The 116,909-nt window shown below is 47.3% G+C and overlaps 3 protein-coding genes and 1 long non-coding RNA gene across 8 annotated transcripts; 1 reads left to right on the top strand and 3 right to left on the bottom strand.

Annotated features, from left to right (window-relative positions):
• Positions 1–34,047: 34,047 nt before the first annotated feature.
• On the bottom strand, positions 34,048–110,545 carry LOC309541264 (uncharacterized protein). 5 transcript variants are annotated; one of them, XM_082238916.1, is made up of 4 exons: positions 92,130–92,426; positions 80,583–80,705; positions 37,138–37,234; positions 34,048–36,975 (listed from the first exon to the last, which is right to left on the bottom strand). In XM_082238916.1, the coding sequence occupies exon 4, from the start codon at positions 36,855–36,857 to the stop codon at positions 34,791–34,793; it is 2,067 nt and encodes a 688-aa protein (XP_082095042.1). In that variant the 5' UTR covers positions 36,858–36,975; positions 37,138–37,234; positions 80,583–80,705; positions 92,130–92,426; the 3' UTR covers positions 34,048–34,790. The 5 variants fall into 5 exon arrangements, with proteins under 5 accessions (XP_082095042.1, XP_082095041.1, XP_082095038.1 ...); XM_082238915.1 differs by lacking the exons at positions 37,138–37,234; positions 80,583–80,705; positions 92,130–92,426 and adding exons at positions 37,487–37,631; positions 110,380–110,545; XM_082238912.1 differs by lacking the exons at positions 37,138–37,234; positions 80,583–80,705 and adding an exon at positions 37,487–37,631 and having other exon boundaries at positions 92,130–92,424.
• Positions 45,989–50,604, bottom strand: LOC309541269 (uncharacterized protein). Its single transcript, XM_082238924.1, has one exon. It carries the CDS (start codon positions 50,557–50,559, stop codon positions 48,550–48,552), a length of 2,010 nt encoding a protein of 669 aa, XP_082095050.1. The 5' UTR covers positions 50,560–50,604; the 3' UTR covers positions 45,989–48,549.
• LOC309541507 lies at positions 63,165–82,303 on the top strand. Its single transcript, XR_014223773.1, has 2 exons — positions 63,165–63,355; positions 81,517–82,303. It is a non-coding gene; the product is annotated as an uncharacterized lncRNA (long non-coding RNA).
• On the bottom strand, positions 101,124–109,057 carry LOC309542448 (uncharacterized protein). Its single transcript, XM_082241247.1, has 4 exons — positions 108,975–109,057; positions 106,894–107,038; positions 104,162–105,919; positions 101,124–103,993 (listed from the first exon to the last, which is right to left on the bottom strand). The coding sequence occupies exons 3-4, from the start codon at positions 105,735–105,737 to the stop codon at positions 103,644–103,646; spliced, it is 1,926 nt and encodes a 641-aa protein (XP_082097373.1). The 5' UTR covers positions 105,738–105,919; positions 106,894–107,038; positions 108,975–109,057; the 3' UTR covers positions 101,124–103,643.
• Positions 110,546–116,909: the final 6,364 nt, after the last annotated feature.

Genomic DNA, 116,909 nt, shown 5'->3' with positions numbered 1-116,909 from the left:
TGTCATTTTGGCTAGTGCAAGGTACCCACACAACTTTAAATTGCCATTCATTTTTCTTGGTATTAACTCATTTCCCAGTATTCCGCTATTAACATTACAGCTGATGTTGTCACGTCATTTGGGATGTTAGAATGCCAAAACAGATTACTTCAGGTTACTTCAAGTTTCGTATTAATTGTGTGTCTTAGCATTTATTTATTTTTGGTTCCTCATAGGTCATTTTGTGTGTGTGTGTTCTACTTTGGGGACATGTTCATCACATGTTGAAAGTCAGTTTCATGAAGTTCTTTTATCAGATAGCACATGGTGAATTTAAAGTTTTCCCCCCATGGTTTTCCCTTTCCCCCCCCCCAGTCTAGTAGTAATCTGTGTGGTTTTGATAATATATTTAATAATAATTCTTTTCTAAATCTGATGTCTTTGTGTCAAGTTTGTTTTCATCTGACTGGTAATCTAATTTTTTACTTTCTTTTGTATTTTTTTAACCTTTGTATTTTTTCAGTTCTCTTTCTATACATGTGGAGTAATTTTTATTTTATAATATGAAAAGAACAACAACAACAAAAACTAAGTGAAGGAAAGCAAACAAACTTAGCAGATAATAACAGTAATTATATGGAAATGTGATAATAAATAATACTAAATAGTAAATTTTATTTCTATCCTGCCCTCCCCAGCCGAAGCTGGGCTCAGGGCGGCTAACAACAATCAAAATAGTCCAATAATGATAATGAATAAAATGTTTAATCCACTAAGATTGTTATTATTTGCAGCTTCCCATGGAAACTGGAGGACATCCCTTTTACCTTTTGCCCTTTCCTTGTCTAACTGTGTTTTTAAGTCACCCCAAAACCCTGCCCCCTTACAGGATATCACTTCTACAGATGTGCAATGATGGAAACCAGCAACAACCCCTCAACTCAGTACTTCGCCATCGCAAGACCAGCAACAACAGACAACAGAGACTGCTTGGGGAGTGGGCCTGACAAAGGGGGGTGGAGTTGACTTACAAGGACATCTTTTCACTTGAACCTCAAGCCTCTGTGCTCCAGGATTCAAAAGATACATGCGTAAAAGATCACAATTGTGTCAAGATATGCAACTGATACTTAATTAGTTTGTTTGTATTACGTGTTATTACGTAGGAATGTTGAAATGTGTCTGACAGTGTGTTATTTGTGGGGGGGCTATTTTGTGTGTAATTGTTTTTATGTTTAATGTCTTATTCCTTACACCCCAGTGAAGGATTCTCATACATTTTATGCTTTTAATAGGTCAGGCTATTATGTAGTCCAATGTTTAGAATTAGATAAATTTATAACCACATTTCGTTGTTCCACCTGGCACTCTGCCAACTTCCCAACTTCCCTACCCATTTTTAAAATGTGCTAAAACTCGCTTTACCAAAGAGAAGCTGATAAGATACATGAAGGTGCATATGCTTTCGTTTAGCAGGAATGATTCCTTATAGACTTAAATTGACTTATTTGGACAACTGCCCTTGTTAAGAATGGTTTTCTTTTAACAGATTGGTTTGAAGAGTTGAGAACCATGGGGCAAGATAAATTCAAATTGGACTCAGTTTGAATTGGGCACGTGTATCCAGGCTGCAATTAGCCTTTTGGTCCTTTAAGTGCAAGTGAGCAACCCCCATGCGTGCAAAACCACAGCCTATAATAAAATCCCATAGCTAAAGGCCAAGGCGAAGACATCTCCCTCAGAGATGCCCAAACCTGTGCCAGCTATGGTGAATGCCAGGCGACATGGTTAAATGAAAGCCCTGAGGGGATTCAACAGACAGGATGTGTTGCTGTAGCACTATGTCAGTGTGAGACCACAGAAGAGCTAGCTTGACACCTGAGAAATACACAAAAATGGCGAAGGACAAAACACCAACTGCATTTTTCAGTCAATTAGACCTTCCTGCTAGGTGTAAAGCATAAAACACTACTGAGAATGCCACAAGTAATTTAGCAACAAAATACAAGAGGTGTTCTTTATATAATACCCTATATGCAGCTACCTGCACTGATATACTTGCAAATGACCGTAAGAGGCATGGCTTGCAAGTCCCTTTCAGGTTTGCATAAAGCCACACATCCCATTCACCGAGATTTAGGGTGCGGAGAAAAGATTTGCAAGTTCTTACAGAACTTTAATGCAAATCTATCTCCGAATGGGGGACTGATACGGAACGGGGGGGGGGGGGGCAATGTCTTCTTCACTACAATATATTTGCTCAATTTCTCTAGGACTCCATCACCCCTCCCCTGTCCTCCATAATCTCTCAAGTAATACTGTCAAAATCCTGTCACAATGTATCCACTCTGTTTCTGCTTTTGCTCTCTAGTACAGAGTGGCTTAGAAATCACTGAAATCTTCAAAAATTGATATAAAATCAGCCGTGGTTCTGATCTGCTCGTTCTCGGTGCCATTCAACTCAGTTCCCCTTGGACTCCATGATGCTGTCCCTACTTCCATAATCCCCAAAGCGGCAGGTCACGTACGCAGGAACTTCTTAATCCTGTCAGATAGTTTTGCAAATCCTTCCTTCGGGCAATACTAGGTGACAGACGATGTATATTCCTGGCCCATTGTCTTGCCACCACCAGTACTCAATAAATGTGTATCTATGTATATTTCCCGCTCCGCATATCCCCCCTCCCTCATCCGAAAATGCTAATTAATGTAATCCCACCTTTTCATAATGTATTCATGACGTGTAAAGTATATTCATGATGTAACTTGTGAAACCCAACCTTCCCATAATGTATTCGTGACGTTTCATGCACTGTATTCTGGGACATGGAGAGAAAACTCAAAAGTTCATGTCACCCCTTTCTCACTGTTCAATCTCGCCTTGAACCTGTTGCGCAATAAACTTGGATCTTCTGCAGTTTGCTCCTGCGTCCGGCTGAGCTCATTTTCTTCCGCAGGGACCCACGGACTTAGTCCGATGAGCTGGGTGGCAGAGTAACCCCGCACCCAGATTTTTTCCGTAACAGGGAAGAGGGTAGTTAAAAGGTGTGGGAAACTGGGATTCTTAACAGGGCTGGGTGACGGGCTCATGTTTCTAAATTCCAAAACACTCCTACTTTGTGACACATTTGTGATGTATGGATGATGCTGTGAAAAAATGTATTGTGGGAAATGGGGAGAGGTCTTAAAAGTTCATGCAACCATATGCAATTGTTGTAAGAATTTTAAGTCTAATATATATAAAATAAATGTTCCAAGCAAGTGTTTTAAACAAAAAATCTGCCCTTTTCCCCTTATGGGGTATCCAAGAGCCTATATAGAGTCCTTACGTAGGTTCCCTATTGGTAGAAGAAAATAACAGTGGCCAACCAGAGAATATTGAGAAGCAAAGCAGCTAGTAAGCCTGATCTTTATTGATCTGTTGCAACAGGGTCCTCACTCACCACATGCAGGAGGGAGGAGGAACCCAGAACAATGGCACACAAGGCCTTATATAGACATTTTAAATGCCCTGCCCTGGAGCTCAAGACCACCCCTTCATACATCATACATACATCACAGACGGGGGTGTAACCCAAGACCACCCCCCCCATACATCATACCTACATCACAGAAAGGGCAGTTTACAGCAGAAATCTGACTGGTTTGTTTACCTCCTGTCTGCCAGGTTACCTGTTTAATGGTCACTTGATTGGATTGCCTGGGGAGCCTGGCCAGTCTTTTGCAATGATAAATACTTAGTTCCTGTGCCAGGTCACAGCCTCACACCCTATTCATATCTTAAATGTGCCCTTAAGAAAGGATTTGTGAAGGAAAAGACAATGGGGAGGCTCCTCCCATCTCTTCCTCTCTTTTAAATTGGAACCAGTGAAGGCAGTGAATTCCCTGTGTGTCTTTCTGGAGGTGGTTGGAGGATGGATGGCAGCTAAGGGATTGAGGTTGAATCCAGACAAAGGAGGCAGGTGTGGGAGAGGCAGGTGTGGGGGACTCCCAGTTCCTGATGGCGTAACAGTGCCCCTAAAGGACCAGGTCATCACCGTTGAGTATTGGGGTCAGTGCCCCTATTCCTCCAGCAGGAGCGATTGTGGGGCTTCCTCGCCCGCTTCCATTCAGCTCTGCCATTCCCAAAGGGCAATTCTTCTTCAGCCATTGTGGGAGCAGATGGGCTGGAAGCTGAAGCAGCTTCCCTTTGAGTAGACTCTTCTTTGCTTTCTGCTGACCTCAGTCTCTTGGATTGTGGCCAGATTTCCTCTTCCATTTTCCTGAATGCTGAGCAGTGTTGGATATGTGGGGAAGCGAAATTCACCCCAGAATTTTTCCGCAGGGTTTCCTCCACAGCACAGAAGGATGGGGGGAGGGAGGAACACATAGTAATAAATGAACACTCCTGTGAATGGAGAGAAGCAGAAAGTGGAGTCCCCTATAGATCAGTATTGGGACCTGTGACTTTTCAACTTGTTCATAAATGATCTAGAGTTAGGAGTGAGCAGGGAGGGGGCAAAGTTTGCTGGTGGTAGTAAATTGTCCAGGGTTGTTCAAACAAAGAGAGATTGTAAGGAGCACCTAAAAGAGCTATCCAAATGGGGTGATTGGGCTGAAAATACAGTTCATTGTCAACAAGATTAAAGTGAGGCATGTTGGGGGGCAGAGAAACACCCTCTTAATATCATGTGCAGAATCATGGGGTCTGAACCGGGTTTCTTTGTGGGAGACCAGGGGAGAGGGGAGCTGGTTGCAGCAAGGGGAGTCTCCCTGGTTGCTTCAGCAGCCGGCCTCCTCTGGGTCTCCTGGCCCCTCCTCTCCTGAACTGCTCTCTGCCCCAGCCTCTTCCTGCTCACCAAACCCTGTTTCCTGCTCTGCTTGCACCTCACCCTTCCATTCTGCTCCCTTTTCTACCGCTTTCTGCTCATTGCCATCCCACCACCAGTCCCCAGGATCTGAGCCTTCTTCCTTTGTGGGTCTCCCAGCTGATGCCTCCCCCCCCCCACGAACCCAGCCAGTCCATGACAGCAAAAGCAGAAACAACAGTAAAATCAGTATGATGGTAATATGCACTGTGGTCCTCTGGTAGGGAAACTCCCTATCAGCATGACTCAATAATAACTTCTTGGACTATGGAAAAGTACTATCTTCTCCAATCCCCAGAATAAGCAGGAACTCTGGGGTTGCCCCATGGGGTTCATGAGTGAATATGGGACCCACCAGGAGACTTTCCTCGTACCTGCAGCCCCCCTTCCCCCTCTTGAAATAAGGCTTGTGGGGAAATCTCCCATTCCATTTCAGTATTTCAAGTTTTCTTCAGAACGCGCAGGAGGCAGGGATGAAGTTATGGAGAAGAAGAAGTGTTTGGAGATCATGCAGTGGTGGGTGTGAGACAGTTTGTGGCAAAAACTGTCTTGCATGTTTGAGTAGAGCAACTCCAGGGCATGAGCTAAGTATAACCGGAGTACGGGCCACGTGTAGAGCAAGTCCCACACTGAGGTAAAAAACACACACAGGGGAGACTTCCGGTCGGCGCCATCGGCCAATGGCGGATCTCCCTCCGAGCTCCGGGGAGGGGTCTGCTTTTCGAGTTCGGGTCCTGTCGCTACGGCGAAGCGGGGACCCCTAAAAATTACAGGCGCTGAAGCCTGTAAACAAGGAGACTCAGTGGGCACCATCGTGTCCCCCCGAAATCGCGAAAGAGCCTTTTTAAAGGCTCCGGAACGGCAGCGGGGGTGAAGCACGGCGCTGAGAGTTGTTACCCAGCTCGTGAAGCGAAGCCGCATCGCCATAGCCGGAGAGCGCCGATTCCTTCCTGAAATTTGGACTACAAATTAAAACCTATGAGTAGGACTGAAACTAATTCGGAATTTACAACTATTTCAACGAATTTCGGCTGAAAACAGGATTGGCTTTAAAGTAAGGAAGTCAGCCTTTCCCGGACTGCAAAAGCATACAGCAAAGAAATTTAAAAGCTGCAACCTTGGAAAGATCTTAAAGAACTAAGCGAACTAGACATTGGACTTAAAAATTCCCCCTTTGGCTGGCAGGAGCAGAAGGGGGTTGAATTTCTGATTTAAACCTGCTGGAAAGGAGTTTAAAAAAAAAACTTTTACTGCTGTGTCAATTTCCTCTGAAACAGACTGTCTAAGCGAGGATGCCGAAAGAGAACTGTCAGTGAGTTAAATAGCTACTTGGAAAGTTTCCTTGTTTTAAAGTTATTGGGCTCAGGAGAGTTACAAAATTACTGTTTTGTTGATCTCTGGAAATACAAGAAACTGTTGCAAATTGACTAATGGAAAATTCTAGGGGATTGACTATAAGACATTTTGTTTCAGAAGCTGTGGAAACTTTTTCCCCCTAGAGGACATTCTGATAATTGTTGCAATTTGGACTGTAACTATTAAGGCAGTGGAAATTTCCCTTTAAAAACAACCCAGGCGTGAGAGTGACCTTGGCCAGGCAATGAGCGAAGAGACAACAACTAGATCTGGTAGACCATACAAGACAAAACCTTCACAACAGCGTAGAGTTTCAGCTTCAGGCATCCCTATGGCACCAGCTGCAACTGGCCAGATAAAAACAACAATGACATCAGATGCTGTAACACAAGTTTTAGTCAAGATAAATGAGTCATTGGAATCTCTGACAAAGCAGGGACTGGAAAATAGCAAAAAGTTGACAGAACTCTCAATAAAACTTGATCAGAACACACAAAGTGTGAATGAATTAGGGAAAAGAGTGACGTCTAACACAGAATCTATTAATAAAATATTAGAGGACCCTGCCAACATACGTAAAATTGCAGAAGAAGCTAAGGTCTCTGCTGAGGAGGCCAAAGTCTCTGCAGATGCTACACAGGGAAAAAATAGAGCCAGTTTGCAAAAAACTAGAAGATCACACATTAGCCCTGTCTATGCTTGACCTGCAGAGGAAGGAAAGGAATTTAAGATTGAGAGCAGTTCCTGAAAGTGAGGGAGATAACTTGGTGGACTTCCTTTTAAAAGAATTTTCGGATTTTTGGCAAGAGGAGCTGGAGAAGGAAGAAGTTAAAATAGTGACTGCTTTCAGATTGGGCAGAAGGCAAGGCAGGAAAAAGCCAAGGGATTGCCTGATAACTTTAAGATCAAAAGAAGAAAGAGATAAAATACTGAGTTTGCATTTTCAAAGAACTCTCGAGATTGAGAATTCTTTTGTGGAGATTTTTAAAGACATACCAAAAGAGATTCTGGATGCAAGAGCACTATATAAAGAACTAGTGGGTCTGCTGAAGAAGAACGAAATACCTTTCAGGTGGGAATTCCCTCAAGGCCTATCCTTTAAATTTAAAGGAAGGAAAACCAGGATAAGGAACAGTTCAAGATCGAGACCAATTTTTGAAAGACTACAGGGAAGACCTTCTGAAAGGAACAGTGGGAGCGGAACTAACACCAGAGACAAAAGAAGTAACAGACAGCTTAAATTCGTCGTTTGGACTTAAACTACCGACAGAAGAAGAACAGCTACTCGGAGCGACAGGAGGCAAATAGTTTCAAGATGGCTCTGCAACTTTTAAGCTGGAATTGTAACGGTTTGAACCTTCCTCGTAAGAGAAAAAATGTATTTCACCTATTGAAAAAGGAACATCTGGACTTGATTTGTTTGCAGGAAACTCATGTGACAAGATTACATAGGAAGCTACTCATCAACAAGAGATTAGGTCAAGAATTTATTTCATCAGACAAAGTTAAAAAAAGAGGAGTGGTAATCTATGCAAAGGAAAAACTTTCCCCGAAATTTATGTTTAAAGATGAACAAGGGAGATATTTGGCAGTTGAAATCCAAGTTCAAGGTGAAAAATTTTTGATTTTAGGGATTTACGCACCTAATGAAGGGAAGTCAGAATTTTTTTAGAAGTTGCATGAGACATTATTGGACTATTTGGATTACAATCTAATTATGATGGGAGACATGAATGGAGTAGCATCCACGAATATGGACAAAGCTCAAAGACACACAATCTCCAAAGATGGGAGATTACCAAAGACTTTTTTTGAAATGACTGAAAATATGGATTTGATTGATATTTGGAGGACAAGGAACCCTCTCGAGAGAGAGAGGGAACCTTCTTCTCTGAAGCTATGATGACCTGGACCAGAATCGACCAAATTTGGATTACTAGTGGGATGGCTCCAAAGATTAAGAAAGTGGAAATCTGCCCAAAGACTTGCTCCGACCATAACGCCATTAAGATGGAGATGAAATTCCCAACAGCTGGTTCATTTAGATGGAGGATGAATGATACCCTATTTCGAGATGAGGAGATCCACAAAAAGGCCCAAAAAACCCTAAAGGACTATTTTGAAATAAATTTAAAAACAGATGTGGAAAAAAGAGTAATCTGGGACGCAAGTAAAGCGGTGATGCGAGGATTCTTAATACAACAAAACTCAATAAAGAAGAGAAATCAAAATGAAAAGAAGGATAGGGTTTTGGAAAAGATAAAAGAATGAGAGAAGAAATTGCGATCAAAACCAAAATCCCAGGAGATCTTGAGAGAGATCAAGTTATACCAGACACAATATATGGAATTGAGGAACCAAGAGATTGAATGGAAGATTAAACAAATGAGACAAAAGACATTCGAATCTGCAGACAAATGTGGCAAACTTCTGGCTTGGCAAATGAAGAAAAGACAGAAATTAAATACGGTTACAAGCCTAGAAGTTGATGGAAAGAATATATATAAACCTAATGAGATCAGGAATTGCTTTCTGAGCTATTTTAAAAAACTATATGCACAAGGGCCGCAGAAGGAATAAGATATAGATGAGTTTCTCAAGCAATATGGATTACAAAAAATCTCTTATCAAAGCAAAGTGGATCTAAATCAGAAGATAACAGAACAAGAGATAGAGGGTGCCATCCAAAACATGCAGTTGGGCAAATCTCCAGGACCAGATGGGCTGACTTCCAGATACTACAAAGCTTTGAAGGCGTGGTTAGTGCAACCGTTAAAGGAAGTCTGCAATGAGATTATGGAGGGGAAAAGGGCACCAGAATCGTGGAAAGAAGCATACATTACACTCATACCAAAGACAGAGACTGAAAAGACTCAACTTAAGAACTACCGCCCTATATCATTACTAAATGTGGATTACAAAATTTTTGCAGACATTTTAGCAAAAAGTTCTTCTTGTGCATGTCTGTTGATGTTCCACTAGGACTGAAACTCTCATCGCCTTTGCTGACATTTATATGGTTTGTATCTTGTGTGAGTTTGTTGATGAAAATCAAGGATTCCACTCTGCCTGCAGCTCCTTCCACACTCCATACATTTAAATGGTTTCTCCAATGTAAGTCTGCTGATGTTTTCTGAGATTTCCACTCCGATCAAAGACATTTCCACACTCCATAAATTTATAAGGTTTTTCACCCGTGTGAGTCTGTTGATGTCTTCTAAGGGTTGCATTGAATCTGAAGCTCTTTCCACACTCCAGGCATTTAAATGGTTTCTCAACTTTGTGAGTCCATGATGTGTTCTAAGGGTTCCATTTTCACTAAAGGTCTTTCCGCACTCCATACAGTTAATTGGTTTCTCCCCTGTGGAATCCACTGGTGTTATTGAATGTCCAAAATTCTGACTGAAACTCTTTCCGCACTCCAGGCATTTATATGGTTTCTCCCCTGTGAGTCGTTTGATGTGTTCTAAGTTGTCCATTATCACTAAAGCTCTTTCTGCACTCCATACATTTATATGGTTTCTCCCCTGTGTGAGTCCGTTGATGTCTTCTAAGAGATCCACTACCACAAAAGCTCCTTCCACACTCCATACATTTATATGGTTTCTCTTCTGTGTGAGTCCCTTGATGTATATTGAGGTGTCCACTCTGACTGAAACTCTTTCCGCACTCCATACATTTATATGGTTTCTCTCCTGTGTGAGTCCGTTGATGTCTTCTAAGGTGTCCATTATCACTAAAGCTCTTTCCACACTCCATACATTTAAATGGTTTCTTCCCTGTGTGAGTCCACTGATGTGTTTGAAGTATTGCATTCTGACTGAAGCTCTTTCCACACTCCATGCTTTTAAATGGTTTCTCCCCTGTGTGAGTCCATTGATGTTTTCTAAGGGATCCATTATCACTAAAGCTCTTTCCGCAGTCCATGCATTTAAATGGTTTTTCTCCTGTGTGAATCCGTTGATGTGTTCTAAGTTGTCCATTATCACTATATCTCTTTCCACACTCCATACATTTATATGGTTTTTCACCCGTGTGAGTCCCTTGATGTATATTGAGGTGTCCACTCTGACTGAAACTCTTTCCGCACTCCATACATTTATATGGTTTCTCTCCTGGGTGAGTTTGTTGATGTCTTCGGAGGGTTGCATTGAAACTGAAGCTTTTTCCACACTCTATACATTTAAATGGTTTCTCCCCGGTGTGAGTCCGTAGATGTGTTCTAAGTTTTCCATTATCACTAAAGCTCTTTCCACACTCCATACATTTAAATGGTTTCTCCCCTGTGTGAGTCCGTTGATGTCTTCTAAGGCTTCCATTATGAAGAAAGCTCTTTCCACACTCCATACATTTAAATGGTTTCTCCCCGGTGTGCGTCCGTTGATGTGTTCTAAGTTTTCCATTATCACTAAAGCTCTTTCCACACTGCATACATTTAAATGGTTTCTCTCCTGTGTGTGTCTGTTGATGTATATTGAGGTGTCCACTCTGACTGAAACTCTTTCCACATTCCATACATTTAAATGGTTTCTCCCCTGTGTGAGTCCGTTGGTGTGTTCTAAGTTTTCCATTATCACTAAAGCTCTTTCCACACTCCATACATTTAAATGGTTTCTCCCCTGTGTGAGTCCGTTGGTGTGTTCTAAGTTTTCCATTATCACTAAAGCTCTTTCCACACTGCATACATTTAAATGGTTTCTCTCCTGTGTGTGTCTGTTGATGTATATTGAGGTGTCCACTCTGACTGAAACTCTTTCCACATTCCATACATTTAAATGGTTTCTCCCCGGTGTGAGTCCGTCGATGTGTTCTAAGTTGTCCATTATCACTAAATCTCTTTCCACACTCCATACATTTAAATGGTTTCTCCCCTGTGTGAGTCCGTTGATGTATATTGAGGTGTCCACTCTGACTGAAGCACTTTCCACACTCCATACATTTAAAAGGTTTCTCCCCGGTGTGCGTCCGTTGATGTGTTCTAAGTTTTCCATTATCACTAAAGCTCTTTCCACACTGCATACATTTAAATGGTTTCTCTCCTGTGTGTGTCTGTTGATGTATATTGAGGTGTCCACTCTGACTGAAACTCTTTCCACATTCCATACATTTAAATGGTTTCTCCCCTGTGTGAGTCCCTTGATGTCTTCTAAGTGTTCCATTATCACTAAAGCTTTTGCCACACTCCATACATTTATATGGTTTCTCCCCCGTGTTATTCTGTTGATGTCTTCTAAGTTTTCCATTATTGCTAAAGCTCTTTCCGCACTCCATACCTTTAAATGGTATCTTCCCTGTTGGAGGTCGTTGATGTGATCTATCTGTGCTCATTCAATGAAGCATATTCCACATTTTAATTTCTATTCCTAATGAAACGAAAGGTGCACCATTCCCTGGAGATTTGACTGTCTTCTCCACCCCCTTCTTCAGAGTGGGAGGAAAGGAAATCCTGTTGGGTTTCAATGAAGAGAACGAAGGGAAAGAGAACACATCAAGCTCCATTAGCACCTTCTCCTATTTCACCTCCTACCCATGTTCCCAATTTTTAGGAAATGAAGTTGCCATGTCAAATGATAGTAATTCATGAGCAACTTTCCAAATCCTCAATCAATTTTCATAAAGCAGCATGATTCTTTAAAGAGTGATGTGCTGCCTGATTTTGTGCCCATCTTCCGACGCAGGACTATCCTAAAATGACACTGAAGAGCAGGATATTCAAGGCAAATAGATAAAATGTAGTTAGTGCAATGTGTAGTACCTTGAAAATGTAGTATTGATGCACTAATGGCCTGAAGTTGTGTTATTTCTGGGGACATGAATTTATTCCTGTTCTGTCATAAAGATCATAATCATACGATGTCATTGGGTGTTAGGGGAGCGGTAATACCTTTGGTGGGGGAAATGTCATGCACCTTATGGGGTAATTCCTCCATCATTGGTCCCCACCCTGCACTCAGCTATCACCTTTGGCTTCCGAAAGCTGCCTTGTGAGTTATCTTCAGGAGAAGAGAAGGCTATGGGGGAAAACCTACACAAATCCAGAATGGACTCTCTAAGAATGTTGCCCAAGACTTCCATTGGCTTTCAAGGGGCCATTGGAGTTGCACACCTCCTTCCAGCAACTCCAATGGCCCCTTGAAAGCCAATGAAAGTCTTGGGCCTGGAGCTTTTGGGGGTGCAGGTCCAGGAAAGCTTCTACCACCATTATCCTTCCAATTGCGATTCAGGCCTCATCATACGACAGAAACTACCCTGGTTGCACTGCTTGATGATCTCCAATGGGCTAGAGACCAAGAGGGAAGCTCTTTCCTGGTTCTGCTGGATCTCTCAGCAGCTTTGGAGACCTTTGACCATGGTATCCTTCTGGACCCTCTAGGGGAGCTGGGGGCCCTGCTATGCAGTGGTTCCACTCCTTCCTCCTGGGCCATGTCCAGAAAGTGGTGTTGGGGGATGAGTGTTCAGACCCCTGGGCTCTCACTTGTGGGGTGCCTCAGGGCTCTGTCCTCTCCCCCATGCTTTTTAATATCTATACGAAGTCACGAGGAGAGATCATCAGCGGGTTTGGGCTGCGTGTTCCCCAGTATGTGGATGATACCCAGTTCTTCCTCTCTTTTAAATTGGAACCAGTGAAGGTCCTGTGTGAGTTTCTGGAGGCAGTTGAAGGATGGATGGCGGCTAACAGACTGAGGTTGAATCTTGACAAGACAGAAATACTGTCCCAGGGGGAAAGGGGGCAGGCAGATGTGGAAGACTCCCTAGACCTGATGGAGGTAACTGTGCCCCAAAAGGACCAGGTGCACAACCTGGGGGTCATTTTGGACTCACAGCTGTCCATGGAGGCGCAGGTCAATTTTGTGTCCAGGGCAGTTGTCTGCCAGCTCCATCTGGTATGCTGGTTGAGACCCTACATGCCTGGAGACTGTCTCCCCAGAGTGGTGCATGCTCTGGTGATCTCCCGCTTGGACGACTGCCATGTGATACATGGGGCCATCTTCGAAGGTGGCTCGTAAACTGCAACTAATCCAGAATGTGGCAGCTAGACAACAGAATGGGAGCAGCCACTGAGACAACATAACACCAGTCTGAAAGGATCTTCACTGACTCCCAGTACATTTCTGAGCACAATTCACATTGTTGGTGCTGACCTCTAAATTGTCTCGGTTGCATTTTTCAGGCATAGATTCCTGTTATGCCTTCTGTCACAAATTTATTTGCTGAAGGAATTTTTTTGCTGTCTCTGAGCTTTTTTTCTTACTCTGCTAATTGTATGTCGGACTTGCTCTGGAAATCATTATGGAGGATCATTGACCTAAAGCCCTACAGCCTCACTCTCTGTAGACCTGAAGGAGCGTCTCCACCCCCATCCCTCAGTCTGTACACTGAGGTCCTCCTTCGAGGGTCTTCTGCTGGTTCACCCCCCCACCCCCATTGAGAAGCGAAGTTACAGGGAAGCGGGCAGTGGGCAAGGAAATGGGCAACTATCTGACATTTAGAAGACAGCTGAAGGCAGCCCTGTATCAGGATGTTTTTAATGTCTGATGTTTTGCTGTCTTTTATATTAAAAAATTCCTTCCAGTAGCACCTTAAAGACCAACTAAGTTAGTTCTTGGTATGAGCTTTCGTGTGCATGCACACTTCTTCAGATACAGTTGGTCTTTAAGGTGCTACTGGAAGGAATTTTTTATTTTGACTATGGCAGACCAACACGGCTACCCATCTGTAACTGTCTTTTATATGTACTGTAATTTGCCCAGAGTGGCTGGGGAAACCCAGCAAGTTAGGCAGGGTAGAAATACTACCATCATTCTTGTTATATTGTGATTTTTTTGGGTAGATATATTGGAATTCGTACTGCAATATCAGTTCATGAAATGTTATGGGTGGAGAAAATCACAGGGATGCCATAAACGGTAATCCCACCCACAAACTCTCATTCACATACAGTCTGTAAATTGAGGGGAGGGTCACACACCTCACCTGTGCTAATACTGGCAGTCTTTGGCCTGTATAGGCACACCTTGTATGTAGAGCCTCCAGTCACAAGCACTGTCTACCATGAAAATGGGTCCTTTGGGAAGAATCTCAACTTGTCAGTCACTTTGACACTGCCTACAAAGAATAACAGGAACAGAAATGCTTTTGAGGTGCAACTTCTATATCAATCCAGACAGCCATTCCATGGACTCTGCACCCCTGTTTCTGATGACAGGTGTACATTATCCTCATCCTCAATGAACCAGGCAGTGGAAAAGACAAAGATGGCAGGCTGAGAGAGAGGAAGAGGTTTCTAGCTGCTTCCTGGGTGGGATTGCGGAAACAAAGAGCCGCTTCTGAGAAGGCCTCTCCCCTCCCCTCTTCCTCTTGAAATTTCCTCTCCTCTCCAGGAGGACCCAAGGTTGGACTTGGCAGAATGGCTGTGTCTGGACAGGGCAGGGGCTTATGGGTTGGGAAGGGGATGGAGCTTGCAGGAAGGAAAGGGTGGGGGAACTGGAGCCCCCACTTTCCAGGGATCCCTCTCTGGTCGCCTTGAAGGGGTGGACGATTCTTGGGCGGGAGGGAGAAGCCAATGCGACCCCTCCAGAGAATCCCGGCGGGGGCCCCAAAGACTGGTCTACCTAGCTCCCCCCCCCGCCAATGCTGCCCTTCCCCGCCCCAGGGATGCTCCCCCCCCACTTCCTCGACCCCTCCCGACTTCCCTGAGTCTCCCCTGCACCCAGAGGCCGCCTTGGCGGGGCTCACCCTCACCCTTCACGCCCCACCTCTCCATCCAGAGGACAACCCCCCCCAACACGAGCCACACGGGGGTCTCTATCCAGGCGTCTCTCGCGCCCGTTAACCCTTTCATGGCCCGCCTTTCTCCGTGCAGATCCCACAGGGCCCCAGGGATGCCTGTGCGGGGGAAACGGGGCAAGGAAGCCTTCGTGGGGACCCCCTGGGTGGGGACACAATGTCCGCCCCCGCCAGGGTGCCTTAGGGGCCAAGGAAAGCCCCCTTCGCAGCACTCGTGCAGGGATCCAGGCCCTGCCCGTGGGGCCCAGGAAAGGCGCTTTGGGGAGCTGGATGGGGTCTCTGGATCCTTCTCTCCCCTCTCCCCTCTCCCCGCAACCCCTTTACCTCTTTGTCCTCGCTCCCGCTTCTCCTTTCCTTTCCTGCAACATCCACCGGGGGGGGTGTCCTCCCCGCCTCCTCCCTCCCCTTTCTGAAAGCGCGCGCCCCTAGAGCTACGGCGCAGAGAAGCAATCCAGCGCAGAAGCTCCACTTGCGGGAGAAGCAGGCAGTTTGGGAGGGGGGCTCATCCCCCCCATTCCCGGAACAGAGGTCGGGTGGCGAGGAGGAGGAGGAGGAATGGGTGCAACGTACGGGGGCGGGATTTGGAGTTGTGTGGGAGGGGTGAGAGAACGATGTGCCGGGAGGGGAGGGGAGGAGTTGGGGGGGAGGTTTCCCTCCTCCCCTCTTCCATCTGTGGATTAGGAGAGCGGGGGACGGGCTGATCCTGGTAATCCAATGACAAAGTGGGGTTCCCCCCGCTATAATGTTTATACTGCAAAATCCTTCCCTCGCCCACCCCACGCCACGAGCCGTGCGTCCGTGTTTTAGGTATTGGTGCTCTTCAGACCAGGATGGGGGGGGCAGTTATACGACTCCCCAGAAACCCCAAGTCCCCACCACACACCACACAGGCACCTTCCATGCACAACAGCAAAGAGGCTCAGAGAAGCAGCCTATACAATTGTAGCAAGAAGCGGGTACCATGAATCGGACTGTGTCCTCCGAGTATCCAATATAGAAAACTGTAGAAACGTCCGATAATCGCCAAAATTCAACGGTTTGACGGATGTCCTTGGTTCCCACGACTAATGACTGTTGGTTTCTGCTCTCTTCACTGTGCAGCAAAGTGCTTGTCACAAGACAATGTTTACATTCCACAGTCAGAGTACTGTTGGGTTTTCCCACGGGAATGGGAAGCTGGATGTGACGTACTCTGGCTTCCTGTTTTTCACTGATCTCTCGGTGTTCGTTATTCCGAGGAGAAGGACGGTTGCTTCTCTGCTCCCGCAGAGGCAAGATGCATGATTGTAATTTCTCTACAATGAACTGTAAATAAAGCAACTTAAAGCATGTGGCACGTACTATTCATCATTCCGTTGTGCAAATGGACTCTGCTATATCAACATTTTGGTTATGGGCCCAGAAAGACGTAAATCAAACTGAGGAATGCCGGCAGAGGAACAGAGGAACGGATCGGCGTTATCTGCTCTGCGCGTCAAGTTTGATTGATGAAGGTATGTGCTCATGCTCCCGGAGCAGCCTGCCAGCTCCTTGTTTATGCTTTATGGCTGGACTTTGAACTTTTAAAGCCGTTTTGCCGCGTAACAGGCAAAGGCTCCAAAAGGCACAAGCTCACAGGCTTGGATGGCTGGGAAAACGAAAGTACTTTTAAAAGTGCTTTTGGCTAAAGCTGCAGGACTGTGACGCAGCTCATTTTAAGCAGCAGAAATGGCAAACGCAAAGCTGGTTAATGATTTTGGGATTCCTAAGCTCAATAAGAATAACTACACAGAGTGGGTGCAGTATGCAGAGGCAATTCTGCGGAAAGAAGGTCTGTTTAATGTTATTACAGACAACCCCCCAGCTCCAGTTACAGCTGAATGGAATGCTAAGGATTCCAAAGCACGGGGAACGCTCACGTTGATAGTATCCCCAGAAGAGCTCTGTCTGTTGCGTGGAAAGACCACAGCCAAAGAAATTTGGAACTCTTTAAGAGAAGCTCACTTGAGGACAGAAGCTGGTTCCTCAATGTACTATTATGCCAAGCTGCATGATATGGCTCTTGCTGAAGGTGGAGATGTGCGTAAACACCTGATGGAGATGCAGAATCTGAGACATGAGCTGCAACAGAGAGGACTCAACTTTCCAGAGGCTGTGTATTCCTTCATGATACTACATTCTTTGGGTCCAAGTTGGGAGTCCGTTGCCACTCAGATTGCTGTTCAACCAACTGCTCAGCTCACAGTAGCCTATGTTACTGCCGTGATCCAGAATGAAGCAGATCGCCGGGGTGCTAGCTGCATGGGAAAGGGGGAGTCTTCACAGACGTCATCCCAGAATGCAGTGGAACCACCAGAGGGCGCCAAAGCTTTGAAGGCAGAGAAATGCTACTCGTGTGGACGTCTAGGCCATATGAAGAGGGAATGCAAATATCCCAGGGCCAAGACAGAGCAGCGCAGTGGAAGTTCATCGCGTGGAAAAGGCCAAAGCAAAGGCAAAGGTCCGGTGTCCAGGACAACGCAGCACAAGGCAATGGTCTCACGCTTCACTCCAAAGGTTGCAAAGGTCCAGAAGACGTCTAGATCTTTCTTCGTTGTTGATTCAGCAGCTACCCACCACATGTGCAACGACAAGAGACTGTTCGTGTCTTTTACACCGCAGAAAGGTGCGATTCACCAGGCGGATGACCACACGATCCCCAGTCAAGGCTACGGAACTGTTGTTCTTCACAGTTTGGACTTAGAGATACATGATGTACTTTACGTTCCAGATGCCACACACAATCTTCTCAGTGTGATGCAGCTGAATGAACGGAACATTGACGTTTCCTTCAAGAACAAGAAATGCACCATCACAAAGAAAGACGATTATGTATTGCATGCTGAATGTGTTGATCGTTTGTTTGTTTTGTATTATGATGATGTTGTGCAGAATGATACTTGTTGCATTGCAGGTTCTAACAAAAGTTTGCATGCAGAATGTATTCATGATTTTCACCGAAAATTTGGTCATTTGCATTTTGAGGCAGTATCTAAAATGCCTGCCTTGGTTGAAGGTATGACTATTAAACCCTGCAGGTACCACATGAAGTGCAAGGCATGCGCAGCAAACAAGGTGAAAATGGCTGCGAAAGGTAAGGTGTCTAGTAGGCAAGCTACAGAACCATACCAGATTGTTCATGCTGATTTAGTTGGTCCACTATCGCCCTCTTTGGGTGGCAATAGGTTCTTCATGGTTCTCATTGATGCATTTTCCAGGTATATTTACGTGTACAATCTCAAGCAGAAATCAGAGGCTTTTCCAAGGTTTAAGGAATTCTGTGCTTGGTTAGAAAATGTGCATGGTAAGAAGATAAAAATTCTTTTCACAGATCGCGGGGGAGAATTCACTTCTCAGCAGTTTGAAGCTTTTCTGACTGAGAAAGGAATTCAGCACGATTTGTCCAGTCCTCGCTCGCCATGGCAGAATGGGCTATGCGAAAGGGCAAATCAAACATTGCTTCAAGGCTTAAAAACCTTGCTGCATGATGCCAATCTTCCAGAGAGTTATTGGGCCGAATCTCTCTCGTGTTTTCTTTACAGTTACAATCGCAGGTTATCTTCAGCGATTGGTTGTACCCCCTATGAGAAGATGTTTGGTAAGAAACCATACATCAAACACATGAGAATTTTTGGTTCTGATATGTGGATTCACTCACCACAAAGCTCCAAATTAGGCAAACGTGGATTGCATGGTATCTTTCTAGGTTATCAGAAAGGTTCTTACAGAATAATGATGTCTGACTCTAAGACAATTAGGCTCACAAGAAGTGTTGAGTACAATGCCAAGTGGGGGGAGAACGTGGGAATTTTCCAATGTTATCCTGATGACAGTGATGAGACTGAGGATAAGCAACAACAACCCACACCCACTGATGAAGGTTCTGATTCTGAGTCTGAAACTGAATCGGATAAGTCAGAGGATTACAAGAGTGCGAAAGCCTCTATGCGACCCTCTGAAAGCTCTGATCAGGAATTGGAAGAACCATTGTTCACAATAGGTCACTTTTCTCCTAAGAAGGAAGAGGAGAGTGTTGAAGACCAAAGGCTGATTCGCAGGTCACAAAGAGCCACAAAAGGCAGACCTCCAAAGAGATTTGCTGATGAATATGCTAAGACAGCAGTAGCAGCTGTTAAAAGCTCCAAGAAGGTATTTGAACCTTCAAGTTTCCAAGAAATCCAGGATTTGGATTCTAAGGAAGCTGAGCCATGGTTAAATGCCATGAAGGCTGAGCTTGATTCCTTAGAAAAGAACAAAACATGGGAGCTAGTTCCAGTAGTTCCAGGAATGAAACTGCTTGGAAGCAAATGGGTCTTCAAAGCGAAGACTGATCAAAATGGCAAGATAGTCAGACACAAAGCCAGATTGGTAGCCAGAGGTTTTGCACAGGTACCAGGTGAAGACTATCACGAGACCTACTCACCCACGGTGAGGTATGAGAGCATTAGGCTTATGCTCAAGCTAGCTGCAGAGGAGAATCTACACATTAGTCACCACGATGTGAATACAGCGTTTTTGTACGGATCTCTAGGTGAATCACTTTATATGCTTCCACCTGATGGCGTACAGGTAAAACAGGGATTTGTTTGTGCTCTGAAAAAGTCCCTTTATGGTCTCAAACAAAGTGCACGGTGTTGGCACACAAAACTCACTGAAGCATTGTTTTCTCTAGGTTTTCAGCAAGGGAAAGCTGATCCATGTGTATTTGTCAAAGAGGAGGGGCAAAAGAAGCTGTACTGTTTGTTTTATGTTGATGATATTTTATTCTTTTGGAAAGATGTCACAATGTACAATAACGCCCTAGCTCAACTGAAAGAGCACTTTGACATGAAAGATCTTGGTGAGGTAAACAACTACCTATCTCTGGAAATAGAGAGAGATCAAAGTGGTAACATTCTAGTACACCAGTCAAGGAAAATTGCTGATGTGTTAAGCAAACTAAACCTGATGGATGCAAACCCTGTAGACACACCGATGACAACAGGTTATCAGGTAGAAGACACTGAAGAAGCATTTTCTGACACTACACTGTACAGAAGTGTGCTAGGCAAGCTAAACTTCATTGCCAGATGTTCAAGACCTGACATTGCTGTTAGCTGTAATTTGCTAAGCAGACAAGTTAACAATCCTACTGTTAAGGATTGGAAAGCTCTGAAACGCATAGCACGCTATTTGAAAGGCACTATGCATTACAGACTAAGATTTAACAATCAGAAGTCTGGTGGTCTTGAAATTTTTGCAGATGCAAGTTTTGGAAGTGACACTACAGACAGGAAAAGTACGTCTGGAGTTTGCTACATGTACAATCAGGGTCTATTTGATTGGTCATGCAAGAAGCAAACAACAATTAGCTTAAGTACTTGTGAAGCTGAACTGAATGCACTGTCTTATTCACTTAAGGATTGTGAATGGTTATTACAATTGTGCAAAGACATGAAAATTCCTGTCAAATGTCCAATCCAGGTTTACCAGGACAACAAAGCATGTTTGGCTTTGCTGAATTCGGAAGGTTGTAAGCAAAGCACAAAACACTTGCAATTGAAGGTGCAACATGCTAGGGAACATATTCAGAAGGGACTCGTAACGGTGTCCTATATGCCAGGTAATGAAATTCCTGCTGATGTATTGTCCAAGATTGTATCAAGGGATCAACACTGTACCTATGTACAGAAGTTGGGTTTGTACTGATATTGTACGAACACGCTGCCCAGTGATGTTCACGGAAAGGGGGAGGATGTTGGTTTCTGCTCTCTTCACTGTGCAGCAAAGTGCTTGTCACAAGACAATGTTTACATTCCACAGTCAGAGTACTGCTGGGTTTTCCCACGGGAATGGGAAGCTGGATGTGACGTACTCTGGCTTCCTGTTTTTCACTGATCTCTCGGTGTTCGTTATTCCGAGGAGAAGGACGGTTGCTTCTCTGCTCCCGCAGAGGCAAGATGCATGATTGTAATTTCTCTACAATGAACTGTAAATAAAGCAACTTAAAGCATGTGGCACGTACTATTCATCATTCCGTTGTGCAAATGGACTCTGCTATATCAACAATGACTCCTCTGGAATTGGGGTCTCCAGGGCTCCCCCTGACTCCATACTCCCTTAGGAGGCAGGAGGCGATCAAGGGCAGCACATGCCTCAGGCAGAAATCCATCGGGATGGTGGGTTGAATCCTGATGCATTCAGAGGAGAAGCGGAGGAAACCCTTGCTGTTGGGGGGATGTGTAAATACTATTATGGTTCTTTGGGGAAGAGGGTAATTAAAAGGAGTGGTTAACTGGGGTTCTTGACAGGGCTGGGTGACGGGCTCATGTTTCTAAATTCCAAAACACTCCTAGTTTGTGACACATTTGTGATGTATGGATGATGCTGTGGAAAAATGTATTGTGGGAAATGGAGAGAGGTCTTAAAAGTTCATGCAACCATATGCAATTGTTGTAAGAATTTTAAGGTCTAATATATATAAAATAAATGTTCCAAGCAAGTGTTTTAAACAAAAAATCTGCCCTTTCCCCCTTATGGGGTATCCAAGAGCCCATATAGAGTCCTTACGTAGGTTCCCTATTGGTAGGAGAAAATAACAGAGGCCAACCCGAGAATATTGAGAAGCAAGGCAGCTAGTAAGCCTGATCTTTATTGATCTGTTGCAACAGGGTCCTCACTCACCACACGCAGGAGGGAGGAGGAACCCAGAACAATGGCACACAAGGCCTTATATAGACATTTTAAATGCCCTGCCATGGAGCTCAAGACCATCCCTCCATATATCATACATACATCACAGAAGAGGTGTAACCCAAGACCAACCCCCCAGATACATCATACCTCCATCACAGAAAGGGCGGGTTACAGCAGAAATCTGAGTGGTTTGTTTACCTCCTGTCTGCCAGGTTACCTGTTTAATGGTCACTTGATTGGATTGCCTGGGGAGCCTGGCCAGTCTTTTGTGATGATAAATACTTAGTATCTGTGCCAGGTCACAGCCTCACACCCAATTCATATCTTAAATGTGCCCTTAAGAAAGGATTTGTAAAGGAAAAGACAATGGGGAGGCTCCTCCCATCTCTTCCTCTCTTTTAAATTGGAACCAGTGAAGGCAGTGAATTCCCTGTGTGTCTTTCTGGAGGTGGTTGGAGGATGGGCGGCAGCTAAGGGATTGAGGTTGAATCCAGACAAGAGAGGCAGGTGTGGGGGACTCCCGGTTCCTGATGGCGTAACAGTGCCCCTAAAGGACCAAGTCATCACCTTTGAGTATTGGGGTCAGTGCCCCTATTCCACCAGCAGGAGTGATTGTGGGGCTTCCTCGCCCGCTTCCATTCAGCTCCGCCATTTCCAAAGGGCAATTCTTCTTCAGCCATTGTGGGAGCAGACGGGCTGGAAGCTGAAGTGGCTTCCCTGTGAGTAGGCTTTGCTTCCCTTTCTGCTGACTTCAGTCTCTTGGATTGTGGCCAGCTTTCCTCTTCCATTTCCTTGAATGCTGACCAGTGTTGGATATGTGGGGAAGCAAAATTCACCCCAGAACTTTTCCGCAGGGTTCCCTCCGCAGCACAGAAGGATGGGGAGAGGGAGGAACACGTACTAATAAACGAACACTCCTATGAATGGAGAGAAGCAGAAAGTGGAATCCCCTATAGATCAGTTTTGGGATCCGTGGGTGTTCAACTTGTTCATAAATGATCTAGAGTTAGGAGTGAGCAGGGAGGGGGAAAGTTTGCTGGTGGCAATAAATTGTCCAGGGTTGTTCAAACAAAGAGAGATTGCAAGGAGCACCTAAAAGAGCTCTCCAAACAGGGTGATTGGGCTGAAAATACAGTTCATTGCCAACGAGATTAAAGTGATGCATGTTGGGGTGCAGGGCAACACTCTCTTTATATCATGTGCAGGATCATGGGGTCTGAAACGAGTTTCTCTGTGTGCTCTAGGAGACCAGGGGAGAGGGGAGCTGGTTGCAGCAGGAGGGGGAGTCTCCCTGGTTGCTTCAGCAGCCGGCCTCCTCTGAGTCTCCTGCCCCCCTCCTCTTCTCCCTCCTCTCCTGAACTGCTCTCTGCCCCAGCCTCTTCCTGCTCACCAAACCCTGATTCCTCCTCTGCTTGCAACACCTCCCCTCCCGGTCTGCTCCCTTTTCTACCGCTTTCTGCTCATTGCCATCCCACCACCAGTCCCCAGGATCTGAGCCTTCTTCCTTTGTGGGTCTCCCAGCTGGTGCCTCCCCCCCCCCCACGAACCCAGCCAGTCCATGACAGCAAAAGCAGAAACAACAGTAAAATCAGTATGATGGTAATATGCACTGTGGTCCTCTGGTAGGGAAACTCCCTATCAGCATGACTCAATAATAACTTCTTGGACTATGGAAAAGTACTATCTTCTCCAATCCCCAGAATAAGCAGGAACTCTGGGGTTGCCCCATGGGGTTCATGAGTGAATATGGGACCCACCAGGAGACTTTCCTCGTACCTGCAGCCCCTCCTTCCCCCTCCTCAGATTAGGCTTGTGGGGAAATCTCCCATTCAATTTCAGTATTTCAAGTTTTCTTCAGAACGTGCAGGAGGCAGGGATGATGTTCTGGAGAAGAAGTGTTTGGAGATCATGCAGGGCAGCAGTTGAAGAAGGAGCAAAAAGGGTTTTCTTGTGTGTGTGTTTCTTTGTGGCTGACTAGCTGTTTTCCCTGTGTAAAGGTCAGAGGGGGCAGGGTTTCTGTTGAGGCAGGGGATTAGCTGTGGGAGGAGCTTATCAGACCTAGCAGGGCAGCAGTTGAAGAAGGAGCAAAAAGGGTTTTCTTGTGTGTGTGTTTCTTTGTGGCTGACTAGCTGTTTTCCCTGTGTAAAGGTCAGAGGGGGCAGGGTTTCTGTTGAGGCAGGGGATTAGCTGTGGGAGGAGCTTATCAGAGTTTGCAGGGCAGCGGCAGTTATATCCATCTTTTAGATTTAGGGGAGCTAGTCTCAAACGTTTGTTGGGGGAGACCTAGGGTTTTTTTGTGTGGGGGAAGTTATTTGTCCTGTCTTCAAGCTTTTTCTGATGGAGGACCTCTGTAGCCACCCCCAACGACACGATCTCAAGATGGAAGGGGAGGGAACAGCTGCAGTCACCTGCGATTCCTGCGCAATGTTTGCCATCTTGCCAAAGGTTGCAGGCAGCTTTACCTGCAGCAATTGCATGTTGATTGCCCTCTTAAAAGACAAAGTCCAGCAACTGGAGGAACGTGTAGTTACACTCCAAAGAATTAGAGAACTGGAGCTCTTCTTGGAAGCAACAGAGCACACCGTCTCCACCAAGGAGGAGACAGGGGACTCCCCTGAGAAGGAGTCTAGTTCACCAACACAGGAGCCAGATATATGGAGAAACGTGACTCAAAGAAGTAGGAGGCCCAGGGTTCACTCTGATTGTTTAGAAATACACAATCGCTTTGAGGTCCTCTCCCCTAGCATGGAAGACGAAGAGCAGTCTCCATTTGAGGATCTCTCCCTCATTACAGTCGATCAGGTATATGAAGACGAGCAGCAAAGTCAGTCCTCAGGGAATGTGCAGGCGACCTTGGAACGGACAGCTCACGGAAGAACCCCGACCAAACCCAAGAGGAGGCATGTAGTGGTGATAGGGGATTCCCTACTGAGGGGAACAGAAGCAGTGATCTGTGGGCCTGAGAAGATGTCTCGGGAAGTGTGCTGTCTCCCCGGGGCTAAGATCCAAGATGTAACTGAACGACTGCAAGGAATCATAAAACCCACTGACAAATACCCCTTCCTCTTGGTTCATGTGGGAACCAATGACACTGCAAGCAATAGCCTCCAGAAGATCAAAAGAGACTACGAGGCTCTCGGCAGGAAATTGAAGCAACTAAATGCACAAATTGTCATCTCATCTGTCCTCCAAGTTGAACGACGTGGCCCAGGGAGAGAGGGGAAAATAGTGGAAGTGAACAGCTGGCTTCGCAAATGGTGTAAACAGGAACGGTTTGGATTCTTAGATCACGGACTGCAGTTTCTTGAAGATGGACTTCTGGCAAGTGATGGGCTGCACCTCACAACGGTTGGGAGAAATGTTTTTGCCAAAAATCTCAGAAACCTCATCAGGAGGGCTTTAAACTGACTAATGTAGGGGAGGGATACAGTGCTCCTGAAGGTAGGAGTCTATCAATTAATGAAGATGATCATCCAAATGTCATAGACCAAATGGAGCAAACAGCACACGGACCTAGTGGTGGGAGGAAAAAATCCTTAAATAAGAGACACGGGGGAATGATTAATGGACTTCAATGTCTGTACACTAATGCGCAAAGCATGGGAAATAAACAAGATGAGCTTGAGCTCTTGGTACAGCAAACTAAATATGACATAATAGGCATCACTGAAACCTGGTGGGATAAGTCCCACGATTGGAATGTAATAATGGGGGGATACAATCTATTTCAGAGAAACAGACCAGACAAGAAAGGAGGAGGAGTGGTGTTATATGTCAGGGATGTGTATACGTGTGAAGAGATCCAAGATTTAGATCCTCAAAGCCAAAGTGAGAGCATTTGGGTCAAAATTAAGGGAGAGAAGAATAACAGAGACCTCATTGTGGGAGTTTACTATAGATCCCCAAGCCAAATGGAGGACATAGATGATGCCTTCCTGGAACAGATGGCCAAGCATGCAAAAGGAAGGGAGATAGTAGTAATGGGGGACTTCAATTACCCGGATATTTGTTGGACGTCAAACTCAGCCAAGAGCATAAGGTCAAACAGATTCCTCACTGGCCTTGCAGACAACTTCATTGTCCAGAAAGTGGGAGAAGCAACAAGAGGAACAGCCATTTTAGATCTGGTCCTAACCAATGTTGATGACCTGGTTAGTGGGGTAGAAGTGGAAGGATCATTAGGCGCGAGTGATCATGCTCTTCTGAAGTTTACTATACAGCGGAAAGGAGCAGCCAAGCATACTAGGACTCAATTTCTTGACTTTAAGAAAGCCGACTTCATAAAACTTAGGGAAGTGCTGGGTGAGATCCCATGGACAACAATACTAAAAGGAAAGGGAGTTCATGATGGCTGGGAGTTTGTTAAGAGGAAGATAGTAAAAGCACAACGTCAGGCAATACCAATGAGACGGAAACATGGAAGGTGCCTAAAGAAGCCAGGGTGGCTATCTAAAGAACTTTTAACTGAATTAAGATTAAAAAAGGATGTGTACAAAAAATGGAAAAGGGGGGAAACCACCAAAGAGGAATTCAAAAAATAGCCAGCACGTGTAGACACAAAGTCAGAAAAGCTAAAGCACAGAATGAACTCAGGCTTGCTAGAGAGGTTAAAAGCAACAAAAAAGGCTTTTATGGGTATGTTCGTAGCAAAAGGAAGAACAAAGAAACAGTGGGGTCACTCAGAGGAGAAGATGGTGAAATGCAAACAGGGGACACAGAAAGGGCTGAACTCCTCAATGCCTTCTTTGCCTCAGTCTTCTCCGATAAAGAAAACAATGCCCGACCTGAAGAATTTGGAGCAAATGATTCAGCAAAGGAAACACAGCCCAGAATAACTAAGGAGATAGTACAAGATTATTTGGCTAGTTTAGATGTATTCAAGTCTCCAGGGCCAGATGAACTGCATCCAAGAGTATTAAAAGAACTGGCAGATGTGATCTCAGAACCACTGGCAGTCATCTTTGAGAATTCCTGGAGAACAGGCAAAGTCCCGGCAGACTGGAGGAGGGCAAATGTTGTTCCTATTTTCAAAAAGGGGAAAAGAGAGGACCCAAATAATTACCGCCCAGTCAGTCTGACATCAATAGCAGGGAAGATTCTGGAGCAGATCATTAAGCAAACAGTCTGTGAGCACCTAGAAAGGAATGCTGTGATCACCAATAGTCAGCATGGATTTCTGAAAAATAAGTCATGTCAGACTAACCTGATCTCGTTTTTTGACAGAATTACAAGCCTGGTAGATGAAGGGAACGGAGTGGATGTAGCCTACCTTGATTTCAGCAAGGCATTTGACAAGGTGCCCCATGATATTCTTGTAAAGAAGCTGGTAAAATGCGGTCTTGACTATGCTACCACTCAGTGGATTTGTAACTGGCTGACTGACCGAACCCAAAGGGTGCTCATCAATGGTTCCTCTTCATCCTGGAGAAGAGTGATTAGTGGGGTGCCACAGGGTTCTGTCTTGGGCCCGGTCTTATTCAACATCTTTATCAAGGACTTTGATGATGGACTCAAGGGCATCCTGATCAAATTTGCAGATGACACCAAACTGGGAGGGGTGGCTAACACCCCAGAGGACAGGATCACACTTCAAAACGACCTTGACAGATTAGAGAACTGGGCAAAAACAAACAAGATGAATTTTAACAGGGAGAAATGTAAAGTATTGCACTTGGGCAAAAAAAATGAGAGGCACAAATACAAGATGGGGGACACATGGCTTGAGAGCAGTACATGTGAAAAGGATCTAGGAGTCTTGGTTGACCACAAACTTGACATGAGCCAACAGTGTGACGCGGCAGCTAAAAAAGCCAATGCAATTCTGGGCTGCATCAATCGGAGTATAGCATCTAGATCAAGGGAAGTAATAGTGCCACTGTATTCTGCTCTGGTCAGACCACACCTGGAGTACTGTGTCCAGTTCTGGGCACCACAATTCAAGAAAGACACTGACAAACTGGAACGTGTCCAGAGGAGGGCAACCAAAATGGTCAAAGGCCTGGAAACGATGCCTTATGAGGAACGGCTAAGGGAGCTGGGCATGTTTAGCCTGGAGAAGAGGAGGTTAAGGGGTGATATGATAGCCATGTTCAAATATATAAAAGGATGTCACATAGAGGAGGGAGAAAGGTTGTTTTCTGCTGCTCCGGAGAAGCGGACACGGAGCAATGGATCCAAACTACAAGAAAGAAGATTCCACCTAAACATTAGGAAGAACTTCCTGACAGTAAGAGCTGTTCGACAGTGGAATTTGCTGCCAAGGAGTGTGGTGGAGTCTCCTACTTTGGAGGTCTTTAAGCAGAGGCTTGACAACCATATGTCAGGAGTGCTCTGATGGTGTTTCCTGCTTGGCAGGGGGTTGGACTCGATGGCCCTTGTGGTCTCTTCCAACTCTATGATTCTATGATTCTATGAAAGGGGAGGTCTGGTGGCAGTAATCTGAGCATCCTGGACCCTGCCCCATGGTTGCCCTTGCCCTCCACCAAACACCCATCAAGTGTAACAAAAGAGAGATTTACATTTCCCTGCTAGGTGCAGAAGTGTGTCAGTACCCAGAGCAGAACAAGGGGAAGGGGTGCAAAAAACCATGACCGCCATGTGGCCTGACTTATGCCCCCTCCCCCTCACCAACAAAAAGGGAAATGGCTGGCTGGAGGGCAGTGGATGGCGTCATCAGGGCAGCCATGCCCCCGCTACAAAACAAAAAGACACCCCCCCCACGGCTAGCTGGGGGCTCACCCAGAAAGAAAAGGGGCAAAATTGTGGCCTAGCCTGGTGGAGGAACCATGCCCCTTCCAATCAGGCCAGAACTTACCTTAATCCGGCTGCCAGGACATGCTCCTGATGATCCTGATCCTGGAAGGAAGAAAACCAAAAGGGGCTTGGACAAAGGGGTCGGCCTCTTTTCTTTGGCCTTTGCCACACTCCTGGCCGGCCACACATTGTCCTCCCTGACCTGTTTCTCAGCCAAGTTAATCACACCCTTTTGTCTTCATCTGGGTTGGTTATTTCTGGAATGGCTACCTGTCTGGCACTCAGGTATCAGGATGCCAGGAATTATCACTCAGGCAGAGGGGCTGCTGAGTTGCTGAGCTCACATGTCTATAGGAATTTCTGAAGTTACCCCAGTGAGCCAGTACATAGAGACATTTATCAGTGAATTCTTTTATTTGGTATTGTGCAGGAGAGGCCCTTTGAATAAATAGGAATAAACTGTGATGGAAGTGCTTTGTGGGGACAAGTCCCAAAAGTGATGGTGCTGATTTTGGTAGTGGGCTGCATGTGCATGATATCTGCTGGAGGGGCAACCCCCCCAACCTATACATAAATTACTGCAACAGTATGCGCAGGGCACTTGCTTATGGGGGCTTATGGGGTGGGAGTAGGGTAGAGGTTGCAGGAAGGAAGGGGTGGGGGGACACGACCCCCTACTTTCCAGGGATCCCACTAGTAGCTTTGAAGGGGTGGCCGATTCCTGGGTGGGAGGGAGAATCCAAGGCGGCCCCTCGAGAAAATCCCCGCGGGCGCCACGATGGAGACGTGTCCCCAAAGACTGGTCTTCCTGACTCTCTCCCCCCCCCATTGCTGCCCTTCCCTGCCCCAGGGATGCTCCCCCTCCCCACTTCCTCGACCCCCTCCCTCTGTCCCAGAGTCTCCCCTGAACCCAGAGGCCCCCCTTGGCGCGGCTCACCCCACGCCCTGCGCCCCCATCTCTCCGTCCGGAGGGGCCCCCCAAGACGAGCAGGGGAGGGACAGGGGGGTCTCTATCCAGGCCTCCCTCACGCCCCTTAACCCTTTCATGGCCCACCTCTTTCCGCGCGGAACCCACAGCGCCCCAGGGAAGCCTGCGCGGGGAAATGGGGCGAGGGGGCTTCGTTGGGATCCCCTGGGTGGGCTTCCTAAGGGTCCAAGGAAAACCCCCTTCGCAGCACGCGTGCAGGGATCCAGCTGCACGAAAGGCGCTTTGGGGAGCTCAAGGGGGTCTCTGGATCCTTCTCTCCCCTTCCCCCGCGACCCCTTTACCTCTTTGTCCTCGCTCGCGGTTCTCCTTCCTGCAACATCCACGTGGGTGGGGGGGGATTTACCTGCCGCCCCTCCTCCCCTCTCCGAAAGCGCGCGACCCTAGAGCTACGGGACAGAGCAGCAATCCAGCGCAGAAGAGCCACTTCCGGGAGAAGCAGGCCATTTGGGAGGGGGGCTCATCCCCCCCCCATTCCCGGAACAGAGGTCGGATGGCGAGGAGAAGGAGCAACATATTGGGGAAGGGATTTGGGGTTTGCGGTGGCGGGGTGTGGGAAGGATGTGCCGGGAGGGGTGGAATTGGGGGGGGGCGGGGAGGAGAGGAAGGCTTCCCCCCTCCCCTCTTCCTTCTGTGAATCAGGAGATGGGGGCTGGGCTGATCCCGGCAATCCTATTGAAAAGTGGGGTGTGTCCCCCCACAATGTTTATATTGCAAAATCCTTCCCTCCCCCACCCCACGCCACGAGCTTAGATCCCTCCGTGTTTTAGGTATTGCTGCTGTTAAATCCAGGAAGTGGGGAGCGGCAGTCAAGACAGAAATCCATCGGGATGGGGGATTGAATCCTGATACTTTCCAAGGTGAAGCGCAGGAAAGCATTGCAGCTAGGGGAATGTGTGAATACTATTGTGGTGCTTTGGGGAAGAGGGTAGTTAAAAGGTGTGGGAAAGTGGGGTTGTGGTGGAGCGATGAACCCAAATGACTGAGAATTCACTGTGAACAGGACTGGCCCACCCAAGCCTCACCCCCTTACCTAAAAGCCTGACAGCCCGCAATGTGACAGGATTGTGACTCCTGCCCTCAGCAAGCAAAATAGCCCCCCCCCACCGGAACAAGGCAATCTCCGGGATGCTGAGGTGCCCCGAGGGCTGTGCGGGACCCCCATTCAGTGGCGTAGCGTGGGTTGTCAGCACCTGGGGCAAGGCAAGTAATTTGCGCCCCCTAACCCGTGGATTTGTGCCCCCTAACCTGTGGATTTGCGCCCCCTAACCCTAACCCCCAGATGTTGCGCCCGGTGCGGCCGGCACCCCCTGCACCCCCCACGCTACGCCACTGCCCCCATTCCTTGAAATGGTGGGAGCCGTGGGCTGTGGCTCTGTGTGTGTCTCAGGCAAAAGGGGGGAGGGCTGCTCTGTGTGTTTTGCTAGCAGTTAAAATTGCACTTTTTGGGGAAAGAGCTTTCTTTTTGTCTGCTTTGCATTGACGCTTTTGTCTCCAGCTCAGCCCGGGGAGCTGGGGCTGGAGGGTCAGCTGTGTGTGGGGGGGACCCCCCTGCAACAAGAGGCTCCCAGCTCTATGTATGTCTATGTATTTTATTGTCTCTTTCTTGGACTGAGGTGGTGAGGAAAGAGGGGAAAGTTTTCTCACTTTGTGTTTTGCTTGAAGGCTCCTCTCCGGCTGAGGGCTGGGGCTGCAGACATCGGGCTCTCTCCCCCCTCGGCACAACTGCGAGTTCTCTGCCTAGGACTGGCAGGCTGTGCAGCCGAGGGGGGCATTTATTTATGAGTCTTTTCTTTCTGGGGCAGCAGGCCACCAGTCTCTTTTCAAAAGGCTTCCCCCCACATGTCAGAAGGGCAGTGAGCCCCTCTTGTGTAACAACTTAAGCAGGAGAGCATAATGGGGGGGGGTCACACTCACAGGAGGAATGGACTCCATTACAAGGCATGGTGAATAATTTTGGCAAATTCAAATGCAAATACGGTGGAGCGATGAACCCCAAACAAGTGAGAACTCCCTCCGGACAGCCCCCCCCGGGCTCGTAGGACCTGGACCTAACCAACCAGGTCTTTAGAAGCGTGGCAAAACACCCTGGATGTTTGGAGCAGTTTGCATACGCAGACTCCTGGGTAGCGGTCCTGAGAGAGAGCCCTACGTGGCTGCAGACCTTGAAAGGACAGTATTGCACCTCGCTGATGGTGCAGTGGGCTCTGGAGGAGGCAGAAGTAATCAAACCCCAAAAGAAAGAGCACTTTTCCAGAGGAGAGGAGAAAATGAAAGAACCAACCTGGCCCCCAGTGGCTCCCATATCAGCCTTTAATTGGCCAGACCTAGGAGTTTTGATAGCCTTTGGGGGCCTACAACAACCGGACTCCGAGTCTTCTTCCCTTGGGGGTTCCCCAGTTGGTGCCTGCCCCCCCTTCACCCAGCCAGTCCATGACAGCAAAAGCAGCAACAACAGTAAATTCAGTACGATAATAATATGCACACTGGTCCTCTGGCAGGAAGAATAATAACTTCTGGGACTATGGAAAAATACTATCTTCCCCAAACCCCAGAATAAGCAGGAGCTCTGGGATTGCCCCATGGGGTTCGTGAGGGAAGATAGCCCCCCCCAGGAGACTTCCCTGGTACCTGCAGCCCCTCCTTCCCCCTCTTGCAATAAGGCTTGGGGTGGGGAGTCTCCCATTAAATTACAGTATTTTAAGTTTTCTTCAGAATGCGTAGGAGGCAGGGAGAAGTTCTGGTGAAGAAGCAGTGTTCGGAAATCATGCTGTGGTGGGGGTGGGAGAGTTTGGTGCAAAAACCAGTCACACACAGATGCACCCATTTTGCATGCTTGAATACAGCAACTCCAGGGCATGAGCTAAGTATCAGCGGGGTAGGGGCCACGTGTAGAGCAATTCCCATGCTGAGGTCAAAAACACACACAGAAGCAGCAGGACTTCTTCAGTAATAGTTTACTGAGCTTTCAAAGCATGCAGTTCTCACTGGGTTCCCAGTGAGGCACAAAACTTTGCTCCTGAGAGCAAATCCAGTTTCAGCAGTAAAAAAATACAGCACACAGGATATCTAAGTCAGGCACACACACCGGCAGAAGGGAGCAAGGGAGGAAAGAGGCTGGAAGGACACAGGGCAAAGGATGTGTGTCTTTCGCTTCCTGTCATCTGGGAGGGAAGTCAGGAACTCGGCATCTGCAGGGACTTCACGAAGCAAAGCTTTCTGACGCTGCTTGCAGGCACATCCCAGAAACACACACTATGATCTGTGGTGTGTTGCCATATCAGTTGTTTTTGGAAGGTTATCATGATGTGATCAAGAAACCAGTAATGGACAATATATTGCCCAGCCCTCACTGACCACCAGCAATCCAGATAAACCCTCACCCCTTCTCTATTGAAAGGTACTTTACATCTTAGATTATAATCACATTGTTTGACATTGCCTTCAATATTTCATTACTATACAGTTTTACACATAAATACCAGAATTTAACATACAAAACATGTTTTAAAGACCAATTTCCTGCTGAGTTCATTTCTGTGAAGAAAAGAGTGGACTCTGAGAGGAAGACGTCCCACACTCCATACATTTAAATGGGTTCTTACATGTGAGAGTCTCTAGATGTTCCTTAAACAATCCATTGTAAATAAAGCACTTTTTGCAATCTTTTCATTTAAACTGCTTCTCCTCTTTGAGTTTGTTGATGGTTTGAAGGGTTTCAAGTACTAAAGTTCTTCCTGTCCGTGAGTCTGTTGATTTAGAACTTGCACTAGGACTGAACCTCTACAGTGGTACCTTGCAAGACGAACACCTCGCAAGACGGAAAACCCGCTAGACGAAAGGGTTTTCCGTTTTGGAGGCGCTTCGCAAGACGAATTTCCCTATGGGCTTGCTTCGCAAGACGACAGCCCATAGGGAAATGTCCGGGACAGCGGGGAAGCGCAGTGCGTCTTCCCCACTGTCCTCGGACCTCCTCCGAAGCCGGGCGGCGGGGCGGGAAAGCCTCCTCCCGCCGCCGCCGGGCTTCGGAACGATGCTCCGAAGCCGGGCGGCGGGGCGGGAACACCTGTCCCCGCCGCCCGGCTTCGGAACGGTGCTCCAAAGCCGGGCGGCGGGGCGAGAACGCCTCCTCCCGCCGCCGCCGGGCTTCGGAACGATGCTCCGAAGCCCGGCGGCGGGGCGGGAACACCTTCTGAAGGCGGGCAGGGGGCGAAAGTCTTTGTTCCCCCACCTGCCTTCCCGGGAGAGCGGAGAAACACAGCGCGTTTCTCCGCTGTCCCGGAGGGCTTTTGAAGTCAGGCGTGGGGGAGCAAAGACTTTTGCCCCCCGCCCGCCTTCAGAAGGGGTCCAGGACCTCTTCTGAAGGCTGGTGGGGGGCAAAAGTCTTTGTCCCCCCTGCCTGCCTTCCCAGGGGCTTTTAAATCGCCCCGGACAGCGGAGAAGTCCTCCGCTGTCCCGGGGCGATTTTAAAATGCCGCCCGCCAGCATTTTAAGATCGCCCGGACAGGGGAGAAGTCCTCCGCTGTCCCGGGGTTTTTTAAAATGCTGGGGGTGGGAAGAAAAGCCCTTGTCCCCCCCAGCCTTCAGAAGAGGTCCGGGGACACCTGCCCCTGCCACCCGGCTTCGGAACGGTGCTCCAAAGCCGGGCGGCGGGGCGGGAACACCTGCCCCCGCCGCCAGGCTTCGGAACTGTGCTCCAAAGCCGGGCGGCGGGGCGGGAACACCTGCCCCCGCCGCCCGGCTTCGGAACGGTGCTCCGAAGCCGGGCGGCGGGGAGGGAACACCTTCTGAAGGCGGGCGGGGGGCGAAAGTCTTTGTTCCCCCCTGCCTGCCTTCCCGGGAGAGCGGAGAAACACAGCGCGTTTCTCCGCTGTCCCGGAGGGCTTTTGAAGGCAGGCGGGGGGGGAGCAAAGACTTTTGCCCCCCGCCCGCCTTCAGAAGAGGTCCAGGACCTCTTCTGAAGGCTGGCGGGGGGCAAAAGTCTTTGTCCCCCCTGCCTGCCTTCCCAGGAGCTTTTAAATCACCCCGGACAGCGGAGAAGTCCTCCGCTGTCCCAGGGTTTTTTTAAAATGCTGGGGGTGGGAAGAAAAGCCCTTGTCCCCCCCCCAGCCTTCAGAAGAGGTCCGGGGACAGACTGTCCCCGGACCTGGTCTGAAGGCGGTTTCCCTACGAACACATTAATTGATTTTCAATGCATTCCTATGGGAAACCGTGCATCGCAAGACGAAAAACTCGCAAGATGAAGAGACTTGCGGAACGAATTAATTTCGTCTTGCGAGGCACCACTGTATCTACTTTCCTGATATTTATAAGGTTTGGATTTTGTTTGTGTTTGTTGACATAAATCAATGGTTCCACTCTGACTGGAGCTCCTTCCACAGTCCATACATTTACACAGTTTCTCCCCTGTGTGTCTGCTGATGTTTTCTAAGGTGTCCATTCTGCCTGAAGCTCTTTTCGCACTCCAGGCATTTAAATGGTTTCTCCCCTGTGTGAATCCGTTGATGTTTTCTAAGATTTCCATTATCACTAAAGCTTTTTCCACACTCCATACATGTAAATGGTTTCTCCCCTGTGTGAGTCCGTTGATGAATATTGAGGTGTCCACTCTGACTGAAGCTCTTTCCACACTCCATACATTTATATGGTTTCTCCTCTGTGTGAGTCCGTTGATGAATATTGAGGTGTCCAATCTGACTGAAGCTCTTTCCACACTCCATACATTTAAATGGTTTCTGCCCTGTGTGAGTCTGTAGATGTATATTGAGGCATCCACTCTGACTGAAGCTCTTTCCACATTCCATACATTTATATGGTTTCTCCTCTGTGTGAGTCCGTTGATGAATATTGAGGTGTCCACTCTGACTGAAGCTCTTTCCACACTCCATACATGTAAATGGTTTCTCCCCTGTGTGAGTCTGTAGATGTATATTGAGGCATCCACTCTGACTGAAGCTCTTTCCACATTCCATACATTTATATGGTTTCTCCTCTGTGTGAGTCCGTTGATGAATATTGAGGTGTCCAATCTGACTGAAGCTCTTTCCACACTCCATACATTTAAATGGTTTCTGCCCTGTGTGAGTCTGTAGATGTATATTGAGGCATCCACTCTGACTGAAGCTCTTTCCACATTCCATACATTTATATGGTTTCTCCTCTGTGTGAGTCCGTTGATGAATATTGAGGTGTCCAATCTGACTGAAGCTCTTTCCACACTCCATACATTTAAATGGTTTCTCCCCTGTATGAGTCCGTTGATGTTTTCTCAGTTGTCCATTATCACTAAAGCTCTTTCCGCACTCCATGCATGTAATTGGTTTCTCCCCTGTGTGAGTCTGTTTATGTATATTGAGGTGTCCACTCTGACTGAAGCTCTTTCCACACTCCATACATTTATATGATTTCTCCGCTGTGTGAGTCTGTTGATGTATATTGAGGTGTCCACTCTGACTGAAGCTCTTTCCACACTCCATACATTTAAATGGTTTCTCCCCTGTGTGAGTCCGTTGATGTGTTCTAAGGGTTGCATTGAAACTGAAGCTCTTTCCGCACTCCAGGCATTTAAATGGTTTCTCCCCTGTGTGAATCCATTGATGTTTTCTAAGATTTCCATTATCACTAAAGCTTTTTCCACACTCCATACATGTAAATGGTTTCTCCCCTGTGTGAGTCCATTGATGAATATTGAGGTGTCCACTCTGACTGAAGCTCTTTCCACACTCCATACATGTAAATGGTTTCTGCCCTGTGTGAGTCTGTAGATGTATATTGAGGCGTCCACTCTGACTGAAGCTCTTTCCACACTCCATACATTTATATGGTTTCTCCGCTGTGTGAGTCTGTTGATGTATATTGAGGTGTCCACTCCGACTGAAACTTTTTCCACATTCCATACATTTATATGGTTTCTCCTCTGTGTGAGTCCGTTGATGTGTATTGAGGTGTCCACTCTGACTGAAGCTCTTTCCACACTCCATACATTTATATGGTTTCTCCGCTGTGTGATTCTGTTGATGTATATTGAGGTGTCCACTCCGACTGAAACTTTTTCCACATTCCATACATTTATATGGTTTCTCCTCTGTGTGAGTCCGTTGATGTGTATTGAGGTGTCCACTCTGACTGAAGCTCTTTCCACACTCCATACATTTATATGGTTTCTCCTCTGTGTGAGTCCGTTGATGAATATTGAGGTGTCCACTCTGACTGAAGCTCTTTCCACACTCCATACATTTATATGGTTTCTCCCCTGTGTGAATCCGTTGATGTATATTGAGGTATCCACTCTGACTGAAGCTCTTTCCACACTCCATACATTTATATGGTTTCTCCCCTGTGCTATTCTGTTGATGTCTTCTAAGTTTGCCATTATTCCTAATGCTCTTTCTGCACTCCATACCTTTAAATGGTATCCTCCCTGTTGGAGGTCGTTGATGTGAACTATGTGCACTCATTCAATGAAGAATATTCCACATTTTAATTTCTATTCCTAATGAAACGAAAGGTGCACCATTCCCTGGAGTTTTGACTGTCTTCTCCATCCCCTTCTTCAGAGTGGGAGGAAAGTAAATCCTGTTGGGTTTCAAGGAAGAGAATTAAGGGAAAGACAACACATCAACCTCCATTAGCACATTCTCCTATTTCAACGTCTCCTACACTCCCTCACCTCCTACTCATATTCCCAATTTTTAGGAAATGAAGTTGTCATGTCAAATTATAGTAATTCAAGAGCACCTTGCCAAATCCTCAATCAATGTTCATAAAGCAACATGATTCTTTAAAGAGTGATGTGCTGTCTGATCTCGTGTCTGTCTTCTGACGCAGGACTATCCTAAAATGACACTGAAAAGCAGGATATTCAAGGCAAATAGATAAACTGTCGTTAGTGGAATGTGTAGTACCTTGAAAATGTTGTATTGATTCACTAATGGCATGAATTTATTCCTGTTCTGTCTTAAAAGATCATAATCATACGATGTCATGGGGTGTTAGGGGAGCGGTAGTACCTTTGGTGGGGGAAATGTCATGCACCTTATGGGGTAATTTATGCACCACTGGTCTCCACCCTGCACTCAGCTCTCACCTTTGGCTTCCGGAAGCTGTCAGCATGCAATAGGGGCCGCAATCCCAGGAACGGTTTCAACCGGCATGCTAAACCAGGTGAGGATAGCTGCTGGGTCTCAAATTCTTGGTGGGTTGGGGAATTCTGCTGCAGGTGATGGCAGGCTCTGGTGGATGGAAAGGATGAGAACAACAGTGAATCCCACAGTCAAGAAGGCAGATTCTGCCCATTCTGCAGAGGAAAGTCAGGGCAGATGGGGCTCGTCAACCGGGGAAGGAAGCCCATCGCAAAGGAAATCTCTGGTCGTAATACTTTGGTCACACCCTCACTTCCTCTTTTTTAAAAAAAAATTATTTATTTATTTATACATACATACAACAAGGAAAAAAACTCACACAAAACACACAAATACCAAATTACACACAAATTACAAAAATAACCATAGACACACAATTTTCTTGGCAAACAATAAAACATCTATTGGTCTTAACACTAAAGACCCAACTTCCCGTCTATTCCATATTTCAAATTCATATTAAGTATTGCCAATACACACCTTTTTTTTTAATAATTAAACTTATTCTCAATAAATCTAATTTCTTCTATCTACCTACCAACTATCACTGAAGTTCCTCGAATACTGCAACAGAATTAAAACTACTATATTTATTTTTCAGATATTCTTTGAAAACCTCCCATTTAGAAACAAATTCCTGTTTTGTTTTATTCTTTATTTTTTCTGATAAACCATCTAATTCGGCATATTGCGTCAGCTTTTGGATCCAATCTTGTATAGAGGGGATTTCATTACTCTTCCATTTTGCTGCGATCAAAACTCTTGCTGCCGCCATCACATATAAAAAGATACCCTTCCTCTTTTCTGGAATATCCAGATCTGTTATTCCCAGGAGGTAGGCCTCTGGTTTTTTATTGAAAGAGATCTTTAGCACTTTTTGCAGTTCTGCATATATACTCTCCCAGAATACCTGTATTTTCCTACATATCCACCACATATGGTAGAATGTTCCTGAGTCTCCGCATCTCCAACAATTACTTGACACATTTTTATACATTTTTGAAAGTTTCCATGGTGTTAGATACCATCAATGTTGCATTTTTGAAAGTTCTCTCTAATTGTGTAACAGTTTGTGAATTTCCAATTAATCTTCCATAAATTTTCCCATTGGGCCATGGTTCCCTCACTTCCTGAAGGAGCGTCTCCACCCCCATCATTCTACCCGGACACTGAGGTCCAGCACCGAGGGCCTTCTGGCAGTTCCCTCACTGCGAGAAGCCAAGTTACAGGGAACCAGGCAGAGGGCCTTCTTGGTAGTGGCGCCTTCCCTGTGGAACACCCTCCCACCAGATGTCAAAGAGAACAACAATTACCAGGCTTTTAGAAGACATCTGAAGGCAACCCTGTTTTGGGAAGCTTTTAATGTTTGATGTATTATAGTATTTTAATATTCTTTTGGAAGCCGCCCAGAGTGGCTGGGGAAACCCAGCCAGATGGGCGAGGTATAAATAATAAATTATTATTATTACTATTATTCCTCTTGAGTTATCTTCAGGAGAAGAAAATCCTATAGAGGAAAACCTACACAAATCCAGAATGGACTCTCTAAGACGGTTGGATGGTGTCCTGCACACCTCCTTCCAGCAACTCCGATGGCCCCTTGAAAACTAATGAAAGTCTTGGGCCTGGAGCTTTTGGAGGTGCCGGACCAGGAAAGCTTCTGCCACCATTATCCTTCCAATTGTGATTCAGGTCTCATCATACGACAGAAACTACCCTGGTTGCGCTGCTTGATGATCTCTGATGTGCTAGAGACCAAGGGGAAAGCTCTTTCCTGGTTCTGCTGGATCTCTCAGCAGCTTTAGAGACCTTTGACCATGGTATCCTTCTGGACCCTCTAGGGGAGCTGAGGGCACAACTGTGCAGTTGTTCCCCTCCTTCCTCCTGGGCCATGTCCAGAAAGTGGTGTTGGGGGATGAGTGTTCAGACCCCTGGGCTCTCACTTGTGGGGTGCCTCAGGGCTCCTTCCTCTCCCCCATGCTTTTTAATGTCTATACGAAGTCACGGGGAGAGATCATCAGCGGGTTTGGGCTGCATGTTCCCCAGTATGTGGATGATACCCAGCTCTTCCTCTCTTTTAAATTGGAACCAGTGAAGGTCCTGTGTGAAGGTCCAAACTGGGAGGGGTGGCTAACACCCCAGAGGACAGGATCACACTTCAAAACGACCTTGACAGATTAGAGAACTGGGCAAAAACAAACAAGATGAATTTTAACAGGGAGAAATGTAAAGTATTGCACTTGGGCAAAAAAAAATGAGAGGCACAAATACAAGATGGGTGACACCTGGCTTGAGAGTAGTACATGTGAAAAGGATCTAGGAGTCTTGGTTGACCACAAACTTGACATGAGCCAACAGTGTGACGCGGCAGCTAAAAAAGCCAATGCAATTCTGGGCTGCATCAATAGGAGTATAGCATCTAGATCAAGGGAAGTAATAGTGCCACTGTATTCTGCTCTGGTCAGACCACACCTGGAGTACTGTGTCCAGTTCTGGGCACCACAATTCAAGAAGGACACTGACAAACTGGAACGTGTCCAGAGGAGGGCAACCAAAATGGTCAAAGGCCTGGAAACGATGCCTTATGAGGAACGGCTAAGGGAGCTGGGCATGTTTAGCCTGGAGAAGAGGAGGTTAAGGGGTGATATGATAGCCATGTTCAAATATATAAAAGGATGTCACATAGAGGAGGGAGAAAGGTTGTTTTCTGCTGCTCTGGAGAAGCGGACATGGAGCAATGGATCCAAACTACAAGAAAGAATATTCCACCTAAACATTAGGAAGAACTTCCTGACAGTAAGAGCTGTTCGACAGTGGAATTTGCTGCCAAGGAGTGTGGTGGAGTCTCCTACTTTGGAGGTCTTTAAGCAGAGGCTTGACAACCATATGTCAGGAGTGCTCTGATGGTGTTTCCTGCTTGGCAGGGGGTTGGACTTGATGGCCCTTGTGGTCTCTTCCAACTCTATGATTCTATGATTCTATGAGTGTCTGGAGGCAGTTGGAGGATGGATGGCGGCTAACAGATTGAGGATGAATCTTGACAAGACAGAAATACTGTACCAGGGGGACAGGGGGCAGACAGATGTGGAAGACACCCTAGACCTGATGTAGGTAACTGTGCCCCAAAAGGACCAGGTGCACAACCTGGGGGTCATTTTGGACTCACAGCTGTCCATGGAGGCGCAGGTCAATTTTGTGTCCAGGGCAGTTGTCTGCCAGCTCCATCTGGTATGCTGGTTGAGACCCTACATGCCTGGAGACTGTCTCCCCAGAGTGGTGCATGCTCTGGTGATCTCCCGCTTGGACGACTGCCATGTGATACATGGGGCCATCTGTGAAGGTGGCTCGTAAACTGCAACTAATCCAGAATGTGGCAGCTAGACAACAGGATGGGAGCAGCCATTGAGACAACATAACACCAGTCTGAAAGGATCTTCACTGACTCCCAGTACAGTGGTGCCCCGCAAGACGAATGCCTCGCAAGACGAAAAACTCACTAGACGAAAGGGTTTTGCGTTTTTCGAGTCGTTACACAAGACGAATTTCCCTATGGGTTTGCTTCGCAAGACGAAACGTCTTGCGAGTTCTTGCGAGTTTGTTTCCTTTTTCTTAAAGCCGCTAAGCCGTTAATAGCCGCTAAGCCGTTAATAGCCGCTAATAGCCGTGCTTCGCAAGACGAAAAAACCGCAAGACGAAGAGACTCGCGGAACGGATTAATTTCGTTTTGCGAGGCACCACTGTACATTTCTGAGAACAATTCACATTGTTGGTGCTGACCTTTAAATTGCTGTGGTTGCATTTTTCAGGCATAGATTCCTGTTATGCCTTCTGTCACAAATTTATTTGCTGAAGGAATTTTTTGCTGTCTCTGAGCTTTTTTTCCTACTCTGCTAATTATATGTCGGACTTGCTCTGGAAATCATTATGGAGGAGCAAGATCATTGACCTAAAGCCCTACAGCCTCACTCTCTGTAGACCTGAAGGAGCGTCTCCACCCCCATCGCTCATTCTGCACACTGAGGTCCTCCTTCGAGGGTCTTCTGCTGGTTCACCCCCCCCACCCCCATTGAGAAGCGAAGTTACAGGGAAGCAGGCAGAGGGCAAGGAAATGGGCAACTATCTGACATTTAGAAGACAGCTGAAGGCAGCCCTGTATCAGGATGTTTTTAATGTCTGATGTTTTACTGTCTTTTATATGTACTGTAATTTGCCCAGAGTGGCTGGGGAAACCCAGCCAGATAGCAGGGTAGAAATCCTACAATCATTCTTATTATACTGTGATTTTTTTGTAGATATTTTGGAATTCGTACTGCAATATCAGTTCATGAAGTGTTATGGGTGGAGAAAATCACAGGGATGCCATAAACGGTAATCCCACCCACAAACTCTCATTCACATACAGTCTGTAAATTAGGGGAGGTCACACACCTCACCGGTGCTAATACTGGCAGTCTTTGGCCTGTATAGGCACACCTTATATGTAGAGCCTCCAGCCACAAGCACTGTCTACCATGAAAATGGGGCCTTTGACTGGGAAGAATCTCAGCTTGTCAGTCACTTTGACACTGCCTACAAAGAATAACAGGGACAGAAATGCTTTTGAGGTGCAGCTTCTATATCAGTTGTGAGAGCCATTCCATGGACTCTGCACCCCTGTTTCTGATGACAGGTGTACATTATCCTCATCCTCAATGAAAAGACATTAAAGATGGAAGCCTGAGAGAGAGGGAAAGGTTTCTGGCTGCTTCCTGGGTGGGATTGCAGAAACAAAGAGCCGCTTCTGAGAAGGCCCCCCCTCCCCTCTTCCTCTTGGAATTTCCTCTCCTCTCCAGGGGACCAATTGTTGGACTGGGCAGAATCGCTGCGTCTGAGCTGATGGGGGCGGGCAGAGGATGGAGATTGCAGGAAGGAAGGGAAGGGGGGGACAGGACCCCCCCCCCCACTTTCCAGGGATCCCTCTCAAGTCGCTTTGAAGGGGTGGCCGATTCCTGGGCCGGATGGAGAAGCAAAGGAGGCCCCTTCAGAGATTCCCCGCGGGCGCCACGATGAAGACGTCTCCTCACGTACTGGTCTTCCTGTATCTCTCTCTCCCCCCCCCCGCGCCAATGCTGCCCTTCCCCGCCCCAGGGATGCTCCCCCCGACTTCCTCGACCCCTCCCTCTTTCCCTGAGTCTCCCCTGCACCAAGAGGCCGCCTTGGCGGGGCCCACCCCTCGCCCTGCGCGCCCCATCTCTCCATCCAGAGGACACCCCCCGCCCAACACGTGCCACACGGGGGTCTCTATCCAGGTGTCCATCGCGCCCGTTAACCCATTCATGGCCCGCCTTTCTCCGTGCAGATCCCACAGGGCCCCAGGGATGCCTGTGCGGGGGAAACGGGGCAATGAGGCCATCGTGGGGACCCCCTGGGTGGGGGTCCCATGTCCGCCGCTGCCAAGGCGCCTAAGGGGCCCACGAAATATGCTTTCGGAAGCTGGCGGGGGTCTCTGGGTCCTTTTCTCCCTCCCCCCCGCGACCCCTTTACCTCTTTCTCCTCGCTCCAGATTCTCCTTTCCTTCCCTGCAACATCCACGGGGGGGGTATCCTCCCCTGCCGACCCTCCTCCCCTTTCCGAAAGCGCGCCCCCCTTGAGCTACGGCGCAAAGCAGCAATCCGGCGCAGAAGAGCCACTTCCGGGAGAAGCAGGCAGTTTGGGAGGAGGGCTCATCCCCCCCCATTCCCGGAACAGAGGTCGGATGGCGAGGAGGAGGAGCAACATATCGGGGAGGGGATTTGGGGTTGTTGGGGCGGGGTGAGAGGAGGATGTGCCGGGAGGGGAGGGAAGAAATTGAAAGGGGGCGGGGAGGAAGGTTATTCCCTTCCCGTTTTCCTCCTGTAGATCAGGAGAGCGGGGGAGGGGCTGATCCTGGCAATCCAATTCCAAATTGGGGTCCCCCACCCCACAATGTTTACATTGCAAAATCCTTCCCTCGCCCACCCCACGCCTTGAGCCGTGCGTCCGTGCTTTAGGTATTGGTGCTCTTCAGACCAGGATGGGGGGGGACTGTTATACGACTCCCCCAAAACCCCAAGTCCCCACCACAGGCTCTGACTAAGGCCGGGACAATGACCGTGGACACAGGCACCTTCCATGCACAACAGCAAAGAGGCTCAGAAAAGCAGCCGATACAATTGTAGCAAGAAGCGGATACCATGAATCGTACTGTGTCCTCCGAGTATCCAATATAGAAAACTGTAGAAACGTCAAATACCGGTAATCGCCCCAATTCAACGGTTTGACCGATTTCCTTGGTTCCCACGACTAATGACTCCTCTGGAATTCGGGGATCCAGGGCTCACCCTGACTCCATAATCCCTTAGGAGGCAGGAGGCGATCCAGGGCAGCTCATGCCCCAGGCAGAAATCCATCGGATTATGGATTATTCTGGTACTTTGGGGAAAAGGTGTGGGAAACTGGGGCTGTTGACAGGGGTGGGTGATTGGTCCATGTTTCTGAATGCCAAAGACTCCTACTTTGTGACAAATCTGTGATGCATCAAAGATGCTGTGGAAAACTGTATTGTGGGAAATGGGGAGAGGTCTTAAAAATCCATGCAACCATCTTCTCGGGGTTCCTACTCTTGGTGTGTTTGAACCTTGTTGCAACAAATAAAGATCAGGTCAACTGACCGCCCTTTGCTTCTTTAACTTGGCTGGAGACTCCTTCTTTTGCTGACCAGAGGGACCCCCAGGGAGTGGCACCTTGACGAGCTGGGCAGCGGAGTAAATCCGCACCCCAGGATTTTTTCCTTCTCAACTCTTTCCCACCTGAGCCTCACCCCTAAAAGCCTGACACCCGCAATGTGACAGGATTGTGACTCCTGCCCTCAGCAAACAAAATAGCTCCCCCTCCCCCCACTGGAGCAAAGCAACCCGGGATGCTGAGGTCCCCCAATCCTTGAAATGAAAAGGGGGGGCTCGGGAAACCTTCCGGGAGCAGGCGGGGAGGGGGCTGCCCAGGCTCCAGAAGCTCCTTCTCAGTTATTCCTCCCCCACCCTCTCCTCCTGCCTCTCCTGCTTTCCTACAGCTTCTTCACTTGTGGGGAAGCTGTGGCCCTTGCACAGGGGCCCCTTGGGCCTGATCCTGCAGGGCTTACCTGGCATTCCTCCAGATGCAGGTGAGCCCTCCTTTCTCCTTCAAGGTGAACAGGGTTTCCCAAATTTGGGTCTCCAGCTGTTTTCAGACTACAGCTGCCATCACCCCTAGCTAGCAAGACCAGTGGTCAGGGATGATGGTGGAAAAGATCGTAAAATAGCTCCTTCTCCTTACGGGATGCACAAGGAGCCTGTCTAGGAAACAGTCAGTCTCCCAACAGTCAGAGAAACAAACAGAGACCAACCAAGGTAATGCTGGCTCAAAGCGGCTGCTATGCCTGACCTTTTATTAAGGTAAGAAAGGTAAAGGACCCCAGGACGGTTAACTCCAGTCAAAGATGACTATGGGGTTGCAGTTCTCATCTCGCTTTCAGGCTGAGGGAACTGGCGTTTGTCCACAGACAGCTTCCTGGTCATGTGGCCTGCAGGACTAAACCGCTTCTGGTGCATGACAGAAACCAGAGCGCACAGAAACACTGTTTACCTTCCCGCCACCTATTTATCTACTTGCACTGGTGTGCTCACCCCGTTGTGGGGAGCTCACCCCGTTGTGGGAATTCAAACTGCCAACCTTCCGATCAGCAAGACCATGAGGCTCTGTGGTTGAGACCACAGCGCCACCCACATCCCCCCTGATCTTTTATTAATAGACCTTCTGCAGCAGGGTCTGAAGCCACTCACGCAGGAGGAAGGTGGGAACTCTGAACAAAAGAAAGACCATACTTTTATAAATTTCAAAAAAGGTTGTCCACCCCACCGTTTCCCGCCTTTGTAGATCTGTCATGGAGGACGTCAGGAAAGAGGTGCCGCAGGGTGAGGTTACAGGTGAGGATCGTTGGTGAAGTGGATGGTGATAGTGACATTATTCATGTGTTTGCAAAGTACCTGGTGCTGGGGTCTGGGCTGCACCCATTCTATTAATGGCTGTCCCTTTTGTGATGCTGCAGGAATGGACAGAGGAAACAGCATTGGAAGCAACAAGCAGTGCATGTATGGGCGTTCACAGTTCCCACTGTTGTGCTAAGATGTGTGGAATGTGATCCATCAGAAGCAGTACAAGTCACTCTGAGACAGATTGAATTGTATAATAGTGAGAAGCTCACACGAGCCTGCAACCAGTTATCTGCTGTGCATGTAAAAAGGGGAATGCACTCTGCTTCATAAAGGAAATTGCTGCCGCAAGTTTGGAAGGATATTAACAAACAATATATCCTCTCCTGCCACCCTGAACATTCCCACAAGATGCTCCCATCTTTGTGTCAGATTGGAACTCTTACTGGGAGAAGTCAGTCTTTATTTGTGAATGGCTGTTACTTTGTTTGAAGAATGGTTTATTCAATAAAAGTGTCTTAGTCATGAATGGGTGTTTTTTTATATACCGTAGACCCAGTAGACGGCAGTGTGGAGTTGTCTATACTGGGTCTGTCATGACAGCAACAGTTACACTTTGTTCCATGTATTTTGTACAAAGTTTTACAAAGTCAGTTTCAGTAGCACATTCAAAGCACTACAAAGTACGTTTGTGGTATCAACATGACCACGTTAGAGGCAAGGCTTTACACTTTTGGGACTATAATGTATACATTTTCTTAATAACAATCACAGAAACATAACAGAGAATCCGCCTCCTTTTCCATAGACAGTACATCAATGGGAATTCTAGTCAGGCTTTCGAGGTGGCTCTGGCAAGTGAGCCCAGCTGCATGCGACAAGGGTGGGGAGGAGTTCCTTCCTGTCAATCAGCTTTGAGTATAGGGGTGAGTGACCCTATTCCTCTGGCAGGAGTGATAGTGGGGCTTCCTTGCCCGCTTCCATTCAGCTCTGCCATCCCCAAATGGCAAGTCTCCTTCAGCCCTTGTGGGAGGGGACAGGCTGGAAGCTGAAGGGCTTCCCTTGGAGTAGACTTTGCTTCGCTGTCTGTTGACCTCAATCTCTGTATTTTTAATGTTCTGTTGGGTACCTGCAGCTCCTCATTCTCCCTCTTGCAATAAGGCTTGGGGGACTATCTCCCAATAAATTACAGTATTTTAAGTTTTCTTCAGAATGTGCAGGGGGCAGGGATGAAGTTGTGGTGAAGAAGCAGTGTTTGGAGATCATGCGGTGGTGGGGGTGAAAGAGTTTGGTGCAAAAACCAGTCACACACAGATGCACCCGTCTTGCATGCTTGAGTAGAGCAACTCCAGGGCACGAGCCAAGTATCAGCAGGGTAGGGGCCACAAGCAGAGCAATTCCCACGCTGAGGACAAAAACACACATAGAGGCAGCAGGACTTATTCAGTAATAGTTCAATGAGCTTTCAAAGCATACAGTTCTCACTGGGTCCCCAGAGAGGCACAAAACTTAGCACCTGAGAGCAAATTCAGTTTCAGCAGTAAAAAAATACAGCACACAGGATATCTGACTCAGGCACACAGTCTGGCAGAAGGGAGCAAGGGAGGAAAGAGGCTGGAAGGACACAGGGCAATGGATGTGTGTGTTTCGATTCCTGCCGTCTGGGAGAGAAGTCAGCAGCGTAGCATCTGCAGGGACTTCACGAAGCAAAGCTTTCTGCCGGCTGCTTCCAGGCACATCCCAAAATACACACTGTCATTCGCAGTGTATTGGCATATCAATTGTTTTTCAAAGGTTATCGGGATATGGTCTAGAAACCAGCATTGGATAAGATATCAATATATCGCCCAGCCCTAATCCTCACCCACCACCAGCAATCCATATTCACCCTCTCCCCTTCTCTATCAAAAGGTAAGGTAAAGGTAAAGGGACCCCTGACCATTAGGTCCAGTTGTGACCAACTCTGGGGTTGCGGCGCTCATCTCGCTTTGCTGGCCGAGGGAGCCGGCGTACAGCTTCTGGGTCATGTGGCCAGCATGACTAAGCCCCTTCTGGCGAACCAGAACAGCACACGGAAACACCGTTTACCTTCCCACCTGAGTGGTACCTATTTATCTACTTGCACTTTGACATGCTTTCGAACTGCTAGGTTAGCAGGAGCAAGGACCGAGTAATCGGAGATCACCCTGTCACGGGGATTCAAACCACGGGCCTATGGTTTAACCCACAGCGCCACCCGCATCCCTGTCAAAAGGTACTTTATATCTAAAATTATTCTCACTATTGTGAGACATTACCTTCATTTAAAGAAATACAGCACACAGGTACACGTACCAGCAGAAGGGAGCAAGGGAGTCAAGAGGCTGGAACGACACAGGGCAATGTGTTTTGTCAGGGAATGGTCTGATGCCGAATATTGGGGAATCCATTCTCAAGGAGATCAGCTTTCCTCAGAAGAAGAGATGGAGGGGGAGAAACGGCCCCCCTCGTTTCCAGTGGTCTCAGAAGCAGGGAGAGACACAGACACAGAGCAGATTAGACAGGAGTTACCCAGTTCGAGATAATGGCAACACTCAGCTGGGCCCTGAAGCCGGAAGCCGGATCTCCTCTGAGTTCATTGCTGTGAAGAAGAGGGGACTCTGAGAGGAACATGTCCCGCACTCCATACATCTAAATGGGTTCTCCCATCTGAGACTCCCTTGATGTTTCTTAAACACTCCATTATAACTAAAGCACTTTCTGTAATCCTTCCATTTAAACTGCTTCTCCGCTTTGAGTTTGTTGATGGTTTGTCGGGTTTCAACTCTTAAAGTTCTTCCTGTCCATGAATCTGTTGATCATAGAATCATAGACTCACAGTGCTGGAATAGACCACAAGGGTCATCGAGTCCAACCCCCTGCCAAGCAGGAAAATGTAGGACCTCCCCTAGGAATGAACCTTTATTTCCTTTCCTGAAATTTGTATGGTTTGTCTCTTGGGTGTGTTTGTTGGCGTAAATTAAAGGGTTCCACTCTGACTGAAGCTCCTTCCGCACGCCATAGATTTAAATGGTTTCTCCCATGTGTGTCTGCTGATGTTTTCTAAGATTTCCACTTTGACTGAAGCTCTTCCCACACTCCAGGCATTCAAATGGTTGCTCCCGTGTGTGAGTCCGTTGATGTCTTCTAAGGCTTCCATTATGAAGAAAGCTCTTTCCACACTCCATACATTTAAATGGTTTCTCCCCTGTGTGAGTCTGTAGATGAATACTGAGGTGTCCACTCTGACTGAAGCTCTTTCCGCACTCCATACATTTAAATGGTTTCTCCCCTGTGTGAGTCCGTTGATGTGTTCTAAGGGATGCGTTGAAATTAAATCTCTTTCCACACTCCATGCATTCATATGGTTTTTCACCTGTATGAGTCCGCTGGTGTAATTTAAGGCTTCCATTCTGACGAAAGCTCTTTCCGCACTCCATACATTTATATCGTTTCTCCCCTGTGTGAGTCCGTTGATGTTTTCTAAAATTTCCACTTTGACTGAAGCTCTTCCCACACTCCAGGCATTCATATGGTTTTTCACCTGTATGAGTCCGCTGGTGTAATTTAAGGTTTCCATTCTTACTGAAGCTCTTTCCACACTCCATACATTTATATGGTTTCTCCCCTGTGTGAGTCTGTTGATGTATATTGAGGTGTCCACTCTGACTGAAGATCTTTCCACACTCCAGGCATTCAAATGGTTTCTCCGCTGTGTGAGTCCGTTGATGATTTATAAAGCTTCCATTATGATGAAAGCTCTTACCGCACTCCATACATTTAAATGGTTTCTCACCTGTGTGAGTCCGTAGATGAATGCTGAGGAGTCCACTCTGACTGAAGCTCTTTCCGCACTCCATACATTTAAATGGTTTCTCCCCTGTGTGAGTCCGTTGATGTGTTCTAAGGGATGAATTGAAATTAAAGCTCTTTCCACACTCCATGCATTCATATGGTTTTTCACCTGTATGAATCCGCTGGTGTAATTTAAGGTATCCACTCTGACTGAAGCTCTTTTCGCACTCCATACATTTATATCGTTTCTCCCCTGTGTGAGTCCGTTGATGTTTTCTAAGGGATGAATTGGAATTAAAGCTCTTTCCACACTCCATGCATTCATATGGTTTTTCACCTGTATGAGTCCGCTGGTGTAATTTAAGGTTTCCATTATGACTGAAGCTCTTTCCGCACTCTATGCATTTAAAAGGTTTTTCACCCGTGTGAGTCCGTTGATGTCTTCTAAGGACGCCATTCTTACTGAAGCTCTTTCCGCACTCCATACATTTAAATGGTTTTTCCGCTGTGTGAGTCCATTGATGTGCTCTAAGCCTTCCATTATCAGTAAAGCTCTTTCCGCACTGCATACATTTATATGGTTTTCCCCCTGTGTGAGTCCGTTGATGTGTTTTAAGCCTTCCATTTTTAATAAAGCTCTTTCCGCACTCCATACATTTATATGGTTTCTCCCCTGTGTGAGTCCATTGATGACATCTAAGGTCTCCATTCTGACTGAAGCTCTTTCCGCACTCCATACATTTATATGGTTTCTCCCCTGTGTGAGTTTGAAGATGAATATTGAAGTGTCCACTCTGACTGAAGCTCTTTCCGCACTCCATACATTTATATGGTTTCTCCCCTGTGTGGGTCCGTTGATGTATTCTAAGGTCTCCATTCTTACTGAAGCTCTTTCCACACTCCATACACTTACATGGTTTCTCCCCTGTGTGAGTTTGTAGATGAATATTGAAGTGTCCACTCTGACTGAAGCTCTTTCCACACTCTATGCATTTAAAAGGTTTTTCACCCGTGTGAGTCCGTTTGTGCAGTTTAAGGATTCCACTCTGACTGAAGCTCTTTCCGCACTCCATACATTTATATGGTTTCTCTCCTGTGTGAGTCCGTTGATGTATTCTAAGTTTTCCATTTACCCTAAAGCTCTTTCCACACTCCATGCATTTAAAAGGTTTTTCACCCGTGTGAGTCCGTTGATGTGTTCTAAGGCTTCCATTGAAACTGAAGCTCTTTCCGCACTCCATACATTTAAATGGTTTTTCCTGTTGCAGGTCGTTGATGTGAGCTATGTATGCTCATTCAGTGAAGCATATTCCACATTTGACACATTTTATTTTCTCTTCCTAATTAAACTGAAGGTGCCCGATCCCCTGAAGTTGTGACTGTCTTCTCCTTCACCTTCTTCAGAGTGGGAGGAAAGGAAATCCTGTTTGGGTTTCAAGGAAGAGAACAAAGGAAAAGAGAGCACATCAGATGCCATTAGCACCACCTCATATTTCAACATATCCTACATTTCCCCGCATCCTACCCTTCTTCCAAATTTTTAGTAAATGAAAATGCAATGTCATCAAATGATAGTAATGCATCAGCAACCTTTCATAATCCTCAATCAGCAGCAGGATAAAGCAGCATGATATTGGAATGCAGACTTTTCAAACCAATTGTTTCCTCACCAGGAAAGGCAGCTGCTCTCTTTCCATGAAAAGGCCCTCTCTTTCTCTGGTCCATCGTTCCTTTGGACATTTCCCATCCTCTGCAACATAATCGTCCATCCACCTCTGTCTCTTAATGAATCACCTGCACAGTCCCATTGGCCTCAGGAGGTCCATATGGACTATTATGTGAGACCTAGGTCCATGCCTTTTCCAGGGACTGTGGTCTGGGTTAGTCAGAGAACTAGTGACAAGTCTTGGTGCTTCGGGTCAGCTGAATGGGTGCTCAGGGAAGCTCCTGTTCTTGGAGATGGACCTCCATCTAGATGCCTTGCATTGCATGGAAAGAGAAGGAGAAGCAGACGGAAAGCAGCTGACGCATGGGAATCCCAGACGGAGAAACCCACCCCCATTGCTCCTTATAATAATGAGGTGCAGCCTGATCTTTTCCTGTCTCCTGAATCAGGACTATCCTAAAATGACACTTACAAATCTGAATACGAAAGGCAAATAGATAACTGTACTTAATGGAAACTTCATCCTTGAATATGTAGTATTGATTCATTAACAGCCTGAAGTTATGTTGTTTCTTGAAAAATAAATTTATTCCTGATCTGTCTTAAATATCATAATTATAGGATGGCTTGGGGTGTTAGGGGAGCGGTAGTACCTTTGGTAGGCGACATGTAGTCCACCTTGTGGGGTAATTTTTCCACCATTGGTCCCCACCCTGCACTCAGCTCTCACCTGTGGCTTCCAGAAGCTGTCAGCATGCAACAGAGGCAGCGATCCAAGCAACAGCTTCAACGGGCTGGCTAAACCAGGTGAGGATATCTGCTGGGTCTCAAATTCTTGGTGGGTTGGGGAATTCTGCTGCAGGTGAAGGCAGACCCTGGTGGATGGAGAGGAGGAGAACAACAGTGAATCCCACAGTCAAAAAGGCAGATTCCGCCCATGCTGCAGAGGAAAGTGAAGGGCTGAAGTGAAGCTTATGCCACCATTATCCTTCCAATTCGGATTCAGGCCTCATCATGGGACGGAAACTGCCCTGGTTGGACTGCTTGATGATCTCCGATGGGCTAGAGACCAAGGCGAAAAAAGCTCTTTCCTGATTCTGCTGGATCTCTCAGCGGCTTTGGAGACCTTTGACCATGGTATGCGCACATTTGACCGTGTGCAGTGGTTCCCCTCCTTCCTCCTGGGCCATGTCCAATAAGTGGTGTTGGGGGATGAGTGTTCAGACCTCTGGGCTCTCACTTGTGGGGTTCCTGAGGGCTCCATCCTCTCCCCCATGCTTTTTATTATCTATATGAAGACGCTGGGAGAGATCATCCGGGGGTTTGGGTTGGGTGTTCCCCAGTATGTGGATGATACCAAGCTCTACCTCTCTTTTAAATTGGAACCAGTTATGGTACTGTATGAGTGTCTGGAGGCAGTTGAAGGATGGATGGTGGCTAACAGATTGAGGTTGAATCTTGACAAGACAGAAATACTGTCCCAGGGGGAAAGGGGGCAGGCAGGTGTGGGAGATGCCCTAGACCTGATGGAGGTAACTGTGCCCCAAAAGAACCAGGTGAACAACCTGAGGGTTATTTTGGACTCACAGCTGTCCATGGAGTCGCAGGTCAATTCTGTGTCCAGGGCAATTGTCTGCCAGCTGGCTGAGTCCCTCCATGCCTGGAGACTGTCTCGCCAGTGTGGTGCATATTCTGGTAATCTCCTGCTTGGATGACTGCCATGCGATACATGGGGCCATCTTTGAAGGTGACTCGTAAACTGCAACTAATCCAGAATGTGGCAGCTAGAGAACAGAATGGGAGCAGCCGCTGAGACAACATAACACCAGTCTGAAAGGATCTTCACTGACTCCCATAATAATAATAATAATAATAATAATAATAATTTATTATTTATACCCCGCCCATCTGGCTGGGCCTCCCCAGCCACTCTGGGCGGCTTCCATAAAAACCAAAAATACAATAAAATATCACACGTTAAAAACTTCCCTAAACAGGGCTGCCTTGAGATGTCTCCTGAATGTCAGGTAATTGTTTATCGCTTTCACATCTGCTGGAAGGGCGTTCCACAGGGCGGGCGCCACTACCGAAAAGGCCCTCTGCCTGGTTCCCTGTAGCTTTGCTTCTCGCAATGAGGGAACCGCCAGAAGGCCTTCGGCGCTGGACCTCAGCGTCCGGGCAGAATGATGGGGGTGGAGACGCTCCTTCAGTACATTTCTGAGCACAATTCACATTGTTGGTGCTGACCTTTAAATTGCTGTGGTTGCATTTTTCAGGCATAGATTCCTGTTATGCCTTCAGTCACAAATTTATTTGCTGAAGGAATTTTTTGCTGTCTCTAAGCTTTCTTTCCTACTCTGCTTATTGTATGTCGGACTTGCTGTGGAAATCATTATGGAGGAGCAAGATCACTGACCTAAAACCCTACAGCATCACTCTCTATAGACCTGAAGGAGCGACTCCACTCCCATTGCTCAGTCTGTACACCGAGGTCCTCCTTCGAGGGTCTTCTGCTGGTTCACCCCCACACACCCCGTGAGAAGCGAAGTTACAGGGAAGCAGGCAGAGGGCAAGGAAATGGGCAACTATCTGACATTTAGGTGACAGCTGAAGGCAGCCCTGTATCAGGAGGTTTTTAGTGTCTGATGTTTTACTGTCTTTTATATGTACTGTAAGCTGCCCAGAGTGGCTGGTGAAACCCAGCCAGTTAGGCAAGGTAGAAATACTACAATCATTCTTATTATATTGTTATTCTTTTGTAGTTATTTTCGATTTCGTACTGCAATATCAGTTCACGAAATGTCATGGGTGGAGAAAATCACAGGGCTGCCCTAAACTGTAATCCCACCCACTACTTCTCATTCACATACAGTGTGTAAATTAGGGGAGGTCCCATACCTCACCTGTGCTAATACTGGCAGTTTTTGGCCTGTATAGGCACACCTTGTATGTAGAGCCTCCAGACAAAGGCACTGTCTATCATGAAAATGGGTCCTTTGACTGGGAAGAATCTCAACTTGTCAGTCATTCTGACACTGCCAACAAAGAATAAGAGGAACAGAAATGCTTTTGAGGTGCACCTTCTAGATCAATCCGGAGAGCCATTCCATGGACTCTGAACCCCTGTTTCTGATGGCAGGTGCACATTGTCCTCATCCTCAATGAAGCTGGCAGTGGAAAAGACATTAAAGATGGAAGCCTGAGAGAGAGGGAAAGGTTTCTGGCTGCTTCCCGGCTGGGATTGCGGAAACAAAGAGACGCTTCTGAGAAGGCCTCTCCCCTCTTCTCTTCCTCTCCGGATTTGAACCTCTGCGACTGGGCAGTGCAAGGGTTTATGGGGGCGTGAAGAGGATGCAGCTTGCAAGAAGGAAGCCACACGGGGGTCTCTATCCAGGCGTCCCTCGAGCCCGTTAACCCTTTCATGACCCGCCTTTCTCCGTGCAGATCCCACAGGGACCCAGGGACCCCTGCGTGGGGGAAACGGGGCAAAGGAGCCCTCTTGGGACCCCCTCGGTGGGCGCCCCATGCCCGCCGCTGCCAAGGCGCAGCACGGGTCCAGGGATCTAGGCCATGTCGACGGGACCCACGAATGGCGCTTTCAGGACCTTGCGGGGGTCTCTGGGTCCTTTTCTATTCTCCCCCCCCCGCGACCCCTTTACCTCTTTGTCCTCGCTTCAGATTCTCCTTTCCTTTCCTGCAACATCCGGGGGGGGCGGTGTCGCCTGCTGCCCCTCCTCCCCTTTCCGAAAGCGCGCGCCCCTAGAGCTACGGCGCAGGGCAGCAATCCGGAGAAGAAGCTCCATTTCCGGGAGAAGCAAGCAGGTTGGGAACAGAGTTCTATTTCCGGAACCGAGGTCGGATGGCGAGGAGGAGGAGCAACATATTGGGGAGGGGATTTGGGATTGTGGGGGCGGGGTGAGGGAAGGATGTGCCGGGAGGGGAGGAATTGGGGGGAGGGAGAGAAAGGTTTTCCCCCTCCCCTCTTCCATCTGTGGATCAGGAGAGCGGGGGAGGGGCTGATCCCGCAAACTAATTACTAAGTGGGGTTCCCCCCTCAATGTTTACATTGCGAAATCCTTCCCTCGCCCACCCCACGCCACGAGCCGTGCGTCCGTGTTTTAGGTATTGGTGCTCTTCAGACCAGTAGGGGGGGACAGTTATACGACTCTCCCAAAAACCCCAAGTCCCCACCACAGCCTCGGACTAAGGCCAGGACAATGACCATTTGCACAGGCACCTTCCATGCACAACAGCCAAGAGGCTCAGAGAAGCAGCCTATACAATTGTAGCAAGAAGCGGATACCATGAATCGGACTGTTTCCTCCGACTCTCCAATACGCCTAATGACTCCTCTGGAATTGGGGTCTCCAGGGCTCCCCCTGACTCCATCATCCCTTAGGAGACAGGAGGCGATCAAGGGCAACACATGTCCCAGACAGAAATCCCTCGGGATGGCGGATTGAATCCTGATGCATTCAAAGGAGAAGCGCAGGAAAGCCTTGCAGTTGGGGGGATGTCCGAATACCATTATGGTTCTTTGGGGAAGAGGATAGTTAAAACGTGTGGGAATGATACGGACCGGAGGGGGTACCTCCTTCTGACCCCCCTTTCCGTTGGAGCGTCCGAGGCGATGACCTCGAGGGTGCCCACCATACGCTCACTCTCAGCCCCCTCACCGTTACATAAGCACCACACTTTTCCCAGACCTCTCTCTCTCTCTCTTTTCCACGAGCGAAATAAGCTCAAATATTCCCCTATCTTTCCTATGCCTATCTGCGCTCCATACTTAGAACGAGTAGACCGAGTGTTCCTGTTTCTCCGCTGATTCCTATGGCCCCGCTTTAGCCAATCACAGCCATGCATTTGTCCTGCAAGAGCTAGCTCAGGGAGCTACTGCACGCCTCATTTCACCCCTGACAAGCTGTTGACGGCCCCCCACTGCGAGAACAATGGATCCGAAACCAGAGACCTCGTAAAACTGTCAAACTCCTGCTACAATGTATCCATTCCTGCTAAAATGTATCCATCCCGTTTCCACTTTGATCTGAGTATGAAATAGGCTAGAAAGCATTGAAATCTTCGAAAATTCATATAAAATCAACCGTAACTCCGATTTCTTCGCTCTTGGTGTCATTCAACTCAGCTCCCCTTGGACTCCATGATGCTACCCCTACTTCCATAATCCCCGAAGCGACAGGTCACGTACACAGGAACTTCTTAATCCTGTCAGATGGTTTCCCAAAACCCTTCCTCCGGGCAATACTAAGTGGCAGACGATGCATATTTCTTGCCCATTGTCTTGCCACCACCGGTACTCAATAAATGTGTATCTATGTACATTTCTTGCTCTGCATATCCCCCCTCCCTCATCCGAAATGTTAATGAATGTAATCCCACCCCTTCTTAATCTATTCATGGCGTGTGAAATATATTCATGACGTAATTTGCGAAACATGACCTTCCCATAATGTATTCATGATGTTTCCTGCACTGTATTCTGGGTTATGGAGGGAAATTTTAAAAGCTTGTGTCGCCCCATTCTCGGGGTTCAATGCCTTTTTGAACCTGTTGCGCAATAAACTCGGATCTTCGTATTTTGCTCCTGTGTCCGGCTGAGCTCCTTTATTCTCCACAAGGACCCGCGGACTTTGTCCGACGAGCTGGGTGGCTGTGCACTCACGCACCCAGATTTTACCGTAACAGGGAAAATAGGGTTACCAACGGGCAGGGTGACGGGCTCATTTTTCTAAATGCCAAAGACTCCTACTTTGTGACATATTTGTGATGTATCAATGACCCTGTTGAAAAATGTTTTGTGTTAAATGGGGAGAGGTGTTATAAGTTCTTGCAACCATATGCAATTGTTGTAAGAATTTTAAGGTCTAATTTATACAAAATAAATGTTCTAAGAACACACACACACCACATGTCTGAATCCAACAGAAAAATTTCTGGAACCATTTTGTCCCTCCCCAATTAACCTCAAATATTTCTCTGCAAGGTCATAGTGGGAAACTTCCCTATTCTCTAGACAGCATCTTAAAAAATAGAGACATCACCTTGCCAACAAAGGTCCATATAGTAAAAGCTATGGTTTTCCCAGTAGTGATGTATGGAAGTGAAAGCTGGACTACAAAGAAGGCTGATCGCCAAAGAATTGATGCATTTGAATTATGGTGCTGGAGGAGACTCTTGAGAGTCCCATGGACTGCAAGAAGACCAAACCTCTCCATTCTGAAGGAAATCAGCCCTGAGTGCTCCCTGGAAGGACAGATCCTGAAGCTGAGGCTCCAAGACTTTGGCCACCTCATGAGAAGAGAAGACTCCCTGGAAAAGACCCTGATGTTGGGAAAGATGGAGGGCACAAGGAGAAGGGGATGACAGAGGACGAGATGGTTGGACAGTGTTCTCGAAGAGACCAGCATGAGTTTGACCAAACTGCGGGAGGCAGTGGAAGACAGAAGTGCCTGGCATGCTCTGGTCCATGGGGTCACGAAGAGTCGGATACGACTAAACACCTAAACAACAAGAAGACATGAATAAGGGACGCGGGTGGCGCTGCATTCAACATGTGCTATCTGATAAAAGAACTTCATGAAACTGACTTTCAACACGTGATGAACATGTCCCCAAAGTAAAACACACACACACAAAATGAGCTATGAGGAACCAAAAATAAATAAATGCTAAGACACACAATTAATAAGTAACCTGAAGTAATCTGTTTTGGCATTCTAACATCCCAAATGAAAATAAAAGTGTTTCTTGATGTGACATCAGCTGTAATGTTAATACTGGGAAATGAGTTAATATCAATAAAATATGAATGGCAATTTAAAGTTGTGCAAGTACCTTGCACTAGCCAAAATGACAGGATTAATAAGAAATGCTCAGACAAAAAGGTAAACAAATACCATTCCACAAACAATGTTTGATTGTGCTTTGATTAATTTCATAGACATCATGGAAAAGCTGATTAAATAAATGAAAACAGATTATTTGTAACTTAAGAAAGTGTCAAAGCCACAAAGAGAAGGAAGTCAGGGATTCAGACTTGTTTCACAGAACAGAAAGAAAGTTGCTGTGGGAGGAAAAAGGGACAAACACTTTGTTATCGGGGTTCACATATCCTGTTAAAAGGGGAAATTATTTCATGTGAGAAGCCTGTCAGGAAATGCTGTTCCTAAAATTCCCATCGAGGGGGGGAATGCTTTGATATTTACCTGTGAAAAGAATTTGGCATGTTAAGATTTGGAACCTGGAAAGCTCTTGACTTTTGATGGGCTAGTTTTTTTTGGTTTTTTTGTTTTTTAAGCCTTTTGTCTTACGTAGCCCCTGGGGCAAAGACACATTTAGGGTGATTTCCCTCAATGGTTCCAAGTTTTTGCATTTGGGTAAATTTCTCTCTGCAGTTCTCAAAGAAACCTCCTCTCCCCCCTTCCAGTTCCCCGTTCCTCTCTCTCTCTTCTTTAGCTAATCTAGCCTCTGTGCATGTGCAGAGTTCATGTCTCAGCAAACCTTTTATACTATTGAAAATGTTGCATCCTTTGGCTAAATTACCATTTGAGTAAGGGAAGGGAAGGGTAAGGAGTAGATTTTGAAAATAGGGTTTGATTTTAAACAAAAAAGAGAAACTCAGCAATTTAAGTATTCACCAAAACTAGCAATTTCAGCCCAAGCAAAAGGGACTGCTTCCTTTATGTACAGGAAAGGGCTAATATCCCTCTGGCCATTCGCGGAACAATGCCGCGCCCTTATATATGGGAAAAAATTGGCCAGAGAGTCTGAATTCATAGGATTTTTTTTAAAACATTCTCAGTCATTTCAGCCTTACCATTTGCAGACAATTTTTCCTGCCCTTTATTTACAGGATTGGTCAAGGCGCATTCTACTTGACTATATGAATTTTTATGTGCTTAAACTTTGAATAGACTTTTAAGTCCGATTTTTGTAGATAATAGACAAAACAATAAACACTGTAATCACTTAAATGCCTGATATCACCAGTTCTGCTTCAAACATCACGGCTTCACCTCACACCTTTTAAAAAAACAAAGAGCAAATCTGGGCTGAATTTCAACACATCAGCTACAAATTGGGAAAGTTGAAAGGGACCTGGGGTCATCTAGTCCAACCCTAAAATACAGGGTTCACAGGAAGATTTCGCAGCAAGATTTGTACTACCAAAGAGACATACACATTTAAGTACAGATTTACAACTGGGACTAAATGCAAGTTCCTATAGAAAAGATCTTTAAAGGAAGATTGAATTGAACAGTTTTCCTAAGATAGGGAGAGGATCTTTTATAAAGCAAAGTTAATTCAATTGATATAACCACTCACAAATAATTAGAACAGTCATAAATTTGATTTAAAGGAATACAAAAGTGACAATTTTTCCTGAACTTGCAGAGGAATAGTAAGCCTAATCTATGCCCCCCCTTTGCAGTTTCCTTTAAAGGAAGCTTACTCGGGAGTAAATTTACCTGGCACAGAATAAGAAGGAGAAGGGGGAAAAAACCCTGAAAGAGACAGAATGAAACAAGGGGGGGGGCATTTTCTAAGAAAAGAGGCCAGGACGTCTTATAGAGACTGGTATCAGGAGCCTTACAATAACTCTCACAATAACCAAATCAAAGTTAAACTGGACTCACATAATTTTATTAGAAGGAACACCATACTTTCATAGGCATATGCTTAATGAAATACATACACTGCATTTTAGCTTGAGAGCAGTTGGCTCAACTAGGCTTTTGCAGCAGAAACATTAGGTTTTACCACTTGGGAGGAAAATTCTCTTTTGGAGCCCCTCTCAAATAACAAACATTTGCACACTTCATTCTCAATTTTTTTGTCTTATTTAGGACTGCTAAGGTCCAGCATGGTTTCCTTAGATTTAAATTTTGAAGCAAGCTTGCAGTTTAAACTATGCACACTTAAGAAAGGCAGTCTGCCAGAGACAGAAGGAACAGACAACACACATAACAGACAACATGTAAACATACATATTCTCATATATGTATTAACAGACAACACACATAACAGACAACATGTAAACATATATATTCTCATCCTTTAGTTGGTTATTACAAGGAGTTGGGCCACTACCTTTGGGTCCCACATGGTTTTATGAGCCTCCTTGCCTCTTTAAACACACCACCAGTTAATCAAACTGGCAGGGCTCACAACGCTTGGTTGACTGGGTACCCCTTTATGATTCACGCGTGTCTAGACAGAAAAAGGGGGAAAGAAAGGGGTCTGTAAGGATTGGTATGTCTAGGGGTTTGGTATGCTTAGTACAGGGACGTATAGTAAAGAAGAGAAGGGGCTTCTAGTTGCCTGGCAACTTCCTTAGTGGGTTTTAGAGAGCTCTAGCTATCCGGTTCCTTGCGTTCCCTTTTCCTATTTCCTTATTTCCTTATTTCCTTATTTCCTTATTTCCTTATTTCCTTATTTCCTTATTTCCTTATTTCCTTATTTCCTTATTTCCTTATTTCCTATAACCTGGGGTCTCTTTCCACTCTGCCGGTCCTGCCCAATTCCTCATGGGCTATCCCTCCTGGCAACCTCCTACCTATCGTCACATCTCAGGAAAAGGGGCCCTACTGGACGCCCGCGCCGTGCGGTGCCAGATCGGGTAATCCCTGGATAGAATTCGAATAGAAAACCCCCCTTGCTTTCGGAAGCGGGCTCACGCACGATACACGTGTTACGTGGCGCCGACCGGTGCGGCTGGGATTGGTGATAGTAAAGCCAGACCACTTCCTGCCCCCTAGAAAGGACGCTCGGGAAGTTCAGAAAAAGAGCTCCAACCCCTTGCTTTCAACTGGGATGCCCGTTGCGGGGAGTCAGCTATCTTTCAAGTCGGGTCTCTCCGTCTTACTTTCGGGCTCCCAATTGGTGCGGCTGGCTGGAGATTTTAAGGAAAAGAGATAGAGCTCAGAGCCCCCCTTCCGGGTTGAGCAGCGGTCCACGGTCTCTCTCACTAACCGGACCAAGAGAAAGGCAAGAAGGAGCGATAGAGAGGAGGGCAGAGAATTCAGTTGCCAGGAGATTCCACCCCCTTCCCACCAGTGCACTGGATTTTCCTTTTTCCTTATACTCACGCGTCTTCTATGATGATCCCGGGATCGATGAATAAGCCGGCTGGATCCCTCTTTTGCTCCCCGGCTGAACTCCTAGGGCTTTCGATTACCTCCCAGAAGATGGCTGGGGGTCCAAAAGGATCTTCCCAGGCAAAATGGCCTGGAGCCGGCTGAAGATTTCGGGGCCCCCAGTCAGCAGCTTGGGAGAACCGCAAGCCCCACGTTGGGCGCCAACTGTTACGGAAAAAATCTGGGTGCGGAGTTACTCTGCCACCCAGCTCATCGGACTAAGTCCGTGGGTCCCTGCGGAAGAAAATGAGCTCAGCCGGACGCAGGAGCAAACTGCAGAAGATCCAAGTTTATTGCGCAACAGGTTCAAGGCGAGATTGAACAGTGAGAAAGGGGTGACATGAACTTTTGAGATTTCCCTCCATATCCCAGAATACAGTGCAAAATACATTCCAGTTACATCATGAATACATTAAGAGGTTGGGTTACACAGATTAACATATGGAGGAGGGAGGGGGAATATGCAGAGAGCTGGAGATATGCGCAGATAAGCACATCCTGAGAAGACAATGGCCCATGTTTGCATAGTCTGTCACCTGGCATTGCCCGGAGGAAAGGTTTGGCAGAGTGATTTTGACAGAATTACTTGAGAGATTATGGAGGACAGGGGAGGGGTGATGGAGTCCTAGAGAAATTGAGCAAATATATTGTAGTGAAGAAGACATGCCCCCCCGTTCCGTATCAAACCACAGAGCCTAGGACTTGCTGATCCGAAGGTCGCAGTTCGAATCCCCACGAGGTGAGCTCCTGTTGCTTGGTCCCTGCTCCTGCCAACCTAGCAGTTTGAAAGCACGTCAAAGTGCAAGTAGATAAATAGCTACTGGTCCGGCGGGAAGGTAAACGGCGTTTCTGTACACTGCTCTGTACACTGCTCTTCCCTAAACTTTGCCAGAAATGTGCCCCAAAAAGAAATGTGCTTCCCCAATCAGAGGCAGCCGTCCTTCTCTGGTGCTCAAGTGCTGCCGGTGGGCTTCCCAGAAGAGGCCCCTGCTTGGCCCCTGCGAGGACAGGGGCCCCTTGGGCCTGATCCTGCAGGGCTCACCTGACGTTCTAATGCAGGTGAATACTCCTTTGTACTTCAGGGAGAACAGGGTTTCCCAAATTTGGGTCTCCAGCTGTTTTTGGACTATAGAACCCACCATCCCAAGCTAGCAAGACTAGGGATGAAGGGAATTGTTGGCAGGCCCTGCAGGTAGCTCTGGAAAGTGAGCCCAGCTGCATGTGACCAGTGTGGGGAGAATTCCTTCCTGGATTCCAGAAGTGGCCATCACCTTTGATTATAGGGTCAGTGCCCCTATTCCTCCAGCAGTAGCAATTGTGGGGCTTCCTTGCCCGCTTCCATTCAGCTCCGCCATTCCCAAATGGCAATTCTTCTTTAGCCATTGTGGGAGCTGACAGGCTGGAAGCTGAAGTGGCTTCCCTTTGAGTAGGCTTTGCTTCGCTTTCTGCTGACCTCAGCCTCTTGGATTGTGGCCAGCATTCCTCTTCCATTTCCCTGAATGCTGAGCAGTGTTGGATGTGTAGGGAAGCGAAATTCACCCCAGAACTTTTCCGCACGCTTCCCTCCGCAGCACAGAAGGATGGGGGGAGGAAGGAACATGTACTAATAAACGAACACTCCTGTGAATGGAGAGAAGCAGAAAGTGGAGTCCCCTATAGATCAGTATTGGGACCTGTGGCTTTTCAACCTGTTCATAAATGATCTAGAGTTAGGCATGAGCAAAGTTTGCTGTTGACAGTAAATTGTCCAGGAGTGTTCAAACAAAGACAGAATACAAGGAGCTCCAAAAAGAGCTCCAAACGGGGATTGGGCTGAAAATACAGTTCATTGTCAACAAGATTAAAGTGATGCATGTTGGGGGGGCAGGGAAACACCCTCCTAATATCATGTGCAGGATCATGGGGTCTGAACCGGGTTTCTCTGTGTGCTCTAGGAGACCAGGGGAGAGGGGAGCTGGTCACAGCAGGGGGGGCATCTCCCTGGATGCTTCAGGAGCCGGCCTCCTTTGGGTCTTCTGGCCCCGTTCTGCTCCCTTTTCTCCCTCTTTTTGCTCATTGTCATCCCACCACCAGCCCCCAAGCTCTAAGCCTTCTTCCCTTGTGGGTCCCCCAGCTGGTGCCTCACCCCCGCCCCCGCAATCAGCCAGTCCATGACAGCAAAAGCAGCCAGAGCAGTAAAACGAAATTTTGCACTCACAGCTGTCCATGGAGGTGCAGGTCAATTCTGTGTCCTGGGCAGTTGATGTGTGGGGAAGCACAATTCACCCCAGAACTTTTCCGCAGAGTTCCCTCTGCAGCACAGAAGGATGGGAGGAGGGAGGAACACATAGTAATAAACGGAGACTCCAATAAATGGAGAGAAGAAAGTGGAGTCCCCTATAGATCAGTATTGGGACCCAGGGCTTTTCAACTTGTTCATAAATGATCTAGAGTTAGGAGTGAGCAAGGAGGGGGCAAAGTTTGCTGATGGCAGTAAATTGTCCAGAGTTGTTGAAACAGAGACAGACTGCAAGGAGCTCCAAAAAGAGCTCTCCAAACGGGGTGATTGTCACTGAATACAGTTCATTGTCAACGAAATTAAAGTGAGGCATGTTGGGGGGCAGGGAAACACCCTCTTAATATCATGTGCAGGATCATGGGGTCTGAACTGGGATTCTCTGTGTGCTCTAGGAGACCAGGGGAGAGGGGAGCTGGTCGCAGCAGGAGGGGGGGTCTCCCTGGATGCTTTAGCAGTCGGCCTCCTCTGAGTCTCCTGCCCCCCCTCCTCCCTCTGAGCCTGAACTGCTCTCTGCCCAGCCTCTTCCTGCTCACCAAACCCTGTTTCCTCCTCAGCTTGCAACACCTCCCCTCCCGTTCTGCTTCCTTTTTCTGCTCATCGTCATCCCAACCCCAGTCCCTGGGCTCTGAGCCTTCTTCCCTTTTGTGTTCCCCAACTGGTGCCTCCCCCCCCCTGCACCCCTCCAGTCCATGACAGCAACAGCAGCAACAAGAGTAAAATCAGTAGGATAGCAATATGCACTGTGGTCCTCTGGCAGGAAGACTCCCTAGCAGCATGATTGACTGATAACTTCTGGGACTATGGAAAAATATTATCCCCCCCAAACCCCAGAATAAGCAGTAGCGCTGGGGTTCCCCTAAGTGGTTCATGAGTGAAGATGGGCCCGCCAGGAGACTTTCCTGGTACCTGCAACCCATCGTTCCCCCTCTTGCAGTTAGGCTTGGGGGGGGAATCTCCCATTAAATTTTAAGTTTTCTTCAGAACGTGCAGGGGGCAGGGATGAAGTTCTGTTGAATAAGTAATGTTTGGAGATCATGCGGTGGTGCGGGTGACAGAGTTTGGTGCAAAAACCAGTCTGACACACAAACACCCATCTTGAATGCTTGAGCACAGCAAATCCAGGGCTCCAGCCAAGTATCGGCGGGGTAGGGGCCACATGTAGAGCAAGTCTCACGCTGACGTCAAAAACACACACAGAGGCAGCAGGACTTCTTCAGTAATAGTTCACTGAGCTTTCAAAGCATACAGTTCTCACTGGGTCCCCAGTGAGGCACAAAACTTAGCTCCTGAGAGCAAATCCAGTTTCAGCGGTAAAATCATACAGCACACAGGATATCTAAGTCAGGCACACGCACCGGCAATAGGGAGCAAGGGAGGAAAGAGGCTGGAAGGACACAGGACAATGGATGTGTGTCTTTCGCTTCCTCAGCAACTCAGCATATTCAGGGGCTTCACAAAGAAAAGCTTTCTGCTGGCAGCTTCCAGGCAAACATGCAACACAAAAACATACGCTGTGATCTGTGGTGTATTGCCATATCAGGTTTTTTTAAAAAAAAAAATAATTCATTTTATAACACAAATAAAGACCACAAACAGAAAAACAAACAATTCAAACAAATTCTTGTCATATCCTTATTTTCCTATACATTGTGAAGTGGGCTTCCCCAAGTCCTACCTATCTGATTTTCATTTTACTTCATGTTTAGCAGTTTACATATATCATCGTTTCTAACCATATTTTTTTTATATCACACTTAAAATAACTTCACATTTTATCGCTTACAAATAATACTATTTTAAAATACACTATCTTCTACTTCTAAGCCTACAGCCTCTATCCACTTCCAAAGCTATTCTAAGATTTAAATATTAACATATTTTTTCAAATATTCCTTAAACTTCTAATCTTCTTCCACCATCTCCTCTCTCTGGTGCCAGAGTCTCCCGGCCAGTTCGGCAAGTTCCATATAGTCCATCATCTTCATCTGCCCTGCTTTGATAGTTGGTTAATCTTGTTTCTTCCAATTCTTCGCTAGCAATATTCACGTAGCTGTTGTGGCATACAGAAAAAAATAACATCCTTTTGGGGGGATTTCACCCCCCCAAAGTACCAAGTAAAAAGGCTTCTGGTTTTTTAATAAATGTGTTTTTCAACACTTTTTTCAGTTCATTATAAATCCTTTCCCAGAAGTCTTTTACCTTGGGGCACATCCACCACATGTGGTAAAAGGTTCCTTCTTTTTCTCTGCATTTCCAGCATTTATTATAATGAGTATGATACATTTTTGCTAACTTCACTGGTGTTAAATACCATCTATACATCATTTCCACCAATTTTTCTCTTAATACTTTACAAGCTGTAAATTTGATTCCTTTTTCCCACAATTTCTCCCAATCTACCATCATGATATTGTGCCCCACATGCCTGGCCCATTCAATCATTACAGATTTCACTTGTTCATCTTTTGTACGCCATTCCAGCAATAAATTGTACATCTTAGATAGGTTTTTTGTTTTTGTATCTAATAATTCCATTTCCTGTTTGGATTTCTCTCTTTGAAAAGCAATTTTCTTATCCATTTTAAACACTTCATTTATCTGGATGTACTGGAACCAATCATGTAATTTATTTTTCAACGGATCATAAGATTTTAATCTAAATTGGTCCCCTACGTCCATCAGAATATCATTATACTTCAATCACATATCTTTCATATTCTTTTTTTAAAATAATTTTTATTAAGTTTTCCATTTAACAATCCAATCATATCACATTAATTATTCCAAATTATACCAATACATATCATAAAGTCCAAATATTTTGCCAAATTATAATTTTTTGTTGGGGGTTCCCATGCTTCGAGTTCAGTCGGGTCCAATAATCTTATATTTCTGCTGCTTTTAGTGTTCACCAGTCCCATCTTTGGATCTTCCTGTTGTTTTCCTTTTTCTTCTTAATAGCCTCTGAGTTGTTTCCACAGACGAATTAAAGTAAGCTATATTATGCTTCTGTGTGAACTTTGTAAGGCTCTCCCTTTTTAAAAAGCTGGTAAGTCTTTTGTTTGCAATAAATCCTCACATGCTGATCCAAAAGTCCTGCTCGGGCGGCAGACGCCATCTTTTTCAGTTCCGATGAAATAAAATCTAGGTGTTTGCCCATTAATTTTCCCAGGCATGTTGCACCCTAAATTAGCCTTTCCAGGGAAGATTTGCCAAGTCGAACTTAGAATGCAAACATAATAATAATAATAATAATAATAATAATAATAATAATAATAATAATTTATTATTTGTACCACGCCCATCTGGCTGTGTTTCCCCAGCCACTCTGGGCGGCTTCCATAGAAACAAAAAATACACTAAAATATCACACATTAAAAACTTCCCTGAACAGGGCTGCCTTAAGATGTCTTCTGAATGTCAGGTAGTTGTTTATTGCTTTGACATCTGAAAGGAGGGTGTTCCACAGGGCGGGCGCCACTACCGAGAAGGCCCTCTGCCTGGTTCCCTGTAGCTTTGCTTCTCGCAATGAGGGAACCGCCAGAAGGCCCTTGGCACTGGACCTCAGTGTCCGGGCAGAACGATGGGGGTGGAGACGCTCCTTCAGATATACTGGACCGAGGCCGTTTAGGGCTTTAAAGGTCAGCACCAACACTTTAAATTGTGCTCGGAAACGTACTGGGAGCCAATGTAGATCTTTCAAGACCGGTGTTATGTGGTCTCTGCGGCCGCTCCCAGTCACCAGTCTAGCTGCCGCGTTCTGGATTAGTTGTAGTTTCTGGGTCACCTTCAAAGGTAGCCCCACGTAGAGTGCATTGCAGTGGACCAAGCGAGAGATAACTAGAGCATGCACCACTCTGGCGAGGCAGTCCGCGGGCAGATAGGGTCTCAGTCTGCGTACCAGATGGAGCTGGTAAACTGCTGCCCTGGACACAGATTTGACCTGTGCTTCCATGGACAGCTGTGAGTCCAAAATGACTCCCACGCTGTGTACTTGGTCCTTCAGGGGCAGTTACCCCATTCAGGACCAGGGAATCCTCCACACCTGCCCGCCTCCTGACCCCCCCCAAAGCAGTACTTCTGTATTGTCAGGATTCAACCTCAATCTGTTAGCCGCCATCCATCCTCCAACCACCTCCAGACACTCACACAGGACCTTCACTGGTTCTGATTTGAAAGAGAGGTAGAGCTGGGTATCATCCGCATACTGATGAACACCCAGCCCAAATCCCCTGATGATCTCGCCCAGCGGCTTCATGTAGATGTTGAAAAGCATGGGGGAGAGGACAGAACCCTGAGGCACCCCACAAGTGAGAGCCCAGGGGTCTGACCACTCATCCCCCCCCACCACTTTCTGGACACGGCCCAGGAGGAAGGAGCAGAACCACTGTATGACAGTGCCCCCAGCTCCCAGCCCCTCAAGACGGTTCAGAAGGATGTTATGGTCGATGGTATCAAACGCCGCTGAGAGATCCAGCAGAACTAGGAAACAGCTCTCACCTTTGTCCCTAGCCCGCCAGAGATCATCAACCAGTGCGACCAAGGCAGTTTCAGTCCCATGATGAGGCCTGAATCCCGACTGGAAGGGATCCAAATGGTCCGCTTCTTCCAGGTGTGCCTGGAGTTGTTCAGCAACCACTCGCTCAATCACCTTGCCCAAGAATGGTAAATTTGAGACTGGGCGATAGTTGGCCAAATTGGCTGGGTCTAAATATGTTTTTTAAAGAAGCAGTTTAATGACCGCCTCTTTCAGCGGGAAGGCTCCCTCACAGAGGGCAGCATTCACCACCCCGTAGAGCCCATCGCCCAGCCCTTCCCGGCTCGCTTTTGTCAGCCAGGATGGGCAAGGATCAAGGAGACAGGTGGTCGGTTTCACTTGTCCAAGCAGCCTGTCCACATCCTCGGAGGTAACAGATTGGAATTGATCCCATGTAACAGGACTAGACAGAACTCTAGCACTCTCCCGCCCTGGCCCTGCTCCCACGGTGGAGTCTACCTCCTTCTGAATCTGAGTGACCCTGCTTGGCAGGGGGTTGGACTCGATGGCCCTTGTGGTCTCTTCCAACTCTATGATTCTATGATTCTATGATTCTTATCTGCAAAAAACTTTGCAAAAGCATTTCAGGAGATCTTGGGGTCCCTACCAGGCCCCGGTGGTGCAGGTGGTTCCGATAGATTGCGAACCACCTGAAAAAGTCTCCTGCTGCTGTTTTCTGCAGATGCAATGGAGGCGGTGAAGAAGGCCCTCTTTGCCGTCGCCATTGCCACTTGGTAGGCTCGATGTTGAGCTCTAGCCCGTGTCCGGTCTGATTCAGAATGAGTTTTCTGCCACCGGCGCTCTAGCCGTCTCAACGATTGTTTCATCACCCTCAGCTCTGGGGAAAACCACGGGACTGTCTGGGCTCCATGCAATTGGAGAGGGCGCTTTGGAGCCAGACAGTCAATAGCCCTGGTTAACTCCGCATTCCAGAACACCTTCCCTCCCATTCTGCTCCCTTTTCTCCCTCTTTCTGCTCATTGCCATCCCACCACCAGTCCCCAGGATCTGAGTCTTCTTCACTTGTGGGTACCCCAGCTGGTGCCTCCCCCCCTCACCCAGCCAGTCCATGACAGCAAAAGCAGCCATAGCACTTGTCAGGGGTTCAGGAGCAGAGGCACAGGAAAGGGAGGAAACAGAGAGCGAGGGGGAGGAATCCGAAGGAAATATGAGCGATGACAGCGGCCCGAGATCTCCGAGTCTTTCCAGTGAATCAGAAGATTCACAGAAAGGAGCGCCAGTGGTCAGAGCAATGGGGGAGCCTAGGGGGACACCCCAGGAAGAAGGGACCAGAGGGGACTCAGAGAGCAGCAGTTGGAAATCGGGGCCAGCTTCCCCACCAGAGCACAGTAGGGAGGAAGGGTCCCAGGTATCGGGATCCGGCGGCTCGCCGCAGGCGGGAGGGCATGAGTCAGGATTGGCCACACCTCCATCGGGGAGCGAGGAAACGGTCAAGAGGAAGGTGGAAGGTTGGGCGCGCGCGCCAAGTTCAAATGCACAGGAAGGCGGCACAGTAAGCAGCCCGGATAGGGAGCCAGGTCCTAAAGCCCGCCGCAAGGAGGGAGAAGGGTCCGGGGGGTCAGCGTCAGAAGAGTCCAGGAAGGAAGAGACCACGGGGGGCAGAGGGACCCAGAGAAGGAAGGAAAGACGGAAGAGGTGGAGTAAGGCTAGAGTATTAAGTTGGTGTACAGGGGGCGGAGACTCAGACGGAGCTTCGCCGGTCTAGCTTCTAAGACATAGAGCTGCGCGCTGCGGCTTGAAAATGGAAACTGTAACTCAATAAAGACTTTTATACAGTGTTGCCGGCTACCGTGGTCCTCTGTGAGCTGGGATCTGGAAGCAGCTCTGACAGTAAGCTCCGTCCCCTGTTTTGGCACCAAAAGCCTCGCAGCGTGAGTGGGCGCAGCGAGGGGTGAAGATTGGTGCCTCTTCGCGAGCTCACAAAAGTCAGACGAGATGACTACCGAACAGCAGATAGCAACCCTGCAAAATGCAGTGACACAACTAAACGCCGAGATACTCGCATCCAGGAAGAGGGAGGAGGAAGCAGCTGCCGCCTACAAGGATCTCCAAGTCAGGTTGGAAGTGCTTACAAAGCAGGGGCAACCGGGACCCAAATCGGAGGGAATTGGGCTGGGGAGAAGAGGAGGCAGCCTCATATCTCATTTCGATGGGAATTTACAGCAGTACCCCAACTTCCGAGCAGATGTGCAGTGTGCGCTGCAACTGCTGGACAAAGACTTTAGAGATGAGCAAGAGAAGGTGGGGTTTATCCTATCCCATTTGCATGGAGACGCTAAAGCGTGGCTGCGTAATCTGTGGAGAGATAAGGATCCGGCGCTCCGAAGTGCGGATGCCTTCATTAAAGCGATGGATGCGTGTTTTTTATCAAGTATAGACGTTGATATCTCCAGGAAAGAGATACATGGGCTGAAACAAGGGAGGGCCAGTGTAAGGCAGTATCATTCCCGCTTTTTTGCACTGGTCAGTGCCCTGGAATGGGACAGAGATTCAGCTCCGGTCAGAGACCTTTTCTGGGAAGGATTGAGCAGTGCGGTAAAAGACGAAATTGCGAGGGGGGAGAGACCCCGGAGCACTCAGGAGATCGTTCAGAGGGCGCTGACGATTGGGGTACGTCTAGAAGAACGTCCATGGAGCAGGGACGAAGGGCGTGGAGGACGCGAGTCGGCAAGAGGGTTTTCCTGCTTTCCCAAGGATGCTGCGCGTGCGCAATCCACGCCTCCGCCAGGAGGGGGAGTGGAACCTATGGTGGTTGGAGGTGCCAGGGCTCAGTCAGCAAACAGAGCCCTAGCGCCGGGAGCAGTCAAAGCGAAGCCTCCTAGAGGGAACCGGAAGTGCTACCTCTGTGACAGTCCTCAGCACATGGCGAAAGAGTGTCTCCAGAGGCTCCACAAGCACACTGCAGCCTCCGCGACGGTGACAGAAGCAACTCAGCACAGAGAACCACAGCAGGGAAACGACGGAGTCTGGCTGGAAACAGAGGCACTGGGGCCCAGCCAGACGAGTCAGTGAAGCAGTCCCCAGAGATTTTGCAGCCCGCAGACCCCCTCCCGCCCAAACCAGTAGTGCAGCTCACCGCATCACTCCAGCTACCCAATGGACTCACAATGGACGTGCCAATTACCATTGACTCTGGCAGCAACGCGGACTTTATAGGGCAGGATTTCATCGAGCGGCACAATATAACGTTACTGCCTGCCACGCTGCCCCTGCAGGTCGTCACGGTGGATGGCAGGGAATTGCTAGGGGGGCAGGTGGTGAAGCAAACGCCACCGATGGTGATGCGAATTGGAAATCACAGGGAAGTCATCAGCTTTAATGTCAACCAACTGTCGGACACGCCGGTAGTATTGGGCATGAGTTGGCTGGACAGGCACAGTCCGACGCTGGCTTGGTACCAGCGGCAGCTGATCTTCGGCTCCTCTTACTGTGCAGAACACTGCATCCTGCCCAGACAGGAGGGGGAAGAAGAGGAGTCACAACTGCAAGTAGGCACGCTGCAAGCAGTCCCCCACAAGTACGCAGAATTTTTGGAGGTTTTCTGCGAGAAGGAGGCGGACAAGCTACCTCCCCACAGGCCATATGACTGCAAGATTGATCTCCTGCCAGGGGCGATGCTGCCGACAGGGAAACTGTATTCCATGTCTGAAGATGAACTACAGGAACTCAGAGAGTTCATAGATCATAATTTGGAGCGCGGGTTCATCCGCGAGTCCAAGGCAGTGGGGGGCAGTCCCGTATTCTTTGTGAAGAAGAAGGACACGCCCCAAAAAAGACTTGTGGTGGACTATAGGATTTTGAACTCGAAGACCAAGCCCACGGCTTTCCCCATGCCCAAAATCGACGACCTCCTCGCGACGGTGCGCAAAGGACGCGTGTTCACCAAGTTGGACCTGCGAGGGGCGTACAACCTTATTCGCATACGGGAGGGCGACGAGTGGAAGACGGCCATGTTCATGCCCCTGGGCACCTACGAATACAGAGTTATGCCATTTGGATTACAAAATGGCTCCCACTGTTTTCAAGCTTTCATGCATCACGTGTTAGCGGGGCTCCTCTACAAGAAGTGTGTCTGCTTCCTGGATGACATCCTGATATTTTCTGAATCGCAGCAGGTCCACGACAGGGACGTCAAAGAAGTGCTGCGAAGACTACAGGAGCATAGACTGTACGCCAAGCTGGAGAAGTGCCAGTTCGACATGACGGAGGTGGATTTCCTGGGATACAAATTGTCGGACAAGGGGCTCGCCATGGACAGCGCCAAGGTTCGCGCAGTGTTGGACTGGAAGAGCCCGCGCAACCGGAAGGAGGTCCAGCGGTTTGTCGGCTTTGCGAACTTCTATCGCAAGTTTATCAAGGGGTTCGCGATGCAGACAGCGGCCATTACCGACACGCTCAGCTCCAAGAAGAAGAAGTTCATCTGGACGGAGCAGGCGGAGCAGTCCTTTCAGAAACTCAAGCATCTCTTCTCGTCAGAAGAGCAGCTACTGCATGTCAATCCCAGCAAACCGATGAGGGTTGAAATGGACGCCTCAGACAGGGCCGTGGGAGCAGTCCTGTTGCAGCAAGACCCGCAGGGGGCTTGGAGGCCGGGAGCGTTTTACTCCAGGAAGCTCAGCAAGTCGGAGCAGAACTACACCATCTGGAACAGGGAGTTGCTTGCCATTCATGCAGCATTCAAGGCGTGGAGGCACTTCCTGATCGGAGCCAAGCACACAGTGCAGGTCCGCACTGACCATAAGAATCTGGAGTACTGGCGCACGGCGAGGTTCCTGAACCAGAGACACATACGTTGGGCGGAGTTCTTTGCAGACTTCGACTTCTGGATAGAGTACGTCCCAGGCGACAACAACGTCATGGCGGATGCACTGTCCAGGAAACCGCAATACCTCGAGGAGGCGACGCCAGCGGCGGCCAAGCACATCTTCGCACCAAAAGCGTGGGAGTGCGCTTCGGCAACCGTTGACCTGGATGCTGTACGGCGCGCGTTGCAGGACGACTCCTTCGCACGAGCAAAGATGGGAGGTGCACAAGGGCACGGCGAAGAGTGCCGAGTTCCAAGTGCGCGACGGCTTGCTCATCCACAAAGGGGCCATCTACGTGCCGGGAGACGAGCTTCGCGCCAAAGTACTGCAGCAGTTGCACGACGCGCCCACAGCCGGGCACTTTGGCACAGAGAAGACGGTAGAATTAGTCGCTAGAGACTTCTGGTGGCCCGGAATGAGAGGGGAGGTCGCGGACTACGTGGCGAGGTGCGACACCTGCCAGAGGGCCAAACCAGTGCACAGACCGCCGGCCGGACTGTTGGAACCGCTGCAAACTCCGGTCGAACCATGGGAGAGAGTCGCCCTGGATTTCGTCACGGATCTGCCCAGCTCGAGGGGCAAGACGGCCGTGCTGGTGGTGGTGGACTTGTTCTCCAAGATGGCACATTTCATCCCGTGTGCGAAGGTGGCCACGGCGGAACAAACGGCCAAACTGTTCATAGATCACGTGTTCAAGGTCCACGGTCTGCCACGGTCTATACTATCCGACAGGGGGCGACAGTTCATCTCGAACTTCTGGCAGAAGCTGATGGGCATCCTGAACGTCAAGATCAACCTAGCGTCGGCGAGACACCCGCAGACCAACGGACAAGCGGAGCGGGTCAATGCCATCATGCAGCAGTACCTGAGATGTTACGCAAATCAACAGCCTGCAACGTGGGTGGACTACCTGCCACTCGCCGAGTTCGCCTACAACAACACGAAGCACGTGTCCACGGGGGTGACGCCGTTCTTCGCCAACAATGGGAGGCACCCCAGAACCTTCCCGGGATTAGAAAGGGTGGGGGAGGGGGAGCCGCAGGCAGCAGACGCATTCGCGTCAGAGTTGCAGGAGGTCCACGAACAGCTTCGAAGGCAGTTGGAGCTAGCTAAGCACGCATACAAAGTGCAGGCTGACAGACACAGGAGGGTTGGGGAAAGAATACAGGTGGGAGACTGGATTTGGTTGGCAGCCCAAGCAGTGCCGGCCAGATCATTAGCTAAGAAGAAGCTAGGGCATAAGCAGCTAGGGCCCTACCAAGTCGAGGCACAAGTCAATCCGGTGGCTTTCCGACTGACACTTCCGGAGGGATCCAGGATGCATCCGGTATTCCATAGATCAGTGCTCACTCCCTACAAGGCACCTCACAGATTTCAGGAGCCAGGGACGGCACCGAGCCCGCTCGGGGAAAGGACCACGCAGGGGGGGTTGCCAGAGGGGGAGCCCATTAACGAGGTCACAGAGATTTTAGACTCTAGATGGGGGGAAGAGGGAGTAGAATACCTTCTCGCCAGAGAGGGCATCCCAGCCAGTGCCAACAGCTGGGTGCAGGGCTACGCTTTGGAGGAACCTCTGCTCAAAGATGAGTTTCATGCCCTCTTCCCACACAGGCCCATGCCAGCCGAGTTTTTCGACGACTGGCTTTTCACACCCACGCTTTCAGCCAGCACGTTCCAGGGGTTCGACTCGGACGAGGAACCTACACTGGGCACACGTTCCCCGGAAGGGTCACCCTCAGGATCTGCCTCAGAACCCTCGTATTGGTGGGATGATCGACCAGAGGAGCAGTGGCGCAGGAAGTGGCTGGAGGGTCCCGGGCGAGCGACGTACCCAGGAGAGACCGAGGGAGAGACTGACTTGGACGTGTTCGGGGAGGACATTGGGTTCGAGCACGGCGGCACAGAGATGGAAGCAGAGGTGATCGACGTCGGCGAGCGCAAGGAGGAAGAGCCGGACTTATCCAGTTGGATGCACGCCGCGGGAAACGAACTGTATCCGGCATTCACCCCCATAACGATGGAGCACCCAGCACCCACACCTGCAGGAGGGGAGGGGGGAAGGGGGGCTTCGAGGGGGGGATGGATGTCAGGGGTTCAGGAGCAGAGGCACAGGAAAGGGAGGAAACAGAGAACGAGGGGGAGGAATCCGAAGGAAATATGAGCGATGACAGCGGCCCGAGATCTCCGAGTCTTTCCAGTGAATCAGAAGATTCACAGAAAGGAGCGCCAGTGGTCAGAGCAAGGGGGGGCCTAGGGGGACACCCCAGGAAGAAGGGACCAGAGGGGACTCAGAGAGCAGCAGTTGGAAATCGGGGCCAGCTTCCCCACCAGAGCGCAGTAGGGAGGAAGGGTCCCAGGTATCGGGATCCGGCGGCTCGCCGCAGGCGGGAGGGCATGAGTCAGGATTGGCCACACCTCCATCGGGGAGCAAGGAAACGGTCAAGAGGAAGGTGGAAGGTTGGGCGCGTGCGCCAAGTTCAAATGCACAGGAAGGCGGCACAGTAAGCAGCCCGGATAGGGAGCCAGGTCCTAAAGCCCGCCGCAAGGAGGGAGAAGGGTCCGGGGGGTCAGCGTCAGAAGAGTCCAGGAAGGAAGAGACCACGGGGGGCAGAGGGACCCAGAGAAGGAAGGAAAGACGGAAGAGGTGGAGTAAGGCTAGAGTATTAAGTTGGTGTACAGGGGGCGGAGACTCAGACGGAGCTTCGCCGGTCTAGCTTCTAAGACGTAGAGCTGCGCGCTGCGGCTTGAAAATGGAAACTGTAACTCAATAAAGACTTTTATACAGTGTTGCCGGCTAGCGTGGTCCTCTGTGAGCTGGGATCTGGAAGCAGCTCTGACAGCACTAAAATCAGTATGATAGTAATATACACTCTGGTCCTCTGGTAGGAAAACTCCCTAGCAGCATTATTGAATAATAACTTCAGGGAATATGGAAAAGTACTATCTTCTCCAAACCCCAGAATAAACAGGAGCTCTGGGGTTCCTCCAGGGGGTTCATGAGTGAAGATGGGCCCCCCAGGAGACTTCCCTGGTTCCTGTAGCCCCTCCTTCCCCATCCTACAAATAGGCTTGGGGGGAAATCTCCCATTCTATTTCAGTATTTCAATTTTTTTTCAGTATGCGCAGTGGACAGGGATGAAGTTCTGTTGAAGAAGAAGTGTTTGAAGATCATGCAGTGGTGGGGGTGACAGAGTTTGGTGCAAAAACCATCTTGCATGCTTGAGTAGAGCAGCTCCAGGGAATGAGCTAAGTAGCAGCAGGGTAGGGGCCACGTGTAGAGCAAGTCCCACACTTAGGTCAAAAACACACACAGGGGCAGCAGGACTTCTTCAGTAATACTTTACTGAGTTTTCAAAGCATACAGTTCTCACTGGGACCCCAGTGAGGCACAAAACCTAGCTCCTGAGAGCAAATCCAGTTTCAGCAGTAAAAAGATACACCACACAGGATATCTAAGTCAGGCACACAAACCGGCAGAAGGGAGCAAGGGAGGAAAGAGGCTGGAACGACACTGGGCAATGGAGGTGTGTCTTTCGCTTCCTGTCGTCTGGGAGAGAAGTCAGCAACTCGGCATCTGCAGGAGCTTCACGAAGCAAAGCTTTCTGCTGGCTTCTTCCAGGCAAACATGAAACACAAAAACACACTGTGATCTATGGTGTATTGCCGTATCAGTTGCTTTTTGGGTTTTTTTTGTTCCCCCCCCAAAAATAATAATATTCATTTTATTACACAAATAAAGAACACAAACAGAAAAACGAACAATAGAAACAAATTCTTGTCATATCCTTATTTTCCTATACATTGTGAAGTGGGCTTCCCCACTTATCTGATTTTCATTTTACTTGTTTACTTCTATTTAAGGGTTCTCGTGATGCGTCAGGGAGTGGTCTGAAGCGGAGTATGGGGGAATCCATTCTCAGGCAGATCAGCTTTCCTGGGAGCTGGAGGGGGGGAATTGACCCTCCTCTTTTCCAGTTGTCTCAGAAGCAGGGAGTGACACCGATACAGAGCAGATTAGACAGGAGTTACCTAGCTAAGAGATAAGGACAAGAGAAACAGACTCATCTGGCCCTGAAGCAGGAATACGGATTTCTTCTGAGTTCCTTACTGTGAAGAAGAGTGGACTCTGAGAGGAACTTGTCCCACACTCCATACATCTAAATGCGTTCTCCCTTGTGAGAGTCCCTACATGTTTCTTAAACATTCCATTATAATTAAATTACTTTCTATAATCTTTCCATTTAAACTGCTTCTCCTCATTTCTGCTGATGGTTTGTAGGGGTTCAACTCTTAAAGTTCATCCTGTGCATGAGTCTGTTGATTTAGAACTGGACCTATACAGTGGTGCCCCGCAAGACGAATGCCTCGCAAGACGAAAAACTCGCTAGACGAAAAAGATTTCCATTTTTGAGGTGCTTCGCAAAACGAATTTCCCTATGGGCTTGCTTTGCAAGACGAAAATGTCTTGCGAGTTCTAAGCCGCTAATAGCGCTAATCCGCTAACCGCCGTGCTTCGCAAGACGAAAAAAACCGCAAGACGAAGAGAGTCACAGAATGGATTAATTTCATCTTGCGAGGCACCACTGTACCTCTCACTAACTTCATTACATTCATATGGTTTGTCTCTTGTGTGAGTTTGTTAATGTAAATCAAGGGTCCCACTCTGACTGAAGCTCCTTCCAGAGGCCAAACATTTAAATGGCTTCTCCGATGTGGGTCTGCTGATGTTTTCTAAAACTTCCACTGTGCCTGAAGCTCTTTCCACACTCAATGCATTTAAATGGTTTCTCCCCTGTGTGAGTCCGTTGATGTCTTCTAAGGGTTTCATTGAAACTAAAGCACTTTCCACATTCCATACATTCATATGGTTTTTCACCCGTGTGAGTACGCTGGTGTAATTTAAGGTTTGTATTGTTACTAAAACTCTTTCCACACTCCATGCATTTATATGGTTTCTCCCCTGTGTGAATCCGTTGATGTATTCTAAGGCTTCCATTATCAGTAAAGCTCTTTCCACACTCCATACATTTATATGGTTTCTCCCCTGTGTGAGTTCGCTGGTGTATATTGAGGTGTCCACTCTGACTGAAGCTCTTTCCACATTCCATACATTTATATGGTTTCTCCCCTGCATGAATCCGCTGGTGTAATTTAAGGTCTCCATTCTGACTGAAGAACTTTCCGCACTCCAGGCATTCAAATGGTTTCTCCCCTGTGTGAATCCGTTGATGTATTCTAAGGCTTCCATTTCGACTAAAGCTCTTTCCACACTCCATACATTTATATGGTTTCTCCCCTGTGTGAGTTCGCTGGTGTATATTGAGGCCTCCACTCTGACTGAAGCTCTTTCCACATTCCATACATTTATATGGTTTCTCCCCTGCATGAATCCGCTGGTGTGATTTAAGGTCTCCATTCTGACTGAAGAACTTTCCGCACTCCAGGCATTCAAATGGTTTCTCTCCTGTGTGAATCCGTTGATGTATTCTAAGGCTTCCATTTCGACTAAAGCTCTTTCCACACTCCATACATTTATATGGTTTCTCCCCTGTGTGAGTTCGCTGGTGTATATTGAGGTTTCCACTCTGACTGAAGCTCCTTCCACACACCACACATTTATATGGTTTCTCCCCTGCGTGAATCCGCTGGTGTGATTTAAGGTCTCCATTCTGACTGAAGAACTTTCCGCACTCCAGGCATTCAAATGGTTTCTCCCCTGTGTGAATCCGTTGATGTATTCTAAGGCTTCCATTTCGACTAAAGCTCTTTCCACACTCCATACATTTATATGGTTTCTCCCCTGTGTGAATCCGTTGATGTATTCTAAGGTTTCCATTATCAGTAAAGCTCTTTCCACACTCCATACATTTATATGGTTTCTCCCCTGTGTGAATCCGTTGATGTATTCTAAGGTTTCCATTATCAGTAAAGCTCTTTCCACACTCCATACATTTATATGGTTTCTCCCCTGTGTGAGATCGCTGGTGTATATTGAGGTGTCCACTCTTGCTGAAGCTTTTTCCACACTCCATACATTTAAATGCTTTCTCCCCTGTGTGAGTCCTCTGATGTGTTCTAAGTGTATCACTCCAACTGAAGCTCTTTCCACAATCCAGACATTTAAAAGGTATTTTACCTGTGTGAAACTGTTGATGTAAACTTAAGTGTCCATGTTGAGTGAAGTTCTTCCCACACTCCCTGCATTGGAATCCTTTCTTGCCCATGTGAGTCCGCTGATGTGTTCTACGTTTTCCACTATCTGTGAAACTTTTCCCACACTCCATACCTTTAAATGGTTTCTCCCCTTCTTGAGATCACTGATGTGAGCTATGTGTGCTCATTCAATGAAGCATATTCCACATTTCACACATTTTAATGTCTATACCTAATGAAACAAAAGTGCCCCATCCCTCAGAATTCTGAATGTCTTCTCCATCACCTTCTTCAAAGTGGGAGGAAAGGAAATCCTGTTTGGGTTTCAAGGAAGAGAAGAAAGGGGAAGAGAACACAGCAAGCGCCGTTAGCACCTTATTTCAACATCTCCTACATTCCCCTGCCTCCTACCCATGTTCCCAGTTTTTAGGAAATGAAGATGCAATGTCACCAAATGATAGTAATGCATCAGCAACCTTTCATAATCCTCAGTCATCGTTAATAAAGCAGCATGATCTTGGAATACAGCCTTTTCAAATAAATTCTTTCCTCAAAGTAAAGCCAGCTGATCTCTTTCCATGAAAAGGCCCTCTCTTTCCCGGGTTCATCATTCCTTTGGACATTCTCCATCCTCTGCATCATAATCCTCCATCCACCTCTAGATCTTTATGAGTCACCTGCACAGTCCCATTGGCCTCAGGAGGTCCATATGAACCATTTTGTGAGACTCAGGCCTTCGTCTTTTCCAGGGACTGTGGTCTGGGTCAGTCAGAGAACTAGTGACAAGGCTTGGTGCTTGGGGTCAACTGAATGGGTGCTCAGGGAAGCTCCTGTTCTGGGAGATGGACCTCCATCTACATGCCTCACATTGCATGGAGAGAGCAGGAGAAGCAGAAGGAAAGCAGCTGGCAAATGGGAAACACCCCACCCCAATTGTTCCTTATAATAACGATCTGCTGCCTGATCTCCAGCCCCTCTTCTGACACAGGACTATCCTAATCTGGCACTGAAAAAGCTGGATATTAAAGGCAAATGGATAACTGTACTTAGTGGAAATTTCATCTTTGAATATGTAGTACTGATTCATTAACAACCTGAAATAGTGTTATTTCTTGAGATATTAATTTATTCCTGATCTGTCTTAAATATTATAATTATAGGATGTCTTGGGTGTTGAATGGTTTCTTTAAATGTAAAGGTTCATCATTGTTCCACCCGATGTGTATGTCTTTAAGGAGCCAGAAAAAGGGCCAGAGCAAAATAACGAGACCCAGCTTTACAGCTGTGAAACATAGCAGGTGCTGCTGAGTTGTACTGATTAAGGTGTGTCGGCATTTGGGTGTAGTATATAAGGAGCAGCACCTAGCTCTCCCATTACCCTGGGGGATGGGTTGGTGGTTGGGTCTGGTTTGTTGCTGATGTTTGTAGTGTAAATGGAGTTTTTGTTTTTGTGATTAAAACCTTGTTTGTTATTTTTGAGTCCCTTTTTAATGCATGGTCTCCCCAGCAAGCTCTCTGCAGCGCTACCATAATGCAAATAGCCAACATTGGGGTGTTAGGGGAGCAGTAGTACTTTTGTTAGAGGAAATGTAGTCTACCTTCTGGAGTAATTTTTCCACCATTGGTCCCCACCCTCCACTCAGCTCTCACCTGTGGCTTCCAGAAGCTGTCAGCATGCAAAACGGGCCACAATCCCAGGAATGGCTTCAACCGGCCGGCTAAACCAGGTGAGGATACCTGATGGGTCTCAAATCCTTGGTGGACTGGGGAATTCTGGAAAACAGAAGTGCTATTTACATCATAGATCACTGTAAAGTTATTCAAAATATTTGTCTTTTGAAGAAAAGACCACCAATTATACAATGGCCCCTTCAAAGCTAATGAACGTCTTGTGCCTGGAGCTTTTGTGGGCTGCAGGACCAGGAAAGCTTCTGCCACCATGATCCTTCCAATTGGGATTCAGGCCTCATCATGGGATGGAAACTGCCCTGGTTGCACTGCTTGATGATCTCCGATGGGCTAGAGACCAAGGGGAAAAAAGCTCTTTCCTGGTTCTGCTGGATCTCTCAGCGGCTTTGGAGACCTTTGGCCATGGTGTCCTACTGGACCCTCTAGGGGAGCTAGGGGCACAGCTGTGCAGTGGTTCCCCTCCTTCCTCCTGGGCCATGTCCAGAAAGTGGTGTTGGGGGATGAGTGTTCAGATCTCTGGGCTCTCACTTGTGGGGTTCCTGAGGGCTCCATCCTCTCCCCCATGCTTTTTAATATCTATATGAAGACGCTGGGAGAGATCATCAGGGGGTTTGGGTTGGGTGTTCCCCGGTATGTGGATGATACCAAGCTCTGCCTCTCTTTTAAATTGTAACCAGTGAAGGTACTGTATGAGTGTCTGGAGGCAGTTGAAGGATGGATGGTGGCTAACAGATTGAGGTTGAATCTTCACAAGACAGAAATACTGTCCCAGGGGGAAAGGGGGCAGGCAGGTGTGGGAGACACCCTAGACCTGATGTAGGTAACTGTGCCCCAAAAGGACCAGGTGCACAACCTGGGGGTCATTTTGGACTCACAGCTGTCCATGGAGGCGCAGGTCAATTCTGCGTCCAGGGCAGTTGTCTGCCAGCTCCATCTGGTACGCTGGCTGAGACCCTCCATGCCTGGAGACTGTCTCCCCAGAGTGGTGCATATTCTTTTGATCTCCCGCTTGGACTACTGCCATGTGCTACATGGGGCCATCTTTGAAGGTGACTCGTAAACTGCAACTAATCCAGAATGTGGCAGCTAGAGAACAGAATGGGAGCAGCCGCTGAGACCACATAACACCAGTCTGAAAGGATCTTCACTGACTCCCAGTACATTTCTGAGCACAATTCACATTGTTGGTGCTGACCTTTAAATTGTTGTGGTTGCATTTTTCAGGCATAGATTCCTGTTATGCCTTCAGTCACAAATTTATTTGCTGAAGGGATTTTTTGCTGTCTCTGAGCTTTATTTCCTACTCTGCTAATTGTATGTCGGACTTGCTCTGGAGATCATTGTGGAGCAGCAAGATCATTGACCTAAAGCCCTACAGCCTCACTCTCGATAGACCTGAAGGAGTGTCTCCACCCCCATCACTCAGTCTGTACACTGAGGTCCTCCTTCGAGGGTCTTCTGCTGGTTCAAAACACCCCGTGAGAAGCGAAGTTACAGGTAAGCAGGCAGAGGGCAAGGAAATGGGCAACTATCTGCATTTAGGTGACAGCTGAAGGCAGCCCTGTATCAGGAGGTTTTTAATGTCTGATGTTTTACTGTCTTTTATTTGTACTGTAAGCTGCCCAGAGTGGCTGGGAAAACCCAGCCAGTTAGGCAAGGTAGAAATACTACAATCATTCGTATTATATTGTTATTCTTTTGTAGTTATTTTGGATTTTGTACTGCCATATCAGCTCACAAAATATCATGGGTGGAGAAAAATCACAGGGATGCCATAAACGGTAATCCCACCCACTACTTCTCATTCACATACAGTCTCACAACTGTCCATGTAGGCACAGGTCAATTCTGTGTCCAGGGCAGCTGTCTGCCAGTTCCATCTGGTATGCAGGATGAGACCCTACCTGACCGCAGACTGTCTCTCCAGAGTGGTGCATGCTCTGGTGATCTCCCGCTTGGACTACTGTCATGTGCTACATGGGGCTACCTTTGGAGGTGACTCGTAAACTGCAACTAATCCAGAATGCGGCAGCGACTTCCGGTCGGCGCCATCGGTTAATGGCGGATTTCCCTCCGAGCTCCGGAGGGAGTCTGCTTTGCGAGTTCGGGTCCTGCCGCTACGGCGAAGCGGGGGCCCTCAAAAATTACAGGCGCGGAAGCCTGTAAACAAGGAGACTTGGTGGGCACCATTGCGCCCCCCTGAAATCGCAAGGGAGCCTTTTTAAAGGCTCCGGAACGGCAGCGGGGGTGAAGCGCGGTGCTGAGAGTCGTCACCCAGCTTGTGAAGCGAAGCGGCATCGCCATAGCTGGAGAGCACCGATTCCTTCCTGAAATTTGGATTACAAATTAAAACCTGTGAGTAGGACTGAAAACTAATTTGGGATTTACAATTACCTCAAAGAATTTTGGCTGAAAACGGGATTGGTTTTAAAGCAAGGAAGTCAGCCTTTCCCGGACTGCAAAAAGCATACAGCAAAGAAGGTTAAAAGCTGCAACCTTTGAAAGATCTTAAAGAACTAAGTGAACTAGACATTGGCCTTAAAATTCCCCCTTTTGGCTGGCAGGAGCAAAAGGGGGTTAAATTTGTGTTTTAAACCTGCTGGAAAAGGGGTTTAAAATTTTTTTACCGCTGTGTCAAATACCCCTGAAACGGACTGCCTAAGTGAGGATGCCGGAAAGAGAACTGTCAGTGAGTTAAATGGTTATTTGGAAAGCTACTTTGTTTTTAAGTTATTGGGCTCTGGAGAGTTACTAAATTACTGGCCTGCTAAACTCTGAAAATACAGGAAACTGTTGCAATTGACTTTCTGAAAACTCTAGGGGGATTGATTATAAGACATTTTGTTTTAGAACTTTTGGAAACTTTCCCCCCCTAGAGGACATTGTGGTAATTGTTGCATATTGGTTTGTAACTATCAAGGCAGTGGAAATTTCCTTTTAAAAACAATTTACAGATGTGAGAGTGACCTTGGCTGGGACATGAGTGGTGCACCAGAAGAGACAGCAACTAGATCTGGTAGACCATACAAGACAAAATCTTTACAACAGCGTAGAGTTTCAGCTTCAGGCATCCCAGCGGCACCAGCTGCAACTGGCCAGATAAAAACAACAATGAGATCAGATGCTGTGACACAAGCTTTAGTCAAAATAAATGAGTCTTTGGAATCTCTGACAAAGCAGGGAGCGGAAAACAGCAAAAAATTGACAGAGCTCTCAATAAAACTTGATCAGAATACACAAAGTGTTAATGAATTAGGGAAAAGAGTGACTTCTAATACAGAATCTATTAATAAAATTTTAGAGGACTCTGCCAATATACGCAAAATTGCAGAAGAAGCTAAAGTTTCTGCTGAGGAGGCCAAAGTCTCTGCAGATGCCACCCAGGAAAAAATAGTACCAGTTTGCAAAAAGTTAGAAGATCATGCATTAGCCCTGTCCATGCTTGAATTGCAGAGGAAGGAAAGGAACTTAAGATTGAGAGCAGTCCCTGAAAGCGAAGGAGACAATTTGGTGGACTTCCTTTCTAAAGAATTTTCAGATTTTTGGCAACAGGAGCTGGAGAAGGAAGAAATTAAGATAGTGACTGCCTTCAGATTGGGCAGAGCGCAAGGCAGGAAAAAGCCAAGGGATTGCCTGATAACCTTAAGATCAAACGAGGAAAGATATAAAATACTGAATTTGCATTACCAAAGAACCCTCGAGATTGAAAATTCTTTTGTGGAGATTTTTAAAGATATACCAAAACAGATTTTGGACGTAAGAACACAATATAAAGAGTTGGTCGGTCTACTGAGAAAGAATGAAATACCTTTCAGGTGGGAATTCCCTCAAGGTCTATCCTTTAAATTTAAAGGTGGGAAAATCAGGATAAGATCAGTTCAAGACAGAGACCAATTTTTGAACGATTACGGGGAAGATCTCCTGAAAGGAGCAGTGGGAGTGGAATTAACATCAGAGTCAAAAGAAGCAACAGACATCTTAAATTTGACGTTTGGACTTAAATCACCGACAGAAGAACAGCTACTCGGAGCAACAGGAGGCAAATAGTTTCAAGATGGCTCTGCAACTTTTAAGCTGGAATTGTAATGGTCTGAACCTCCCTCGAAAGAGAAGAAATGTGTTTCACTTATTGAAAAAAGAACATTTGGACTTGATTTGTCTACAGGAAACCCATGTGACAAGATTGCATAGGAAACTACTCATCAACAAGAGATTAGGCCAAGAATTTATTTCATCAGATAAAGTTAAAAAAAGAGGAGTGGTAATCTATGCAAAGGAAAAACTTTCCCCGAAATTTATGCTTAAAGATGAACAAGGGAGATATTTGGCAATTGAAATTCAAGCCCAAGGTGAATTTTTTTGATATTAGGGATTTATGCACCCAATGAAGGGAAGTCAGAATTCTTTAAGAAGTTGCATGAGACATTATTGGACTATTTGGATTATAATCTAATTATGATGGGAGACATGAATGGAGTAGTATCTACAAATATGGACAAAGCACAAAGACAGGTAATTTCCAAAGATGGGAGATTACCAAAGACCTTTTTTGAAATGACTGAAAACATGGACTTGATTGATATTTGGAGAACAAAGAACCCTCTCGAGAGAGAGGGTACTTTATTTTCTGAAGCTATGATGACCTGGACTAGAATCGTCCAAATTTGGATTACTAGTGGGATGGCTCCAAAGATTAAGAAAGTGGAAATCTGCCCAAAGACTTGCTCCGACCATAATGCCATAAAGATGGAGATGAAATTTACAACAGCTGGTTCATTTAGATGGAGGATGAATGACACCCTATTTAGAGAGGAGGAGACCCTCACTTGTGGGGTGCCTCAGGGTTCTGTCCTCTCCCCCATGCTTTTTAACATCTATATGAAGCCGCTGGGAGAGATCATCAGGGGGTTTGGACTGGGTGTCCATCAATATGCAGATGATACCCAGCTCTACCTCTCTTTCAAATCAGAACCAGTGAAGGCGGTGAAGGTCCTGTGTGAGTGCCTGGAGGCGGTTGGAGGATGGATGGCGGCTAATGGATTGAAGTTGAATCCTGACAAGACAGAAGTACTGTTTTTGGGGGACAGGGGGTGGGCTGGTGTGGAGGACTCCCTGGTCCTGAATAGGGTAACTGTGCCCCTGAAGGACCAGGTGCGTAGCCTGGGAGTCATTTTGGACTCACAGCTGTCCATGGAGGCGCAGGTCAATTCTGTATCCAGGGCAGCTGTCTACCAACTCCACCTGGTACGCAGGCTGAGACCCTACCTGCCCGTGGACTGTCTGGCCAGAGTGGTGCATGATCTAGTTAACTCCCGCTTGGACTACTGCAATGCGCTCTACGTGGGGCTACCTTTGAAGGTGACTCGGAAACTACAGCTAATCCAGAATGCGGCAGCTAGACTGGTGACTGGGGGCGGCCGCCGAGACCACATAACACCGGTCTTGAAAGAGCTACATTGGCTCCCAGTACGTTTCCGAGCACAATTCAAAGTGCTGGTGTTGACCTTTAAAGCCCTAAACGGCTTCGGCACAGTATACCTGAAGGAGCGTCTCCACCCCCATCGTTCTGCCCGGGCACTGAGGTCCAGCGCCGAGGGCCTTCTGGCGGTTCCCTCATTGTGAGAAGCAAAGCTACAGGGAACCAGGCAGAGGGCCTTTTCGGTGGTGGCGCCCGCCCTGTGGAATGCCCTCCCATCGGATGTCAAGGTGATGGACAATTACCTGACATTCAGAAGACATCTTAAGGCGGCCCTATTCAGGGAAGCTTTTAATGTATGATATTTTAGTGTTTTTTGGTTTCTGTGGAAGCTGCCCAAAGTGGCAGGGGAAACCCAGCCAGATGGGCGGGGTACAAATAATAAATTATTATTATTATTATTATTATCCACAAAAAGGCCCAAAAAACTTTGAAGGACTATTTTGAAATAAATCTTAAAACAGATGTGGAAAACAGAGTAATCTGGGACGCAAGTAAAGCTGTGATGCGAGGATTCCTAATACAACAAAATTCAATAAAAAAGAGAAACCAAAATGAAAAGAAGGACAAGATTCTGGAAAAGATAAAAGAAGGAGAGAAGAAACTGAGATCTAAACCAAAGTCCCAGGAGATTCTGAGAGAGATTAAGCTACATCAGACACAATATCTGGAATTGACGAATCAAGAGATTGAATGGAAGATTAAACAAATGAGACAAAAGACATTTGAATCTGCAGATAAATGTGGCAAACTTCTAGCTTGGCAATTGAAGAAAAGACAGAAATTGAATACGATTACAAGCCTAGAAGTGGATGGAAAGAATATATACAAACCTAATGAGATTAGAAATTGCTTTCTGAGATATTTTAAAAAAATTATACTCAGAAGGAAGAAGATATAGATGAGTTTCTCAAGCAATATGGATTACAAAAAATCTCTTACCAAAGTAAAGTGGATCTAAACCAGAAAATAACAGAACAAGAGATAGAGGGTGCCATCCAAAACATGCAACTGGGCAAATCTCCAGGACCAGATGGGTTGACTTCCAGATATTACAAAGCTTTGAAGGAGTGGTTGGTACAACCGTTAAAGGAAGTCTGCCATGAGATTTTGGAGGGGGAAAGGGCACCAGAATCGTGGAAATAAGCGTATATTACACTCATACCAAAAACAGAGACTGAAAAGACTCAGCTTAAGAACTACTGCCATATATCATTACTTAATGTGGATCACAAAATTTTTGCAGACATTTTAGCAAAAAGATTGAAGAGAGTGCTGATGGAAGAGATTCATAAGGACCAAGCAGGCTTTCTCCCAAAAAGACATTTGTCAGATAATGTGAGGAACATAATAGACATTTTGGAATTATTAGAGGTGAACATAAACACTAAAGCAGTTTTGATATTTGTGGACGCGGAGAAAGCCTTTGACAATATCTCTTGGAGTTTTATGAAAAAGAATCTTTACGGGATGGGGGTAGGCCAAGGATTTGAGAATGGTATGGGTGAAATATATTCTGAACAAAAGGCTAAGCTGATTGTAAATAATGTGATAACTGAAGAATTTAAAATAGAAAAAGGGACACGACAGGGATGCCCAATCTCCCCATTACTTTTTATATCAGTTCTGGAGGTGTTGCTAAATATGATTAGAGGTGACCAGCTGGTTAAAGGGATACAGGTCGGAGCTAAACAGTACAAGTTAAGGGCCTTCGCAGATGATTTAGTACTTACTTTACAAGAGCCAGACACTAGTACAAAAAGGGTTTTAGAGTTAATTCAAGAATTTGGTCGTTGCCGGATTTAAATTGAACAAACAAAAGACTAAGGTTTTGGGGAAAAAATTAACAGTCATGGAAAGGGAGAAGTTCCAGAATGAAGATAATGAAGATAATTATGAGAAATGTTGGTCAGAAGTTTAAAAGGATCTAGAAATATGGTCAAATTTGAAGCTTTCAATGTTAGGCCGAATTGCAGCTATAAAGATGAATGTATTGCCTAGAATGTTATTTTTGTTTCAAACATTGCAAATTCTTGACAAGATGGACTGTTTCAAGAGGTGGCAGAAGAACATTTCGAAATTTGTCTGGCAGGGCAAAAAGCCCAGAATAAAATTTAAGATATTAACGGACGCAAATAAAGAGGGGGATTTGCCCTGCCGGACTTAAAATTGTATTATGAATCAGCAGCGTTTTGCTGGATGAAAGAGTGGATGCTCCTCGAGAATACAGATATCTTGGATTTAGAAGGTTTTAATAATGCATTTGGATGGCATGCATATTTATGGTATGACAAAGCTAAGGTGCATAAGGCCTTTAAAAATCACATTGTTAGAAAAGCACTATATAATGTTTGGACTAGATATAAAGACTTGATGGAAAACAAAACTCTTAGATGGTTGTCGCCTTTGGAGGCTAAAGCTGTGAAAAAATTCAATATGGAGGCCAAATGGCCAAAGTATTGGGAAATTTTGGAACAAGAGGGTGATAAATTGAAACTACAGAGTGATGAGAAATTGAAAACTAAAGTACGAGATTGGCTCCATTATTATCAAATAATGGAGGTTTATAAATAAGACAGGAAAATTGGCTTCCAGGTGGAGAAATCAAAATTAGAAACAGAACTGTTAGAACCCAATGCTAAGAATTTGTCAAGAATGTACAACTTGTTGCTGAAATGGAATACACAAGATGAAACGGTTAAATCAGCTATGATTAAGTGGGCACAGGATATTGGTCATAATATTATGTTTGCTGACTGGGAACAGTTGTGGACCACCGGTTTAAAATTTACGGCATGTAATGCCTTAAAAGAAAATATTATGAAAATGATCTACAGGTGGTACATGACCCCAGTCAAGCTAGCAAAAATCTATCATTTGCCTGACAGTAAGTGTTGGAAGTGTAAAAAAACTGAAGGTACTTTCTAACACCTTTGGTGGACGTGCCCGAAGATTAAGGTTTTCTGGGAAATGATATATAATGGAATGAAAAAGGTACTTAAATGTACTTTCCCTAAGAAACCAGAGGCCTTCCTCTTGGGCATGGTCGGCCAATTGGTGTTAAAGAAAGACAGAACTTTTTTTTATGTATGCTACTACAGCAGCAAGAATACTCATCACAAAGCATTGGAAGACTCAAGATCTACCCACCCTGGAAGAATGGTGATAGACTATATGGCACTGGCTGAAATGACCGGCAGAATCCGTGACCAGGGGAAAGAGACGGCGGATGAAGATTGGAAAAAAATTAAAATTTATCTTAAGAAATATTATAAAATTGATGAATGCTAAAATGTTGAGGTTTTAGAAAAAAAGGAGATTACAGCGGCAAAAGATTAAGTAAAAGAAAAGAATAAATAAGGGACAAATTTGATAAAAATAAGTTTAGGATTTGCTGAAATAATTTTGGAAATTGGGATGTAGAAAGGGGAGGTTTGGGGGAGTCGGAGAAGTGAGGTTTATGAAAAAGATACGAAATTATACATGTTTGTTTGTTTCTTTATTTGTTTGTATTGTCTATAAAAATTTTTGTAAAACCAGTAATTAAAAAAAAAAAAAAGAATGTGGAAGCTGGATAGCAGAATAGGAGCAGCCGCTGAGACAACATAACACCAGTCCGAAAGGATCTTCACTGATTTCCAGTACATTTCTGAGCACGATTCACATTGTTGGTGCTGACCTTTAAATTGCTGTGGTTGCATTTTTCAGGCATAGATTCCTGTTATGTCTTCAGTCACAAATTTATTTGCTGAAGGATTTTTTTGCTGTCTCTGAGCTTAATTTCCTACTCTGCTAATTGTATGTTGGACTTGCTCTGGAGATCATTGTGGAGCAGCAAGATCATTGACCTAAAGCCCTACGGCATCGCTCTCTGTAGACCTGAAGGAGCGTCTCCACCCCATCGCTCAGTCTGTACACTGAGGTCCTCCTTTGAGGGTCTTCTGCTGGTTCACCCCCACCCCGATCCCCCATGAGAAGCGAAGTTACAGGGAAGCAGGCATAGGGCAAGGAAATGGGCAACTATCTGACATTTATAAGACAGCTGAAGGCAGCCCTGTATCAGGAGGTTTTGAATGTCTGATGTTTTACTGTCTTTTATATGTACTGTAAGCTGCCCAGAATGGCTGGGAAAACCCAGCCAGTTAGGCAGGGGAGAAATACTACCATCATTCTTATTATATTGTTATTCTTTTGTAGTTATTTTGGAATTTGTACTGCAATATCAGCTCACGAAATGTTATGGGTGGAGAGAATCACAGGGCTGCTGTAAACTGTAATCCCACCCACTACTTTTCATTCACATACAGTCTGTAAATTAGGGGAGGTCACACACCTCACTTGTGCTAATACTGGCAGTCTTTGGCCTGTATAGGCACACCTTGTATGTAGAGCCTCCAGCCACAGGCACTGTGTCTATCATGAAAATGTCTCCTTTGACTGGGAAGAATCTCAGCTTGTCAGTCACTCTGACACTACCTTCAAAGAATACGAGGAACAGAAATGCTTTTGAGGTGCAACTTCTATATGAATCCTGCGAGGCATTCCATGGACTCTGCACCCCTGTTTCTGATGACAGATGTACATTTCCCTCATCCTCAATGAAGTAGGCATTGGAAAAGACAATAAAAATGGAATGCTGAGAGAGAGGAAAAGGTTTCTGGCTGCTTCCTGGTGGGATTGCGGAAACAGAGAACGGCTTCTGAAAAGGGCTCTCCCCTCCCCTCTTCCTCTCGGGATTTGTCTGGACAGGGCAGGTGTTTATGCGGTGGGAAGAGGATGGAGCTTGCTGGAAGGAAGGGGTGGGGGGACTGGACCCCACACTTTCCAGGGATCCCTCTCTGGTCGCCTTGAAGGGGTGGCCGATTCCTGGGAGGGAGGGAGAAGGCAAGGCGGCCCCTCCGGAGATTCCCCGCGTCCGCCACGCGGACCTATATGTAACCTTTGCTTTGTACTTGTGTTAACCAATCAGCAACAAGCACATATGTGGCAATGCTGTAATATTCAATAAAAGGGACTCCCCGAGACATGCTCGAGAGGATGCCTCCCATCTATGACACCACCACTCGTCTGTCGTTTATTTCAACCCAACACGGACCTCTCCCTACAGACTGGTCTTCCTTTCCCTCTCTCATTGCTGCCCTTCCCTGCCCCACGGATGCTCCCCCCGACTTCCTCGACCCCCTCTTTCATTGAGTCTCCCCTGCACCCAGAGGCTGCCTTGGCGTGCCCCATCTCTCCATTCAGAGCACCCCCCCCAACACGAGCCACACGGGGGTCTCTATCCAGGCGTCCCTCGCGCCCGTTAACCCATTCACGCCTTTCTCCGTGCAGATCCCACAGGGCCCCAGGGATGCCTGCGTGGGGGAAACGGGGCAAGGAGGCCTTCGTGGGGACCCCCTGGGTGGGGGCCCCATGTCCGGTTTCTGGTCAGCCATAATCCCTTCACCATCCCAGCACATCCACAGGAGCCCTGCCCAGTTGCTATGTCAACCCTGATAATCCCAGACAGAAGACAATCAAAATCACAAAGAACAGTGGATTCACCACAGGCTGAAACAAAGGACAACGATCAGATCTTCCCTCTGGGGGCAGGAAACTGCAAACTCCCCATTGTCACCTGGAAAGTACTCATGGGGAGGGGGAAAGGAGGAACCAGCTGGGTGACAGGACACTCAGGTTACCACCACAACTCCTCCCTCAACCCCTCCTTTCTGTAATGTATACATGATGTCAACCCTTTCTGTAACGTATGCATGATGTCAACCCCTCCTTTGTGTAATGTATGCATGATGTTTCTGGGGGTGGGCTTGACCTAGAGGAGGGGAATTTCAAAAGTTTTTATAAGGTCTTGCAGCCCATTGTTCTGGGTCTTTCCTCTCTCTTGCGAGTGAAGGGAATACCCTGTTGCAACAGTTCAATAAAGGCCAAGCCTACAGGCTGCTGTTTTGCTCCAAGTTATCCTGGTTGGTGTCTTTACTTTTTGTCCAAGGGAGCCCTCAGATTTTTCCGTTAACACCCCGCAACCCCATTACCTCTTTGTCCTCGCTCCCGATTCTCCTTTCCTTTCCTGCAACATCCACGGAGGTGGGGTGTCCTCTCCTGCCGCCCCTCTTCCCCTTTCCGAAAGCGCGCGCCCCTAGAGCTACGGCGCAAAGCAGCAATCCGGCGCAGAAGCTCCACTTCCGGGAGAAGCAGGCAGTTTGGGAGGAGGGCTCATCCCCCCCCCATTCCCGGAACAGAGGTCGGATGGCGAGGAGGAGGAGCAACATATTGGGGAGGGGATTTGGGGTTGTGGGGGCGGGGTGAGAGGAGGATGTGCGGGGAGGGGAGGGAAGGAATTGAGAGGGTGCGGGGAGGAAGGTTATTCCCTTCCCGTTTTCCTCCTGTAGATCAGGAGAGCGGGGGAGGGGCTGATCCTGGCAATCCAATTACAAATTGGGGTCCCCCACCCCACAATGTTTACATTGCAAAATCCTTCCCTCGCCCACCCCACGCCATGAGCCGTGCGTCCGTGCTTTAGGTATTGCCGCTCTTCAAACCAGGAAGGGGGGACAGTTATACGACTCCCCAAAACCCCAAGTCCCCACCACAGGCTCTGACTAAGGCCAGGACAATGACCGAGGACACAGGGACCTTCCATTTTACAACAGCAAAGAGGCTCAGAGAAGCAGCCTATACAATTGTAGCAAGAAGCGGATACCATGAATCGTGCTGTGTCCTCCGAGTATCCAATATAGAAAACTGTAGAAACGTCAAATACCGGTAATCGCCCCAATTCAACGGTTTGACCGATTTCCTGGGTTCCAACGCCTAATGACTCCTCTGGAATTCGGGGATCCAGGGCTCCCCCTGATTCCATAATCCCTTAGGAGGCAGGAGGCGATCCAGGGCAGCACATGCCCCAGGCAGAAATCCATAGGATTATGGATTATTCTGGTACTTTGGGGAAAAGGTGTGGGAAACTGGGGCTGTTGACAGGGGTGGGTGACGGTTCCATGTTTCTGAATGCCAAAGACTCCTACTTTGTGACAAATCTGTGATGCATCAAAGATTCTGTGGAAAAATGTATTGTGGGAAATGGGGAGAGGTCTTAAAAATCCATGCAACCATCTTCTCGGGGTTCCTACTCTTGGTGTGTTTGAACCTTGTTGCAATAAATAAAGATCAGGTCTGCTGACCTCCGTTTGCATCTTTAACTTGGCTGGAGACTCCTTCTTTTGCTGACCGGAGGGACCCCCGGGGAGTGGCACCTTGACGAGCTGGGCAGCGGAGTAAATCCGCACCATGGGATATTTTCCTTCTCAACTCGTTCCCACCTGAGCCTCACCCCCTTACCTAAAAGCCAGACACAACACAATGTGACAGGAGTGTGACTCCTGCCTTCAGCAAACAAAATAGCTCCCCCCTCCCGAGCAAAGCAACCCCGGGATGCTGAGGTCCCCCAGTCCTTGAAATGAAAAGGGGAGGGGCTCGGGAAACCTTCAGGGAGCAGGCGGGGAGGGGGCTGCCCAGGCTCCAGAAGCTCCTTCTCAGTTATTCCTCCCCCACCCCCTCCTCCTGCCTCTCCTCCTTTCCTACAGCTTCTTCACTTGTGGGGAAGCTGTGGCCCTTGCACAGGGGCCCCTTGGGCCTGATCCTGCAGGGCTTACCTGGCATTCCTCCAGATGCAGGTGTGCCCTCATTTCTCCTTCAAGGTGAACAGGGTTTCCCAAATTTGGGTCTCCAGCTGTTTTCGGACTACAGCTGACATCACCCCTAGCTAGCAAGACCAGTGGTCAGGGATGATGGTGGAAAAGATCGTAAAATAGCTCCTTCTCCTTACAGGATGCACGAGGAGCCTGTCTAGGAAACAGTCGGTCTCCCAACTGTCAGAGAAACTAACAGAGACCAACCAAGGTAATGCTGGCTCAAAGCGGCTGCTATGCCTGATCTTTTATTAAGGTAAGAAAGGTAAAGGACCCCTGGACGGTTAACTCCAGTCAAAGATGACTATGGGGTTGCAGTTCTCATCTCGCTTTCAGGCTGAGGGAGCTGGCGTTTGTCCACAGACAGCTACCTGGTCATGTGGCCAGCAAGACTAAACCGCTTCTGGTGCATGACAGAAACCAGAGCGCACAGAAACACCGTTTACCTTCCCGCCACCTATTTATCTACTTGCACTGGTGTGCTTTCAGACTGCTAAGTTGGCAGGAGCTGGGACAGAGCAAGGGGAGCTCACCCCGTTGCGGGGATTCAAACTGCCAACCTTCTGATCAGCAAGACCATGAGGCACTGTGGTTGAGACCACAGCGCCACCCACATCCCCCCTGATCTTTTATTAATAGAACTTCTGCAGCAGGGTCTGAAGCCACTCGCGCAGGAGGAAGGTGGGAACTCTGAACAAAAGAAAGACCATACTTTTATAAATTTCAAAAAAGGTTGTCCACCCCACCGTTTCCCGCCTTTGTAGATCTGTCATGGAGGACGTCAGGAAGGAGGTGCCGCAGGGTGAGGTTACAAGTGAGGATCTTTTATGAAGTGGATGGTGATAGTGACATTATTCATGTGTTTGCAAAGTACCTGGTGCTGGGGTCTGGGCTGCACCCATTCTGTTAATGGCTGTCCCTTTTGTGATGCTGCAGGAATGGACAGAGGAAACAGCATTGGAAGCAACAAGCAGTGCATGAAGATTCTTTTTCATAAAACTCCACGAAATATTGTCAAAGGCTTTCTCCGCATCCACAAATATCAAAACTGCTTTAGTATTTATATTCACCTCTAACTTTTCCAAAATGTCTATTATATTCCTAACATTGTCTGAGAGGTGTCTTTTTGGGAGAAAGCCTGCTTGGTCTCTGTGAATCTTCTCCATCAGTACTCTTTTAAATCTTTTTGCTAAAATGTCTGCAAAAATTTTATAATCCACATTAAGTAACGAAATTGGGCGGTAGTTCTTCAGTTGAGTCTTTTCAGTCTCTGTCTTTGGTATGAGTGAAATATATGCTTCTTTCCACGATTCGGGTGCCTTTTTTCCCTCTAAGATCTCGTTACAAACTTCCTTTAACGGTTGTATCAACCATTCCTTTAAAGATTTGTAATATCTGGAAGTCAGTCCGTCTGGCCCTGGAGATTTGCCCAATTGCATGTCCTGAATGGCACCCTCTATCTCTTGTTCTGTTATTCTCTGGTTTAGATCCACCTTGCTTTGATGAGAGATTTTTTGTAATCCATATTTATTAAGGAATTTGTCTATGTCCTCTTCATTTTGTAATCCTTGGGAATAAAGTTTTTTAAAATAGCTCACAAAACAATTTCTTATCTCGTTGGGTTTAAATATATTTTTTCCATCCACTTCTAGACTTGTGACTGTATTTAATTTCTGTCTTTTCTTAAGTTGCCATGCCAGAAGTTTACCACATTTGTCTGCCGACTCAAATGTCTTTTGTTTCATTTGCTTTATTTTCCACTCTATCTCTTGGTTCATCAATTCCATATATTGTGTTTGATACAACTTAATCTCCCTCAAAATCTCCTGGGACTTTGGTTTTGATCTTAAATTTTTCTCTCCTTCTTTTATCTTTTCCAAAAATTTTTCCTTTTTCTCATTCTGCTTTCTCTTCTTTATTGAGTTTTGTTGAATCAAAAATCCTCGCATCACAGCTTTACTTGCGTCCCAGATCACTCTTTTTTCTACATCGCCCTTTAGATTGATTTCAAAATAGTCCTTTAGAGTTTTTTGGGCCTTCATGTGGATCTCTCTATCTCGAAATAGGGTGTCATTCATTCTCCATCTAAACTGACCAGTTGTTGTAAATTTCATTTCCATCTTCACGGCGTTATGGTCGGAACAGGTTTTTGGACAGATTTCTACCTTCTTAATCTTCGGAGCCATTCCACTAGTAACCCATATTTGGTCAATTCTGGTCCAGGTCATCTTTGCTTGGGAGAAAAAGGTTCCCTCTCTTTCAAGAGGGTTCCTTGTTCTCCAAATGTCTATTAAGTCCATATTTTCAGTCATTTCAAAGAAAGTCTTCGGGAGTCTCCCTTCTTTAGTAAGTGTCAGTCTTTGTGTCTTGTCCATGTTTGTAGAAACTACACCATTCATATCTCCCATGATTATCATATTATATTCCAAATAATCCATCAAAGTTTCATGAAGTTTTTTGAAGAATTCTGCTTTACCTTCATTTGGTGCATAGATCCCAATTATCAAAAATTTTTCTCCTTGTACCTGAATCTCCACCGCTAAATATCTTCCTTGTTCATCTTTGAACATCATTTTTGGGGCCCACTTCTCTTTTACATAAATCACAACTCCTCTTTTTTTCACTTTGTCCGACGAAATAAATTCTTGTCCCAATTTTTTATTCATAAGCAGTCTCCTGTGTGCTCTAGTTATATGAGTTTCCTGTAAGCAAATCAAGTCCAGTTGTTCTCTGTACAAAATATGGAATACTTGTCGTCTCTTCAAAGGCATGTTCATCCCATTACAATTCCAGCTAAGGAATTGCAGGGCCATCTTGTTATTTTTCTGGTATTCCTCCAACAGCTCCCAATTGTTGTTCCTCCTCTGTTGGTGGTGGAAGGTTCTGTCCAAACGAAAGGTTCAAGATGTCTATTACACTCTTTTGCTCAGCAATTGGGTCTACAGTTCCTTTCTGTAAATCTTCTTGATTTCTTTGCAGGAACCTGTCTTTATCCTGTATCGTCTTTATTTTCACCTTCTTCCCCCTATAGTCAAAAGACAGTCCCTGTGGAAATTCCCACCTGAAGAGAATGGTGTTCTTCTTCAACAGGTAGACTAAATCCTTATAAGAAGCTCTCAAGTCCAAGATATGTTTAGGAATGTCTTTAAAGATCTGTATCGGTGAGTTCCCAATTTGTAAGGCCTTTTCAAAATGCAGTCTTAAAATTTTGTCTCTTTCCTCCTTCGATCTCAAAGTAATCAGACAGTCTCTCGGTGCCTTTCTGTTCTGTCTTCTGCCCAGTCTAAATGCTGTTGTGATTTTAAATTCGTCTTCCTCTAGATCTTCCCAGGCATCAGCAAACTCTTTCGTTAAAAAGTCCGTAAGATTGTCTCCTTCGTCCTCTGGAATTGATCGTAATTTCAAATTCCTTTCTTTTCTTTGTAGTTCCCACAATGCCAGAGTTGCGTCGTGGTCATAGACCTTCCTGGCAATCGGTTCTAATTTTTCCTGGGTCTCTCCAGCAATAGTTCTGGCTTCCTCCGCAATTTGGCGTGTGGCAGAATTTTCTTGCGTAAGCCTGTTTATAGATTCTGTATTCAGGTCAAGTCTTGTTGTTAAATCTGTCAATTTCTGTGAATTCTCTGTCAATTTCTTGGTATTTTCTGCCGTCTGCTTTGTTAGATTCTCCAGAGATTGGTTTATCTTAAGAAGGGCTTGCGACACTGCATCCATGGAGACTGCTGTACCTTTTTCTTGTCCTGTTGTCACTATAGGGGTTATGCCTGAGATCGAGCCTCTTTTCTTGTGTTGCTGTAGCTGTTGTTGATATTGCCTTGTCTTGGCTCTCGTGCTTATCTCGTCTGCTGGGCCACTCATATCCCAAGGTCGTTTCCCACGAGAGCCTTCTCCTAAAGGAAAATTCCACTGTCCCAAGGCGTAGCAACTTTTAATTTACCCTCTAGAGGGAGCAAATCAAGATGTCCGCAAACAAAGGCAAAGAGCATTTAAAAAGCAGATTTATCAGGAGGCTTCTATATGTATATTGCAACACTTTCCCAATAGATAGAGTCCCAGCCTTCCCTGATATATTGTGTCCACAGAGTCCCAAAACTTTGTAACAAATAAGCAATGAGACTTCCACTTTGTTACTTTCGCAGGAGTCTAAAGTCAGTTCAGTGTTGCTTTGTTTTATAAGCAGTTTGTGCCAGGTTGAAGGCTGCAGAGAGTTTCCTTTTCCTTTAAGTTGGTCATGCAGCTTATAAAATCACTTATTCCTCCCCTCTGCCCTGCAAGCTAGAGGGGGTAGTCAAAGTCCAAATGTCGGATTCAAGCAGTTAAAGACAATATCCCATACGGATGCAGCTTAGTAACTTTCGTTGCTTTAATTGTCATGCAGTCGGGGGAAGGCAGACTTCCTTAATTTTCGCCTTTCCCGTTTTCAGCCTAATTTCAGGTAGTTTTGACAGAAATAGAGGTTCAATCTTACTCACGGGTCTTTTTTGTCCAAATTATTCAGGAAGGGAATCGGCGCTCTCCACTAATGGCGACGCGGCTTCACCCTGCGGGCTGGGTAGCGATTCTCAGCACCGCGCTCCCCGTTGTCGTTCCGGAGCCTTTAAAAAGGCTCTTTCTGCGGTAAAGGGGGGCGCTTCAGGTGCCCACCGAATCTCCTTGTTCACAGGCTCCGTTCCTGTGATTTTAGGGGTCCCCCACTTGCCGTAGCGGGTCAGACCCGAACTCGCAGAGCCGTCCTCTCTCCGGAGCTCGGAGAGGGAGCAGCCATTAGCGCTGGCGCCGAACCGGAATCTTCATGGGATGGGGGTAGGACAAGGATTTGAGAATGGTATGGGTGCAATATATTCCGAACAAAAAGCTAAGTTGATTGTAAACAATGTAATAACTGAGGAACTTAAGATAGAAAAAGGAACACGACAGGGGTGCCCAATTTCCCCATTGCTTTTTATTTCGGTCCTGGAGGTGTTGCTGAACATGATTAGAGAGGACCAGCAAGTTAAAGGTGTAAAGGTCGGAACCAAACACTATAAGTTAAGAGCGTTCGCAGATGACCTTGTATTGACCTTGCAGGAGCCAAACACTAGTACAAAAAGAGTGTTGGAAATAATCCAACAATTTGGACAGGTAGCTGGATTTAAATTGAATAAACAAAAAACTAAAGTCTTAGGGAAAAACCTAACAGATATGGAGAAGAATAAGTTTCAAGAAGAGACAGGTCTGACGGTGGTTAAGAAGGTGAAATATCTAGGGGTTAATTTAACATCTAAAAATTTGAATCTGTATAAGGACAACTATGAAAAATGTTGGTCAGAAATTAAAAAAGATCTAGAAATATGGTCAAATTTGAGATTGTCAATGTTAGGCCGAATTGCAGTGATTAAGATGAATGTATTGCCTAGAATGTTATTTTTATTTCAAACTTTGCAGATTATTGACAAGATGGACTGTTTCAAGAGGTGGCAGAAAGACATTGCGAAATTTGTCTGGCAGGGCAAAAAGCCCAGAATAAAATATAAAATATTAACAGATGCAAAAGAAAGAGGGGGATTTGCCCTGCCGGACTTAAAATTGTATTATGAAGCAGCAGCATTCTGCTGGCTGAAAGAGTGGATGCTCCTCGAGAATACAGATATCTTGGACTTAGAAGGTTTCAATAATGCATTTGGCTGGCATGCATATCTATGGTATGACAAAATCAAAGTGCATAGTGCCTTTAAAAATCATATTGTAAGGAAAGCGTTGTTTAATGTTTGGATGAGATATAAAGATCTGTTGGAAAACAAAACCCCTAGATGGTTGTCACCCTTAGAGGCTAAGGCCCACAAGAAAGTCAATATGGAGGTCGGATGGCCAAAGTATTGTGAGATCTTAGAACAGGATGGAGAGAAACTGAAATTAAAGAGCCATGAAAAACTAAAACCCAAAGTACAAGATTGGCTCCACTATTATCAAATAATGGAGGTTTTTAAACAAGACAGGAAAATTGGCTTCCAGGTGGAAAAATCAAAACTTGAGACAGAATTGTTAGAACCCAATACTAAGAATTTGTCAAGAATGTATAACTTGCTGTTGAAATGGAATACACAAGACGAAACAGTTAAATCAGTTATGATTAAGTGGGCACAGGACATTGGTCATAATATTATGTCTGCTGACTGGGAAAGGTTGTGGAACACCGGTATTAAATTTACGGCATGTAGTGCTTTAAAGGAAAATGTGATGAAAATGGTCTATAGGTGGTACATGACCCCAGTTAAGCTAGCAAAAATTTACCATTTGCCTGATAACAAATGTTGGAAATGTAAGGAAACTGAAGGTACTTTTTATCATCTTTGGTGGACATGCCCGAAGATTAAGGTTTTCTGGGAAATGATATATAATGAAATGAAAAAGGTATTTAAATATACCTTCCTTAAGAAACCAGAGGCCTTTCTCTTGGGCATTGTCGGCCAATTGGTGCCAAAAAAGGATAGAACTTTTTTCATGTATGCAACAACAGCAGCAAGAATACTGATCGCAAAGTATTGGAAGACACAAGATTTACCCACCTTGGAAGAATGGCAGATGAAAGTGATTGACTATATGACATTGGCGGAAATGACGAGCAGAATTCGTGACCAGGGAAAGGAGACTGCGGAAGAAGACTGGAAGAAATTTAAGATTTATCTTAAGGACTATTATAAACTTGATGAAGTTTAGAATGTCGAGATTTTATAGAGAGAAAGGGTTGCAGTAATATAAGATTAGATTAAGAAAGGACTATGATGAATTAGAACGGGAAAAAACATTTATAAGTTGCTATAAAATTTGGACATGAGGATGCAGAAAGGGGAGGTATGGGGAAGTCCGAGGAAAGAAGTTTATGAAAGGACATTATGAAATTATATTTGTTTGTTTGTCTGTTTTTCTTTTATGTTTGTTTGTTATAAAAACTTTTGTAAAACCAATAAAAATTTTATAAAAAAAAAAAGGAAGCAACAAGCAGTGCATGTATGGGCGTTCACAGTTCCCACTGTTGTGCTAAGATGTGTGGAATGTGATCCATCAGAAGCAGTACAAGTCAATCTGAGACAGATTGTATAATAGTGAGAAGCTCACACGAGCCTGCAACCAGCTATCTGCTGTGCATGTAAAAAGGGGAATGCGCTCTGCTTCATAAAGGAAATTGCTACCGCATGTTTGGAAGGATATTAACAAACAATATATCCTCTCCTGCCACCCTGAACATTCCCACAAGATGCTCCCATCTTTGTGTCAGATTGGAACTCTTACGGGGAGAAGTCAGTCTTTATTTGTGAATGGCTGTTACTTTGTTTGAACAATGGTTTATTCAATAAAAGTGTCTTAGTCATGAATGGGTGTTTTTTTATATACTGTAGACCCAGCAGACGGCAGTGTGGAGTTGTCTATACTGGGTCTGTCATGACAGCAACAGTTACACTTTGTTCCATGTATTTTGTAAAAAGTTTTACAAAGTCTGTTTCAGTAGCACATTCAAAGCACTACATAGTACGTTTGTGGTATCAACATGACCACGTTAGAGGCAAGGCTTTACACTTTCGGGACTATAATGTATACATTTTCTTAATAACAATCACAGACACATAACAGAGAATCCGCCTCCTTTTCCATAGACAGTACATCATTGGGAATTCTAGTCAGGCTTTCGAGGTGGCTCTGGCAAGTGAGCCCAGCTGCATGTGACAAGGGTGGGGAGGAGTTCCTTCCTGTCAATCAGCTTTTCGTATAGGGATGAGTGACCCTATTCCTCTGGCAGAAGCAATTGTGAGGCTTCCTCGCCCGCTTCCATTCAGCTCTGCCATCCCCAAATGGCAAGTCTCCTTCAGCCCTTGTGGGAGCAGACAGGCTGGAAGCTGAAGGGCTTCCCTTGGAGTAGACTTTGCTTCGCTGTCTGTTGACCTCAATCTCTGTATTTTTAATGTTCTGTTGGGTACCTGCAGCCCCTCCTTCCCTCTCTTGCAATAAGGCTTGGGGGACTATCCCCCAATAAATTACAGCATTTTAAGTTTTCTTCAGAATGTGCAGGGGGCAGGGATGAAGTTCTGGTGAAGAAGCAGTGTTTGGAGATCATGCAGTGGTGGGGGTGAGAGACTTTGGTGCAAAAACCAGTCACACACAGATGCACCCGTCTTGCATGCTTGAGTAGAGCAACTCCAGGGCACGAGCCAAGTATCAGCAGGGTAGGGGCCACATGCAGAGCAATTCCCACGCTGAGGACAAAAACACACATAGAGGCAGCAGGACTTCTTCAGTAATAGTTCACTGAGCTTTCAAAGCATACAGTTCTCACTGGGTCCCCAGTGAGGCACAAAACTTAGCTCCTGAGAGCAAATCCAGTTTCAGCGGTAAAATCATACAGCATACAGGATATCTAAGTCAGGCACACACACCGGCAGAAGGGAGCAAGGGAGGAAAGAGGCTGGAAGGACACAGGGCAATGGAGGTGTGTGTTTCGATTCCTGTTGTCTGGGAGAGAAGTCAGCAGAGTAGCATCTGCAGGGACTTCACGAAGCAAAGCTTTCTGCCGGCTGCTTCCAGGCACATCCCAAAATACACACTGCGATTCGCAGTGTATTGACATATCAATTGTTTTTCAAAGGTTATCGGGATATGGTCTAGAAACCAGCATTGGATAAGATATCAATATATCGCCCAGCCCTAATCCTCACCCACCACCAGCAATCCATATTCACCCTCTCCCCTTCTCTATTAAAAAGGTAAGCTAAAGGTAAAGGGACCCCGGACCATTAGGTCCAGTCGTGACCAACTCTGGGGTTGCGGCGCTCATCTCGCTTTGCTGGCCGAGGGAGCCGGCGTACAGCTTCTGGGTCATGTGGCCAGCATGACTAAGCCCCTTCTGGTGAACCAGAACAGCACACGGAAACACCGTTTACCTTCCCACCTGAGTGGTACCTATTTATCTACTTGCACTTTGACATGCTTTTGAACTGCTAGGTTAGCAGGAGCAAGGACCGAGTAATCAGAGATCACCCTGTCACGGGGATTCAAACCATGGGCCTATGTTTTAACCCACAGTGCCACCCGCGTCCCTGTCAAAAGGTACTTTATATCTAAAATTATTCTCACTATTGTGAGACATTACCTTCATTTAAAGAAATACAGCACACAGGTACACGTACCAGCAGAAGGGAGCAAGGGAGGCAAGAGGCTGGAACGACACAGGGCAATGTGTTTTGTCAGGGAATGGTCTGAAGCCGAATATTGGGGAATCCATTCTCAAGGAGATCAGCTTTCCTCAGAAGAAGAGATGGAGGGGGAGAAACGGCCCCCCTCGTTTCCAGTGGTCTCAGAAGCAGGGAGAGACACAGACACAGAGCAGATTAGACAGGAGTTACCCAGTTCGAGATAATGGCAACACTCAGCTGGGCCCTGAAGCCGGATCTCCTCTGAGTTCATTGCTGTGAAGAAGAGGGGACTCTGAGAGGAACATGTCCCGCACTCCATACATCTAAATGGGTTCTCCCATTTGGGACTCCCTTGATGTTTCTTAAACACTCCATTATAACTAAAGCACTTTCTGTAATCCTTCCATTTAAACTGCTTCTCTGCTTTGAGTTTGTTGATGGTTTGTCGGGTTTCAACTCTTAAAGTTCTTCCTGTCCATGAGTCTGTTGATCATAGAATCATAGACTCACAGAGCTGGAATAGACCACAAGGGTCATCGAGTCCAACCCCCTGCCAAGCAGGAAAATGTAGGACCTCCCCTAGGACTGAACCTTTATTTCCTTTCCTGAAATTTGTATGGTTTGTCTCTTGGGTGCGTTTGTTGGCGTAAATTAAAGGGTTCCACTCTGACTGAAGCTCCTTCCGCACGCCATAGATTTAAATGGTTTCTCCCATGTGTGTCTGCTGATGTTTTCTAAGATTTCCACTTTGACTGAAGCTCTTCCCACACTCAAGGCATTCAAATGGTTGCTCCCCTGTGTGAGTCCGTTGATGTCTTCTAAGGCTTCCATTATGAAGAAAGCTCTTTCCACACTCCATACATTTAAATGGTTTCTCCCCTGTGTGAGTCCGTAGATGAATACTGAGGTGTCCACTCTGACTGAAGCTCTTTCCGCACTCCATACATTTAAATGGTTTCTCCCCTGTGTGAGTCCGTTGATGTGTTCTAAGGGATGCGTTGAAATTAAAGCTCTTTCCACACTCCATGCATTCATATGGTTTTTCACCTGTATGAGTCTGCTGGTGTAATTTAAGGCTTCCATTCTGACGAAAGCTCTTTCCGCACTCCATACATTTATATCGTTTCTCCCCTGTGTGAGTCCGTTGATGTTTTCTAAGATTTCCACTTTGACTGAAGCTCTTCCCACACTCCAGGCATTCATATGGTTTTTCACCTGTATGAGTCCGCTGGTGTAATTTAAGGTTTCCATTCTTACTGAAGCTCTTTCCACACTCCATACATTTATATGGTTTCTCCCCTGTGTGAGTCTGTTGATGTATATTGAGGTGTCCACTCTGACTGAAGATCTTTCCACACTCCAGGCATTCAAATGGTTTCTCCGCTGTGTGAGTCCGTTGATGATTTCTAAAGCTTCCATTATGATGAAAGCTCTTACCGCACTCCATACATTGAAATGGTTTCTCACCTGTGTGAGTCCGTAGATGAATACTGAGGAGTCCACTCTGACTGAAGCTCTTTCCGCACTCCATACATTTAAATGGTTTCTCCCCTGTGTGAGTCCGTTGATGTGTTCTAAGGCTTCCATTCTCACTGAAGCACTTTCCACACTCCATGCATTCATATGGTTTTTCACCTGTATGAGTCCGCTGGTGTAATTTAAGGTATCCACTCTGACTGAAGCTCTTTTCGCACTCCATACATTTATATCGTTTCTCCCCTGTGTGAGTCCGTTGATGTGTTCTAAGGGATGAATTGGAATTAAAACTCTTTCCACACTCCATGCATTCATATGGTTTTTCACCTGTATGAGTCCGCTGGTGTAATTTAAGGTTTCCATTCTGACTGAAGCTCTTTCCGCACTCTATGCATTTAAAAGGTTTTTCACCCGTGTGAGTCCGTTGATGTCTTCTAAGGACGCCATTCTTACTGAAGCTCTTTCCGCACTCCATACATTTAAATGGTTTTTCCGCTGTGTGAGTCCATTGATGTGCTCTAAGCCTTCCATTATCAGTAAAGCTCTTTCCGCACTGCATACATTTATATAGTCTTCCCCCTGTGTGAGTCCGTTGATGTGTTTTAAGCCTTCCATTTTTAATAAAGCTCTTTCCGCACTCCATACATTTATATGGTTTCTCCCCTGTGTGAGTCCATTGATGACATTTAAGGTCTCCATTCTGACTGAAGCTCTTTCCGCACTCCATACATTTATATGGTTTCTCCCCTGTGTGAGTTTGAAGATGAATATTGAAGTGTCCACTCTGACTGAAGCTCTTTCCGCACTCCATACATTTATATGGTTTCTCCCCTGTGTGGGTCCGTTGATGACATCTAAGGTCTCCATTCTTACTGAAGCTCTTTCCACATTCCATACATTTACATGGTTTCTCCCCTGTGTGAGTTTGTAGATGAATATTGAAGTGTCCACTCTGACTGAAGCTCTTTCCACACTCTATGCATTTAAAAGGTTTTTCACCCGTGTGAGTCCGTTTGTGCTGTTTAAGCTCTCCATTCTGACGGAAGCTCTTTCCGCACTCCATACATTTATATGGTTTCTCCCCTGTGTGAGTCCGTTTGTGCTGTTTAAGGTGTCCACTCTGACGGAAGCTCTTTCCGCACGCCATACATTTATATGGTTTCTCCCCTGAGTGAGTCCGTTGATGTATTCTAAGTTTTCCATTTTTACTAAAGCTTTTTCCGCACTCCATACATTTAAAAGGTTTTTCACCCGTGTGAGTCCGTTGATGTGTTCTAAGGCTTCCATTGAAACTGAAGCTCTTTCCGCACTCCATACATTTAAATGGTTTTTCCTGTTGGAGGTCGTTGATGTGAGCTATGTATGCTCATTCAGTGAAGCATATTCCACATTTGACACATTTTAATTTCTCTTCCTAATTAAACTGAAGGTGCCCGATCCCCTGAAGTTGTGACTGTCTTCTCCTTCACCTTCTTCAGAGTGGGAGGAAAGGAAATCCTGTTTGGGTTTCAAGGAAGAGAACAAAGGAAAAGAGAGCACATCAGATGCCATTAGCACCACCTCATATTTCAACATATCCTACATTTCCCCGCATCCTACCCTTGTTCCAAATTTTTAGGAAATGAAAATGCAATGTCATCAAATGATAGTAATGCATCAGCAACCTTTCATAATCCTCAATCAGCAGCAGGATAAAGCAGCATGATATTGGAATGCAGACTTTTCAAACCAATTGTTTCCTCACCAGGAAAGGCAGCTGCTCTCTTTCCATGAAAAGGCCCTCTCTTTCTCTGGTCCATCGTTCCTTTGGACATTTCCCATCCTCTGCAACATAATCCTCCATCCACCTCTGTCTCTTAATGAATCACCTGCACAGTCCCATTGGCCTCAGGAGGTCCATATGGACTATTATGTGAGACCTAGGTCTATGCCTTTTCCAGGGACTGTGGTCTGGGTTAGTCAGAGAACTAGTGACAAGTCTTGGTGCTTCGGGTCAGCTGAATGGGTGCTCAGGGAAGCTCCTGTTCTTGGAGTTGGACCTCCGTCTAGATGCCTTGCATTGAATGGAAAGAGAAGCAGAAGCAGAAGGAAAGCAGCTGACGCATGGGAATCCCAGACGGAGAAACCCACCCCCATTGCTCCTTATAATAATGAGGTGCAGCCTGATCTAGTGCCTGTCTCCTGAATCAGGACTATCCTAAAATGACACTTACAAATCTGAATACTAAAGGCAAATAGATAACTGTACTTAATGGAAACTTCATCCTTGAATATGTAGTATTGATTCATTAACAGCCTGAAGTTATGTTGTTTCTTGAGAAATAAATTTATTCCTGATCTGTCTTAAATATCATAATTATAGGATGGCTTGGGGTGTTAGGGGAGCGGTAGTACCTTTGGTGGGCGACATGTAGTCCACCTTGTGGGGTAATTTTTCCACCATTGGTCCCCACCCTGCACTCAGCTCTCACCTGTGGCTTCCAGAAGCTGTCAGCATGCAACAGAGGCAGCGATCCAAGCAACGGCTTCAACGGGCTGGCTAAACCAGGTGAGGATATCTGCTGGGTCTCAAATTCTTGGTGGGTTGGGGAATTCTGCTGCAGGTGAAGGCAGACCCTGGTGGATGGAGAGGAGGAGAACAACAGTGAATCCCACAGTCAAAAAGGCAGATTCCGCCCATGCTGCAGAGGAAAGTGAAGGGCTGATGTGATTGTCAACCGGGGAAGGAAGCCCATCGAGAAGGAAAACTCTGATCCTAAACCTTCACTGCCTTGTGAGTTATCTTCAGGAGAAGAGAAGGCTATGGGGGGAAACCTACACAAATCCAGAATGGACTCTCTAAGACGGTTGGATGGTGTCCTCCACACCTCCTTCCAGCATCTCCGATGGCCCCTTTAAACCTAATGAAAGTCTTGGGCCTGGAGCTTTTGGAGGGGCAGGACCAGGAAAGCTTCTGCCACCATTATCCTTCCAATTCGGATTCAGGCCTCATCATGGGACGGAAACTGCCCTGGTTGTGCTTCTTGATGATCTCCGATGGGCTAGAGACCAAGGGGAAAAAAGCTCTTTCCTGGTTCTGCTGGATCTCTCAGCGGCTTTGGAGACCTTTGGCCATGGTGTCCTACTGGACCCTCTAGGGGAGCTAGGGGCACAGCTGTGCAGTGGTTCCCCTCCTTCCTCCTGGGCCATGTCCAGAAAGTGGTGTTGGGGGATGAGTGTTCAGATCTCTGGGCTCTCACTTGTGGGGTTCCTGAGGGCTCCATCCTCTCCCCCATGCTTTTTAATATCTATATGAAGACGCTGGGAGAGATCATCAGGGGGTTTGGGTTGGGTGTTCCCCGGTATGTGGATGATACCAAGCTCTGCCTCTCTTTTAAATTGTAACCAGTGAAGGTACTGTATGAGTGTCTGGAGGCAGTTGAAGGATGGATGGTGGCTAACAGATTGAGGTTGAATCTTGACAAGACAGAAATACTGTCCCAGGGGGAAAGGGGGCAGGCAGGTGTGGGAGACGCCCTAGACCTGATGTAGGTAACTGTGCCCCAAAAGGATCAGGTGCACAACCTGGGAGTCATTTTGGACTCACAGCTGCCCATGGAGGCGCAGGTCAATTCTGCGCCCAGGGCAGTTGTCTGCCAGCTCCATCTGGTACGCTGGCTGAGACCCTCCATGCCTGGAGACTGTCTCCCCAGAGTGGTGAATATTCTTTTGATCTCCCGCTTGGACTACTGCCATGCACTACATGGGGCCATCTTTGAAGGTGACTCGTAAACTGCAACTAATCCAGAATGTGGCAGCTAGAGAACAGAATGGGAGCAGCCGCTGAGACCACATAACACCAGTCTGAAAGGATCTTCACTGACTCCCAGTACATTTCTGAGCACAATTCACATTGTTGGTGCTAACCTTTAAATTGGTGTGGTTGCATTTTTCAGGCATAGATTCCTGTTATGCCTTCAGTCACAAATTTATTTGCTGAAGGAATTTTTTGCTGTCTCTGAGCTTTATTTCCTACTCTGCTAATTGTATGTTGGACTTGCTCTGGAGATCATTGTGGAGCAGCAAGATCATTGACCTAAAGCCCTACAGCCTCACTCTCGATAGACCTGAAGGAGTGTCTCCACCCCCATCGCTCAGTCTGTACACTGAGGTCCTCCTTCGAGGGTCTTCTGCTGGTTCAAAACACCCCGTGAGAAGCGAAGTTACAGGTAAGCAGGCATAGGGCAAGGAAATGGGCAACTATCTGACATTTAGAAGACAGCTGAAGGCAGCCCTGTATCAGGAGGTTTTTAATGCCTGATGTTTTACTGTCTTTTATTTGTACTGTAAGCTGCCCAGAGTGGCTGGTGAAACCCAGCCAGTTAGGCAAGGTAGAAATACTACCATCATTCGTATTATATTGTTATTCTTTTGTAGTTATTTTGGATTTTGTACTGCCATATCAGCTCACAAAATATCATGGGTGGAGAAAATCACAGGGATGCCATAAACGGTAATCCCACCCACAAACTCTCATTTACATACAGTCTGTAAATTAGGGGAGGTCCCATACCTCACCTGTGCTAATACTGGCAGTTTTTGGCCTGTATAGGCACACCTTGTATGTAGAGCCTCCAGCCACAGGCACTGTCTATCATAGAATCATAGAATCATAGAATCATAGAATCATAGAGTTGGAAGAGACCACAAGGGCCATCGAGTCCAACCCCCTGCCAAGCAGGAAACACCATCAGAGCACTCCTGACATATGGTTGTCAAGCCTCTGCTTAAAGACCTCCAAAGTAGGAGACTCCACCACACTCCTTGGCAGCAAATTCCACTGTCGAACAGCTCTTACTGTCAGGAAGTTCTTCCGAATGTTTAGGTGGAATCTTCTTTCTTGTAGTTTGGATCCATTGCTCCGTGTCCGCTTCTCTGGAGCAGCAGAAAACAACCTTTCTCCCTCCTCTATGTGACATCCTTTTATATATTTGAACATGGCTATCATATCACCCCTTAACCTCCTCTTCTCCAGGCTAAACATGCCCAGCTCCCTTAGCCGTTCCTCATAAGGCATCGTTTCCAGGCCTTTGACCATTTTGGTTGCCCTCCTCTGGACACGTTCCAGTTTGTCAGTGTCCTTCTTGAATTGTGGTGCCCAGAACTGGACACAGTACTCCAGGTGTGGTCTGACCAGAGCAGAATACAGTGGCACTATTACTTCCCTTGATCTAGACGCTATACTCCTATTGATGCAGCCCAGAATTGCATTGGCTTTTTTAGCTGCCGCGTCTATCATAAAAATGGGTCCTTTGACTGGGAAGAATCTCAGCTTGTCAGTCACTCTGACATTCCCTACCAAAAATAAGAGGAACAGAAATGCTTTTGAGGTGCAACGTCTGTATCAAGCCTGAGAGCCATTCCATGGACTCTGCACCCCTTTTTCTGATGACAGGTGTACATTATCCTCATCCTCAATGAAGATGGCAGTGGAAAAGACATTAAGGATGGAAGCCTGAGAGAGAAGAAAAGGTTTCTGGCTGATTCCCGGCTGGGATTGCGGAAACCAAGAACCGCTTCTGAGAAGGCCTCCCCCCTCCCCTCTTCCTCTCCGGATTTGAACCGCTGCGACTGGGCAGGGCAGGGGTTTATGGGGGCGTGAGGAGGATGCAGCTTGCAAGAAGGAAGCCACAGGGGGGTCTCTATCCAGGCGTCCCTCGAGCCCGTTAACCCTTTCCTGACCCGCCTTTCTCCGTGCAGATCCCACAGGGACCCAGGGACCCCTGCGTGGGGGAAACGGGGCAAAGGGGCCCTCATGGGGACCCCCTCGGTGGGCGCCCCATGTCCGCCGCTGCCAAGGCGCAGCACGGATGCAGGGATCTAGGCCATGCCGACGGGACCCACGAATGGCGCTTTCAGGAGCTTTCGGGGGTCTCTGGGTCCTTTTCTGTCCTCCCCCCCCCCTGGGACCCCTTTACCTCTTTGTCCTCGCTCCAGATTCTCCTTTCCTTTCCTGCAACATCCACGGGGGGGGCGGTGTCGCCTGCTGCCCCTCCTCCCCTTTCCGAAAGCGCGCGCCCCTAGAGCTACGGCGCAGAGCAGCAATCCGGAGTGGAAGCTCCACTTCCGGGAGAAGCAGGCAGGTTGGGAACAGAGTTCTATTCCCGGAACAGAGGTCGGATGGCGAGGAGGAGGAGCAACATATTGGGGAGGGGATTTGGGATTGTGGGGGCGGGGTGAGGGAAGGATGTGCCGGGAGGGGAGGGGAGGAACAGGGGGGAGGGAGAGGAAGGTTTCCCTCCTCCCCTCTTCCATCTGTGGATAAGGAGAGCGGGGGAGGGGCTGATCCCGCAAACTAATTATAAAGTGGGACCCCCCCCCCAATGTTTACATTGTGAAATCCTTCCCTCGCCCACCCCACGCCACAGGCCGTCCGTGTTTTAGGTATTGGTGCTCTTCAAACCAGGAAGGGGGGGACAGTTATACGACTCCCCCAAAACCCTAATTCTCCACCACAGCCTCGGCCTAAGGCCAGGACAATGACCATTTGCACATGCGCTTTCCATGCACAACAGCAAAGAGGCTCAGAAAAGCAGCCTATACAATTGTAGCAAGAAGCGGATACCATGAATCGGACTGTTTCCTTCGACTATCCAATACGCCTAATGGTTCCTCTGGAATTGGGGGATCCAGGGCTCCCCCTGACTCCATCATCCCTTAGGAGGCAGGGGGCGATCAAGGGGAGCACATGTCCCAGGCAGAAATCCATCGGGGTGGTGGATTGTATCCTGATGCATTCAAAGGAGAAGCGCAGGAAAGCCTTCCAGTTGGGGGGGATGTCCGAATACTATTATGGTTCTTTGGGGAAGAAGGTAGTTAAAACGTGTGGGAAAATAGGGTTACCAACGGGCAGGGTGACGTGCTCATTTTTCTAAATGCCAAAGACTCCTACTTTGTGACATATTTGTGATGTATCCAGTGGCGTAGCGTGGGGGGCGCCAGGGGTGCCGGCCGAACCGGGCGCAACATCTGGGGGGGGGCGCGAGTCCAGAGGGAAGGGACAAGTTCCTTCCTCCGCCGGGCTCCCCACCGCCACCGCTAGCCTTGCGCCCTAGCGCGCGCCCCCCCCCCGCCGCCGCCGCCGCTGCGGCTGCGCTCCACTCACTGCTTGCAGGAGGAGCAGCCGCTGCAGCAGCACCGCCGCCGCCACCTGCCACCGACGCCTGGCCGGGCACGGGCAGCCTCCGCATCCCGCCGCCGCCGCCATCCCCTCGGCCCAGCCACAGGCGGTGACTGCTTCTGCCGACTGGGAGAAAGGAGAGCTCCGAGGGGCCTCGCTCCCCTGCGCTCCCCAAAACCCTCCGAGAGGAAGCCGGCGGGCGGGCGAGGGTCTCCCGGCAGAAGGGGGCGCCGCTGGCTCCGGCTCTCAGCCGCGGGGGGGGGGGGCGAGGACGGAGCACGGCTGGAAGCCCCCGTACCCGGCCGGGAGGAGGAGAGGCGCTTGCCAAGCCCGGATCTGGAGCTCCACCTACAGCCCAAGGAGAGGAGGGGGCGGGGAGGCGCCCGAGGGAAGGGGGCTTCGGCTGCCTCGGCCCGCGGGAGCTCCGCAAATAATAAATTTAATAAATTCCTGATGAGCCTTTGGGGGGGTCCTTGGCTCCTTCGCTCGCCCCCAGTCCCAGTGGCGTAGAGTGGGGGGGTGCAGGGGGCCGGGCGCAACATCTGGGGGGGGGGCGCTCGCACTCGAGTGCTAAAATCCACGGGTTAGGGGGCGCAAATTACTTGCCTTGCCCCGGGTGCTGACAACCCACGTTACGCCACTGGATGTATCAATGACCCTGTTGAAAAATGTATTGTGTTAAATGGGGAGAGGTGTTAAAATTTTGTGCAACCATATGCAATTGTTGTAAGAATTTCAAGGTCTAATATATACAAAATAAATGTTCTATGAACACACACACACCACATGTCTGAATCCAATAGAAAAATTTCTGGAACCATTTTGTCCCTCCCAAATTAACCTCAAACATTTCTCTGCAAGGTCATAGTGGGAAACTTCACCATTGTCTAGACAGCATCTTAAAAAGTAGAGACATCACCTTGCCAACAAAGGTCCATATAGTAAAAGTTATGGTTTTCCCAGTAGTGGTGTATGGAAGTGAAAGCTGGAATATAAAGAAGGCTGGTCGCCGAAGAACTGATGCTTTTGAATTATGGTGCTGGAGTCTTTAGAGTCCCATGGACTGCAAGAAGATCAAACCTCTCCATTCTTAAGGAAATCAGTCCTGAGTGCTCACTGGAAGGACAGATCATGAAGCTGAGGTTCCAATACTTTGGCCACCTCATGAGAAGAGAAAACTCCCTGGAAAAGACCCTGATGTTGGGAAAGATGGAGGGCACAAGGAGAAGAAGATGACAGAGGACGAGATGGTTGGGTAGTGTTCGTGAAGCTACCAGCATGAGTTTGATCAAACTGCGGGAGGCAGTGGAAGACAGAAGTGCCTGGCATGCTCTGGTCCATGGGGTCACAAAGAGTCGGATACGACTAAACAACTAAACAACAAGAAGACATGAATAAGGGACACAGGTGGCGCTGCGGGTTAAACCACAGAGCCTAGGACTTGCTGATCAGAAGGTCGGCGGTTCGAATCCCCACGAGGTGAGCTCCTGTTGCTTGGTCCCTGCTCCTGCCAACCTAGCAGTTTGAAAGCACGTCAAAGTGCAAATAGATAAATAGGTACTGGTCCAGTGGGAAGGTTTCTGTACACTGCTCTGTACACTGCTCTTCCCTAAACTTTGCCAGAAATGTGCCCCAAGAAGAAATGTGCTTCCCCAATCAGAGGCAGCCGTCCTTCTCTGGGGCTCAAGTGCTGCCAGTGGGCTTCCCAGAAGAGGCCCCTGCTTGGCCCCTGCGAGGACAGGGGCCCCTTGGGCCTGATCCTGCAGGGCTCACCTGACGTTCTAATGCAGGTGAATACTCCTTTGTACTTCAGGGAGAACAGGGCTTCCCAAATTTGGGTCTCCAGCTGTTTTTGGACTATAGAACCCACCATCCCAAGCTAGCAAGACTAGGGATGAAGGGAATTGTTGGCAGGCCCTGCAGGTGGCTCTGGAAAGTGAGCCCAGCTGCATGTGACCAGTGAGGGGAGAATTCCTTCCTGGATTGCAGAAGTGGCCATCACCTTTGATTATAGGGTCAGTGCCCCTATTCCTCCAGCAGGAGCGATTGTGAGGCTTCCTTGCCCACTTCCATTCAGCTCCGCCATTCCCAAATGGCAATTCTTCTTTAGCCATTGTGGGAGCTGACAGGCTGGAAGCTGAAGTGGCTTCCCTTTGAGTAGGCTTTGCTTCGCTTTCTGCTGACCTCAGCCTCTTGGATTGTGGCCAGCTTTCCTCTTCCATTTCCCTGAATGCTGAGCAGTGTTGAATGTGTGGGGGAGCAAATGTCACCCCATAACTTTTCTGCAGGGTTCCCTCCGCAGCACAGAAGGATGGGGGGAGGGAGGAACACATAGTAATAAACGAGCACTCCTGTGAATGGAGAGAAGCAGAAAATGGAGTCCCCTATAGATCAGTATTGGGACCTGTGGCTTTTCAACCTGTTCATAAATGATCTAGAGTTAGGAGTGAGCAAAGTTTGCTGTTGACAGTAAATTGTCCAGGAGTGTTCAAACAAAGACAGAATACAAGGAGCTCCAAAAAGAGCTCCAAACGGGGATTGGGCTGAAAATACAGTTCATTGTCAACAAGATTAAAGTGATGCATGTTGGGGGGGGCAGGGAAACACCCTCCTAATATCATGTGCAGGATCATGGGGTCTGAACCGGGTTTCTCTGTGTGCTCTAGGAGACCAGGGGAGAGGGGAGCTGGTCACAGCAGGGGGGGCATCTCCCTGGATGCTTCAGGAGCCGGCCTCCTTTGGGTCTTCTGGCCCCGTTCTGCTCCCTTTTCTCCCTCTTTTTGCTCATTGTCATCCCACCACCAGCCCCCAAGCTCTAAGCCTTCTTCCCTTGTGGGTCCCCCAGCTGGTGCCTCGCCCCCGCCCCCGCAATCAGCCAGTCCATGACAGCAAAAGCAGCCAGAGCAGTAAAACGAAATTTTGCACTCACAGCTGTCCATGGAGGTGCAGGTCAATTCTGTGTCCTGGGCAGTTGATGTGTGGGGAAGCACAATTCACCCCAGAACTTTTCCGCAGAGTTCCCTCTGCAGCACAGAAGGATGGGAGGAGGGAGGAACACATAGTAATGATACGGACCGAGGGGGGGGTGCCTATTCCCCCCTTCTTCCCGACTGTCCGAGGCGATGACCTCAAGGGTGCCACCACACACCCACCCTCGAACCCCCTTCACCGTTGCACAAGCACCACACTTTTCCCAGACCCTTTCCCGAGCGAAATAAGCTCAAATATATATATATTCACTATCCTTTCCTATGCCTATCTGCGCTCCATACTTAGAACGAGTAGACCGAGTGTTTCTCTTCTCCGCTTATTCCTATGGCCGCGCTTTGGCCAATCACAGCCATGCATTCGTCCTGCAGAAGCTAGCTCAGGGAGCTCCTGCACGCCTCATTTCACTCCTGACAAGCTGCTGACGGCCCCCCACGGCGAGAACAATAGAACCGAAACTCCTGACCTCGTAAAACTGTCAAACCCTTGTTACAATGTATCCATTTCGGCAAGAATGGATACATTCTGCTTCCGCTTTTGATCTAGGCTACGGAACGGGCTGAAAGTCATCAGGACTTTTCAAAATTCATATAAAATCAACCACAGCTCCAATTTTCTTGCTCTTGGTGTCGTTCGACTCAGTTTCCCCAGGACTCCATGATGCTGCCCGACTCCATAATCCCCGAGACGGCAAGGCACGTACACAGGAACTCTTTAATCCCGTCAGATCGTTCTGCCCAGCCCTTCCTCCGGGCAATACCAGGTGGCAGACGGTGCATATCAGTAACCCATTTTCCCACCGCCACCGGTACTCATGAAATGTATATTTGTGTATGACCCTCACTCTGCATATTCCACCCCTCCCTTCCCCCAAATGTAAATTAGTGTAACCCCACCTTTCTCTGAGATATTCATGACGTGTGTAATGTATTCATGATATAGTCCATGAAACCCAACCTTCCCATAATGTATTCATGACGTTTCGCGCACTGTGTTATGGGACTTGGAGGGAACTTTTAAAAGTTTATGTCGCCCCATTCTCGGGGTTCAATTCCACTTTGAACCTGTTGCGCAATAAACTTGGATCTTCGCATTTTGCTCCTGCGTCCGGCTGAGCTTCCTTTTCTTCCGCTAGAATCCACGGACTTGGTCCGATTGGCTGGGTGGCAGGGTAAATACGCACCCAGATTTTTCCGTAACAGCTTGGCGCCCAACGTGGGGCAGAGCGGTTCTCCCGGGTTGCTGACCGGAGGCCCCGAATTCTTCAGCCGGCTGCGGGCCAATTTGCCCGAGAAGACCCTTTTGGACCTCCGGCCATCTCCCGGGCGGTAATCGGGAGCCCCAGGAGTTCAGCCGGGGAGCAAAAGGGATCCAGCCGGCTCATTCATCGATCCCGGGATCGGATCGACGTGGAAGACGCGTGAGTATAGGAAAATCCAGTGCACTGGTGGGAAGGGGTGGAAGTCTCCTGGCAACTGAATTCTCTGCCCTCCTCTCTATCGTACCTTCTTGCCTTTCTCTTGGTCCAGTCAGTGAGAGAGACCGTGGACCGCTGCTCGACCCGAAAGGGGGGTTCTGAGCTCTATCTCTTTATCTAAACCCTCCAGCCAGCCGCACCAATTGGGAGCCCGAAGGGTAAGACGGAGAGACCCGACTTGAAAGATAGCCGACTCTCCGCAAACGGGCATCCCAGTTGAAAGCAAGGGGGTGGAGCTCTCTTTCCGATCTTCCTGAGCGTCCTTTCTAGGGGGCAGGAAGTGGTCTTGCTTTCTATCCCAATCCCAGCCGCACCGGTCGGGCTACATACCACGTGTACTGTAAGCCCGCTTCCGAAAGCAAGGGGGATTTTCGACCCAAAACTCTGTCCAGGGACCACCCGATCTGGCACCGCACGGCGCGGGCGTTCAGTAGGGCCCCTTTTCCTGAGATGTGACGATAGGTAGGAGGTTGCCAGGAGGGAATAGCCCATGAGGAATTGGGCGGGACCGGCAGAGTGGAAAAGGGACCCCAGGTGAATGGTTAAGGAAAAAGGAAGTAAGGAATACCGGATAGCTAGAGCTCTTTAAAACCTCCCTAGGAAGTTGCCAAGCGACTAAAGACCTTTCCTTTTACAAGTCCTTTGTCGAATAGCCCTAGACCCACAAATCCTTATCGACCCCCTCCTCTTTCCTCTTTCCTATCTAGACACGCGTGAGATATACTATGGGTACCCAGGCTTCCAAACACGAGCGGACTCACTCTGGGAGGAAGGCTTCCCGGAAGCCATCCCGTTCCCAGAAGGATCCCGACTCTCCTCTTCAATTCGTCATCGCGTGTTGGAAGTCGATTCCTGGCCACAAA

Source organism: Podarcis vaucheri (assembly GCF_965113315.1).
Source record: "Podarcis vaucheri genome assembly, chromosome: 10".
Classification (NCBI taxonomy): Eukaryota; Metazoa; Chordata; class Lepidosauria; order Squamata; family Lacertidae; genus Podarcis; species Podarcis vaucheri.
Note: the sequence above shows the minus strand (reverse complement) of the source record. Positions and strands in the feature narration are given on the sequence as shown.

Coding starts and splice junctions, on each gene's coding strand:
- LOC309541269 (XM_082238924.1), bottom strand. CDS start 50,559: ATGGAGTGCGGAAAGAGCTTCAGTTTCAATGGAAGCCTTAGAACACAT.
- LOC309542448 (XM_082241247.1), bottom strand. CDS start 105,737: ATGGAGTGCGGAAAGAGCTTCAGTTTCAATGGAAGCCTTAGAACACAT. Junction 103,994..104,161: donor ACACCAGCGGACTCATACAG/GTGAAAAACCAT, acceptor AGACTCATACAG/GTGAAAAACCATATGAATGC.
- LOC309541264 (XM_082238915.1), bottom strand. CDS start 36,857: ATGAGTGCACATAGTTCACATCAACGACCTCCAACAGGGAGGATACCA.